Here is a 144,179-nt window from a genome sequence, read left to right as displayed (position 1 = left end):
TCTCTCTCTCTCTCTCTCTCTCTCTCTCTCTCTCTCTATATATATATATATATATATATATGTATATATATTACATATAATGTATATATATACACACATATATATAGTTATTTCAGATATATGACTTGCAAATATTTTCTCCCAGTCTGTGACTTTCTTGCTCCAAGCCCCCCCCCCAAATTTAAATTTGGAGATGGACCAATTACTGATTGACCGTGGAAAAGTGCCTGCTTCAAGTCTGGTTTTCCTCAGGTGTAAAATCAGAGTTCAAAATAGTACAGGAGGTAAGGCCTTGCCTGTAGCCATAATGTCTGTGATCCTGGTTTGAAATCCTGACAGGACATAAGGTTCTCTGAGCATCTCCAGATAGAGCATGAGCCAAGAGAGACCCCTAAGTACCTCTGGGTGTAACCCTAAAACAAATAAACAAGCAAAAAAAAACAGTTTAAAATGGTATTTAAATATAAATTTGTAATGGGAAGTAACTCATAATGGGATAAGAAGTACCTGTCACTGCTTGGGAGAATATAGGCTATAATTACAGGAGAATGAGAGGCAAACCACCACGTATTCACCTTGACAGGCAGCCTGCAGCCCCAGTACATGGTCAATGAGGAGCTGGAGAAGCTTCTGGAAAGTGTTAGAAAACTATAGACCAGTAGTCCTCTTTTCTTTTTCTTTTTCTTTTGGTTTTTGGGCCACACCTGGTGACGCTTAGGGGCTACTCCTAGGTATGCGCTCAGAAATCGCTCCTGGCTTGGGGGACCATATGGGACATCGGGGTGTCGAACCGTGGTCCATCCTAGGCTAGCACAGGCAAGGCAGGCACCTTACCTCTAGCGCCACCATGCCGGTCCCAGTCCTCATTTCTTATGTGCACCAACACTTGAGCAATTTTACTTTTTGTATATTTTTAAAACAAACATTTAAATTTATATCAAAAGTTTAATTAGTTCCAAATAATGCCATTTCAGTAAAATTATGCTGAATTATAATTAAAAGGTTGCCTATTGGTATGTCACATAAGGCCTATGTAGCTATTATCACAATTCAATATTCATCAGTTTGCTTGAGAATATATAGTACATCATGAAGTCTTTTATTTTTATTTTTTTGGTTTTTGGGCCACACCCAGTGACGCTCAGGGGTTACTCTGGCTATGCATTCAGAAATCACTCCTGGACTGGGGGACCATATGGGATGCCGGGGGATTGAACTGCAGTCTGTCCTAGGTCAGCCACGTGCAAGGTAAACGCCCTAACGCTGTCCTATTGCTCTGGCCCCTATTTCTTTTTTTTTTGTTTGTTTGGTTTCTTTGTTTGTTTGTTTTGGGGTCACATCCGGCAATGCTCAGGAGTTATTCCTGACTCTGTGCTCAGAAATTGCTCCTGGCAGGCTCAGGGGACCACATGGGATGCCGGAATTCAAACCACCGTCCTTCTGCATGCAAGGCAAACGCCTAATCTCCATGCTATCTCTCCAGCTTGTGGCCCCTATTTCTTTTTAAGAATCAGAATGTATACTTAATTTTTTCCCTTTTGAAATTATATTTCTATTTTCTTAACCCTCTAACATTTTTGCTTTTCTTTTTTAAATTTTCTTCAAATTCTTTTGTTTTGGGGCCATACCCAGTGATGTTCAGGTGATGCTTGGGAGTTACTCCTTACTGCACTCAGGAATTACTCCTGGCTGGCTTAGGGATCTACATGCATGCTAGGGATCAAACCTTGGTTAGTTGGTGTATGAGGCAAGCTCAGTACCTGCTGAACTATTTCTCCGACTACTTTTTATGTTTTTGTTTTGTTTTGTTTTGTTTTGTTGACATTTGGGGGCACACCCAGAGGTGCTCTGGGGTCACTCTTTGCACTCAAGGGATGCCAGGATGGAACACCAGTTGGTTATGTGTAAGGCAAGCCCCCTACCTGCTATACTTTCTTTGGCCACAAAATCTTGTGTTTTGTACCTACAAAAAGTAGAGTAGGCCAAGAGCTTAGCAGTGAGAGATCCTGGGTTAAATTCCTGACACTGCTGCCTCCCCTCCCCCCAATGGGTGATTTAGGGATCTAAATGCTGGTTCTGTAGGTTAAAAAGCACCGAAGCAACTGTGTCTGAGCTGAATGAATCTCTGGTGCTGCACTTGTGCCACTGGAGGGGGGGGGGGCATTGGTGGTGAGAATGTTGCACTGATGAAGGGGGGTGTTCATTTTGTGACTGAAACCCAACAACAATCATGTTTGTAATCATAGTGTTAAATAAAGATTTTGGTTTTTTGTCTTTGTTTTTATTTTGGGGCCACACCCAGTGATGCTCAGGGGTGCTCAGAAATTGCTCCAGGCTTGGGGACCATATGGGTTGCCGGGGAATCAAACTGTGATAAGTCCTAGGTTAGCTGTGTGCAAGGCAAATGCCCTACTGCTTGCACCACTGCTCTGGCTCCTTAATAAAGATATTATTTTTTAAAAAGTTACATTTAGGTACTGTGGAAAAACAAACAAACAAACAAAAGAAATCCTGACAACTTCAGTCTGAAGAAAATAAGTTTAAAAATTGAATTTCATTCATTTGATTTTACTTGATATTTTAAAAGCTACTTAAATTCAACTATGAAGGACTTTGTAGATCACAATGGTTTCAATAAAATAAAAATGAAAAAAATGAAAAAAAATGAAAAAAAGCTACCTAATGTGGCTAACTTTGCCATTTCTATTTTTTGTTTGTTTGTTTAATTTTGGGATCATACCTGATGCCTAGGACTTACTTCTGGCTCTGCACTCAGGTGAGCTAAGGGGACATGTGGGGTAGTTGTAATGATCAGGTAATTACGTTCTCTGTGTCATATGGTTCAGTTATGGTACCTATTTACTTGGTCAAATATCAGTCCAGAACATGCTGTGAAAGTATGTGTGAAAGCGAAGTTATAGGGTAGACTTCATCTAATCTAAAGATTGAAAGCCCAGGAAAGACAAAATTCTGCCTCCAAATTTTTTCAGACTCTAGCTGTAGCACCGACTCAGACTGGAATTTCTGGTCTTTCAGCCTATCTACAGATTCTGGGCATGTCAGCTCCCACAAGGTTAGCAATTATTTACAATGAATCTCTCTCTATATAGATTGTCTATGGAAGATCCTGCCTAAAACACGTTCATATCAATATTACAAATAAGGACAAAAACAAAAAACATGTGAGATTTTACTGGCAAAGGAATTTTTGTTCTTTCAATCCCTGATAACTTGTGGTCTTTTTAAGACAAGTTTCAGTCTCCCTAACCAACATGCTTATCAGTTGCATGCCAGACATTTCCTAGGAGTCTGGGGTAATGTGAGAGCCACATTGAAGGTTTGGTGTGAGGTTTGATTAAAAAAAAAAAAAACCTGTTGGAGAGCAGGCAGAGTTGTTGTGTGGTTAAGAGCAGGCTGAGCATGGCTGAGGGTCCATCTCCAAAGTGACAAACTCAGGATAAGAGGGCAATCTGGCTGTTACATCTGTCACTCCATTGATTAACGGTTGATTCAGTTGATCTGACTGATGAGGTGGGTGTTCCCTTTCTCTTTAACTGCTCCATGTATGTCTCGTGAAGCTGTCCAGTTGGTAGAAAATACTGGTCTGCCCCTAAGACAATGACTTTTCTTTTGTCGAGGGTATTGAGCCCCTAAACTCCTCACTAGGACCTTCAACAAACTCTCAAAATCATATGCCCATGAGATCACAAGGAGACTCACATTCTGTCTCATTCCTCTTAAGCTTTCATTGTCTTTAGAAATGAATCATTGGAATACTTGGAGTCCTTCCTTTCTCTTCCTGGATGACATCTTGTACCCTTCTGAACTCAGCTTGTTGACCACTGGGTCATAGGTCAGACTGCTCTGCATGATGGGAAAATTTGGCTGCCTATGCTGGGAAAATGCAGTTGCCTCTGGGCACGATTTTTATGCCAATAATTTCTTCAAAACATTGATCTCCAGGGAGCATTCTCTCATAAAGTTGTTGGACAGCAACAGAAACCATCAACTACATCTGTAGTAAGTGCAGGTTTGGAAGCATCCCCAACCCTCTCCATAATATCCTATGTCCATCCAGCTGTTCTTGACCCCTTGCTTCTGTGCTCTTATAATCTCCAGGTCCAAACTAGATCAGGCTGAGGAGAGCCAGCTTCTGGGGCCATTATCTCCTGGACAATGTAGAGATCAGGGTCAGACTGGAGTGTGGTCACCATATGCAAGAGATAAATCCTTGCTGCACTCTAGCTCTGTCACTGCCACTCTGGTCAGGATCTTGTCTCTTTCTGACTCCAGCAGTCTAGTTCTCAAGCATTTCCCTGAAGCTATTGTTCACTAGTAGCTGAAGAAGCCCTGCAGAAGCCTGACTCATGTGCTGTGGCTCCTTTTCTGGAAACCTTGTCCTGATCTAGCAAAACACTTGCATTCTTCTCAGCATCATGTGCTCAGCTTTCTTTTCCTTTGCCTGAGCTCTGGCCCCATCTTTAGCCCTTCATCTCTGTCTAGCCCTTCCTCATGCTGTATGGCAAAGTATAGTGAAAAAATATTTGGGGGGTATAACTGGCAGTGCTTAGTGCTCACTCCTATTTCTGCTCTAAGATCACTTTTGGTGGGATTCAGGGGCCCAATTGAGGTGCCCAGGTTTGAATCTGGGTTAGCCACATGCAAGGCAAGTGCCCTACCCATTGGATTATTTGGGACTCTAGGTCCCAAAGCAAGTTGAAATTTTTACTCTTGTCTCATAGTCACTCCTTTTGTGTGAATGCCTCTTTCTTGTCTCCACCATGTAAAAGTGACCTACACTGTCCCAGGGATCTTTGCCTGTGCTGTTCATGTCTGAGAACAAGAAGACATTTCTCCCTGGATTTAGTTGTCTTTTTACTTGGTAAAAAAGTAACCTGAAGCATTTCTTTCTTGACATTGAATTGGTTTGTTTTTGGTTTTGGCCATACCCAAATGATGCTCAGGATTAGTCCTGGCTTTGCATTCAGGAATTACTTTTTTTCTGTTTGTTTTGGTGTTTTTTTTTTGGGGGGGGGGGATTACACCCAGCAGTGCTCAGGGGTTATTCCTGGCTATCTGCTCAGAAATGGCTTCTGGCAGGCACGGGGGACCATATGGTATGCTGGAATTCGAACCAACCACCTTAGGTCCTGGATCAACTGCTTGCACGGCATACTCCACTGTGCTATCTCTTCAGCCCCCAGAATTACTTTTGGCAGTGTTTTAGGGACCATATGAGGTAACAGACAGTACCGGACAGCATCCAGGTTGGCTGCATGCAAGGCAATCACAGTACCTAATGTAGTATCTTTCTGGTCCCTGAAGTACCTCGAAATTTTCCTGCATAGCAGAAGCAAGGTTTCAAGCCCTGAAGCCAGTTTCCAGGACAGTATTCAGGCAGAGGAAAGAAAGAGTAAATGTCAAAGCCATGGGGTCCATTTGTACTGGTGGTGTCTGCAGGCAGTAGGAGAGCATGTGACTGAAACAGAATGTAAGGCCAGAATATTCAGAAGAAAAGTCAGAGAGGTCAGAGAGAACAGCTCGGGTGGGATTTTGTAGAGCATCAGAAAGACTATGGCTTCTCTCTGAGCTGGAAGCTATGAAGTCTGGAGCAGAGAACTATGGTCTGACCTTCTGAACAGTATGTTGATGCTACTAGAGTAAAACAGGAAGCAATGAGGAGGCTTTGAGAGCATATTCAGCTGAGGTGCTGGCTTGGGGCTAGGAAGAGGCATGTATTAGAGGTAGCATCTGTGACTTGTGTAATGTGACAGAGAGAGCAAAAAGTAGGGATTCGTGGAGAGAACACTTTTCCTCTGGTCTGAGTGAGGGGGGTGTTGAGGAGGGACCTCACTTTTGTGGAGTTTGGGCAGGGATGGGGTGAAATGCTGCTAGAGGCTTCTGTCCAGCAGCACAGGCAGAATTTTATTGAATTCTGCTTTAGGGAGAGTGGGTAGCACAAACCAGCAGTGAAATATAAAATATGAAAAAGTGAGACCACACGACGAATATATGGGGAAACACATTCTGGCAAACGTGTTACAACTTTATTTTCCGAGCTAGGAGTATATAAAGGGTAAAAGGTCAGTCACACACATGAGAAGAATGCTCACATTTTGTTTCTTTGCAAAGTACAGAAACTTATCAGTGTACATTGTTCCATGTTTAAAACAATACCCATAGCTCTAGGTGGTTTGTAACCTTAGAATAGAATATAGTTCAGTTAGGAGCCCCGAGGATAAAAGGAAGGTAAACTTTTACATTTAAAAGCAGTTCCTGGCACTGTAGTGCAGGAGGGAGGCAGGGAGGGAGGGATCGAGGGAGACTGCACTGGTCACTCGGTCTGGGTCTGCGGTCTGCGGGTGGGTCCTCCCTGGGGTCTGCCTGCCCAGCCTGTCCTGCCCTGCCCACCCCGGGGGGCAGCTCAGCTTAAAAGAAATAAATAAAAGTAGTTCCTCTCTGGCCTGGCCCTAGGTGTCATACTGATGTAAATTAAGAGATTAGCAAGAAGCCTGGTTTTATGTAACAAATTTCCTTTACCTAAGGGAACAGGTTTATAGCTTAGGGGTTAAGGCTATCTTCCTAAGGTCTGGTAATGAAAGATTTATATAAAAGGGGCATAGAATTTATTATTTATTTATTTATTTTTTGGTTTTTGGGTCACACCCGGCTATGCTCAGGGATTACTCCTGACTCTGTGCTCAGAAATTGCTCCTGGCAGGCTCAGGAGACCATATGGGATGCTGGGATTTGAACCACTGTCCTTCTGCATGCAAGGCAAAAGCACTACCTCCATGCTATTCTCTCCAACCCTGGGGTACAGAATTTATACCTAGTAAAATTCAATAGCCCAATGCTATCCTGGCCAAACCTTTTTGTTTATTTGTTTGTTTTGTTTTTGTTTTTTGGCCACACCTGGTGACACTCAGGGGTTACTCCTGGCTATGCTCTCAGAAATTGCTCCTGGTTTGGGGGATCATATCAAATACCGGGGATCAAACCAAGGTCTGTCCTAGGCTAGCAGGAATGAGGCAGATGCCTATGGCTAGCACCACTACTCTGGCCCCAGGGCCAAACCTTTTTGGAGTGTAGATTAGTTAGCAGGTATTCAAAGTGACTAGAGGAAGTCCCTGAAGCAAAATAGTCCTGTTATGGTGACAAAGACAAGGAGAGAAGAAATTGTTTGTTTTTTTTTCTTTTTTTTGATGCTGAGTATTCCAGGTAAAGATAAATTTAATCAGGGCTATATTGCCTGTAAAAATCCTTCTATTAGGTGAGAAAAGTTTTACTATATATATACAGCAAAAGGGAGTATATATATATACATATATATAAATACATATATAGATATATATAAATGTTTGTAGTAAAGGAAGCAAAATGTCAGTTTCATTAACATAACACCAACATTTCATTCAATTATCCACACTGAGAGAGAAGACTCAGTGGGCCTATTGGTGAGAGATCTCTCAGGAATCTCAGGGAAAAAGCTTCTCAGTGGGCCTGTTGGTAACATTTCCTCAGGAATTTTTGATCAGCTACCCACGCTAAGGGTATGAACATTCTAGGGTCTTCTGACTGACTTCCTCTAGAAATATTAAGATTCCTATTATGTTAATGCTGTGGTAGTGAAAGCTCCCTTGAAGCTTCATGTGAGATCACACATGAAGATGTTGCCAATGGGGTGTGGGAATTTAGGGGACAGATGGCAGTGAATGAGAAGGCAAGAGGGAAGATGAAGTCCTCAGCAGAGGGTGGTTTGGGGGCCAGGGACTATAGTTATTGCTGAGCAAAGGGTGGAGAGAGAAGAGGTTGGATGACACCTCCAGCTCTTGGTTTTAGGGTCACATGCAGCTGTGCCACTGTTTCAGTGGTGGGGGTAAGTGTTGTCTCACTGACTCTGCACTAGCCTGTCAACTGACTTTCTCAAAGGTGTTACTAGTTGTTAGTTTGGTCTGGATCCTGGGGTTTGCCTTCTCTTGAAGAAAATGCCCCAGAGGTTGCCACCCCACAGCCTTGTCAGGGAAGAAACACCAAGGATAGAACTGCCCCAATCACCCCATGAGCTCACAGCCTCAAGATGGAGCTGCAGATGTCTGACAATCAGAGCTAGAAGAGAAAGTTTGCTGTCAAGTCTGGCTATAGGCTGCCTAATGGGCCACTAGTCTCTTGTCACCCTCCAGGGTCTTCTCATGTGCAACCTCTAAGCTTGTCCTTGTAGCACAAAAGCTCTTGAAGCCCGGACTCCTACCTACATGCCTCATTCCTTGACTAAATTGGAGGGGGATGTCCAGGCGAGCACATTTTATTCTGTTGAGACCACAGTAGCCCTGGCAGCCTTTGGCCAGGCAGGTGTCACCCTCCATGGGACAGATGGGTTCAGGTGGGAGGGCCAACATGGAAGCTGGGACTTCCTGGAGCCCAGCAGGAACAGAAAACCAAACATGAGGTTCTAGAAGAGGGGGAGGCCACCCCATCCAGTCATAATAACTCCCCAAGGAAGCCCCATCTGTGATCTGAAGAAGCTGAAAAGGAAGTTTGAGCAGCCCTCATGGGCCTGTTCCCTAGGCTGACCCAGGGGGTTTGAAAATGGTATTGGCAAGGCTACCTCAGCCTGCCTGGTCTCACCTTACTAGAAGGACATTTGTGGGCTGCAAGCTCTAGAAGCTCTGGAGGGGGAGAGCCCCACTCTGTGTGGGGTGTGGCCCTGTGTGGGGGCCACTGTTTCTCTGGGTTCTGTAGGGGGCACTCAACTTGAACCCACCAGTGTGGGGGGGTCAGTGCTGAGACCCCACCTGAGATGAGCTCCTCATTGCCCCTTACACCCCTCTGCCACTTACCCTTGCCTCTCATTTTCTTTTGCCCCTTGTCTCCTGAGGTCCCTTGAACCCCACACTCCTCAACAGTGGAACAGAGGCCAGGGGCAGTGTCTTTTATACCTTCACTTCTCTCTGCAGCTTCTCCTGTCACTCAGCTCTGCAAAGCGGTGAAGCTCTTGGAGGGGAAGTTTGGTGGGCAGGTGAGCTCCTCCAGGGGGTTCTAGGAGGGAGGCCAATTGTAATATCTGGGGATGGGGAAGGTGGTTCTTTGGAAGCCAGCTCCAGGTGGTAGTCCAGAAAGGACACAGTTAGTTCTGTTGTGTTCCAAGGATTGTTTTCTTTTGGATTTGGATACTCAAAGAGTTGGAAACTTCCAGTAACTTAAAGGAAGATGTAAAATAATAAACAAAGGGGGGAGAAGAAAAGGCTGCTGGGCAACTGGCTGGCAGTACTGGGAATAGAACGGAGAGGGCCTACCTTAATGAAGGTGCTTTACCTTAATTGGGGTGGGGGGCAAGTGAGCCCTCGGACAAGTCCAGTGTCTGCTTTAGAAATGCTCCAGAAGACTGGGCTTGGGGGAGTTCCAGAGTTGTCCTGTCCCTGACTTCTCATGGATTAAGTCCTGGGTCCTGCTAGTGGAAGAACTCCTGCTCCCAAGCTGCGGGTGGGGTGGGGTAGGGGCACCGGCAGATGACAGTTCATGGTTCAAGGCACCTCAGAAAGGAGCGGGAAGAAACCCTCCTTGTTTGACTCTAAGGGGTTGGGTGTTGTCCAGGACACCCGGCGCGGCTGCTGTCAAAAGCGCTCAGGCGACAGATGGCTGGCAGAGGCGGGGAGGGGAGGGAGGTGCGGCAGGTGTGCAGGGCGGCGCCGTCTGTCTGCCCCTGAATAGATCGCAGCCTCCTGCCCTCTGCTGCAGATGGCGTCTGTCCAACAAAGAGCAAACTTTTCTCAGGGCTACCCACCACCTTTCCTCGACCACCCCCCAGCACCACTTTCTGCCAGAAGTTTTTTTTGGTGCCCTGGGCTGAGTGCTGGGTGCCATACACACACCCTCTCACAGCACATGTATGCACACACATCTATCCACATGCACACATCCATGCATGCACACAGATACGCACCCACATTCATTGGCAGGCCCATACAGCTATACAGGAATGGACATACACATCTAGGTACATATACATATTCATATATTCTTGTGCACACTCACCCACATTCATGCTTTTGCAACAGCTACACATGAAGTCATAGACACCAAGATTTATCCTCCCCTCTAAAGACCCCCCAAGTACTGTCAGAAGTGATCTCTTGAGCCCAGAGCAAGCCCTAAGCTCAGCTGGATGTACTGAGAGAGGGGGGGGAGAGAGAGAAGAAAGAGAGAGAGAGAGAGAGAGAGAAGAGAGAGAGAGAGAGAGAGAGAGAGAGAGAGAGGAGAGAGAGAGAGGAGGGAGAGGGAGAGGGAGAGGGAGGGAGAGAGACAAGTGATCTATGTAACAGAAAAAGACAGGCACCTCTTGAAGATATTGCAGGCTCTAGAACACTGCAAGAGATAAACATTGCAGTAGTTACACAAAAATTTTCATTTTCCAGTGCATACAAAGTCATGTTTACATTGTACTGTGTAGTCTATTAAATGTACAATAGCTTCATTAAAAACAATAAACATGCCTTCTTAAAAATTGTGTCACTACTGAAGAATAAAGAATGAAGTATATTAGTGAATAAAGAAAACTTTATTGTTGGAAAATTGACACCAATTTTCTTTTCTTTTTTTGTTTTGTTTTTTGGAGCTACACCCATTTGATGCTCAGGGGTTACTCCTGGCTAAGCACTCAGAAATTGCCCCTGGCTTAGGGGGGACCATATGGGACGTCGGGGGATCAAACTGTGGTCCTTCCTTGGCTAGCAATTGCAAGGCAGACACCTTACCTCTACCGCCACCTCACCGGCCCTGACACCAATTTTTTTACTCAAAGAGTGAGAATTTTGGGCCCGGAGAGATAGCACAGCGGCATTTGCCTTGCAAGCAGCCGATCCAGGACCAAAGGTGGTGGATTCGAATCCCGGTGTCCATATGGCCCCCCATGCCTGCCAGGAGCTATTTCTGAGCAGATAGCCAGGAGTAACCCCTGAGCACCGCCGGGTGTGGCCCAAAATCCAAAAAAAAAAAAAAAAAAAAAAAAGAATTTCAACAACCCTCCCATTTGTCAAAATTGTATTATCTGTGCGGTACAATAAAGTGAAAAGCAAAATACGAGATATGTCTGCATGGCCCCAAACTGCAGGAAGACAAGAACCCGCATGATGGAAAGAACTTTTCTGAGTTTACAAATGAACTCACATAAAAGCATAGGCATATTTCTGAGCCCTGAATATTTTGCAAGAACAAAAAAATGTATAAAGTTGAAGAAATTACCTTTATTTCTCTGGAAGGAGAAAAACTTTATTGACAATAGATTTCTCATCTAGTTCCTCAAGGTTGAAGGGATAAAAATTTTGTGAACCACTAGGGTAGTGGGCCTGATTGAGGCACCCTTCTGAATACTTTTCTATCCTGTGGTATCCCCTGATCTACCAGATGCTTCCCTAGTTTTGTTCTATAGCTTTCATTTATGCAGTTTCACTATGCTTCCCTTAAAACATCCTGGAAACTCATGGGGGGGGGGTTAGGGGGGAGCCTGTGGGTGAGAGAAACTACTTTAGAAAGCCTGTCTGATCAAGTGATTCATTTGTTAAAGAAAAAGAATGTATTTGAAGCTAACCACATCTGATGAAAATATTTAGGAAAATATGCTTTCCAAACATAAATAAACCAGGAGAGACTAAAATGGAAGTGTAGAACAGAGTTTCAAATTAACAAAGGGAAAAACAGAAAAGAGAAAAAATAAGAACAGGCAAAAGGGGAAAGAAAATAATTAGTCTTTATTTATTCTAAGACTCCATATTTGCAAATCCATTCATTAGCTAAACATTCTTTGTAACCCCCAAGTCAGCACTGCAAAATGCAATGTGCACAGAGAATACAAAGTACACAGATACTTTGGAAGAAATTTGGCAGTTTCTTTCAAAACTAAACATGCTCTTACCATATGATCCAGTTATTTGCATTCCTTGGTATTTGCCCAAATGAGCTGAAAACTTATGTCCACATAAAAACCTGCACATGACTGTTTATAGCAGCTTTGTAATAATTGCCAAAACTTAGAAGCAATCAAGATGTTCTTCACAGAGGATAAAATAAACTGTGGTGCATCCAAACAATGGAACATTATTCAGTGCTAAAATGAAATGAGCCATTAAACCATGAAAAGACAGTAAAGAAAAAAAATCGTTAACACATATGACTAAGCGAGGAAGCCAATCTGTAAAGACTTTAGACTGGTTGAGTCCAGTTCTATGACATTCTGGAGAGGAAAATTTCTGAGACTGTAAAGATCAGTGGTTTGCGGTAGGTTGGAGGAGGGAGAGTGGGGAGGGAAAGAGAGCTGATTAGGCAGAGCACAGATGATATTCAGGCAGGAAAACTATTCTCTCTGACTAGATCATTGTAGATTCATGTTAATCCACATTTCTCAATACCCAAAGAATGTGCACCATCAACTGTGACCCTTTGCATTACATTAGTAAAGGATGGGGCTAATGGTGTATCATTGTAGGTCCAGGAACATAGAACTCTGCAAACTGGAGAAAGTGGGGAAGGTCTGTATGTAGAGGGGTGGCTGGATATATGGAAACTACTTTTTTTTTTTTTTTTTTTTGGTTTTTGGGCCACACCCGGTGACGCTCAGGGGTTACTCCTGACTATGAGCTCAGAAGTCGCTCCTGGCTTGGGGGACCATATGGGATGCCGGGGGATCGAACTGTGGTCCGTCCAAGGCTAGCGCAGGCAAGGCAGGCACCTTACTTCTAGCGCCATTGCCCGGCCCCGGAAACTACTTTCTACTCAACATTTCTATAAAACTAAAACTACTCTTAAAAAATATTTTCTGGGGCCGAAGTGGAGGTGCAGCAGTAGGGCATTTGCCTTGTACACAGCTGACCTAGGACAGACAGTGGTTTGATTCCCCAGCGTCCCATATAGTCCCCCTAGCCAGGAACAATTTCTGAGCGCATAACCAGGAGTAATCCTGAGTGCCACCGGGTGTGGCCCAAAAACAAAAACAAAGCAAAACAAAATTTTTTTTCCTGGGGAGCTGGAGCAATAGCACAGTGGTAGAGCATTTGCCTGCACACGGCCAACCCAGGACAGACCCAGAAAAATTGGGTTCTTTGGTGGTTGTGTTTTGTTTGTGGGCAATACTCAGCAATGTTCAAGGGTTACTTCTGGTTCTACGCTCAGGAATCACTCCCAGTGGGACTTGGGGGACCTTATAGGATGCCAGGGATTGAAAATAAGTCAGCCACAAAGGAAGGTAAGTGCTATAGCTTTGATCCCTTGTTGTATTTGTTTGTTTTTTAAATTAAAATGTGAGAGTTTGGGGCAAGATGAGCCTACAGAGGTAGGGCATTTGCCTTGCACGTGGCTGACCCGGATGGATTCGGGTTAGATCCCTGGCATTTCACAGGATCTCCTGAGCCTGCCAGGAGTGATTCCTGAGGGCAGAGCCAGGAGTAACCCCTGAACACAGCAAGGTGTGGCCCAAAAACAAAAAACAATTTTTTTCCCTGGGGCTAAAATGATAGTTACAAATGGAAAGTGCATTTGTCTTGCAGTGGCCAACCCAGGTTCAATTCCTTAACATCCCATATGGTCTCCTGAGCACTGCCAGGATGATTCCTGAGTGCAGAGTCAGGAGTAGTAACCCCAGAGTATTGCTGCGTGTGGCCCCAAAACAAGCAAATAAACCCCTTCCTATTTACATTAATAGCTATCATATATATATATATATATATATATGTACATACATATATATTTATATCACACACACATATATCTTGGATTTAAAAGACCAAAAGTCACATAACAAACTTGGGGATCTTTTGTGTGTGTGTGTGTGTGTGTGTGTGTGTGTGTGTGTGTGTGTGTGTGTCTGTTTTATGGGAGCCACACTTGGCGATGTTTAGGGGTTACTCTGGCTCTGTGCTCAAGAATTACTCCTGTTGGTGCTTGGAGAACCAGATGGGATGCCAGAGGTGATGAACCCAGGTCATCTGTGTATAAGACCAGCTCTCTACCCACTGTACTATTACTCCAACCCTACAAACTTAAATCTAATGGAATTGGGCAGGTGATAGTTCAGTGATAGAATGTATAAAGATTCCTGAAATTTTTTTGTTTTGTTTTTGTTTTTGTTTTTTGGTCACACCCAGCAACGCTCAGGGGTTAATCCTGGCTCTATACTCAGAAATCACTCCTGGCGGGCTCGGGGGGTCATATGAAATGCCGGGATTCGAACCACCATCCTTCTGCATGCAAGGCAAACCCCTACCTCCATGCTATCTCTCTGGCCCCAGATTTCTAAATTTATTTAGAGCTTACAATAAGCTCTAAAATAAATGAGCTTCAATAAGACAAGCTTATGAGAGTTTTATGTGGGATATAAAGAAACGTAATGGTAGAAGAACAAATTCCCAAAGAACAGGAGAACTGGCATTCAGTAGGAAACATGCCACCTGAGGGGGCTGGGAGATAGAATAGATAGGGAAAGGTTTCCAACTATAGTGGAGGAAAGAATTTAACCAAGAGGAAGAGGTGATGCTAAAAGGTGGCCAAGTGTTATGTATGAAACACTATCAGCAAAGTACTGTAAACCACAGTAGAAAATCTTAAATATATATATGAAAAAGTGCACCTCTGGGCTGGAGAGATAGCATGGAGGTAGGATGTTTGCCTTGCATGCAAAAAGATGGTGGTTCAAATACTGGCATCCCATATGGCCCCCTGAGCCTGCCAGGAGCGTGAAGCCAAGTTGGGATGGACTTGGGTTCAATCCCCGGCATCCCAGCTGGTCCCCATACCTGCCAAGAGCGATTTCTGAGCTTAGAGCCAGGAGTCACCCCTGAGCTCTGCCTGGTGTGACCCCAAAACAAACAAAAAATGTGCACCTCTTAAAGGTAGATTGGTAGATGGGAGATAAATGGTGGTGGTGGTGTGGATTGACAAAAGGAAGTGAACACTGGTAAAAGACACTGGTGTTGAGACATTGTATGTCTGAAACCCAATCACGAATAACTGTAATTTCATGGTAACTAAATACACAATTTGAAAAACTAATAAAAAGTACAACCTTTCATGAAATTTTATCATTGAAATGAGATTTTATGCTTACAATATAGTAAGCTTAGTAAGTGATCCATAAATATTTATTACTACCAAAAAAAGTAATGACAGATCCCAACAAAATACCAAAAGCAAAACACATTTGACGAAGTCAAATTCTTTCCATTCAATATGATTTAACACATCAGCATGTTGAAAGAAAAAAAATCATGAGATTACATATTATTATATTATAGTATAGTATATTATATATTACTAGCAAAATTTAACAGCTTGTTTTTGTTTTGGTGCTGCACCCAGTGGCCCTCAGGGGTTACTCCTGGCTCTATGCTCAGAAATCTCTCCTGGCAGGTACGGGGACCATATGGGATGCAGGGGATTGAACCCAAGTCCATCCAAGGTTGGCTGTATGCAAGGCAAATGCCCTACTGCTGTACTATCACTCTGGGTCCCCTCAACAGCTATTTCTAAACACCAATTCATAGTAAAATCAAGAGAGAAAAATAATCTGCTTAAATATTTAAGCAGACTGCTAAAATTTAATAGGAAACATTAATAGTGACATACTGAAATAATTTCAGTGAAAATCAGGAACTTAAAACTAAAGGAGTTAAGACCTTGCACACTCAGACTCTATCTGATCACCAGCATTTCTGGTATATTTCTATAGACCTCAATCATTCCTACAGACCCCAGGACACACCCCAAACCAGGGTGTATCTCTGGTGGCCTCCAAATACCATTGGGGTGGCCTTGGGGGGTTCTCTGGCACTGTCGCTGCAGAGTCTGAGTACTACCACCCCAAGTCTTTTATTTATAGCTCTAAATCCTTAAGTCTAGTGGTTGAGCATTACTGGGATGGCCCCTAGGCCTCCTCACCAACATTCTCAAATTAGGAATTTGACAGAACTATGGTGTTATTTACCATTATTATACTTTTTATTCTATTACTTCTTTTTGGTTTTTGGTTTTTGGGTCACACCTGATAATGCTCAGGGCATACTCCTGGCTATGCGCTCAGAAAATATTCCTGGCTTGGGGAATCATATGGGACACCGGGGGATTGAACTGTGATCCATCCTAGGTCAGCACGTGCAAGGCAAACGCCCTACTGCTTGCGCTACCTTTCCAGCCTCCTATCCTATTACTTCTATTATATTTTTTCAGGTGTCAAAACAATTTTTGTGTATTTATTTAATTTACTATTTTATATGAACACTTTATTTTTTTAAATATATTTTTTATTTAAGTAATATGACCATAGTTGGGTTACAGTCATAACCAGAACACCCTCCTTCACCAGTGTAACATTACCCCCTCCCCCCTTCCCAACCCCTACTTGTATTCGAGATAGGCATTCTACTACAGTTATTTGTTTTTAAGTTCAGTTAGTTGCATTTTTTTTTCCTTAAAGGATAAGAGTAAAAAAAATATAGTAAAGGTGTGGTAGTGGCAATCGCCGTTGTTTGCATAGGTCCAGAAAAATGGGAAAATGGAAAAAAATCCTTGACCTGATTACAAAAAGGTCTCACTCCAGAAGTTTATTGGTATAAGACCGACTCTGGGTTCCAGGCATACCAGTCCATCCAACTGGAGTCATTCTCAAGGTCTCGGTGAAACTTTTTCACACTTTAGCTATTGTTGGTATCAGATTCTTATATTTAAAGATTCTGAATTCTGTGCATTTCTTTCATCGATGTCAGGCTGATGTGGAGCATCCTCTAGTTTCAGCATACCATTAAATGCAGAGCAATCTGCCCTGCATGCAGACTGTTGCTGAGTCGTCTGGGTGTTGGGATATTTTTTTTATCTCTTGTAACTTATCAAGAATCAGTGCTCAAAACTTTTTCAAGTGTGTGAGGCTGTGTGAGATTCAGCAACCAGGGAACTGCAGAAAACCAAAGCAGACTTGAATTCTAAAGGTTTCTTTCCTCTAGTTAACCTTATAAGGACACAGCTTGAAACTAGACCCACCTGGTCACCACCTGGAAGCTTGCCCCCCACTTCACTGCCACCACCCTTGGCCCCAGACTGGAGGTTATTAAAGCTCTTGGTTTCAGCTTTTCCATCACAAAACAAGAAGCCGCTAGCTGTGGCAATTTTTCTAACAGTACCAACTACTATCCTTGATAGCTAATATTACTGAGGAGATTCTTTTTTTTTTTTTTTTTTGGTCACACCCGGTGACGCTCAGGGGTTACTCCTGGCTATGCACTCAGAAGTCACTCCTGGCTTGGGGGACCATATGGGACGCCGGGGGATGGAACCTCGGTCCTTCCTTGGCTAGCGCTTGCAAGGCAGGCACCTTACCTCTAGCGCCACCGCCCGCCCCTACTGAGGAGATTCTAACAATTGCAATAATAATAAAAGAAACTTAAATAATTTTTATTAAGATTAGAAAAGAAGATATAAAACTATTTCACTCTCTCTCTCTCTCTTTTTTATTTTTTTTTGGCATGACTCCACAGTGCTCGGGGTTTCTCCTGGCTCTGAACTCAAGAAACACTCTTGTGGACTTGGGAGACCATATAGTATACTGAGGATCAAATCCTAGTTAGCCTCATGCAAGACAAATGTCCTACCTCCTGTACTATCACTCTGGCCCCAGAAATAAACATTTTATTCATTTGGCAACAAAAATTTATAATGCCTAAATTTTTTAATTAAAACATGGTGATTCCGTTTTTACTGTGCTCCTTTTACTCTAATCCTTAAGAAAAACAAGCCACTTAAACTTTTGAGGTTAACTTAAACTAATATGCATGTGCATGGAAATGTAAAAAAGTACTTTGCCTTCAATGTTTAAGGAGTTACATAAGTTTTATGGCTTTAGATTGCTTTGTGTTGTGCTAAGAAATTTAAGTATTACAATCTGGGGACTTGAGGGACAAAGGAATTGTACATGGGTTCTGTTTTTTTTTTTTTGTTTTGTTTTGTTTTTTGGGTCACACCTGGCAGTGCTCAGGGGTTATTCCTGGCTCCAGGATCAGAAATTGCTCCTGGCAGGCACAGGGGACCATATGGGGCGCCGGGATTCGAACCGATGACCTCCTGCATGAAAGGCAAACGCCTTACCTCCATGCTATCTCTCCAGCCCCCTGTTTTATTTTTCTTAATGTTCTTTGGCTGAAAGTTCAAAGTTAAGATATCAGCAAGGGGACTTCTGAGAATTCTGTTTAGGGGTGATTGTCCTTCCACTGTAACTTGACCTAATTTTTTATTTTTAATTATGAGAACAAAGATGCAAAGAAAGAGGACAAGGTCAAGTTACAGTGGAAGGACAATCACCCCTAAACAGAATTCTCAGAAGTCCTCTTGCTGATATCTTAACTTTGAACTTTCAGCCAAAGAACATTAAGAAAAATAAAACAGAACCCATGTACAATTACTTTGTCCCTCAAGTCCCCAGATTGTAATACTTAATATTTCTTAGCACAACACAAAGCAATCTAAAGCCATAAAACTTATGTAACTCCTTAAACATTGAAGGCAAAGTACTTTTTTACATTTCCATGCACATGCATATTAGTTTAAGTTAACCTCAAAAGTTTAAGTGGCTTGTTTTTCTTAAGGATTAGAGTAAAAGGAGCACAGTAAAAACGGAATCACCATGTTTTAATTAAAAAATTTAGGCATTATAAATTTTTGTTGCCAAATGAATAAAATGTTTATTTCTGGGGCCAGAGTGATAGTACAGGAGGTAGGACATTTGTCTTGCATGAGGCTAACTAGGATTTGATCCTCAGTATACTATATGGTCTCCCAAGTCCACAAGAGTGTTTCTTGAGTTCAGAGCCAGGAGAAACCCCGAGCACTGTGGAGTCGTGCCAGAAAAAATAAAAAAGAGAGAGAGAGAGAGTGAAATAGTTTTATATCTTCTTTTCTAATCTTTTTTTTTTTTTTTTTTTTTTTTTTTGTTTTTTGGTTTTTGGGTCACACCTGGCAGTGCTCAGGGGTTATTCCTGGCTCCAGGCTCAGAAATTGCTCCTGGCAGGCACAGGGGACCATATGGGGCGCCGGGATTCGAACCGATGACCTCCTGCATGAAAGGCAAACACCTTACCTCCATGCTATCTCTCCGGCCCCCTTCTTTTCTAATCTTAATAAAATTATTTAAGTTTCTTTTATTATTATTGCAATTGTTAGAATCTCCTCAGTAGGGGCCGGGCGGTGGCGATAGAGGTAAGGTGCCTGCCTTGCAAGCGCTAGCCAAGGAAGGACCGCGGTTCGATCCCCCAGTGTCCCATATGGTCCCCCAAAGCCAGGGGCTATTTCTGAGCGCTTAGCCAGGAGTAACCCCTGAGCATCAAACAGGTGTGGCCCGAAAAACCAAACCAAAACAAAACAAAACAAACAAAAAACATGGTGATTAATCTTCAAGTAGTGTGTGTGTGTGTGTGTGTGTGTGTGTGTGTGTGTGTGTGTGTGTGTGTGTGTGTGTTTGGACGACACCTGGCAGTACTCAGGGGTTACTCCTTGCTCTTAGCTCAGGAATCACTCCTGGCAGGGTTTGGGGAACTATTTGGGATACCAGGGAAAGGCACCCAGTTCATCTGTGTGCACAGCAAGAGCCCTACCTGCTATACTACCTCACCAGACCCAGATGATGCTCTGTTCTTGGGTCAGCTAAAATCCTTGGCATCCTAGCTTCAGCACTTAGGCAAATGTCAATTTAGTCTCCTCCTTATTTCTTCTTTAAGAAAAGTCTGACCTTGGCAAGGTCAAACATCTGGATGATGGCATGTCCTGACACCAGGCTGGCTATTACTTACATTCTCTCTAGAAAAAGATGCAAAATGAAGGGAAAACATTCAGTTTTATTCTCTGCTGGTCATGGCCAATAATTCCTTACTCCTTCAGTCCTTTCAAAAAATCTCATTTATAGAAAACTTAAAATAGAGGTTTAAGAAGTAGTCAAGAGTATATAAAACTCCTTGGAGGAGAAAAGGGCTCATTAAAAGGGTATTTAAAGTGCTTTGTCTTCTTTCTCAAGACAGGAAAAAAATTTTAAATTAGAATTCACTGAAGCAAAGGTTCCAGATGGAAGAGAGGTCAGGTGGGTAATTATAATGTGATGGATAATTATGGTTTTCCAGGAAATGCCTAAATTACAGGGCCATGGTCATTTCCGTGTTGCTTCCTCCTGAGAAAAGTAATTCAAGCTAGAAAAATCAGTGTCTGGCTTGGAGGTTTTTGAAACTTATGCACACCTTATCCAAGGCAAAGACAACTGAATTTCAGTATTTCAAGACTCACCTGTCTTTCTATTAGCCCTCCTGTCCTCAGGAAAGGGAGCTGGGCATTTTTTCTGTCTCACCTGCCCATTCTCTGTAGTGAAAGGCAGCCCTTCTCAAACTCCACCCTTCCTTTCCTCTAGCTCCAAGAGAGCAGAAATGCTGAAAAAGTCAACATTGGTGAGGTCATGGAGAACAGGCAGCCTGAACTAGCAGAAGCTCTTTCCTTTCCTCTGCACAAAGACAGCCTTTCATAGCCTTGGAAAAATCCATCATGAGTCCATGAAGAAAACGGTCTTCCCCAGGTCTCCTGTTTAGTTAGCTCTCGCCTGGGAGGCCAAGATGGGCTGACACAAATGCCACCCTTTTTTAAGCCATGCTGACCTCAAATTGGCACAGTGGAGAAATGAGTTTGTGTTTGGGTACTCCCACAGGGGAGGCCCATGGAATTTTCCTGCTGCCATTTTTGAAAGCAACTGTGGCAACTGCCTCACACACAGTAGTTTTGATGCTGGGACGTTTTGGCTCATCCTAAAACCCAATCTTTAAATTTTAGGCTTCAAAAAACAAAACAAACCAAAACCAAATCAAACAAACAGAACATCCAAAAGAAGACCAAGTACACAGTTATTCCTTCCCTATTCCTGAATCTCAGCCCCTTGTTTGGTGGAAAAGCCAAGAAGGCAGTAAGAGTTTGTTTTCTTTTTTTAATCTTGATGCTGAATTTAAGAATGTGTTTTTTTGTTGTTGTTGTTGTTGTTTTGGGCCACACCCGTTTGATGCTCAGGGGTTACTCCTGGCTAAGCGCTCAGAAATAGCCCCTGGCTTTGGGGGACCATATGGGACACTGGGGGATCGAACCGCGGTCCTTCCTTGGCTAGCGCTTGCAAGGCAGACCCTTACCTCTAGCGCCACCTCTCCGGCCCCATTAAGAATGTGTTTTATACTTTGATCAAACTCTCGAAAATGAAGAAGATGCTAGAGAGCATGCAGTTGGAATAGCCCATTTCTCATCTCGTCTATCTCTTTTGTTCTCACATGCCCCCTCTCTCATGTTGCCTCTTGTGTAGATGCTTATCAGCACCTCCTACTAGCCCCCATAAACTTTAGAGAGTGCACACAACATTAGACTCTCTAACAGTGATACTTTCCAATGCATATTAGTTTTACCAGTAAAATAAAATATGCCACATTCAGTTGACACTTGCCCACATCTCTGAAGAAAAGATAATAAATGAAGTAAGAACTCTAGATTGGTGATTTCCTTGAACTCTTTGGCCACAGCCTATATATTTTTTAAAGGGCATTTTATTTTGCAACTGGTATTTTAAAACTATATGCACACTCACACACATACACACAAACCTGACATAAAAATTTATAGGTACATGAAGCAATGCATTTTGCTATTTTCTATTGTATGCCATTTGTTGTCCTTTCATAAATGATAATTATTTGGAAATGTGGAAGTCTAGGGCCACACTTGATGGTATTCAGGAGCTATTCTTGGTTCTGTGACCATTTGTGGTGTCAGGGATTAAACGAGTGTTGGCTGTATGAAAAGCAAGTACCTTAATACCTTATCTACCTCTCTGATCCATATATTCATCTTCAAAATTCTTGAACATTCTGCATTCAGTTAGTGTCATCATGGACCCTACTGGATGATGACATCCAAGAGAAAACACCTTGTTTTGATCATGTAGATCCTATTCCTGGGGTTCTCACAAACTCACTTGTCAATGATGATATGCTCCCCTCTCTGAAGGCACATGAGAAACTGCATGTACTTTTGTGCCTCAGCTCCCACTCATGCTAGGTACTCTGGCAACACATGCCATGTTCAATTCGCTTTATGGGGTGGGTAGTAGAAGGAGCCAGTTGTGTAAACATAGAGCTTAGGCCTGGGATATCAATCAGGACACAGATAGGATAAAGGCAACAAACCACACTGGGTATTTTCACAGAGAAGAATGAATGCAGGGACTCACTAGCATGATTGCTAGCAAGCTGATCAAATTATAAAGCCACTGAAGAGAATTCAGAGGAAATGAGAAGCAAGACCTAGCTAGACCTACCTGCCACACAATCTGTCAGATTGCCTAAGAGGACAGGGTGACTAAGTGCATTCACATTGATCATTGCAGTTTCCCTTGTCCATCAAGTTCCTTGGGGACACTGAAGAAGGGACCCTGCAATGGATGCTGAGGAAACCCCCAATCTTATAGGGAATTTAATCAAGTGTTCTGTGTTAGTTTATTAGAATTGTAATATATTCTCAGATCATGCAGCATTCTCAGTAGAAATGAATTTTCTCTTAGTTCTACAAACTAAAATTCCAAGATCTAGGTATCTATAGGGTTCTCCTATAGTCTCGCTTTTTGGTTGGTATATAGATGGCTATCTTCTCCCTGTGTCTTCTCTCTGTTCTTTTTTTTTGGGGGGGGGGTCACACCCAGTTGCGCTCAGGAATTACTCCTGGATCTGAGCTCAGAAATCACTCCTGGGGCCCGGAGAGATAGCACAGCGGCATTTGCCTTGCAAGCAGCCGATCCAGGACCAAAGGTGGTTGGTTCGAATCCCAGTGTCCCATATGCCCCCCCCCCCCACCGTGCCTGCCAGGAGCTATTTCTGAGCAGACAGCCAGGAGTAACCCCTGAGCATCGCTGGGTGTGACCCAAAAACAAAAACAAAAACAAAATAAAAAACAACAACAACAACAAAAAGAAATCACTCCTGGCAATACTTGGACCATATGGGATGCAGGGATTTGAACCATCATTTGTCCTGGGTCCACTGCATGCAAAGCAAAGGCCCTACTGCTGTGATATCTCTCCAGCCCCATGTGTCCCAATTCTTCTTCAGGGTTATCAGCCATTAAATTTAGGTCCACCTAGCCATCTCCTTAACTCCTTAGAGACCTTATCTCCAAACACAGTCATATTTATACTCACCTTCAGAAATCCTGGGATTGAAGCATCCCAGGGAAAACCTCTGTCACTTCATCAAGGTCAGAAAGACACAATTGATACAGATGATTGAGGAGGTTTCCCCAAATAGTGACAGTCTCCTGGGGAGTTCCTAAATGATGTCAATAAGAGAAGTGGGAAGTGAGGGAGGCAGTCACCTTAATTGAGAGTACTATTCGCTTCTTGCATAACCTACATCAATCTCCCTAGGTCATGTCTGGGGTGTTAGGACTGGTCAAGTTGGCCACAAGCAACTTCACAATGTGGATGCTGACATCTGTCAGACCTACCAGACAACTGTCACACTGCATTTAAGGTTCACCTGATCTTCATGGCAGGGTAACTGATCCCACACCCCGTATTATTGGAGGGGGGCATGACCACAAAGTAGAAAGGAAAAAGGAAAATCAGTCTTGACCTCTGCCCAGATAGATGTTCACTCTCACAGAAAAGAATTTCAGGTGGAGATATTGCAAGTAAAACTGATTTGTTTAAGGATTACGGAAAGACTGGGGGTGCGGGTGGGGGGAGGGAGACAGAAAGACAGGCAGGCAGGCAGACAGACAGACAGACAGAGACAGAGACAGAAAGAGAGACAAAGACAAAAGAGAGGGACCTGAGGGTAACCTATATTGTAAAAGAGAGGAAAGATACATCTCAAATTGAGGTGTGGATGAATCCCCATGTAAAGAAAGTATGCCACTTGCCTTTGCAAAATTTGCTTTATAGGTTTTTCCCAAATGGTCCCAGTTTGGGACTTTTCCAAGTCGATTAGTCTTTATGGGCTCTCAAGGGGAAGTGCTTTGACCTTTTGATGCTCTTGTAGTGCTCTTCTTTTGATGCTCTCTTTTCAAATTCTTATCATAGTTCCTGCTGAAGTTTCACCTCTCAAAGGAGTCCAGAGAAGCACTAACACCTGTTAGAGTCTTCTCAGTCTTGGTTCCATTATACACTAAGGGGGTTCAGCCTGAATGCTTGGCTGGTGAGAGAGTAACTTCTTTAAAACACATCTAGTTTTATCACTTCCTGAGAATTGCAATGCCAAGGCTTCCCCTTCTTCCTGCAGCCTGCCTGCAGCACTATCTATCTCTTCCAAAGCTGTCTGCTAAGCAAAGGTCTGAAGAGATAGCCCCGAGCAGAAAGGTGTGGAGAATTGGCTGCAGATAGTAAGTATAGGACAGATGCTACTTGCTGTGAAAACAAAGAAATTTAGTGTTATCAGTACCTAGATGTGCACATGGTGTCTGCCTGAACTGCTGGGACCTAGAACTCTTCAGAGAGGGTCTGCTAGACATTTCTTTTCTTTTTTCTTTTCTTTTCTTTCCTTTCCTTTCCTTTCCTCTCCTCTCCTTTCCTCTTTCTTTCTTTCTTTCTTTCTTTCTTTCTTTCTTTCTTTCTTTCTTTCTTTCTTTCTTTCTTTCTTTCTTTCTTTCTTTCTTTCTTTCTTTCTTTCTTTCTTTCTTTCTTTCTTTCTTTCTTTCTTTCTTTCTTTCTTTCTTTCTTTCTTCCTTCCTTCCTTCCTTCCTTCCTTCCTTCCTTCTTTCTTTCTTTCTTTCTTTCTTTCTTTCTTTCTTTCTTTCTTTCTTTCTTTCTTTCTTTCTTTCTTCTTTCTTTCTTTCTTTCTTTCTTTCTTCTTTCTTTCTTTCTTTCTTTCTCTTTCTTCTTCTTCTTCTTTCTTCTCTCTCTCTCTCTCCTTCTTCCTTCCTTCCTTCCTTCCTTCCTTCCTTCCTTCCTTCTTTCCTCCTTCCTTCCTTCCTTCCTTCCTTCCTTCCTTCCTTCCTTCCTTCCTTCCTTCCTTCCTTCCTTCCTTCCTTCCTTCCTTCCTTCCTTCCTTCCTTCCTTCCTTCCTTCCTTTTTTTGTCACACCCAGCATCGCTCAGGGGTTACTCCTGGCTCTAAGGTCAGAAATTGCTCCTGGCAGGCTCAGGGGACCATATGGGATGCCAGGATTAGAACCAAGGTCCTGCTGCATGTACGGCAAATGCCCTACCTCCATGCTATCTACCCAACCTCTGCTGGACATTTCTTGAATCTTAGAGGAATTATATACTGAGGGACTCTGGGAGTTTATGAAGAAAATGGGGTCTAGGACCAAGGCTTCTCCTTGGGATGGAGGAGGGGGCATTAGTGGGATCTGGTAGAATCCCTAGTTAGCTAAGGGAAGGAGAGTATGCAGAGAACCCTATGATCAAAATAGAATGTAGATTAATAGGTTTAGAGTTGTGAGAAAAATCACTAAATAACCAACACAAGCTCCCTTCTAGTAATACTGATCCTTCTAGAACTATGCTAACTCCCATCCACACAACAGTTACAGTTCAGTTCTTCTCTATTCCAAGATGGAATTCCACTCCATCAAAACAAAGGTGCTCTGATGTTCTTCAAGATGAAGAGAAAAAAAAAAGATGAAGAGAAATTTCTGCCAATATTAGATTCATCTTTGGGCTGTTGCCACGGTATGTATCTCTTGATGCTATTGCTTCTCTGAGTCTGTCACAGTTCAATTTGTTTATTTTTATTGTTTGGAGTTTTGGAGCTACACCTAGCAGTGCTCAGGGATAATTTCTAACAGTTCTTAGGAATCGAATCTGAGCAGGTCACATGCAAGGCTCTCCACAGCACCCCCCACCCCCACTGCCCACACATACATCTGTTTATTTTTTTACCTACTGGATACCAACACTGATCCTTACATGAAGTGAATAATTGCTACAGTTCTCATTCCCTTAGGATCAATCTTTTTTCTCAGATGGCAGTGGATTTAGACCTGGTGAGCTGATCCACACCTCTCTCACCTATATGGTCTGAGTGCTCAGTGGCTCTGGCATTTCTCCTATTGCAGAAATTCCCTTTTGAAGGCGATCAGATGGATGTATTGACAGTGAATTTTGGGAAGCCAGACCAGGAAATATTTAGAGAGATTAGATCTTATCTGAAAAGCAGCCCTCTTTCTCTACTACCTGGAGAGGCCAACTCAAAACAAAGGCTAGACCCCTTCAGGAGTAAATTCAGCATGAACAAAGGAAAAATTCTGATAAGGCTCAAGAATGAAGAGTTCAAAGGTCTTTTCCTTTACAAGATCCTGGCAGGGCTCTGAGAGCCTAATATAAGGCAGTTAGAAAAGGTGCTGTTGAATTGACTTTTCAGATCAACTTTGCCTAATTCTTTCTGGAGTTGCCTGCATGTATGCACATGTGTGTACACGTGTGTGCGTATGTGTGTGTGTGTGTGTGTGCGCGCGTGTGCATGCGCTTGTGTTTATAAAATCTCTTCTACCACAGTGCTCTCTCCTCTCTCTGGAAAATTCCATGCTCTTTTTTGAAAGTAAATTATCCTTCTTTACTTAGGACTTTTCTGCTTTACTGTTTGTTTTCTCCTGAAAATCTTTCCTGCAGTGAAAGACAAGGACCTGGACTCCAGTGGAGTTTGGGGCTGATTTTCTCCATTTCCTATGAAGGCATGACTTTGCTTAAGCCTGAGAAACTTTATGACAAAAATCCATCCCCTGGATATGCCTACCAGGTTGATGCAGTTGAATGGCTGCCTTAGAGAGGTGGCAGCATTTAGAAACTTATGAAGAATGTACTTCTGGAGAATGACACTTCTGCACACTCTAATGACAGCACAATTAGCTCTATCTCGGGGGTCTTAACATGCCAAGAAGCACCAGAGCTCTTCTGGGGTCCAGATATCACCTCTTTATTGCTATCATGTCTTTTTGGGAGGAGGGGGCACCCCATCAATGTTCAGGGGTTACTCCAGGCTCTACATTCAGAAATCATTCCTGGAAATGCTCAGGGGGACCCTATGAGATGTTGAACCTGGATCAGCCATACGAGGCAAGTACCTGTTGTACTATCCTTGCCCTTCACCATTGTTTCTTGATGACCCAGTTTTCCCTTGATGATAGAAACCATTATTTCTTTTTTTTTTTTTTTTTGGTTTTTTGGGCCACACCCAGCGGTGCTCAGGTGTTACTCCTGGCTATCTGCTTAGAAATAGCTCCTGGCAGGCACGGGGGACCATATGGGACACCGGGATTCGAACCAACCACCTTTGGTCCTGGATCGGCTGCTTGCAAGGCAAACACCGCTATGCTATCTCTCCGGGCCCCAGAAGCCATTATTTCTACCTGTAAACTTTTCTACCAAATGGCTCAGAGACTCAAGGATTTCCAAATGATCAGTTCAATGGATTCAGTATTTATGTTTTCTGAGAACAAGACTTCAAACTAGCAGAACTGGAAGTTATAGGTATGGGAAGCAACATTTCTGAGACAGGAAGCTTAAGTAATAGTGAGAGGAGTCAGTCCCCTTTCTGCCCTGGATTCCCAAACTCATGTCTCCTAGCTATGGAAAAGGAATCATCATGCCTATATTGGGTGTTGAGTCAAAGGCCGGGAGGGCAGAACCCTTTCATTTAAAATGTTGTCTGCCAGCTAAACTGTGACTCTATCTTTATTCAGACTGTGGGCTGCTCTGGGCGATGGCACATGTGGTGAGAGGAAATCCATAGGCACTGACCATTGCCATGTTTTTTTGTTTTGTTTTGTTTTGTTTTTGCCATGATGTGAATTCTTGAAATGTCTGGGTTCCAAAGAGGAAAGAGTAGGAAGGCTGGAGAGAGTTACTTATTGGGTGAGTCTCCATTTCCTACAAGGAAAAGTCTACATCCCTTTAACCAGCACTCAAGATTCTTGAGCCTCCATTTCAGGGCCTACACTTCCCCTACACCACTGCCTTCTTAGCTTCCCACCCCCAGGCCAGCTCTCTCCTATGTGTCTCATACTTGCTCACTCCACATGATGCCTTTTCCCACTCTGCCCAGGCCAAAGAGGTTTCTTCTTTCCAGTCGAAAACTTCTCTGTCAAGCCTCCACAGCCTTCATCTGTCCTGGACTTCAGAGTTCAATTTCTGAAATGCCATAAAGGGTCCCCATCTCCTTCTGGGTTACCCCAGCATTTGGTCACCTCAGTGGAAATGAGGACAAAGTTAGCAAGGGATTATATATGGGTATGGGACTTTGTTTGAAAACTAGGCCACCAGGGGCTGGAGAGAGAAATAATATGGGAGTTAAGGCTCTTGCCTTGCCTGTGTGGCTGTGTGAGCTCCACCCTGTTTCCAATTTCCAGCACCACACGTGCCTTGACCATCGCCAGGGGTCATTCCTGAGCACAGATTTAGGAATAGCCCCTGCTTTCTGCTTTATAGCCCCCAAAAGAAAATGGGACCATTGGTCTGGTGGAGGTTTGTGCTTTGGAAAGAAGGATGCACAGAAACAGTGCTCAGCACCATATTGGTATTGGGTATCAGGTTGCAATCTAGAAAACAGGGTTTTGATCAAGGACTCCTGTCCATAGTCTCCATCACAAATGTCTGGGTCTCCAGTGAAAACCAAAGTTTGTAAAGGGCTTGGGCTAGTGGAAGCAGAGGGGCAGTGCTGGGTGCTGAACAAGGCTGGGGTGAGGTAAGGGGAATGTGATTGTTGATGAGGTTTGGCACGTTTAGAGTGATAGATATTTGGATATAAAATAAAAATACAGATGACCAAAGGAACATGAAAAATGCTCCACATCACTAATTATCAGGGAGATGTATATCAAAACAACAATGAGCTATCATCTCATATCACAGAAACTGGCACACATCACAAAGAACAACCACTACTGGTTTGGATGTGAGGAGAAAGGAACTCTCATTCACTGCTGGTGGGAATGCTGTCTAGACCAGCCTTTCCGGAAAACAATATGAATATTTATTAAAAGACTGGAAATTGAGCTCCCATATGACCCAGCAATACCACTCCAAGGGATATACCCTAGGAATACACAACACAAAATGCCCTCTCTACTCCTTTGTTCATAGCAGCACTTTTTACACTGTTTCCAAATCTAGAAACAACACAGATGCCTGACAACAGATGGGTGACTAAAAACACTGTGGTACATCTACACAATGGAATATTATACAGCTGCTAGAAAGAATGAAGTCATGGGATTTGCCTATACATGGATAGACATAAAGACTATTATGCTGAGTGAAATAAGTCAGTGGGAGAGAAATAGACACAGAAAAATCTCAGTCATCTGTGGAATTTAAGAAAACTAAAAGACAGTATGGTATGTCAGCACAGATTGTTCCCAGCATTTTAGGTATATGGCATTCTCACTTGTGTGAGATAATATCTTACAGTTATCTTGATTTGGATTTCTCTAATAATAAGTGACAACGAACACTCTTTCTATATGCTTGTTGGTCTTTTACTTGCTTTTTTAAACTCAACTTACTGAGGTATGATAGAGTGTCAAAGATTGTACACTAAATGCATACAACTCCATGAGTTGTATGCCCAGGAAACCATTATTACCACCTTCAGGGTCATAAGATATATCCACCCCCTCCTACAGTTTCTGCTAGCCCCCATTATTTTTTAACATAATTTTTATTTTAATTGTAGTGGTTTACATATCGTTCACAGTAATATTCCAGGTACATATTTACATTGAATCAGGGGAATTCCCACCACCGAATTGTCCTCCCACAACCGCTCCCATCCTGCCTTCCATATCCTCCACTCTTCCCCCCAGGGGCTGCTAGAATGCGTGGTCCCCTCTGTGGCTAATTACTTAGTGGGCTTATAACTGTTTGGTCTTGGTGCCTCCATTATTGACCCCTTTAGTTGGGAGGTGGAACTACAAAGATCAAGTTATGTGGATTTGTTTGAGGAAGAGAAAGGTAATATAATGGGGTAAAAATTGACTACGCCGACTATGGGCGGAGTCATTCTAGAGGCTCTCATCCTTGGTTTGAGGGACGATGGGGAAAAGAAGGTGAAACACCACAGCAGTTCAAAAAGAGGAATCAAATAAGATATTCAGTAAGCACTGCAGCCATAAAAATATGCACCACATAGTTGCCATGGTCTTGAGATAGGAAATATGACAAGGCGCAAGGAGGAAGAAGAGAAAAGAAGAAAGAAAAAGTAAATATATAATTAAAAAATGGACAACTACTTCAATATTTACCCCAAAACAAAGAATTCAATCAAAACTAGATAAAAATAATAAAAAATTAAAAAATAAAAAAAAAAGGATTATTTAGTGTTTTTTGTCTCTCTCCCCCTCCCCCCGCATAGGCACATTATATGCTGGGGTCATCTGAAACGGGAATCCCCTTGGCCTAAGAGATACAGGTTTCCCTACCCTTGGAATATATTGTCATGGGATTATCTATAAACTCCTTTCACGTTCATTTACTCTCCCCTTGGTGTTTTTGTGCTTTATGGAAGACTTCTGCTCCGATCTGGATGATAAAGACAGACCTCTAAATCTAGGGGTCTTAGTCTGTGCACAGGTCAAGGAGTGGAACTTATGATGATGACTTTCTTTTCTTTTCTTTTCTTTTCTTTTCTTTTCTTTTCTTTTCTTTTCTTTTCTTTTCTTTTCTTTTCTTTTCTTTTCTTTTCTTTTCTTTTCTTTTCTTTTCTTTTGGTTTTTGGGCCACACCCGGCGGTGTCAGGGGTTACTCCTGGCTGTCTGCTCAGAAATAGCTCCTGGCAGGCACAGGGGACCATATGTGAACACCGGGATTCGAATCAACCACCTTTGGTCCTGGATCGGCAGCTTGCAAGGCAAACGCCGCTGTGCTATCTCTCCGGGCCCATGATGATGACTTTCTTTGTGATTTTAGAAGTTCTGTTTCCTCGATGTCATTTTAATCTGTCTTCTGTGGTTAGTGGTCTTGGCCCTTGCGCTGAAGCTCGGATGGAGTCTGGGATATCGTTTTTTGTTATGATTCCAGAAGACCCGTTCAGTTGCAATTGCCTCAGTCAGGACTCTGGCATTGGAGGTCATGTTTGTCATGCAGGACGTAGACCAGACCCTAGACTAGGGCTTTCTTGTTGGTCCCAGAATACACACTGCCCGGTCATGATTCTATCAGCCAGTCATCTGTAGATCACGTTCTTGGCTTTTGCACAGCCCATAGTGTGGTAAGTCTTCCAATTTTGTTTTATCGTTAGTTGGTAAGGTAGGATAACCTATTCTTATGTCCATTTGTTCCCAATTTTCTCGTTGTCAGGATCTCATATTAGAACTGGCACATGTTGGAGATCGAGTAGTATTTAGGATGTCCCAGGTGTAGCCCCCATTATTTTTCAGATTTTTTCTATGTTGCTATTATTATTATGATTACTACAAGAACATCGAACATCTTCCCTTTTACAAAATTCTAAGTGTACAATGCAACATTGTTTACAAAAGCTGTGTTAGTTAATAGCTTCCTCCAGACTTCACTTGTCTTGCATATCCAAAACTCTGTCCTTTGACCATTACCTCCCCCAAGTTTAACAGCTTACATTCTACTCTATGCTTCTGCTTCTTCATGCTTCATTTAATTTAATTTTGCTTTATTTTATTTTATTTAATAGTGTTAAGGGTCCTGGAAATTCTCAGTCAACCAGGCCAGCTGCAGTCCAGTGTGGGGTCTTGAGGACATGGTGCTATCAGATTCTCCATGCTTTATTTTTGGTTAAAAGTCAAACAGTATGGGACTGGAGAGATAGTACAGTGGGTAATGAATTTGCCTTGCATAGAGCCAGCCTGGGCTCAATCTCAGCACCCCATAAGGTACCACCCCAAGTCCTACCAAGAATGAGTGATCCCTGAGCACAGAGCCAAGAGTATACCTGAGCACTGCCAAGTGTGGCTCCAAAAATCAAAACAAAAAAGTAAAACATTATTTGTAAGGGAGAGCCTATCATATTTGTCTTTCTGTGCCTGGCCTATTTCCCTCAGCATAATGCCCTTTTGACTCATTCTTTACTAGTCAATGTTCTCCAGGGAAATAGAAGTGAGAGAGGGTACCAATAGAGAAAGAGAGAGACAGAAACAGAAAGGGACAGAGAGATAGAGAGGGACAGAGAGACAGAGAAGAGAAATGGGCTCATGAACTCATGAAATGGTTGTGGAAAGCCCCACATTCTACCATTTGCAAGACAGAGAACTAGGAAAACCCTTGTATTCTGTCCCAGTATGCGGGGCAGTATGGAAACATTCTGGAACCCATAGAAGCCAAGTCAGGAGATCTGATGTAAGAAAACAGAGAAGACTGCACAGCTTAGTTCTAGGAGAGAGTAAAGCTGTACTGGCTTGGCCCATATCTTGAAGCCAGGCCCTTGGGGAACGGAAGCCACTGCCCACATCAGGGAGGGTAAAGGCGGAGCTCTTTACTCAGTTACTGAATCAGACACTAATTCCTGCTGTAAACACCCTTGAGACACACCCAAAATTCTGTTTCACCAGCTATCTGACATGCAAAATTAACCATCACATCTACCCTGGTGCTGCCAAATGGCAGGATTTCCTATTGCTTAAAAAGCAAATGATATATTCCATGGAATGAATGAACTGCATTTTATTCATCCATTTACTTGCCAATGGTCATTAGGTTATTTCCATATCTTGATTAATGTGCATCACACTCCTAATACATAGGCAAAGATAGAAGATAGAATTTGGGATCCATGTCCAAAGAGATTGTTTTAATCCCTCAACTAGAAAGATCTGCCATCACCTTGGCAAAGTCTTTGTTACAAAGACTAGGAGCCTGACAGCAGCCGGGCAGTCCCCACATGCATCTGAGTGGACCACGCTTGTTAGACTTGTGAACTTTATCTGTTCTATTTTTTTCTCATAACATATCCTTGAGTCTGGGGTAAAGATGGCCAGCTCCTAGTTTGGTATCTAAACTCTGACAGTTATCTTGGGTTTTTTTGTTGCTTCTTTGAATTCCTTTGCTTCTGTGAGTTGAGTCTCTTGACTTCAGACTGTAATGCCCTCTATGCAATGGTGTAGTGTAGATGAGCTGAAATGGCATTTGTGTATCATGTAGATAAGGGACAGTGGGAAGGACTCAGAACACCTCTGTTAAGTTTCTAGCTCTGTGACTCGCCAATTCTTTGACTTTGAGCAAGGTTGGAGCCTCTTTGACCCAACTATTCTGGTTTGTAAGTGGAACAAATCCCTCTCAAAGTCATGAGGATAATGATAGTTTTTATTCATCCATTCATTGGAGAATTGTGCATTAAACTACAAACTATTATGTGCCGGATCAAATATAGATAGTAGAAAAATTGTGGGAAATAAGACTGAAATCTACTAATTAAAACTGAATAATTGGGTTTCAGCCATAAATACAAACATGCTTTTAACCATGGTGATTAAATAAATAAATAATAATTAAAGAAAAACAAACAACCAAACACAAAATCCAACTAATTAGATACTGATTTGGTCTAAAATTTAGACATGAAAAAGGAGAGAGACAGAGAGAAGGTAGGAGCAAGAGAGATTATGGTAAAATTCTGAGTAAAATTTAGACCTCGTTTAATCACCTGGCACCTACTAGGTGTTCAGCAATGATCATTTCTTGCACTCTCTAGAAACATGTCTACTTCCTTCCTACCTAGTAAATCCATGCCTGGTGTTATGTTAAGGATGCCTGTGATCACCTTGGAATTCTCACAGTTACCTCCCTTCATGCTTTTGTAGGCCTTGAGCACTGTGCCATTGTTAGCAGGGCCTGCTGATAGTGGGGAACCTGGTGGATGGGTACAGGTAAGACAAGTGGCCTGTGCATCAGCTGAGAAGTGTTCCTGCTGTACTCAGTAGTTGCTCACTAGCTGGTCCTTGCTGCCCCTGGACTTTTTATGTCAAACCAAGATTTTCCAGGAAAACACTGCAAAGATCTAGGTTCACACTTCCTCCCAAAATTATTTGTCGTAATGAATGGATTTTTTTATTTTTATGTTCTTAGTTTTGTTTTATTTGGGGGCCACACCCTGTGATGCTCAAGGTATACTCATGGTCCTACACGCAGAGATCACTCTTGATAATGCTCAGAGGACCAGTGTAGGTGGCAGAGATCAAAGACAGGTTGGCTGCATGCAAGGAAAAGTCTACCTGTTATATATATATATTCACTAAAGAGCGAAAAAAGGCAGTTCTAAAATATAAAAAGTTAGGGTCTGGAGAGATTGTATAGGGGGTAGGGCACTTGTCTTGCATGCATCTGACCAGGGTTTAATCCCTGGTACCCTATATGTTCCATTGAGCTCACCAAGAGTGATTCCTGAGTGCAGAACCAGGAGTAACCTCTGAGCACTGCCTGGAATGATTCAAAAATTTTATTCATATGTATATATATATGTATATACATACATACACATATGTATAGAAAAACAAAGGAAATAAAAATACTTTTTAAATAGAAAAAACTTGAGTGGCCCCAGGGTGTGGCTTATGTGGTAGAGAGATGCCTTGAGTGGGAGGTCCTGAGTTCATTCCCCGGAAGCACCCCATAGGCACAGTACATTCCCTGGCACCACCACTGTGACCGCTGCACCACAAACAGTGGGATCTGGATACCACATGTGAATATACAAGCATGTCAGCCAAGTGTGCAAGGACCACAGCCAAGAGTTAGGCCTGAAAGACAAACTCCTCACATTCTTTACCAGTGACTCTGTGCTGACCCATTGGGCTCTCACTGACTGTCACTGGCTCCGTTGTAAGCTGCTGGCCCAGACTATCAAGGCTTCAAGGTCTGGACAGTTCTTGCCCAGCTCTGTTCAGGTCCAGAGAGCTGCTGATTGTTACATATGGCAGGAGAGGAGTCTCAAACAACCTGCCATTGTGACAAAGCCTCCCTTGCACGCTCATCTTCCTCCCAGAATCCCATCTAGCCCCCTGATTATTTTCAAATACCTATAATCCATCCCCAGCAGAGCCATGAGCCATCCCCAAGATGAGGAGGGCACCACTGGAGTGCACAGGGAGCCCTTTGTGTGCTCTGATTTTGGCATCTAAGATACCATGGTCAGGTCCTCGAAGCATTGTGAGCAGGCTTCAGTTTTCTCACTTGTAAAACAAGGCTCTCCCTTCATCAGCCTAACCAGAGTTTTTCAGGAAGCAGCCTAGGAGATGCACATGAAGTGCTGTGGGTCAGCAGGCCCTGCAGAGGGCTGCATTGCATGGGGTGAGGGTGGAGAGTGGAAGCTGCACTGCACCCAGCCCAGGCCACTTGCTTTAGCTCTGGTCAAGTCTTTCCTGCTCGGCCCTTAGGCAGCTTTCTGGGATCACCCTCCTACACTCTGGTCACCCCTCTAACCCCAGTTCTGCATTCATGTCCTGCCTTTATAGGCTGGTGGTTCAGGCCATCAAGGGAGCCCGGCTGGCCACCCAAGTCACCGCCAGAGCTGGAGCTGTTCACACCATCTCTGGCTTTTCACATCCTCTGACCTCTTACTAGGATGCTTGGAGGCTGGACTTCAGGGTGTAGGAGCACTGTGAGAGAACCCTACTCCACATCTCTGCTGCTTTCAGACTGAGCAGGGAACTTATTGGTTACTGGTTCTTTTCTCCTTCTGCCTCCTTCCACTTCAGTAGCCAGAGCTACTGGGTCAAAATGGGGCTGGTGAAGGTCAGCTACAGTGGCCTCAGCCTCCATCTGCAGTGTCAGCTGATAGCCCACTGCAGGAAGTCTGATTGTGGTATGAACTGAATCACCAGGGGGAGTGGGGAGGTAGGGGAAAAAGGAGACAGGGGTGGCCACCCCCTAAGTGATGAGCATCTTGAGAGAGGATAGTCACTGTTGAGTCTGGAGGGTGAGTCAGGGCACCACAGAAGAAAGAGGCGGCCCAGCCTTCACCACTACCCTGGTTTTCTCCCCAGCACCTTCAAGGAATGTCTGCTCTGCAGCTGATGCCTCCCCCAGGGATGCAGAGATGTTGACTCTCTCTTTGGCCTGAAAGATTCCCCTATTCATCTTTCAAACATGGATTGAATAACCAATGTCATTCCAAGACAGCATGGCCTGAGGACCCAGGGAGGACAGAGTCACAAACAGCTGGACAGAGAATCCTTCATAATTACCTGCAAGCCCCACTATGAATTTGTAGCCCAGGGGGCTTGGAAGACCTAGTGGGATCCTGGCATGGCCTGGAGGGCCAAGGGCTCTTCTTGAGAAGTGACTTCTGGGGATGGAAAGAATGAAGGTCAGAGGAAGCTGCGTTACTGGGTGGCCAGTGTAGATTCAGGCATGCAGGAGGGGCAAATAAAGGCCAAGATGGCTTAAGGCTCTATCTGTCAAAGGGAGGTGGTGGGATTCTGTTCTGGAAGTGTTAAGATCTCCAACTCTGCCAGAGTTCTCACCATCAGAGCAAGCTGTGGAACTGGGTACGTGTTGATTAAAATATAACGTATAAAGTTCCACATGTTGGGTAAAGGGCCCAGCACCCTGTCCTGGTTTCACCCAGGATCTCCCATCTCTCACCTCCCCACCCCCACGAGCAATTTTGTGGGAATTTCCCTTTCTCTTCCTGTACAATGAGACTCAGGTGACTGGATCAGTGATGAGTGGGGGCCTTTCTAAGGGTGGAAAGCAAGGCTGGCGGGGAACCTCAACTCCTCACCTTCACATCCCAGGCCCAGTGGGACGTGACTGTGGCCTCCTCCCAGTCAGCAAGTCTGCGGTCATGGAAACCAAAATAACTCTTCACTGGGATACAGCACTGTGCTCATCAACCTGGAAAGTTCCAGTAGTTTGCAGTGATTTTGATATGGGCATGAGTCCCGGTTTTGGGGGCAGAAACGCTCATACTTGCTTCCTGAATGGAGTCTGGAACTGAAGTTTTGAGCCTCGGGTCTCACTTGTAACTAGACAATGGCCCTAAGCTCTCCTTGGCTGTTTGTTCCGAGGATCAAGTTGGTGTTTGCAGAAGAGGAGTCTGTTGGGGCAAAGACAGGAAAGGTTCTACCTCTCAGAGAGGGAGCAGCTTATGTCACTGCTGTCACTCTTCCTTTGGGTCTTGCTGCTTTACTCTAGGTGCCCACCTCCAAATCTGCCCAGAGTAGAGCTGGTGGTCTTTCTGGACACAAAGATCCACATGCCAGGCTGCCTTGTGGTCTTCACTCTCCTGAAGCACTCACAGAAGACATTGAGCCCGGGCTGTGCACAGCACTTGGTCTCCTGGATTCAGTTTTGCCCAAGGCAGGCACCACAGACAGGCCTTCCACCACTATATTGGGCAGCACTGAACCCTGCAATTTTAGGCAATGAGATTCTGGGAGCAGAGAGGAGACAGGACCAATGGCATGTGAGGGACTCGGATGAAGATACAGCAGTTTATGGGGTTGTGAAAACATTACACACACTCGACAATTCCCTCCCCCAAGTACACCCTACAAATACAACACACATACCACATATTACATACCACACACGCCAAATACATAAACTTAAACTACATGCACCACACATATACCATATATCATACACACCATTTTTCTATCCCACACATACACAAACTACACACACCAATTACACACCACATGCCACACCATATACCACATATATACCAAACACTTTATACACACCAATCACACACACATACCGTGTAATCACCGCATCACACCATATCATACATACCACATCTGGCAATGCTCAGGGGCTATTCTTGCCTCTGTGTTCAGGAGAAAACCCTGATAGTGCTCAGAGGATCTGTGAACTGAACTAGAGTTAGCTCCAAGTATGGCTTACACCAGCCTTCTGTTCTATTTCTCCTGCCTCTTAAGTTTTTTAATCAGATCTAGAGGTGTAATACAGCAGGCAGATCTCTTGCCTTGAATGTGAACTATCCAGATTTGATCCCTAGCATCACAAATTGTCCAGTAAGTACCACCTACAGTAATTCCAGAGTGCAGAGACAGGAGTTACCCCTGAGCACTGCTGGTTATGACTCAAAAACTAAAGATAAGATGTTTTTAATCAAGTTTGGAAACATTTCAAACATTATTTTCTCCAAATGATTTATCTACTTTTAATACTTTATGCCTATATTTAATTTTTTCAGTTATTTTTAAAAGCTCTCAGACTTGAAATTTTTAGTTATTGTGTTTCTCTCATATGTCAGTTTGGAGATTTCTCTATTTTTGTTTATTTGCTTTGGGCCACATTCAGAAGTGCGCTACTCCTTGCTCTGTGTTTAGGTGCCCACTCCTGGTGGGCAAAGAGGATCATACGGGATGCCAAGAATTAAATGTGGGTTGGCCATATGCAAGGCAAGTGCTCTATCTGCTGTATTATTGCTTTGATTTCTGGAGATTTTCTATTGTCATGTTTTCAGATTTCACAGAAAATTAAACACTAATTTTCTTCTGTAGTGTTTAATTTGCCAGAAATTTATAAAGTGCTTTAAATTTTCATAATTTCTCTATTTTTCCCTGAAGTCTGATTTTTCTTTTTTACCACATTTTTCACCTCGTTATGTTTATTTATGTAGGAGTATTTATCATAGCTTTCTTTTTAGGAGGCCACACCCCTAGTGATGCTCAGGGACTATTCCTGTTCTCTGTTCAGGAGTGATTCCTCGTGGTGCTCAAGGGACCATATATGGTGCCAGGGATTCAATCTAAGGTCAGCCAGCTATTGAGACCATATGTAAGGCAAATGCTATTTACCTCTGGCCCCTATAATAGCTGTTTGAATAGTTGTTTGCTTAATCTCAGTTCCTTGGCTGGGTCAAAGAGATAGTACAATAGATAAAGCATTTACCTTCCATATGACTTACCCTGGTTTGATCTTTGGCACTATATATGATCCCCAGGCACTGCCAGAAGTGATCCCCGAGCTTTGAGCCAGGAGTAAGCCTTAGGTAGCAGTAGGAGCACCCCCCACCCCACCCCCCCACACCATGGCAAAACAAAATCTTCACAAAGTCCTGTCATTTCTGAAAACGTTTATAGTCTCATTTTCTTGTGTCTTTGTCTATCTTTTTAAAACAAGGAGCTAACTATTATCACGATTGCCTTTTGATTGGATGTTTTTTATTTTTCTCTTGAAAGAATATTGCTTTATTTTGGCATTTAAGTGAGGACATTAAGATCAACTCAGGGCCCGGAGAGATAGCACAGTGGTGTTTGCCTTGCAAGCAGCCGATCCAGGACCAAAGGTGGTTGGTTCAAATCCCGGTGTCCCATATGGTCCCCTGTGCCTGCCACGAGCTATTTCTGAGCAGACATCCAGGAGTAACCCCTGAGCAACGCCGGGTGTGGCCCAAAAACCAAAAAAAAAAAAAAAAAAAAAAAAAAAAAAAAGATCAACTCAATGGGGGCCAGCGAGGTGGCGCTAGAGGTAAGGTGTCTGCCTTGCAAGCGCTAGCCAAGAAAGGACTGTGGTTCGATCCCCCGGCGTCCCATATGGTCCCCCCAAGCCAGGGGCAATTTCTGAGCGCTTAGCCAGAAGTAACCCCTGAGCATCAAACGAGTGTGACCCGAAAAACCAAAAAAAAAAAAAAAACAAAAACCAAAAAAAAAAAACAAAAAAGATCAACTCAGTGGTTTTGTTAAAACAGGTTTTCCTTAACCTTTCTGTCAAGACGGGCACATTATGATGGTGTGTTAGTTGAATCTCTTCACAACTATGCTCAGCTATGGTGTTCAGCCCCACTGAATGTCAGGTGACCTCAGAGAACACTTTTTTTTTTTTTTTTTTTTTGGTTTTTGGGTCACATCCGGCGGTGCTCAGGGGTTATTCCTGGCTGTCTGCTCAGAAATGGCTCCTGGCAGGCACGGGGACCATATGGGACACCGGGATTCGAACCAACCACCTTTGGTCCTGGATCGGCTGCTTGCAAGGCAAATGCCGCTGTGCTATCTCTCTGGGCCCTCAGAGAACACTTCTAACTGCCTCTAACCTCACAGTTCCAGTGAGCTGGAGGAGTGTTGAGCATTCAAATTCCCAGCACCCCTTTTGCATCAACTCTTGGACTTTCAACCTAAACATTCATAGCTTAGCTTTCAGCAATAGTTTCAAGGAGACCCATGTAGATTCCTGGAATTTTTCTCTGCATAGTTCTTTTCTCTCTAGTTCTTTTTCTTTGCATTCCAGCTGTTTCAGCCTCTGAACTCTGATTTTTCATGAAGGGCTTGGCCAAACTGCAATGTTATTTGTATTCTTTCTTGGTCATAATTATCAAGAAAAGTGGCTCCTGGGCACCTTAGCTCTCTTTTGTCCATTCTGACTCTCTTTAAACAGAGCCGGTGCTGCGTGTGGACCAGTATTTGAAGTCACTGTTTATATATTTATCCTTTCAAATGGTGTACTTTTTAAGTGCAAGATAATTTTGATAACAGCTACTTTATCATTATAAGAAGAAAAGAATTATTTATTTTTGATTATTGGCTCACACCCAATGATGCTCAGGCTTACTCCTGGCAGTGCTTGGGACAGTCATTGAACCCTGCAAATTAAGCTCTCTATCCACTGTACTATCTCTCTAGATCCCATTTTTTGTTTTTGTTTTTTAGGCCATACCCAGTGGCACTCACAGGTTATTCCTGGCTCTGTGCTTAGAAACTATTCTTGGCAGGCTTAGGGACCATATAGGATACTGAGGATTGAGCCCCTTTGGTCAGCTTCATTCAAGGCAAACACCATACCCACTGTGTTTTAGCTCTGGACCCATTCCCATTTTGTTTTTGAAAGATCACATTCAGGGCTGGGGAGAAACTTCAAAGGGTTGAGTGCATGCTTTGTACATGAGAGTCCTGGTTTGACCCTGGACTTCATGGTCCTCTAGGTACCATCAAGAATGACTTCGATCATGTACTAGTAGTGCTTGGGAACTGCCAGGTGTGTCACCCCCTAAACAAATATCTGCCATAAAGACATACCTCTCACTTTGACAGCAAGATGATTACATTTTATTATAGAACCCCAGGCCAATGCTTTGAGAACTTGTCAGGATAGGGGGAGTGGGAACTGTGGGGTTTGGCTGTGGTGTGCCAGGGTACCAGGAAAGGAACCTCAGCAGAAAGCTGACACTCAGGGGAATAGCTATAATTTCTATAGTGTGGGTTGAAGTGTGGACTGAGAGTAGGATGGAAAAAGGAGCTGCTGTTTATCGAGGCAACAAGAAGTAGATTGGCAGGCTCTCATTTTATTTTTATTATTATTTAAAATCTGAACACAGATTTCTGTTTGGATGTTGGATTTCTCAAGGGAGCTTCATAGGTCTTGATGCACTGGCCACCCACCCCTAAGATTGGATCCATCTGTGAGTGGGTCCAGGACTATGAAAGATCATTTATTTCCATGAGGCAGTCTGGCTTGCAGGGGCTTCCAGCCAATGTGGGGCTGAGCCCTCCCTCCCTGGGACTGTGCCAGGCATGCTTGAGAGCATTGCACCTACATCCCACCTGTTACTTTCCTGAACCTCCCCTCCCCTGCCCAGAAGGAGATTTAGCTGGGTGTGCCCATGCGTTGGCAGGATGTGTTGGAGAGCAGAGCTGTGGGGTGGGGAGTCCCCTTTGCCCTTTTCCCTCCTGCTCTCACACTTCTCTCTTTGCTTGGGCCCAAACACCTTTAGAGCTAGCCAACCTGACTGGCCAGTGGCCAACTTCTGCCTACACATCTTGCCACCGTCCCTCTTTGGGGTGATGAGAAGGTCCTGGAAATCCCTTCTTGTTTACCAAGGAAGTGTGGGCTTGTCTCCTAGAAACTGAGTCCACAGAACTTGTATGATGGACACCCCGTGGGCCGAGCTTCCGGGTGAGCTTCCGCCTGAGTATCACCCCCATGTAATCGGGTCAAAGGCTTCTTCCTGTGCCCCCTTTTATTTCCTCCCTGTATGAAATCCAGGATCCTGCTGCAGGGTCTGCCTGCACCCCTGACTCTGAGAGTTAGGGATGTGCTGGCAAATTGATAGCCTTTTGAACAGCCGAACAGTTAGCCTTTTGAACAGCCTTTTTCTCCTGAGAGATGTGAGGTGTGCTGTGGGGTTTGTCTCCAAACTCTTCCTCAGGTATCTCAGTTGGGGAGAGAGATGGAACTAGCATGGTGGGGGGCATGTCCAAGGCTGTATTGTTAGAGTATGTGCTGGTCTGGTCCTGAGCTTGGTTTCTTCATCTTTCCCCCTTCAAAATGGAGTAAAAGGATTTTTTGGAGGGGTCATCATAAGGGCAGGCTAAATGTTTATATATATATATATATATATATATATATATATATATATATATATATATATATATTTTTTTTTTTTTTTTTTTTGGTTTTTGGGCCACACCCGGTAACGCTCAGGGGTTACTCCTGGCTATGTGCTCAGAAGTTGCTCCTGGCTTGGGGGACCATATGGGACACCGGGGGATCGAACCGCGGTCTGTCCAAGGCTAGCGCAGGCAAGGCAGGCACCTTACCTTTAGCGCTACCGCCCGGCCCCAAATGTTTATATTTTTAAAGGAATAACTCAGCCCTCAGGCTGATGAGGAAGACAGGCTGGCTGAGGGTGAAGGCTCTGTAGTGGGGTGGGGAGACCTGATAGCCAAGGAGAGATGTCACAAGATGCCCTGAGATGATGTTGGGAGCAGGACAAGGGCTCTCCATGCACCGGGCAATGTGGGGGTTCTGAGGAGCAACCCCACCCTCAAGGTATTTCTGTGCAGGGAAGTAGAATTCAAAGGATAAGCCACTTCTCTGCCAGCACCCAGAAACCTTCAGGATGATGAGCAAAGGAATAATCACTGAGCCAGATGTTATGTAGCAGCATCTCAGGCCTAAATCCAAGGCCTACAAGAGACAGCACCCAGGAACATTTGAAACTTTCCGGGAGCAGACTCCAGAGAGCCCAGAGTCTCTGCCTGGGAGTAGGAAGCTGGCTGAGAGCAAAGAGTTTTCTTAACTATCAGTTAAAAATCTGAGGATGAGAAACAGTGACACCATTGTATGTAGGTAAGCATCTGTAGAGGCAGGTGTCTAGATTTCCACAAGGAGCTGCAGAAGGAACTAAGGATGAAGAGCAAAGCTTGTTATACTAGAGCTATAAAACCTGCCCTGGGCTGCCCCACATCACTGGTTTGTCCCAGTGGATGTCGCTGGCAGCCAACTACTTCCTATCTGCCTGGCCAACACTCCCAAGGGAGTGCTGTGTGTCCTGTCCTTGCTGTCACTGCACTGCTTGAACCTTGACAATCTTTTGGTGTTTCCTTAACATCTGGGGCTCTTCTCACCTTACCTTGATTGTCTTCTTTGGAGGTCATAGCTCTACTAATGGAGATTGTACTTTGCCTACCAAGGCCAGCAACAGAAAATGGGGATTTGGGTGAGGGTGCCTACTGAGCTGGTCTTCTAGGTGGCAAGAATTGCCCATTGTGAACAAGAGGAGCTTCTGGGTTTGACCAGTTATATTTGTTTGTTTTGTGGCTCTACTGAGCTGTGATCAGTAACTACACCTGTGCTCTGTTCTCAGGACTGACTCCTTGTGGTGCTTGGGGAAAGCTGGGATTCAAAATTGGTCTGACCACAAGCAAGTTATGCTATACTGACCATTTCTGTATGATTCAATATGGGTCTATATCTGAACCAGGCTGATATTACTGTGCCAAAGTCTATTAAAAAGTCATGGCTTTCTAGCAGTTGATAGAGTGAAAAAAAATGTTGAAGGATGAGTTGCCCTGCTATGATCTGCCCAGTGATGTCTTGGCGCATCAGAGCATGACTGGAGCTGGAAGAGAAGCAGAGAAAGGTGTGAGTGCCTTGACTGCTGTGCTTGTCCAGCCTGCCTTTCTCCTATAGAGAGTGTAGGAATTCTGGGATCTAGGCCTGATGTGTACCTCCTTGCTTTGGCCATACTTACTCCCTACTTTTCCTGCTGCTATTTCCTTGCTCTCATGGCCATCCTCACTACTAACATATAAGACTTACAAGGAACCTACCTATTCTGTTCACAATTGATTCTCTATAATCAAAATGGTGTCTGGCCATAACTACTACCCAGTAATACTAGCTGATGGACAAATAAATGAAGAAAACTCACTTCCTAATCTTTTGTCTTTGGAAGTTATTAAAGAGATCAAAGACCCCAAACATTTGCTTCTCATGACTACCTTTCAAACAGGAATGATGCTGAACCAGAGTGATAGTTCAGTAGGTAAGACGCTTGTCTTGCACAGAATCAATAGGGTTATTAAGCATCAGCAAGAGTGATACCTGAGTGAAAAGCCAGGAGTAAACCCAAGCATCACCAAGTGTGGCCCAAATAAGCATGATACTATGTCAGTTTACTCCCTTGGTGTTCCAATATCTTTCTCTTCTTAGAGATGACATTTCTGTCTGCAAGATTTGTAGCATTCCTTAAAGGAATTCTGTTTCCCCACCTGTTGCACCCAAATTTCCCAGAGAAGCTAGAGGCAACTCTGTCTGTCCTTGGCCTATGTTTAGGCTGTGCTGAGATTACACCCAACTCCAGAAAGCTTGTGTGATGACATTCCACAGAATACTCCTCCCATCTTCTATCCTTTAATAATTACAGGTCTCTTCCTGCCAATGTTCCAAAAGTTCCCCGTGGGGTAAAGTCCTTTGGACCATGTTCCAAGCTTAGCTCGGGTGGTGTGCATTTATACTTTAAAAGCAATCCTCTATTAATTAGCTTAGGCACTTGGGAAAGCTAGTAAGTAATTATTTGTTTACACCAAATGGGAAAACAATAGTAAGTTCAGTTTAACTTAGAACTCATTGGGTTTCCACATGGCAAAGACAATGAAGGGGCTGAGCAGACAGTGCACCTCCTTTGCATTGGTTGTTGAGGAGCCAAGACTCCTTGAAAATGAGGTCAGTTTGCTTTTGAATTTGTTAGATGCACTCCCAGAGAGATCTGGGCTCTGCATAAAGTCCTCTGTTAAAGTGCTCTTCTTCCTGAATTCCATCAAGTCACAGAACCAATTAAAGGACTAATTCCCATACAAAGAATGGGAATTTAACATATTATGCCTTTCTGAGTCTCACTTACTCCTTCGCTGTACCTTCCAGAAAACATTATAGTGTCTAGAAAAATATTTGTCCAAAATTAAAGTAGGATAGAGTATGTTCATTCTACTATTTATTTGTTCAACAAATATTGATGAGATATGTGCCAAGAATGGTACTGAGAGCTGAGGATGTGGTAGTGGACAAAGCTCATATGCTCTTTGCATGAGTGCAATAGAAAGACTTTAATGAATGATCAACATAATTCCCAATGGTGATGAGTTTCAGGAAGATAGTACAAGACTAATGTTGGAGAAGATGGGTTTTCATTGGCAGGGACATATTTAGGGAACAGAATTGTTGATTTGGGAAATCCAGGAAAGAACTCACTATGAAGGTGTGCTTTGAGTGAATGACTGAACAATCCCAGGAAGTCTTTCTATTTTGCAGACAGATTTGGCCTGCTTATATGCTGGATTCATTCTAATATCATGCGGATTGATCCTCAGATGTCCACACTCATCACTATGTCATCTAGTGACCAGAGGTGAAAATCTGTTACCAGCTGGGACCATCTGATATTCAGGTACCGTGGCAAGGCCAGTCACTGCATTTATTAGCCAGGCTGGCACTGCATTTATGCCCTTCCATGTCCATGGTCACTAGCTCAATCCACATGATTACATTATCCTAATGCACCAAGCATCTTCTCAAACTATTATGAAATGTGTGAGGTTTCAGAAAAGAAATCTGGATGCTCAAGACCAGCTCCAGTGGTTCTGAAACTACAGCCCATGGGCCACATATTGTATTTGTTCCTGTTTTGTTTCTTCACTTCAAAATAAGATATATGTAGCGTACAGAGGAATTTGTTCATAGTTTTTGTTTTTACTATTGTCCGGCTCTCCAATGGTCTGAGGGACAGTGAACTGGCCCCCTGTTTAAAATGTTTGAGGACCACTGAGATATTTCATTGAGTAGATTCCTCTTACAGTGCTCAATACCATATTGCTTAATTTTCTAAACTTGAAAATTATGGTTGTATTTTTTGTTTTGTTTTGTTTTTGTTTTTGTTTTTGAGTCACACCAAGCAGTGCTCAGGGGTTACTCCTGGCTTCACGCTCAGAAATCACTCCTGGCAGACTCGGGGGACCATATGGGATGCCAGGATTCGAACTAATGACCTTCTGCATGAAAGGCAAACGCCTTACCTCCATGCTATCTCTCCAGTCCCAAAAATTATGATTGTTTTTTTTTAAGAATTTTCTACATATAATCTATCCCAGGAAGCCTTTCTTCACTAAAGTTTGCCCTCATCAATGATGATTTGCCTAGAATATGAAAAATCTTTACATCTAACTTGCTGGCTTTTTATTTTTTAAGTGTTCTGCCCCATTCCACCTGGGTCAGCTGTTCAACTGCAATCCAGTGTTTATGTGTATGTGTGAGTGTATGTATTGGCCACTTCAATGTCTGTCTAATGTCCACCTGTAATATACATAATGTCTATCTATGTGGTATATTGTCCTTCCCCCTGTTATATATTACCCTCCCTCCCATTTTCAAATTCTTTTCTTGCCCTTCACTCTCACCCCCAATCTGTTATTTCTCCTTATTTAACCCTTTTCACCCTCAGTTATTAAATTCTCAGGAACAGGAGCATTAACCCCACTTCAACCAGGTACCAACCAACTTCTGAAGTGAAAAGACAGATTCCCAGCCCACCTTGCTTCATCAGCCCAAGAAGTTGCCACTGCTGTTGCTGTTGCTGTTGATTTGTTTTCAGTGGCTCCTTTACTTCTACCTTCCTTCACTGTGGACTATTGCATGCTACCAAATTCAGTTTTTGAGAAATCCCAAGCTTGAGGACATTTCTTGATATGCGAGCCATTTTTCAGATTCCACAAGACTATGTCGCAGGCTGAAGCTGTGCTCTGGTTTTTATCCAACCCTTTAGACTAATTCAAAAGACTTAAAGAATATGTGTATCTCCTTGTATATTTTCTTAGATGGATTTCCTTAATAGGCATAATTCTGATAGTCTATTTCCTTATGTAGAAGTAGTTTTCCCCATTCCTTTTTTTTTTTTTTTGATCTGTTTTGTAGGAAATTCTAGTAGATAAGTTTCTTTTGAGTTCTGAGTTCATGTTAGAACCAGGTTATCAGGATTGTTTACCTTGTTATTTTTACCTCCACATGCACCAGTAGTATTATGTGGCATTATTCCTTCTTGCATAGGCACATTAAAATGGGGAAATATATATATAGCCACACTCAGTGACACTCAGGGGTTACTCCTGGCTCTGCACTCAGAAATCACTTCTGGAAGGCTTAGGAACTATATGGGATGCCAGGAATTGAACCCAGGTCTGTCCTGAAAGGCAAATGCCCTGCTGCTGTGCTATCTTTCCAGCCCTAAAATGAGAAAATATTACATGTGGAAGCATGTTCTTGTCTCGTAGGGATAGGAACACATACATTTTATATTGCAGTGGGACCTTACACTCTGAACATTTGTTATAGTGACTTGGCTTAAGCTACAGATAATCAGACATTGGCCATTTACCCCAGAACCTTGGATCCTAATATGGAACCAGCATGGTTTTCTATACCAGCACCAAGAATTAAATTTCTACCCAGGAAGGCCCTAATGCTACTTTGACAGGGACTTGCTCCTGAGTGTGTTCATATAACATCCTGATGACTTGGAAACAGCAACAACTTGCTTTCAGGGCAGGTATCCCACATTGCCACCTAACTGTGAGATCAAATTAGAAGACACACCATGACACCCTGACTTGGACATAGGATCTGTACAAAAGCCAGGATTTCTAACTACAGAAGCCTGCCTGTGACAACCATGATTGAGAAGAACTTTTACTGGAACCACAAAGAAAGACTTTGGGGTTAGACAATTTAGTATGCCCAGATCCTCTCTCTAGTGGGTCTTATGGCAGGATGCTTCATGGGTAGAATCTCTCTGTTTTAAGGCCAAAGGTTTTTTTCTTTCTATTTTTCTCATCTTTTTCTGTGTCTATGTAAAACAAAAAACTGCCACAATCCCTCTTTTTTTCTTTCCTTTTATTTTTCTTATCTTTTAAATAGGGGATACCGCCTTTTTCATAGAACCTTGGAACATGGGTTACTTTGTTTTACCACATATTTCTGCATTTTTTTTATAAAACTAAGAAGAAAGGAACTAAGAAAGTCTGGGGGGCAGGGGCCAAGTGGGCTCCACTCATTGTTGGGGAAAAAATAATCCAAAAAATATCCAAGCCAAAAACAACCACAGTAAAATCAAGAGACCTCAATTTTAATAATCTAAACTTAAATGGGCCTGTTATATTGGCAGGCCAGGGGGCAAAGGGTGGTCACATAGGATTCATTCTAGGTTCTTCCGTGGAAGGAATTTGACATTTGTAGTGAGAATGGCCCTGACTCACTGAATATCTGTTATCTTTAAAATGCAACTAGAAAGATCACAATTGTTTCAATAAAATTAAAAAAAAAAGACTGTGTGAGGAGTTTTGAGAATGGAATATTACTATACCTGTACTTTGTTTAATGACTTATTCATCAATATTCCAAGTTTATCATATGGTAAAGATTCTGACAAGTATAAGTGCTTCACATTTCTCTACCCCTCATACAATATATGATGGCAATTATAAACCAAAACTTACTGACTTACAGATGATATTACCCCAGTCATTTTTCACTGAGAGAAAATACTTAAATCTTCTAAACATTGATTACATTTAAAATCATTTTCAAAAATAACCAATTTGGGGCTGGTGAGGTGGTGCTAGAGGTAAGGTGTCTGCCTTGCAAGCGCTAGCCAAGGAAAGACCACGGTTCGATCCCCCGGCATCCCATATGGTCCCCCCAAGCCAGGGGCAATTTCTGAGCACTTAGCCAGGAGTAACCCCTGAGCATCAAATGGGTGTGGCCCCAAAAACAAACAAAAACAAACAAAAAACAAAAATTACCAATTTATTTTCTTGGGCTTTACCTCTCTCCTTTTTTGTTTTGTTTTGTTTTCACCATTCCTTTGAGGTAATTAAGGGCTACTCCCAGCTCATTGCTCAGGAGTCAGTTCTGGTGGTGCTCAGGAGTGAGCACCTCTCTTCCCTTCTCCCACGCAGTCTGTCGTCCAGATCTGTGAGATACCTCAAAATTTCTTATCAGACATTTTTAATTGCTTCCAGTACTTTAGAAATTAAAAAAAAATATCTTGGGGCCCTGAATTTAGCACAGCGTAGAGCGTTTGCCTGGCAGAAGGAGAGTCAAGAGTTTGATCCTTGGCATCTTTTCATGTGCCAAGTCTGATACCAGAGCACCACAGTCAAGTGTGTGTGGACCCAATGATAGCAAAAGAGGGGTGAGAAACTGGCAATGTGGGTGAAGGGAGGTAGCGAAAGCTCTCCAAATGTCAATATAAAACAAATTATAAATTTATAAATTATAAATTATAAAACAAATTGTTAGATTTCTAGTACAATTACAAAAGTACCAGTACCTGAATTTATGTTTTTCTCCTTATCTTATTATTCAAAATATATTTATGCATTAATTTCTGTCCTCTTGCACCTTTGTTGTTAATTATGATGGTGTGATGACCAAGGGTCTTGCACATGCCTGGCTGTGGGACTCAGAGTTTACACATTGTTATCTGGGGTTCACAGCATCTCTAGTAGTGGTGCTTTTTGGAGATAGTGCTCCTTTCCTTTGCTTACAATGTTTTCTTGGGCTGACACTCATAGTGGAGGAATAAGGTTCTTGGGGTGCTTGATGAGGGCTATTGGGGTGCTCACACATGTACCCATCAAGGCTCCTGATTCTTGGCAGTTATGCTCACACAGCTTTGGTTATGGAGCTCTCCAGGGGGCTCACACCAGTTTTTGTAGATGCAAACAAATCTGACTGTGGTGCAGCTGTATACAGCTCGTGGTGCTAAGAATGGCAGAGGTAGAACTGCTCTGCTCCAATGGATTGCACTTGACTCAGGTGGTATTATGGGGATTTGGACTCATGACCATCTACTTGCACTCTAATCCTTTATTCTCATTTTAAAAATCTTTACTACTTCACCTGAGGTTTAGTTTTGTCTGGGAAAATTCACACACAGTAGTGCTCAGGGCTTACTCCTGGTTCTGTGCTTAGGGATCACTCCCGGCAGTGTTCAGGAGTCCATATGGAATGTCCAGGATAGAACTGGACTCAGCTGTGTGCATGGCAAGTGACTACCTCCTCTCTGGCCATCACTAATTCTTTGGAACCAACAAGGTTGTAAGGGGCGAATTCTGAATTATTCGCTAATATCAAGAAATCCATAAAGAAGGTGGGGCCGATTCCTGCCGTGTTATTGGGCACCCAGAGACTTAAACAGGATGGCTTCCCTGCTTTCTGCTTTCTTCCTGTGAAGCCAGCACAGAGACACCAAGGAGCATAATTCTTCCAGGACTCACACCCGGTAAGATGTCTCCACCCAACGAAGGTGGGGCCGATTCCTGCCGTGTGATTGGGCACCCAGAGACTTAAAAAGGATGGCTACCCCACTCTCTGCCTTCTTCCTGCAGAGCCAGCACAGAGACACCAAGGATCAGAATCCCTCCAGGACCCACTCCCAAAAAGTGCTTATCTTTTAACCCCTGAACTCCATTTCTCCACATTGTAAGAAGCAATTTACAGCCTTAACAATGGAGAAATTTTGCAGTACAATCCCATGTTTAAAGATTCAAGATGGCTGCTCTGATAATCCAAAAAGTAGAAGACAGCTACGTATCCTCTCAAATAAGAGGTTTAAAGTAGAATTATGGAAGATGTTCAGGGAGCTCAAAAAACAAAACAAAACAAAACAAAACAAAAAAACATTGATAGACTTGACTGGAGCACAAATAAGCATCAAGAGGATGTGATGACTGAAATTAGAAATTTTCACACTAAAATAACAGGTCTGAAAAACTCAGCTTATACAGCTCTTGCCAGGTACGTGGTTTGGGGAGACCCTATGCTGGAGGTTCTCTTCCTAGCCTGAGGAGTGCTGGGAGGCTTGGCAGGCTCCCAGCCTCCCCCTCTTTCTCCCCTGGACTCCAGGCCCTCCCTGGGTGCTGGCGCAGATGGTCAGAAGTGGGTTCAGTTGGACTCTTAATGGTCCTCAGGCTTCCCCCCTCCCTCTGTATCCAAGGGGGAGGTGCATGGGGAGGAGGACGGGCAGATATCTGGCTTCTGGTTTCCACTTTTATTCTGGAGGCCAGCTCTTGCCAGGTGTGGGGTTTGGGGAGGCTCCATATCGGTGGCCTTCTCCCTAGCCTGGGGAGTGCTGGGAGTCTTGGCATGCCCCCAGTCGTCCCCCTCTTTCTCCCCTGGACTCCAGGCCCTCCCTGGGTGCTGGCCCAGATGGCCAGAAGTGGGTTCAGGTGGACTCTTAGCGGTCCTCAGGCTTCCCCCTCCCTCCGTACTCCAGGGGGGAGGTGCATGGGGAGGAGGGCCGGCAGATATCTTGCTTCCGGTTTCCCCTCTGATTCTGGAGGCCAGCTCTTGCCAGGTATGGGGTTTGGGGAGGCCCCATGCCAGAAACCTTCTCCCTCGCTTGGGAAGTGCTGGGATACTTGGCAGGCCCCCAGCCATCCCCCTCTTTCTCCCCTGGACTCCAGGCTTTCCCTGGGTGCTGGCCCAGATGGCCAGACGTGGGTTCAGGTGGACTCTTAGCAGTCCTCTGGCTTCCCCCCTCCCTCCGTACTCCAGGGGGGAGGTGCATGGGGAGGAGGGCGGGCAGATATCTTGCTTCCAGTTTCCCCTCTGATTCTGGAGGCCAGCTCTTGCCAGGTATGGGGTTTGGGGAGGCCCCATGCCAGAGACCTTCTGCCTTGCCTGGGGAGTGCTGGGAGACTTGGAAGGCCCCCAGCCATCTCCCTCTTTCTCCCCTGGATTCCATGCCTTTCCTGGGCGCCGGTCCAGGTGGACTCTATAGGGGTCATCAGGCTTTCCCAATACCTCTTCCTACACTAATGGGAATGTGCTTTGGGAGGAGGGCAGGCTGTTGCAGCACTGGTTTATGTTGGTACAGTCACTGGAAATTTTTTTCCTTGGTCTCCATTTCCAAAACCATACGGGGGCTAGTGCCCCCATTCATACAATATATATTGATAGTATTATATGCATATAGTTTATATATGCATAATATCCATCTTGTATTGTGACCTTAATACTGCCCTACAAAGCTCATTTCTAATCATTTACTGCCTCAGTCCCAACCATTATTTCCCCCCATTTACCCATGTAAGTGCAGCTCATGACATGAAGCTCACCACATAGAGTAATGAGTGCAGTTAGAGCAACAACTACACTGAAAACTATCATAACAATGTGAATGAATGAGGGAAATAGAAAGCCTGTCTCAAGTACAGGTGTGGATGGGGTGGGGAGGAGGGATATCTGGGAAATTGGGGGTGGTAATCTTGCACTGGTGAAGGGGGGTGTTCTTTATATGACTGTAATTATACAATTACAATCATATTTGTAATCACGGTGTTTAAATAAAGATAAAATATGTGAAAAAAAAGAGAAATCCATAAAGATCTGGTTGAACCCTTTGATAACTAGTTAATTATGGATTCTCTGAGATAGATACAGACTTCAGTTTTCTGAAAGGAAACATTTTTTTCTTGAAAACATAAAAAGCCTTGATATTTGTGCACTGGCTTGCTTGCTCTTCACAGCCTTCACATTAATGCACATGGTGGGGTATGTAGATTATGTATTTGTGGTTGTCCTTTGAGCCATACCTAGCAGTGATCAGGGATTAATTCCTTTTGGCTTTGTGCTTGGGACATGTCCTGGTGGACCTCGGGGGCCATGTGAGATGCCTGCAATTAGAGCTTGGTCAACCAAATGCAAGGCAAGTGCCACTACCAGCCTCAATGGATTATGTCTTTATAGCTTTTCCCTGGGATCCCATAGAGGAGTTGACTTCAGGAAGCTTGGAAGGATCATATCTGAGACTTGTACTCCTAGTTCTCTGACATAATTATCTGAGGACCACTGAGATTGGCCATTGCCTCTTCCTTTAGCCATAATGGCATATGCTTTTGCTCAGCTAGTCCTGTACTTGATTGCCATCCACTTTCTCCAGCTTACCTGTCTTACTCACAAGCTCTGTGTTTTAACATTTTATGCTTAATACATATATATATACATCTATAATCTATGCATCTCCTTATCTCCTTAAACATCTATTTAACAAAATAAACAAAATTATATGTATATATGCAATGTATGCATGAATATTTTATCTGCCTATAAAAGCAAAAAAAGCATTCCATATTCATTTTTTTTGAGTTTCAACTCTGATGGTTGAAAATGATATTTTATATGAACTTTACTCTTAGGAATGTAGGATTCGGGCTTTGTGTCCTTTCTCACATGGTTCCATAGTTTTACTTCTGGTGGCCTCTGATGCTCAGAGTCAGCACATGCTGGGAGCCTTCAAGGCGGCTCCTGATCTGTCCCCAGCGACTTCAAAAGTTTTCTGTCTCTGGTAAAATTGAGAGAATGTTTTAACAATCCTAAATTCCCTTACCCTTTTTAGGGTTCCTATTAATAGAGACAAATTCGGTGTCCACACAACAGTGCAGTGGTAATATTGGTGTAGAAGAAGTGAGATTTTTCAGAAAAGAAATGCCTTGGCACTGGTTTCCCAAACCTTCCTTTTTCTACTTTGATAAGTTTTCACCTGTGGATAGAGCTGTGGTTGACTGCATGCAAATCAAGTGCCCTACCCATTGTACTATGGCTCTGGCCCAAGTGGGAATATTTTTAAATCAATGCTTTACTGCTTTTGGGTTTAGGGTAATAATACAATAGGTAGGACATTTTGCCTTATAATCAGCTGATCAAGATTTGATTCCTGGCATCCTTCATGATTTTCCTGAGCACTGCCAGAAGATGCCACAGAGTGGTTCAAAACCAAAACAAAACAAAAATAAAAATTTACTGCTTTTGTATGAATCACTCTAATTTTAAGTTCTCCAAATAGTAAAACCCAAGCCTGTGCTTTCTTCTGACTCCCCCCCCCCACCCATGTGTCTATTTTTTTTTGGAAAAATTAGAATTGGAATCTACAGTTGGCTTTTTTTTGCTTTTTGTTTTAACTTAACTTTGTGTCACAAATACTTTTTGGACTTGTCAAATCTTTAGAAGTGCAGGGTCTGCTGTAGCACAGTGCTCCTTCCTGCAGACACGCCTCACTCACCAAATTATCTTCCTATTGTTGGCCAAGGCTGTCCTGGTTGCATTCCAATGTTTTCCAGCTGAGAACGGCCACTCATGAAGCCAGTAATTTGGGCAGCAGGGCTAGATTGTCATGGTACTGCTGGAACCGACTCACTCCTGTCATAAGCTGCCTCCTGGGCCTCCTCAAGGCACTCCGAGGAACTTCACTACGGCACTGCCTGCATTCCTTCCAAATGACACTTTGTAATTCGGGGCCCATTATTCCTGCCTGTCAAAGCTATATTTTATCTTCAACTATATAACCATTAGCTAATGAGGGGCATGTAACCAGCCCCAGGAATTGTGGCTTTTCCTTTTGAGGATGTGCTTCCTTAAATCATCCTGGTGCCAAAGCAAGGGGTATATTGTTGGCACTCTGATCAGATAATTCTAGTAGTCACTAGCCATTACAGGAATGAGTGCTAATTCATATGGTCAAGCTTCTCAGGGATGCCCAGGACACTGGCTTTCTGTGACGAGTGGCCTGGCCTGGCCTAGCCTCCCACAGGACCAAGGCTTACAAGATGGAAGAGAATAATTATTGGGTGAGGAAAAGAGGAAAGGAGGGAACTAACATTTGTAGCTGACTCTTCCTGGAATACTGGGCTATGGATGACAGAGGCTATACAGAAGCTAAGCATACCAACCTGGTCAACCTGGTGTGTTTGAGGGAATCAGGAGGACCAGGTGCTATTCCCTGGACTTTGAGTGTCTTGAGGTTATGTATTCAACTCTAAGGAAGGGGTCCTCATGAAAGAAGATCACTCTTGGAAGGTTGGAGCTTATTCTGCCTTTCCTATATATTTCATAAAAACATTAAAAAAAACCATTTACAAACAAGTCTGGCATCCATGTTTGCTGTCACTAGAACCATTTGGGAGCCTCTCCTTTCTTCACAAATACCACTATCCAGCCCACCTAAGCTATTTTAGATACAGGTCCTGTAAAGTTGGTCTGTGGAAATGTTGTGGCTTGAATTCATGCTTGTATTTCAGAAAATGCTTTATTCATACAAACATGTTTTTCAGGTCCCGCAGAATGTAATGGCTTCTATTTATGGAGACTGCTAATGCATGGACCATATGGCAGTTTACATTTCTACCACAAATTCCTTGGGCATGATGTTACAGCTCATTCTTGGACTGCTAGAAACATGTCATTTATCAATGTGGAAAGCAGACTTTGAAATCTAATGGTCCAGAGCTAATCTGAAGAGCAGCAAGGAATTCAGTATGCTTGCAGAGTTGTTTCCATGGAAGCAAACCCTATGAGCCAAGGCCCAGATCCCAGGTGCCACCTAGGGCTGCAGTGAGGGCTGTGTACCCAGGTAGTATAATGAGGTTCTTACAGAAATCATACAGATATCATGGACAAATACATTCACTTTAGGACTTAATAGTTCCTGTGTCTGGAAGAAATCAGATTAGTTTAATGCTGATTTCAGAGTACTTTAAAGTACTTTTGAGCAATAATGTATTTAAAAAATTTTATTTCAAGGGTCCTGAGAATATCTCCATGATAATTGTGTCTGCCTTACAAGCTTGAGGAAGATGGGAGTTAATTATCCCTGCAACTCATATGCACCAAGCATGATCCCAGTGACTCCATGGATTGGGAACCCCTTGTACCACAATACTATCTGGTCTCTGACCCCCACAGATAGGTGTGTGATTGCAATTATAGGTGTAAAAGTATATTCTACATTTCCCCTGAGTAGAATAGAAAAATTTCTGATAGGGAGATATCTATATTATCTATATCTATATTTATATCTACATATATCTATATTTACATCTATATTTATATCTACATCTATACTTATCTATCCTGTGTATGATTCCCTGAACACTCTTGGAATATAAAGAGAGTGTAAAGGGGAAAATAAAACAAAACACAACAACAACAACAATAAAATCTTATGTTGGAACACCTTAGATTCAAAGAGAAGTTGCAAAAAAAGTGTAGAAAGAGCCTTTAAACTTGTATTCAGTTTCTCCTAAAGTTAACGCTTTGCAAATCCTAACACACTCGTCAACAACTAAGAAATGAACAACGGCATGATTCCATGAAAGGGCTTTATTTACAATTATTATTTATTTAGTTACCATTCTGGCCAGTTATTGCAGACTGTCCCAACCAATATTACTTGAAGAAAGCAAAATGAGGTTGGAATTCCAGTGCTGGGTTGCAGAAATAAAACAAAGATGGTGCATGAGTGAGATTTCAGTGTTCCAAGTGAAAGAACCTACCCTGAACTGCATGTTATAGAGAACTTATTGGCACATGAAGTAAGAAAGCCAAAGGAAAAAAAAAATAGAAAGCCAAAGGATATGTGTGGCTCAGAATGACATTCATATCCAGTGCCACTATATCACCTTATCACTTGGCTTGCTTCTTCTCCCTTCTGGTCAGTACTTCTGCAGAATTACAATCAAAATAGCTCCAATATGGCTTCTGAAAACCCAAAAGGCTATATCCATTGTGTGTGCTTGTGTGTGTGTGTATGTGTGTATATGTCCCCTGACAATATGCATAGCTGCTTACTTATATCCTATTTTCTCAACTAAATTTTCACTGTCTTGCGTTCTGCCTCTTCCTATTTTAGAACCAGAGGGGACAAGCTAATCTACTTTTTCTTATATGAGAACCTATTGCTCAGAGTTATGACCTAGTAACACTTCAAGTGAAGACTCAATTATATTTGTTTTTTTTTTTTTTTTTTTTTGGTTTTTGGGCCACACCCAGCGTTGCTCAGGGGTTACTCCTGGCTGTCTGCTCAGAAATAGCTCCTGGCAGGCACGGGGGACCATATGGGACACCGGGATTCGAACCAACCACCTTTGGTCCTGGATCGGCTGCTTGCAAGGCAAATGCCGCTGTGCTATCTCTCCGGGCCCTATATTTGTTTTTATATTTTTATTTTTGGGGCCGAAGATAGCACAGCGGCAGGGCATTTGCTTTGCACGTGACCTACCCAGGACTGACCCGGGTTTGATTTCTGATATCCCATATGGTTCCCCAAGTCTGCCAGGAGCAATTTTTGAGTGCAGAGCCAAGAGTAACCAGAGTGCTGCTGGGTGTGGCTCCCCCAAAAAAACAAAAAAAATTATTTTAATTTTACTTTAAGTAACATGATTTACAATACTGTAAATAGTAGGGCTTCATGTATAAAACATTCCATTCCATACCTTCCACCAGATTGTCCACTCCCTTTAACCATTGTCTGAATGTCTTTTCTTCTCCCTCTTACTTGCTATAGTGTGGTTCCTACTGAAGATCAGTTTACAATTTCTGTTGCATCTGGGCATTTGTTATTTCCTCTCTATGTTTCTTTATATCCTACATTTGAGAGAGAGCATTCTGTGTCTGTCCTTGTCCTTCTAACTTTATTCAACACGATGCTCTCCAGATATATTTATGTTGCAGAAAATGACATGATTTCATCTTTTCTTAGAGCTGAGTAGTATCCCACGGTGCACATGTACCTTAGTTTCTTTATCCAGCCACCTGTTCTTGGACACTTAAGTTCTTTCCAGATTTTGGTTGTGACCAAGGAACCTTAAAAGGAGCAAGAGCCTGAATTATAGAATTAAACAACCCTGGACCTGGTTTGTTTCAATGAAATAATGAATTCCTTTTATTATTTAAGTTTTGCTTAGTTAGATTTTATTTTACTTGCATCTAAATAATTTTAATTATTGCACAATAACATTATGAACATATTGCCTTGATTGAGACAGATTGTGTTTTTTGGGGGTGGAGGCTTCACATCTGACCGTTTAACACTAATTTTAACCTATTCTGGCTCACTACTGTTATCAGTTATTGTTTACAAAAATGGCCTCACAGAGGCAAAAACAGAAACAGTCCTAACTTTTTAATTTTTCTCAGTATAAGACATCTGAGCTCCAATGTTTCTAGTTGCTTCTTTCCTTGAAAGTGAGAAGCAAGTTGTGCACCAGGCCAGGAACAGGATAGAAAATGTCTATAGGGTCTCCTCATACAGAGTCAATTCAGCTCTTAGCTTCTTTCACCCAGTGAGAATCAAATTGCCTGGAGAACATTGCCATCTGGATCCCTTGGGCTGAGAAGCGCTTTCAACTCAGACTGGTTCTGTACAACATGCCGATATGGCCATGACCAGATCCATGGGGATTTCTCTCAATATAATTCTCACTGAGACCATAAAATCCTGGTTTTAAAAAAAGTTATATAAAAGGATAAGATTTGTTTGCTTGCTTTTTACAAAAAAAAAAAAAAAAAAAGCTCAAAAGCTTAGTGCATGAGTTTTGGATACAGGAGACTGGATTTAATGCCAGTATTTTCATGGTTCCTTGGGCAGTACAACCTGGAGTCGTTTCTGAACACCATAGGGTGTGGCAAACTTCCCTCTCCCCCCCCCACCAAATAATTAAGATTTAAATATCACAAAGATTGAAAAATAACCATCATATAATTATCACCAAGAAAATAAAAAGCAGTCTATGGTTTCCCATTACAGAGGAGTCTTTTCTGAGCTGGAGTGAATAGTACAGTGGATAAGGTGCCTTGCCTGGTATGCAGCCAACCCAGGTTTGATCCCCAGCATTCATATGGTCCCTTGAGCACCCCCAGGAATAATTCTTGAGTGTGGAGCCAGAAGTAACTCCTAAACACTGCCAGATGTGGCCCCCAAGCAAACAAACAAATAAACAAAAATGAGGACTCTTTTCAAGAGCCAAAGGAATAAAGCATTTAGAAGTGAATTGGCTTTCCTCAATTTACAATCACTTCACTAAAGTTGTTTATGTATCCAATAGGTTCTGCTTGCCCCTCTAGCTTTTTAAAATGAAACAGAAACAGTGTCTACTCTTTCTCTTCCTCCCACACACACTTTCTCACGAGCAGATACATACTTACATGAGTATCACATGAGTCCTCTTGGAAGTCTTGTGGATCTGCATATTTTGACCATGTACATAAAGCCATTTACAGGGGTTTACTCCATGAATCATAGATACAAGATTCTCATTAGGAATGGGCAGTGGCCTCTTGAAGCTTGCATAGTATTTGAAGGTAGAAAACATTCAACACTTTATGGGATACTCACAAATTCAGTTAGACTTTGCATTTCACCATAAAAAACTCAGATCTGGTACTAAGTAGGATAGAACAGTCACACTAATAGAACTTGCTGCCCAAAATGCATGAACAGCAATACTGGACTCCTTCCCTCACATTCCCCAAACTCAAGAAGAGGGAAACCTAATTTTAAAAACAGCAGGGCTGTGGAAAAATCATTGACTTGAGGCAGAGCAGCAAGTATTTTTGGATTTAGTACCAGAACCATTAGTAAATTCCCCAGTAGTAACTAAACTTCCCCAGGGCCAGGGCCAGGATCCCACAGAGCTGTTGTTTTTGGGTGAGTGAAGCTACATATTTAGTGGGAAGCTGACTGTTTCTGCACTCCTTCTTGGGGTTTCAGCAAGGCCACACAGCCCCAGGGGCCGAACACTCACTCCCCTGCAGAGGCCCAGGCTTTGCCTCTTGCTCTGAAATTAGTTTCACCGAAACCCTATCTTTATGTGGGTCAGGGCTTCCTTTTTCCTTAAAAACTTTCTTTCCCACTTTAAAAACAAACAAAATTACACTCTCCAGTTTTCAGAAATTTTTGGCACTTCATTTTTCCCGTTGGCTTATATTGGGGCTTTTTTTGTTTGCTAATGAAGTTTGAAGATGATTTCTTCAAACTGTTAGAAAGTTACATAGTGGGGCCGGTGAGGTGGCGCTAGAGGTAAGGTGTCTGTCTTGCAAGCGCTAGCCAAGAAAGGACCACAGTTCGATCCCCCGGCGTCCCGTATGGTCCCTCCAAGCCAGGGGCAATTTCTGAGTGCTTAGCCAGGAGTAACCCCTGAGCATCAAATGGGTGTGGCCCGAAAACCAAAAAAAAAAAAAAAAAAAAAAAGAAAAAGAAAGTTACATAGCATTGCTGATTTAAAATTACCTTCGCTAAGTTCTTAACTATAGAGGCTCTTTCTCTTCTAATTTCTGTATTTTTCAATTGGTTTTCCATGCCTTACAATTTTATAAAATTTAGGGCACAACCTCAAAATTACGTACCCACGTGGGCTTTACTGCACCCACCACCGAAGTTCCAGGCTACCCCAACATAAAAGTCCCCTACTCATTTCTCCCATCCACCCTGTTTTCACTCAGGGAATCACCATAGTTTCACTGAGCCTAGAAATTCATTTTGTTGTTTTATTTTCATTAGATATTTTAACTGGTCTTTGAGGATTTAGTTACTTATATTCCACATATGTATATACTTTCATATGTATATATAATGTACATGAATATATAATGTACATGCATATAGGAACTTAATTTTTCCCGTGTTTTTTCCACTTTCTTGCACAGTACACTGAACATAATCACCTCAATTTCCACCCATTTTGTTCAAAAAGGGCACAATTTTATCTGGTTCTGTTTTGGGGCCACACCCAATGGTCTCTAGCTCTGTGCTCAAGGATCACTCTTGGTAAGATTCAGGGACCATATGAGGAGCTTGGCATTAAAACTGAGTCAGCAGCATGCAAGGCAAGCACTCTATCTGTTGTACAATTGCTCCAGCCCATATTCCTTTTAAATTCTTTTTAGATGACAGAATAGTTTTATGTCATAATAGACGTCATAGTATGATACAGAGCAGAACAGCTATACCACAGCTTCTTGAGCCAATCCTCTGTGGTTTGATATTTATATTGATACCACATTTTGGCTGCTTTGAAAAAATGCTCCTATGAATATAGGACTGAAAAATTTCCTTTTGAATTAGTGTTTCATATCCTTCATACTCTACATGTCTTGGAGTCATATGGCGGGATGATAGAGAACTTGATTTTATTTTTTTTAATGGAATCTCTGTACCATTTTTCATAAAAGCTGTACCCCCATTTACATTCACATCAACAGAGTTGTTGTAGAATACAGCAGAGTTCCTTTTTCTCCAAATCATCATCAACCCTTCTTGGATCCAATCTTCTTGACATTGAAAACCATTCTTGGGGCCGGGCGGTGGCGCTAGAGGTAAGGTGCCTGCCTTGCCTGCGCTAGCCTTGGATGGACCATGGTTCGATCCCCCGTGTCCCATATGGTCCCCCAAGCCAGGAGCGACTTCTGAGCGCATAGCCAGGAGTAACCCCTGAGCATCACCTGGTGTGGCCCAAAAACCAAAAAAAAAAAAAAAAAGAAAGAAAACCATTCTTATGATAAATGAATATCTCCTTGTGCCTTTGATTTGCATTTTCCTGATCAAAAAAAGTAACGCTGAACATTTTGCATGTGTCTATGGATCACTTGTATATATACTTTGGACAGGTATTTATTTTGGTCTTTTCCCCATGTTTTGATTACATTTCTTGTTTTATTATTGTGAAGTTGTGAGGTTTTTTTTGTTTGTTTGCTTGTTTTTGTTTTGACACACCTGACATTGCTCAGGGGTTACTCCTGGCTCTGCACTCAGAAATCGCTCCTAGCAGGCTCCAGGACCAGATGGAATGCTGGAATCAAACCCGGGTCCTTCCCAGGTCTGCTGTGTGCAAAGCAAATGCCCTATCACTGTGCTATCACTCCAGCCACAAGTGTGAGTTCTTATATATTTTAAATGCTAACACCTACTCACATCATGATGTGTAAGCATCTCTCAATTGCTAGGTTACCTTTTTGATTTTGTAGTAATTTATATTTACTGTGCAGAAGTTTTTAAATTTCATATCATCTTGGGGCTGGAGTGATAGCACAGTGGCAGGGTGTTTGCCTTGCATGCAGCAGACCAGGAAAGGACCCAAGTTTGGTTCCCAGATTCTCATATGGTCTTAGGAGTAATTTCTGAGTGCAGAACCAGGAGTAACTTCTGAATGCCACTGAATATGGCCCCCCCAAAAAACCCAAAACCAACCAAACAAAAAAAAAAACAAAAAAGTAAATTTTATATAAACTTATTTGCTTAATTTTTTTTCTTTTGTTTTCCTTGCCAATGAAGTTGTGTCTCCAAATAATCTTTGATGTTGAGGGACATATTTTCTTCTACGTATTTTATAGTTTCAGGTCTAATATCTAAGTCTTGAATTCATTTTGAGTTAATTTTTTGTCCGTGGTGTTAAATTGTAGGTTAGTTTTTTTCTTTCTTTGTTTTCTGTTTGTTTTTTTCTAATGTGTAGTTGTCTAATTTTCCCAACATCAATTGTTAAAGAGACTTTCCTTTTTCCCAATTTGTTGGTTTTTGTCTCCTTTGTCATTGATTAGATCTCCAGACACATGTAAGTTTACTTCTGGTCTCTGTTTTTTACATTGGTCGTATAACCATTTCTATTCCAATAACCCAAGTGTTTGGATTTCTGTTGTTTTGAAAAATATGTTGAAGTCAGGAAGCATGATGACTTAATTTTTATTTTGCCTTTTGTTTGATGTCAGAGGAGCACTCCTGGTAGAACTCAAGGGCTTCTCTTGGTTCAGTGATTGATGGTTGCTCCTTGCAGTATTTGGGGAACCACATGGTTCTGGGGATCAAACCAAGGTCTCCTGCAAGCAAAGCATATACTCAGGCCTCTTTTTTCATTTTTTCTCTCATAATCATTTTGAACCACCATTTGTGGATTATATTGCTCCATACAAGAACAACAAAAATATAAAATTATTTGTTCTACTTTCTTTAAAAGTGCTATGTATACTTTTGATAAAGATTGAATTGAATTGTAGATTGCTCTAGGTAGAATGTTTATTTTTAATAATGTCTATTTTTTCTGATCCATGAGCATGGGATGACTTTCCATTTTTTTGTGTTTAATTTATTTTTCCTTGAGCAATATCTTATAGTTCTATTTTTTAAATTTGTTTATTTTGGGGCCGGAGAGATAGCATCCCATATGGTCCCCTGAGCCTGCCAAGAGCAACTTCTGAGCGCAGAGCCAGGTGTAATCCTTGAGCGTCGCAGGGTATGACCACTTCTCTCAAATTGTTTATTTTTTAAGATGGAAGATCCTTCTCAGATACTTACAATTGTAACCATAAAACTAGAGTAGATTTTATTGACCTTAGTTTAGAAGAATGCCAATCTATGATGCACTTTCTCCTTTCTCTAATCCCAGAATTAGGGGTCCTTCACAACAGTTGCTATTTCCTGTTTCAATCTTGTTGCTTCGTCAATTTCACCAAAATTCATTTGTATACCTTAAAAATCAACTATGGGCTTGTCTTTGTGTTCCTGTCATCCTTCCTCCATTTTCCCTTTGCCAAGCAAGAAATCATTTTGTTTTGTTTTGTTTTGTTCTGGGACCACATCCTGTGTGCTCAGGGCTTACTCCAGTTTTAGAGTTCAGGAATCACTTCTAGAGGGACTTGGGGGACCATATGAAGTGCTGGGAGATGATGAACCTGAGTATATCATGTGCTACTGGTCCCCAACTAAAATATTTTTATATTAGGTTCCTTCAACCTCACTTTGTGATCCTGTTTCCAAAAACTCCAGAGAAGAAAATTGTGCAGTTCCTGTACTGTTTTTCTCCTTGGTAACTGGAAGTTTCTTTTATCACATAAATCTTTCATTCTATCAAGGCTGGCTTCAAGCCTTAACCTCCTAGTTAGGTGACATTTGTGCCCTGATCAGTGTAGAATGCTTTACTTCCCAGAAATGCTGACGACTGCAATCACTTGTTTTTCCCAAGCACAAGTAGACAGGCATGATGGCATGACGAAAAGAGGAAGGCCTGGGCTGGGGCAGAGTGCCCTCAGGTTTTGGGTGATCTTGGCTCTCTCACTTCCCTTTCCCCATCTGTCATGGGGCACCCTTGCCACTCCAGCTGCAGGACTGTTGTGAGTTGGAGTTGAAGGATGTACTCAGGTCCCCAGGGAGGATAGGATGATTGTATTCATGGGACAGATGTCATTATGCTGTGGCCTACTGGCATAGGACAGGGATCTAGCTGTGTCCTGGCAGCCCTCAGAAGTGACTTTGGAACCCGGTGGAATCCTTGGTGGAATGCACCAGGCTATAAATAATGAAAACAAAGTAAAAATAATCTCAGCGAGAATCTGGTTGCCAGGTCTTGGTGCAGGTGTTGGGGAGGGAATCTTCACTGGGAACATGAAGCTCCCTGCTCCAGCTACTCCCCACCTCCAAGCACCCCCTCCACCTACCACCCTCCCAAAAGAAAAAAACTTTCCCCAACTTTCCCATTCCTCAGTGGCCTGGCTGCGAAAGCTGAAATTCCATCCCATGTTTGTTGTCACCCGCGGGCCTGTTTCCATGGTTACCCAGATTCCAGGCCCTTGGCCCTGGGCCCACCATAACCTTCATTCCTCTGAGCCTTCTTGGCCTGAAAGATGCATTCCTGCCCCAGCCTATTGCTACCCCCAACCTCTTTGCCTTCAGCACCTCTGAACCTCTAGTCTCTGCCCTGTGCATGCTCTTAATTCTGTTCACCATCCTTTGGGGCGAATATGTAGACTAAAACAATTTTCTCCCTTTCTTCTCTTTGCCTCATTGGAACTAAGGAATTACTTCATTGTACCAAACATGACACCCTTGACAAACAGTCCAGATGGCTTTCATTTAAATTCCAGTCCCTCCCCCCCCAAAAGTAAATTCCTTAAAAAAAAAAAGAAAAGAAAAAGAAAGCAGCTTTTCATAGTCTCCACCCCCACTCGCTTCAATTTGCTATCAAAAATAAACTGTAGATTGAGGACTAAATGAGGGGCTCTGAGAGTATCAGGATGAGGGGCTCTGAGAGTATCAGGTCAAGTAATAGAATCTTTGCAGAGGCCCCTCGTGTGGCCATGTGGAAGCATGACCCTCTACAGACCGTGGTCACCTTATTCTTCATAAAGCTACCATCATCATTTACTGGGCTGGCCTGAGGTACTCTCAAAGGACCCTTGGTCACTGGTACTGTTAAGGCCCATACTCCCCAACAGTCCCTGGATCCTTTCCGGAAGATTAGGGAGAAGGTGACACCCACCTACTCTATCACATACCTATATACCAGCTGGCTGTACAATCTCTACACAAGAGAGTGTTTTTACCCAGAAGCCAGCACAGAGAACTGCCAGCACCTTTGGCCATGCTTAAAGCTGTGCAAAGCCTAAACTTTACATCTGAAAAAGTCTGCTTAAGAAAGAAAAATTTTGGGCCGGGTAGGTGGCGCTGGAGGTAAGGTGTCTGCCTTGCAAGCGCTAGCCAAGGAAGGACTGCGGTTCGATCCCCCGGCGTCCCATATGGTCCCCCCAAGCCAGGGGCGATTTCTGAGCACATAGCCAGAAGTAACCCCTGAGCGTCAAACGGGTGTGGCCCAAAAACAAACAAAAAAAAAACAAGAAAGAAAAATTTTTATTTATTAAAAAAAAACACACATTACAAACTTTAATGTTTTTTATTTGTTGTTGTTGTTTTTGCTTAAGCATTTGAAAGTTTGAAGCTTGCCTCTATTTCATTTAAAAACCTTTGGAATAGTGTGTGTGTGTGTGTGTGTGTGTGTGTGTGTGTGTGTGTGTGTGTGTGTGTGTGTGCTTCGCTCTCTCTCTCTCTCTCTCTTTTTTTTTTGTGGGGGGAAGCACACCTGGCTGTGCTAAGGGTTTACTCCTGGCTCTGTGCTCAGGGATCACTCATGGCAGTGCCAGAAATTGAACTCGGGACTATTGTTTACAAGGCAAAACACCTTACCCACTATACTATCTCTTTGGCACTAGAAGTTACATGTCTTGAATTGTGTACTACATGGAGCTTTTCCTTTTCTCACCACCCTATGTGAGAGATTGGTTTGTGCTTTCCTGAGCTTCATTTGTGTTTATACAGACATATACAAACTTAAACAAAAATATACATATTAGAGAGTGGGTTTTTTTGTTTGTTTGTTTGTTTTTGGGCCACACCTGGTGACGCTCAGGGGTTACTCCTCGCTATGTGCTTAGAAATTGTTCCTGACTTGGGGAGTTGGGGGGATCGAACCTCGGTCTGTCCTAAGTTAGAATGTGCAAGGAAAATGCTCTACCACTTGTGCCACCACTCTGGCCCCTAGAAAGTGTTTTTAAACGTAAATGAGCTCATATTACACATACTGTTTCGCAGAGATCTTTCCATATTCATCCTTGGATGTCTGCCTCATTTTTTGATTATTAGAATGTACTTATTCCAAAGAAGGGTTGAATAATATTCTTTATCTCGGGGGGAGGGGCCACACTCGGTGAAGCTCAGGGGTTACTCCTAGCAATGAGCTCAGAAATCTCTCCTGGCTAGGGGTACCATATAGGGTGCTGGGGATTGAACCGAGGTCCATGTTGGATCAGTTGCGTGAAAGGCAAACACCCTACCGCTGCACTATTGCTTCAGCCCTAGTATTTTTAACTATTTCCTATTGAAGGACATTTAGGTTGTTATTATTTTTTTAAGGGCTAATTCTGAGTTTTAGACAAGAAATAGGAAAGACATTTGTAAATTCTTTTTTTTTTTTTTTAGTAATTTTTATTGTGGCCAAAGTGAATTACAAATCTTTCACAGTAATATTTAAGGTACATAGTGACAATGAATCAGGCCATTCCCACCACCAGTGTGTCCTCCCTCCACCCCTGTTCCCAGTTTGTTATTATTTTTATATGACTTGCAATGATGCAATTTATAGTCATGGAAAATGTTTCCCTGACATGTCGCAGGATTTCTCTTTGACAGAGGTCTGGAGATGGAGAGCTGAGTTGAATGCCTTGTCTGTGTTATAGCTGGCTAGACACAGCTGAACAGCTGCTCCAATATCCATAGCCTCCAAGAGCTATACTATTTCCCCTATTCCATGTAGAGTATTTTTTTTATTAATTAGTCTTTTAAAATTTTCTTGCTTGAATGAATGAGAAATTATTTTATTGTTGGTTTTTATTTCTTTGGTCCCTGGATTTTGGTCCCCGGATGGCCTCTTAATAAGACTACTTTCCAAATGTACATTTCTTTGATTATTAGTAAGTTTGATCATTGTCAGATTCAGATAGATATCAGAAGCTACATTAATTGTGCAAAGGTAGAAACAGTAAAAAGGGGACCTGCTTGATTAAAATAGGGAACTGGGTAGAAAAGCAGGTTCAAGGTTGAGTTTCTAGCACTGATTCCCTGAACTCCAGCTCAGATCCATCTACCACAGGTATTACACCTTCCGCTGAGACCCCGGAACAGGGGACTCTGGAAGCAGCTTTAATTGCTGACCTGGCATGGGGGAAAGCAGGAAGTCTCAGCACAGCTGGTCTCTAGGGCCACATAGCCCAAGCTTCATAATAATGCCTGTCCAGCATCCTGTCCACAACATGCACCACTGAAGACTGCAGCTACACACACTAACCCTGCTGCTTGATGTTGAAAAAGAGCTAAGTCAGACAAAAGAATGAATAAAATCTCTTTAACTCCCAGGGCCATTCATCAGTAGTTCTCTCAAAGGGATCTGCTAGATCACTTGCAGAAACTGAGCTCTAAGAAAGCCTGAGGAAAGGGCTCTAGCAGCTAGTATGAAAATCTTCAAGGTGGTAAGTATGGAGTAAATCAATCTGAAATATCTGCCAATATTCCATTTTCATGTCTTATAACTTTTTTCCTGTCTGTTGCACATTTTTCTGTGTAGATTATCATTTTTTATTTACATTTAAAAACTTAATATTCACTTTGTTATATATCAAGTTATCTCATTTTATAATTTTTCTTGTTGTTCATGATTGAGTTTCAGTCATACATATGGATTTTTTTGTTTGTTTTTTCTTTTGTTTGTTTTGTTTTTGGGCCACACCCGGCTGTGCTCAGGGGTTACTCCTGGCTGTCTGCTTAGAAATAGCTCCTGGCAGGCACGGGGGACCATATGGGACACCGGGATTCGAACCAACCACCTTTGGTCCTAGATCGGCTGCTTGCAAGGCAAATGCTGCTGTGCTATCGCTCCGGGCCCACATATGGATTTTTAAAAAATTAATTTATACCAAAGCCTGTAGTTGTTCTAATGACAGGTTGCTTTAAGGGTGGAGACATCCTATATCTCTTAGGCCAAGGGAATTTCCTTTTTAATTTCCCCAAAACTTTTTTTGGGGGTGGTACACCCAGCTGTGCTCAGGGGTTACACCTGGCTCTGTGCTCAGAAATAGCTCCTGGCAGGCTTGGTTCCTGGCAGGCTTGGGGTAATTATATGGGATGCCAGGATTTAATTCTGGGTCCATCGATGGTCAGCTACATGCAAAGCAGACACCTTACTGCTGTGCTATCACTCCAGCCCCTAACTTCCCCAATACTTACTATGCTTATACAAAACAAACAAATAACCTCCCCCCCAAAAAAACCTTACCACACCTTGCCCTTTTTTATTTTCTAAACTTATATTTATAGCTTCTAGACAGGGGCTACCACCCACTTTTATTTTTAACAGAACTATAGAACATGAATCATCTTATTCTGTCTCATATTTCTGTCTTCCTACAATTGAGAGAAAAAAATGGATGATACCAGGAGCAAAGTGGTCTCATGAGCATTGAATAGAAATATAAAGTGCTTTGACCTAAACACTCAACCCATAATAGTCAATGACAATAGAATCAAGACACCTAAACTACAATAAGCTATACACAAAAGGGACTTGTTATACTAGCAGTCCAGAGAGCTAAGGTTAGGTATGGGTTGCATGCTGGGAACAGTGGCCAAGGGAGGTCAACACTGGTGGCGGAAATTGCCCTAATTCACTGTCACTAGGTATTTTAAATATAACTGTGAAAGACTTGTAATTCACATTGGTCTCAATAAAAATTATTAAAAAAAATTCATGAAAGGTTGCCAAAGAAGCTAAATAAGTTTAATTGGCCAAAAATAAACTCTATAGCTGTGTGAGAAAAAAAAAAGATATATTAGACTATCTGGAAACAACTGTTGTTAGTTATATAAATATTATTTTCTTTTAAAAAAAAGTTGTATCTTTTGGGGCTGGAGAGATAGCATGAAGGTAAGGCATTTGCCTTTCATGCAGAAGGTCATCGGTTTGAATCCCAGCATCCCATGTGGTCCCCCGTGCCTGCCAGGAGCAATTTCTGAGCATGGAGCCAGAAGTAACCCCTGAGCACTGCTGGGTGTGACCCAAAAACTACACACACACAAAAAAGTTGTATCTTTTGCCATGTAGAAATATTAACATATATCTGCTTTTACATTTTCTGGCTCCTGTGTAGTTTAGGAAAGCAAGTGACCTCAAATTTTCTAACATACCCAATAATCACTTTAAATTAACATTTTTCTTTCTTTTTTTTGCTTTTGGGCCACACCCAAAGGTGTTCAGGGTTCATTCCTAGCTCTGTACCTAGAGATCAGTCCTGACAGTGCTCAGGGAATTATGCAGAAGATCAAACCTAGATAAGCTGTATGTAAGGCAAACATCCTATCCACTGTACTATCTCTCTGGCCACTTAAAATTTAAATCTTTAATCCATTCCCAATGTGTGGTGTGAGGTATCAATGTGTAGCCTAATCTAGTTATTGTGTTCCTAAATGGGAAATCAATTACCCCACTAGAGTTTGTTGAATAAGCTTATTTTTAATTATGTTTTAACTTTTCAGAATTAAAAATATACACAAAAAACAACCCTTTCTCTTGCTGATGTAAAAGATTAAAAATTTAACTTATAATTTCACATAGTGATATTTTCCAATAATTGTCACATTATTGATAACTCTTCTTTAAGATGGAGGTTTGCCATTTTTTAAAGAAAAGATATGGCAAGATCATTCCCCTAATCAGAAGGAGGCCTACAGTGAACCCTCTTCCTGATTAATCTCTGTTGAGTTGCCTTGTGAGGCTTCAGAACCACCATGATTTTGGAATTTCATCTCCTTGTTTTTTTCCCAAAAGGGAGAGCACTTCATTTGATTTGGTTAACAAAACAAAACACATGTAGGAATCTGTCAACACTTCCTTATGGTATTGTAATAATCTATTTATGATACTTATCTTGACAACTAGTATTTCTCAATTTAGATGGAATAATTTGGGGGGAGGGGACTACCACCACTAATGCTTGGGTATTACTCTTGACTCTGCACTCAGGAATCACTCCTCAGATGTACAATTTCTCTGGACTCAAAATATCATATAATAATTCTTTACTGCACTGTGTTTCATAGCCCCAGTTGACACATCATGAAATGCAGTAACTTTTGACAACCTCTGGACCATTTAATTTTTGTAACAACCATGGTACATTTCCAAGCATGCCTGTTTTACTCCTTAGTGGGAAGGCAGAGTGATGGGAAGAAGAAATATTGAGATGAAACCAAAAATGAGAGGATATTACCTTTCTTTCTTGGGGGGGTGGGGTGGGTGGGTCACACTCTTCCGGGGATCAGGGGTTACTCTTGACTCTGTTCTCAGATATCACTCCTGGCTAGGGGGATCATAAGGGATGCTGGGATTAGAACCACCATCAGTCCTGGATCTGCTGCATGCAAGGCAAACACCCTACTGCCATGCTATCTCCCCAGCCCTGGATATTACCTTTCAAACACTAATCTCTAGACATGCAAACATGCAAATTTTTTTTTTTTGTGGGTTTTTTTTTTTTGGTCACACCCGGCAGTGCTCAGGGGTTACTCCTGGCTCCATGCTCAGAAATTGCTCCTGGCAGGCAAGGGGGACCATATGGGATGCCGGGATTCGAACCGATGACCTTCTGCATGAAAGGCAAATGCCTTACCTCCATGCTATCTCTCCGGCCCCAAACATGCAAATTTAATCTCTTTCTTTCTTTCTTTCTTTCTTTCTTTCTTTCTTTCTTTCTTTCTTTCTTTCTTTCTTTCTTTCTTTCTTTCTTTCTTTCTTTCTTTCTTTCTTTCTTTCTTTCTTTCTTTCTTTCTTTCTTTCTTTCTTTCTTTCTTTCTTTCTTTCTTTCTTCTTTCTTCTTTCTTCTTTCTTCTTCTTCTTCTTCTTCCTTCTTCTTCCTTCCTTCCTTCCTTCCTTCCTTCCTTCCTTCCTTCCTTCCTTCCTTCCTTCCTTCCTTCCTTCCTTCCTTCCTTCCTTCCTTCCTTCCTTCCTTCCTTCCTTCCTTCCTTCCTTCCTTCCTTCCTTCCTTCCTTCCTTCCTTTTTTGGTTTTTGGGTCATACCCAGCGGTATTCAGGGGTTACTCCTGGTTCTCTGCTCAGAAATCACTCCTCGTGGCTCAAGGGACATATGGGATGCTGGGATTCAAACCATCATCTGTCCTGGGTTGGCTACATGCAAGACAAAGGCCATCTGCCCATCTATTCAAGAAGTGATGAGTATTTTTTTTTTTTGGGCCACACCCGGCGTTGCTCAGGGGTTACTCCTGGCTGTCTGCTCAGAAATAGTTCCTGGCAGGCACAGGGGAACCATATGGGACACCTGGATTCAAACCAACCACCTTTGGTCCTGGATCGGCTGCTTGCAAGGCAAACACCGCTGTGCTATCTCTCCAGGCCCTGATGAGTATTTCTTGTGCCTCATCACACAGACCTCTTCTGAGAAGATTGTTCTGTGGATTGTATCTCAAGTAGATTCTTACATCTCATCTGCCTTTTATCTCCAAGTGTTTTGCCCAGAGCTTGTATTTCTGCTGAATGTTAATGGAATGAAAGCTCTGAATCCTGACAGTTTTTTACATACCTTCCAGATCCTTATTCAAAGACAGTGGGAAAAATTTTTTTCCTCAAGCAATGCTATTTTGGGGCCAGGGATGTGGCTTGGTAACAGGGTACATGCCTTGAATGGAAGAGGACTTAAGTTAAGTTTGATCCATGTATCAAAAGCAAACAGCAAAATAAAAACTATGTTCTTTTGATTGTTTCTAATATTGATGTTATTTTTTTATTTATTGGTATTTTGTGTCACACACAATAGTGGAGCTCTCTGCTCAGAAATCACTCCTAGTAGGCCTGGGGACTATATGGGATGCTGGGAATTGAACCTGGGTCAGTCCTGGGTTGGCCATATGCAAGGCAAATACCCTACCACTGTGCTATCACTCTGGCTTCATATTGATGTTATTTTATTAAAAATACTTTTTTTTTGTTTTTTGTTTCTGGGCCACACCCAGCGGTGCTCAGGGGTTACTCCTGGCTGTCTGCTCAGAAATAGCTCCTGGCAGGCACGGGGGATCATATGGAACACCGGGATTCGAACCAACCACCTTTGGTCCTGGATCGGCTGTTTGCAAGGCAAACGCTGCTGTGCTATCTCTCCGGGCCCTATTTTATTAAAAATACTTTTAATATCTTTATTTAGCACCATGATTATAAACATGTAGTTGAGCCTCAGTCATATAAAGAACACCCCCTTCACCAGTGCAACATTCCCACCATCAGTACCCCTCTTTCCCCACCCCCTGATTATATTTGAGACAGGTATTTTACTTCTCTCACTCATTAAGATTGTCATGATAGTTGTTGGTGTAGTTATTTCTCTAACTGCATTCACCATTCTTTGTAGTGAGCTTCATATTGTGAGTCTATCCTTCTGGCTCTCATCTCTATTGTCTCTGGGCATTATTACAGTAATGTTTATTGTTTTTCTTAAAACCCATAAATGAGACTATTTTCTCTCTCTCTTTTGTTTTTTGTTTTTGGGCCACACCCAGTGATGTTCCAGGGTTATTTCTGGCTCTGCACTCAGAAATTGCTCCTGGCTTGGGGACCATATAGGATGCTGGAATCAGACTGTGGACCATCCTAGGTTAGCCTCGTGCAAGGCAAACACCCTACCACTGAGACACTGCTCGAGAAGTGAGACTATTCTGTGTCTGTCACTCTCCCTCTGGCATATTTCACTCAGCATAATAGTTTCCATGTTCATTTCTGTATAGTAAAATTTCATGATTTCATCTCCCCTGATAGCTGCATAATATTCCATTGTGTATATGTACCACAATTTCTTTCTATTATAATTTTTATTGTGATCAAAGTGAATTACAAATCTTTCACAGTAATATTTAAGGGTAGGTACATCATGACAATGAATCAGGGCTATTCCTACCACCAGTGTTGTCTTCCCTCCACCCCTATTTGCAGCATGCCTCCCATATCTCCCCTTTTTGTGCCCTGGACTGCTAGTGTAACTGGTCCCCTCTGTGTATAGCTTGTTGTAGGTTGAGTATTGATTCTGTTGTTTTTTGACTTTGGGTTTGGTGTTTAAGTCTGATTATTTTTTATTTTCACTCAATGTTCATAAGACTGCTAATTGGTACCATTCATTTTCCCCTCTCAGTTTATGAAGCAGAACAAGATGATTCAAGTTCTGTGGTTCTGCTGGAAAAAGAAAAAAAAAGAAAGTGGGAGGAATCTGTCTAGAGGATATAAATATCAATTTAAAAGAAGACGGGAAAAATAAAAGAAGAAAAATATAACCAAAAATCACACAAAAACCAAAAGAAATAACCACAAAAAGGCACAACAGCAGCAACAACAACACAACAACAAGAAAAAGAATTGAAAATAAAGAAGAAAGAAAAAAAGGAAGGAGGGCTGGTGTGGCAAGGTTTTGTGCTTTTTTTTTTCTTTTGCATAGGCACAGTAAATATTGGGGAAATTAGAAAGGGAATTCCCTTGGCCTAAGAGATATAGGGTTTCTCTGCCCTTGAAGCATACTGTCATGGAAACAACTACAGACTCCATACATGCTCATTATCAATCCCCAAGGCCTATTTATGGTGCCAGGGATTGTTCTGCTCAGTTGTGGATGATAAAATCAGTCCTCTGTGGCTAGAGATCTTGGTATTTGCACAGGTCATAGGACAAAGTCTAGGATAGAGTATTTCTTTATGATTCTAGAAGTTCTGTTCCATCACGGTTGTTGTAATCAGTCTTCTGTAATTAATGGTCTTGTTTTTTGCATAGATCCTAGGATGAAGCCTAGTCTTTCATTATGGTTCCAGAAGTTCTGCTCTGTCACAGTTGTCAAAGTCAGACCTCTGGAATTAGAGATCTTGGTCTTTGATGTACCACAGTTTCTTTAGCCATTCAATATTGATGTTATTTTAAAATAATCATGTAGACTTAAGAGATAGAACAGTAGAGCCAGAGAGATAGCATGGAGATAGGGTGCTTGCCTTGCATGCAGAAGGACGGTGGTTTGAAACCCGGCATTCCATATGGTCCCCTGAGCCTGCCAGGAGTGACTTCTGAGCATAGAGCCAGGAGTAACCATTGAGCGCAGCCGGGTGTGACCCCAAAAAAACAAAAACAAAAGAGATAGAACAGTGGATAAGGTACTTGCCTTGCATACTGCTGATGCAGGTTCAATCTCCTGCAACCTAAGTTGTCCCACAAACCTCACCAACAGTGATCCCTGAGGACAGAACTGAAGTAAGCCCTGAGCAGGGGCAAGTGTGGCTCCAAATCTAAATCTCCTCTTAAAGTCTTGCATAACCCCGTCACTTTTTCAGAATAAGTTAGTAATAATTTAATCATGTAAAATGTTCCTTCTTCACCATTTGAAACCTGTTCTTAGAGGACATGAGCATCCAGTTTGTTGTCTTTCCTTCTAATCTTAAAAACAAGTTTGTGTAAGTTAGTTATATAGCTACACCTATATGAGGATTTATAATGATCAAATTCGTATACGTGTTAAAAGTTGCAACCTGAACTGGAGAATCAATTCCAAATATCCAAAGTGCTGCATTTGGAAGGAAGGAGCATCTCAACTTGTGTAGGGTCTGAGACCAAGAGGCAGGGAGTGTGGTGCACAAACAAGACAGGCCAGAGAAGGGGCCAACAGGGCAGAGCCTAGTTCTTTTTTCGTTAGGGCTGAGCTGGTGGGGACAGTGCTAGATGTTGGGACACTAGCCCCTCCTCAAGGAAAGCAGTTGGGGAGCTGCCATCTATTTCGTGGTGCTGCACAGAGATTATATGCCAGTCAGAAAGCTGCCTTTGAGCAAGAGAGGAGGCAGGGCCAAAGGAGCTTCTTGACACCAAGATGACAGGTGGGCAGGAAACAAGAACAGGGGTGCCAAGAATTAAGACAAGATCCTGGCCTCGGTGGAGGAAAATCCCTTTTGCCCCTGGGTGGCATACCACAATTCAGGGGATCTGAGTCACCGATGAAGGCATGGAATAACCGGGGTGCTTATACATCACCCTACCTCACTTCCTTTCCAGTCACTGGGATGTTTTCAAATCCTCCACCCTTCCCCTGCTCTTTGCCTCCCACTTCAAATTTGGGATGTGAGGTGTGTGTGTGTGTGTGTGTGTGTGTGTGTGTGTGTGTGTGTGACTACAGAGTTGGCTCAAGTGAAAACGCTAACTAAAAAATGGGAAATTGTGATTGTTTAACCTTTAAGAAGCATATTTTTCACATAATTCAATACAGAAAGATAAACAAAAACAAAAATGGAGGTAGAAATGCTTGTTAATGTTCTGACTGATGTTCCTGCCTGTTACTCCAGTTAGATTTTATTCATATTCAGACAAATTCTTAGTTGGTTAGGAGCCAGGTGAAAGGTAGGTGAGGGCATGTGACAGATTTGGGTGAGAACTCTGCTCTGAATTGTAAACCACACACATGCCTACTAGCCCTTCTACATCAGCCCCCAGACTATAGCTGGACTTTTAAGATTCAAGATGCAGAGGACTTGGCTGAGATCAGAAAATGTCCTTGGCGACTGCACTGGAGGACTCTGGGAGGAAACAGAACACCTCCAGGATGCCAGGCAGGTTTGGAGTCTGCATCAGCTCTCTCTTACCCCATCTGCTGGGATTCTCTCACTACCAAGGTAAGTCAGCCATGGATCAGGTTAATTACTGCCCTACCTGGAGGTTGCCACAGATTCAAGGACTAACCACATAATTTGAGCCCAGGACAGAAACAGAAAGTGTCGAAAGCTGAGTGTTGTGACTCCACAGAGTCTGTGACTGTATGAACTGAATACCCAGAATCTTGGCTTGCTGGCTTAGAGCCAAGAGCAACTGAAGCTAGAAAGGCCATTTAGCCACAAAGCCCTCTACTCACTTGGACCCCCACACCCCCACCTTATGAAAACATAGTGTCATTTACTATGTTTTCACCACTAGCCCTTATTCCAGATACTTCCTCTAGAAACTGCTAATGGGGTACAGCATGGCAAAGAACAAAACAATGACTTCAACTTCAAGTAAAACTGGGTCAAGTCTACAAAGGAAGGTTTAGGACATGCTCCTTCTAGAGTTCAACCCCATTTCCAAAATGATCCCGAGAAAATCCAACTGACTTCATACAATAATTGCCAAATTGCTTCATGGTATGGTGTTAGGATCACCAGCAGGCAAAATGCTTCATTCTGACTGCCTTTTCCTGAAAGTAACCTAAGTTCTGAGCTGCATCCACTTCCGAGTTCCCACATGGAGGATCCCCCTCACCCCCATCCCACTACACAAAGGTAAAGAATTCACTAGGTGTGCCATCCAGTCCTTGTGTTGGTGGCCATATTTGAAGGGAGTCACACCGAGCAGTTTAGAGAGCAGAATCACTTTCAGGCGAAACACCACATTTACTTATCCAGGATCTTACATTTCAGCCTTTACTCAAAATTAGCAGAGCTCAAACTTTCTCAAAGGTACTTGGTGCCCCCTGCTGGGAAGTAAGGAGTTCTGACATTAAACTGTCCCCTCCCAGTCTGAAAATTTCCACATTGAAAATATACCATAGGGTAATCCAATGACCAAACCATGACTCATGGCAGTAAAGTTATGACTTATATATTGACTTGGTAATGGAATGAATTTTTAAAAGTGTTTCATGACTCCTGGGTTCCTGCTCAAAATTATACTCTTAGTTCTTGATTCAATTATAGAGTCGAAATAAACATTCTTTTTTTTTTTTTTTTTTTTTTTTAATTTTTTTTTTATTTAAACACCTTGATTACATACATGATTGTGTTTGGGTTTCAGTCATAAAAGGAACACCACCCATCACCAGTGCAACATTCCCATCACCCAAGTACCAAATCACCCTCCTCCCCACCCAACCCCGCCTGTACCCTAAACAGGCTCTACATTTCCCTCATACATTCTCAATATTAGGACAGTTCAAAATGTAGTTATTTCTCTAACTAAACTCATCACTCTTTGTGGTGAGCTTCCTGAGGTGAGCTGAAACTTCCAGCTCTTTTCTCTTTTGTGTCTGAAAATTATTATTACAAGGGTGTCTTTCATTTTTCTTAAAACCCATAGATGAGTGAGACCATTCTGCGTTTTTCTCTCTCTCTCTGACTTATTTCACTCAGCATAATAGATTCCATGTACATCCATGTATAGGAAAATTTCATGACTTCATCTCTCCTGACAGCTGCATAATATTCCATTGTGTATATGTACCACAGTTTCTTTAGCCATTCATCTGTTGAAGGGCATCTTGGTTGTTTCCAGAGTCTTGCTATGGTAAATAGAGCTGCAATGAATATAGGTGTAAGGAAGGGGTTTTTGTATTGTATTTTTGTGTTCCTAGGGTATATTCCTAGGAGTGGTATAGCTGGATCGTATGGGAGCTCGATTTCCAGTTTTTGGAGGAATCTCCATATCGCTTTCCATAAAGGTTGAACTAGACAGCATTCCCACCAGCAGTGGATAAGAGTTCCTTTCTCTCCACATCCCCGCCAACACTGTTTATTCTCATTCTTTGTGATGTGTGCCATTCTCTGGGGTGTGAGGTGGTATCTCATCGTTGTTTTGATTTGCATCTCCCTGATGATTAGTGATGTGGAACATTTTTTCATGTGTCTTTTGGCCATGCGTATTTCTTCTTTGTCAAAGTGTCTGTTCATTTCTTCTCCCCATTTTTTGATGGGGTTAGATGTTTTTTTCTTGTTAAGTTCTGTCAGTGCCTTGTATATTTTGGAGATTAGCCCCTTATCTGATGGGTATTGGGTGAATAGTTTCTCCCACTCAGTGGGTGGCTCTTGTATCCTGGGCACTATTTCCTTTGAGGTGCAGAAGCTTCTCAGCTTAATATATTCCCATCTGTTAATCTCTGCTTTCACTTGCTTGGAGAGTGCAGTTTCCTCCTTGAAGATGCCTGTAATGTCCTGTAGTGTTTTGCCTATGTGCTGTTCCACATAACTTATGGTTTTGGGGCTGATATCGAGGTCTTTAATCCATTTGGATTTTACCTTTGTACATGATGTTAGCTGGGGGTCTAAGTTTAATTTTTTGCAAGTGGCTATCCAATTGTGCCAACACCACTTGTTGAAGAGGCTTTCCCTGCTCCATTTAGGATTTCCTGCTCCTTTATCAAAAATTAGATGGTTGTATCTCTGGGGAACATTTTCTGAGTATTCAAGCCTATTCCACTGATCTGAGGACCTATCCTTATTCCAATACCATGCTGTTTTGATAACTGTTGCTTTGTAGTACAGTTTAAAGTTGGGAAAAGTAATTCCTCCCATATTCTTTTTCCCAATGATTGCTTTAGCTATTCGAGGGTGTTTATTGTTCCAAATGAATTTCAAAAGTGTCTGATCCACTTCTTTGAAGAATGTCATGGGTATCTTTAGAGGGATGGCATTAAATCTGTATAATGCCTTGGGGAGTATTGACATTTTGATGATGTTAATCCTGCCAATCCATGAGCAGGGTATGTGTTTCCATTTCCGTGTGTCCTCTCTTATTTCTTGGAGCAGAGTTTTATAGTTTTCTTTGTATAGGTCCTTCACATATTTAGTCAAGTTGATTCCAAGATATTTGAGTTTGTGTGGTACTATTGTGAATGGGGTTGTTTTCTTAATGTCCATTTCTTCTTTATTACTGTTGGTGTATAGAAAGGCCATTGATTTTTGTGTGTTAATTTTGTAGCCTGCCACCTTGCTATATGAGTCTATTGTTTCTAGAAGCTTTTTGATAGAGTCTTTAGGGTTTTCTAAGTAGAGTATCATGTCATCTGCAAACAGTGAGAGCTTGACTTCTTCCTTTCCTATCTGGATTCCCTTGATATCCTTTTCTTGCCTAATCGCTATAGCAAGTACTTCCAGTGCTATGTTGAATAGGAGTGGTGAGAGAGGACAGCCTTGTCTTGTGCCAGAATTTAGAGGGAAGGCTTTCAGTTTTTCTCCATTGAGGATAATATTTGCCACTGGCTTGTGGTAGATGGCCTTCACTATATTGAGAAAGGTTCCCTCCATTCCCATCTTGCTGAGAGTTTTGATCAAGAATGGGTGTTGGACCTTATCAAATGCTTTCTCTGCATCTATTGATATGATCATGTGGTTTTTATTTTTCTTGTTATTGATGTTGTGTATTATGTTGATAGATTTACGGATGTTAAACCAGCCTTGCATTCCTGGGATGAAACCTACTTGATCGTAGTGGATGATCTTCTTAATGAGGCATTGAATCCTATTTGCCAGGATTTTGTTGAGGATCTTTGCATCTGCATTCATCAGTGATATTGGTCTGTAATTTTCTTTTTTGGTAGCGTCTCTGTCTGGTTTAGGTATCAAGGTGATGTTGGCTTCATAAAAGCTATTTGGAAGTGTTTCTGTTTGTTCAATTTCATGAAAGAGTCTTGCCAAGATTGGCAGTAGTTCCTCTTGGAAAGTTTGATAGAATTCATTAGTGAATCCATCTGGACCTGGGCTTTTGTTTTTCGGCAGACATTTGATTACTGTTTTAATTTCATCAATGGTGATGGGGGTGTTTAGATATGCTACATCCTCTTCCTTCAACCGTGGAAGATTATAAGAGTCCAAGAATTTATCCATTTCTTCCAGGTTCTCATTTTTAGTGGCATAGAGTTTTTCAAAGTAGTTTCTGATTACCCTTTGAATCTCTGTCATATCAGTAGTGATCTCTCCTTTTTCATTCCTGATACGAGTTATCAAGTTTCTCTCTCTCTCTTTCTTTGTTAGGTTTGCCAGTGGTCTATCAATCTTGTTTATTTTTTCAAAGAACCAACTTCTGCTTTCGTTGATCTTTCGGATTGTTTTTTGAGTTTCCACTTCGTTGATTTCTGCTCTCAGCTTTGTTATTTCCTTCTGTCTTCCTGTTCTTGGGTCCTTTTGTTGAGCATTTTCTAGTTCTATTAGCTGTGTCATTAAGCTACTCAGGTAAGCTCCTTCTTCCTTCCTGATGTGTGCTTGCAAAGCTATAAATTTTCCTCTCAGTACTGCTTTTGCTGTGTCCCATAAGTTCTGAGAGTTTGTGTCTTTATTGTCATTTGTTTCCAGGAACCTTTTTATTTCCTCCTTGATTTCATCTCGGACCCACTGGTTATTGAGCATGAGGCTGTTTAACTTCCAGGTGTTAAAGTGTTTCTTCTGAGTCCCTTTGGAGTTCACAAATAATTTCAGAGCCTTGTGGTCAGCGAAGGTAGTCTGCAAAATTTCTATCCTCTTGATCTTATGGAGGTATGTTTTATGTGCCAGCATGTAGTCTATTCTGGAGAATGTACCATGTACATTGGAGAAGAATGTGTATCCAGGTTTCTGGGGATGGAGTGTCCTATATATATCCACTAGGCCTCTTTCTTCCATTTCTCTCCTCAGGTCTAGTATATTCTTGTTGGGTTTCAGTCTGGTTGACCTGTCCAGTGTTGACAAAGCCGTGTTTAGGTCCCCCACAATTATTGTGTTGTTGTTGATATTATTTTTCAGATTTGTCAGCAGTTGTATTAAATATTTTGCTGGCCCCTCATTCGGTGCATATATGTTTAGGAGAGTGAATTCTTCCTGCTCTACGTACCCCTTGATTAATATAAAATGTCCGTCTTTGTCCCTTACAACCTTCCTGAGTATAAAGTTTGCATTATCTGATATTAGTATGGCCACTCCAGCTTTTTTATGGGTGTTGTTTGCTTGGATAACTTTTCTCCAGCCTTTTATTTTGAGTCTATGTTTGTTCTGACTATTCAGGTGCGTTTCTTGTAGGCAGCAGAAGGTTGGATTGAGTTTTTTGATCCATTTAGCCACTCTGTGTCTCTTAACTGGTGCATTTAGTCCATTGACGTTGAGAGAAAGAATTGTCCTGGGATTTAACGCCATCTTTATTTCAAAATTTGGTGTGTCTTTTGGGTAGTCTTGTCTTAGATTAGGTCTTTCAGTTTTTCTCTTAAGACTGGTTTTGTGTCTGTGAAGTTTCTGAGCTGTTTTTTGTCTGTGAAACCATGTATTCTTCCATCAAACCGGAAAGTGAGTTTTGCTGGGTATAGTATTCTGGGTGAAGCATTCATTTCATTCAGTCTTGTCACAATATCCCACCACTGCTTTCTGGCATTGAGCGTTTCTGGTGACAGGTCTGCTGTAAATCTCAGGGAAGCTTGCTTGAACATGATTTCCCCTTTTGATCTTGCTGTTTTCAGAATTCTGTCTCTATCTGTGGGATTTGTCATTGTGACTAGGATGTGTCTTGGGGTGGTTTTTCTGGGGTCTCTTTTGGTTGGTACTCTTCGGGCATGCAGGATTTGATCACATATATTCTTTAGCTCTGGAAGTTTCTCTTTAATGATGTTCTTGACCATTGATTCTTCCTGGAAATTTTCTTCCTGGGTCTCTGGGACTCCAATGATTCTTAAGTTGTTTCTGTTGATCTTATCATAGACTTCTATTTTCGTCTGTTCCCATTCTTTGACTAATTTTTCCATTGTCTGCTCATTTGCTTTAAGTTTTTTGTCCAATCTCTCCTGCTGTATGGAATTGTTATGTATCTCATCTTCCACAGCACCAAGTCTATTCTCAGCTTCTGATACCCTGTCCCAGAGCTTATCCATTTTGTCATTCACTTCGTTTACTGAGTTTTTCAGGCCTGTTAGTTGACATGTTATTTCAGTTTGGAGTTTTGTCATTTCTGCCTTCATATTTTCTTGGTTCTTATTAGTGTTCTGTTCAACTCGATCCATGGTTTCTTGGAGTCTGTTGAGCACCTTCCATATTGCTAGTCTAAAGTCCTTATCTGAGAGGTTGATTAGTTGTTCAGTCATTATCTGGTCCTCAGAATTGTCATCTTCATTCTCTATGTCTGATGCTGGCCTGCGCTGTTTCCCCATTGTCACATTTGTATTGTGGGTTTTTCTACGTGTTGTAGTGGTATTCATTGTCTATATGATGTAGGCAGCACACTCCTCTGGCTCCTCCCTTTCTGGATGGGCTGACTTGCCTCTAAGGGAGGGGAGTCCTCCGTGGATGAAGCCTCACACTGGGTCAAATCTTAGGCCCGAGCATGTAACAGAGAAGACAGTCCAGAGAGAAATGTTTGCTTCTGTGATATAGCGCCGTTCTTAGTGTGATTTTTCCTTCTTGTTGCAATGGAGTTCTTTCCTTAGAAAGAGTGCACGGCCGCGTAGCGAAGCGGAGCGGCCGTGCTCCTCTGAGCCTCTTTTTGCCCCACTCGCAAGAGTTTCACGCAAGAGGACAGTAGACAGACATAGACAGGTCACACTCACAGTCTTTCACAGCTGAGCCCCACTGGGCCGGTGTACTTTCGCGGATTTTCCCCGCCTGGTGTCACACACAGGGAGCCAGCTTTTGCAAAGGATAGCCGGTTTTTATGCTCTGAAGTCCCTCCCTGAAAATGGCGTCTGGGCGAGCGAGGTTTCTGGAGGCTCTTTTTGCCCCACTCGCAAGAGTTTCACGCAAGAGGACAGTAGACAGACATAGACAGGTCACACTCACAGTCTTTCACAGCTGAGCCCCACTGGGCCGGTGTACTTTCGCGGATTTTCCCCGCCTGGTGTCACACACAGGGAGCCCGAAATAAACATTCTTAAGTGCTTAATGTTGATAGGATTTTCTTCTCATTTTAGAACAGAGTGGTCAAGAAGGTTTTTTGAGGAAGGGTGATGATACAGCAAGAGGCAACACAGGTTTGGGGATCAGACAGCTGCAGCTGGAAGCCACTTAGAGATAACTGGAGTACATCTTTAATCTCAGAACATGTAATTTTATTCTAGTCCCCACTTATTGACCTTGCTCAGAACAACATTCACCCTAAAAAGTGAGCTCAAGGGGCTGGAGCGGTGGCGCAAGTGGTAGGGTGTTTGCCTTGCAAGTGGCTGATCTAGGATGAACCATGGTTTGATCCCCCGGTGTCCCATATGGTTCCCCAAGCCAAGAGCGATTTCTGAGTGCATAGCTAGGAGTAACCCGAGCGTCACTGGGTGTGGCAAAAAAAAAAAAGTGAACTCGAGGGTTAGATATCACACGTCTAAGCACACATAAGTGCTGTTAGCTTTGAGTGCCATTTACTATGTTATTCAGAGTTGGTCTTCAAAGGCTGGACAGCTCCTGGGCCAATTCTCTTTGAAGGGCAGAGGTGGCACATACAGTCTTGAGTCTGGTATACAGAATTCGTCCTGGTTTTACTGCATATACGAGGATGAGTCTTGTTAGAATCACACAAACATCATCAAGGTTCTGGCTTCACCAAAAGTCCTCTCACCAGGTATCTCCTCAAAAACTCTGAGTCCTTCTATAACCATCTCCATCTTGGTCATTCAAGCCATTCCTTGGCACTTAGGCAATGAGAGAAGCTCTTTTCTGGTACTGATTCTTCAGTCAATAAAATCTTTTCAGTCCTTTCATGCTCTATTGCAGCAAAAATTAAGTTTGAGTGTCTTTTCCTCTCTTAGGAACTCATAAGCATTTAGAACAAACATGGTGACCTTGCAAGTGGGTAAGGAACTCACTTTTAAATCCTTCTGGGTCACAGTATTATCTTCATAGAAAGCCTGGGTTCTTTGGCTAATTCGAAGGCTTCAGGTCTCCCTTAAGCACCACCACTCCGACCATGAACATCTTTAGTTCACCATCTCACTGGTTATGGTTGTACCTGGCTTGTCCCTGGGTATGGTTGTGACTGAGGAGCAGGTATTCTGGGGAGAACAGGAAGCAAAAAGAGTCAGGAGGTTTCCTTGGAAAATAGAATTGGGAGAATCAGAAACAAGGTATTTCAAAAGTGTGTGTTTTGGAAGCACTGAGACTGAGAGCTGCCCTGGATCTCTGATCTGAATCAGATCTCCCAGCTCTTTCCTCCCAGCAGTAGTTATGGTGGTTACCTTTCATGTAACCAGTCCTTGTATGTTGTCATGAACTCATAGCTACACTGGTCTCAGGAGGGCCACATGCCCTGGTGATGGCCTCCCTCAGGGAATGTGGGGGGCAGAGCCAAAGACTGTCCCACATGCACTGAGCACAAGGGCTCAAGCTTGTTGTGTTCCTTGCCTCAAGCTGAAAATCTTGGTGCCATCATGGTCCTCAGTTCCTATGGGATCAACCTGATGCTAATCTCAGTGGAAGCCACATCCTTACCAGCTTCTGCTCCTTCTACCCGGCTTCCAGTCATTAGTAATCTCCTTACAACACCTCCTCAACAATTTCCTTGTACAAGAAACTACCTCAGGCTTTTCTCGGAAGAATCTAATTTAAATGAGATCCTAGCAAACATCACAATCTGAAATCAGACTTGCGAGGCTATTTGTTTAATGCTGGTTTTACTCTCAACAGAAGCTACACTCACTGTGTTCACTGCTGTATTCTAGAACCAACTGAGGGGCCTCATATTTTGGATGGAAAAGCAGGATGCATGGCCTCCACACACCAACCCCTCCTTGCCTTGGAGGCCTGCCATCCTTGAGGGGGCAAGTTCTAAAACCACAGCTATTTGGACTAGGATTGGTCATCTAATTCCTGATAGGACAAGGACAATCTATGCCATCTCATGGTTCACAGGACTTGGCCAAAGAGGTTATTCCTGGGTATGAGGTCAGTTCTCACAGGAAGGTCCCACAGACAAACCAACAGCTTTTCCACCACACCATTACTTTTTAAGGTAGCTTTCTTCCAGTCTACAAGGTTCTTAGGAAAGGTTGGGCCCTCAGTCCTAATGCAAGTAGTTCTTGATCCACTAATTTCATGGATATTCGTTACAGACATTACATATCATCTATTTTTTAGTAGAACCCTCATATAATCAGAATGTGGTTTTGAGGTATTTTTTGGACTATTTCTGTGGTTATTGAGGGGCTCACCTATAAGGGCTGTCCTCGAGTCAAACCTGTTTGTTGGCCAGAAACTGAAGCAAGGGCAGAACAGCCTGGGTGTGTCAGGGCTTCTTTAACCATATCCACCTATAGCCTTTTTTCACCTGAGGAATTCTTTTGGTTTCAGGTACACATATATACTGAGAATATTTTAAAAATCACTCTCACATTTATTTATATAACCCAGTTTATGAAGCTAGGATCAAGGGGATGAGGCAGTAGCTCACAGGACTGGAGCACATGCTTTGCCTGGCACAGGTTTGATCCTCACACCTTAAGCTCTGCTTAGAGTGACCCCAGATTACCATAATGGAGCACCCCCAAATCAACAAAAAAAGAAACTAAGGTCTAGATTACAGGACACACTCCCACTCTGATTCTAACAACTCTGATTCTGTCTGAAAGTTAGATCTTTATTATTTATTTTTTCTCTACTTTCCTCTCCTAAAGGCCAAATAATGTCATGATACAAAAGAAGGATGGAAGAGAAATTTCAGTCAACTGGTATTTTCAGTTTTTCAACAAGGGAATCAAAAGCATAAACCAATGTCTACTTTCTATAAAGTTGCAATCTGGGCAGAGAATGAGACCATCTCAGAGGTAAATACTCCTAGGAGATAAATGTTTATATGTTTTCACATGATAAAACTCCTATTTTTTTGGTTTTGTTTTTGTACCATATCTGGCGGCACTCGGGTTATTCATGGCTTTGTGCCCAGAAATTGCTCCTGACAGGCTTGGGGGACCATATGCAATGCCAAGGATTAAACCCAGGTAAGTTCCAGGTTGGTTGCGTGAAAGGCAAGTGCTCTACCACTGTGCTATCGCTCTGGCCCCAAGATGATACAAATTCTTAAAGTATATAGCTGAAGGAGGGGGAAAGGAAAAAAGAAAAAAAGCACTGTTATAGAAGTATAGAGCTGAGGACTCCATGGTATTTCAGTCATGTGTTAAAGACTTTAAGTATAAATTTGGGATTGGAGCAGTGGCGCAAGTAGTAGGACACTTGCCTTGCATACGCTAACCTAGGACAAACTGTGGTCTAATCCCCTGGCATCCCATATGATTCCCCCAACCCAGGAGCGATTTCTGAGTGCACAGCCAGGAATAACACCGGAGTGTCACCAGTGTGGCCCCAAAACCAAAATCAAAACAAAAAAAAGTGTAAGTTTTATTTTATTACTGATTAAAACTAACGGCCCTAGCCATTTTTTCCAAGGGTATCAAAGGAGGCTGTAAGAAGAATGAGGCACTGTCAGATTTTTCATATGTAAATGTATCAAAATCCAAACATGGCACAGGGACTGTGTGGAATTCCAGTGGTCAGTGAAAAGGTTAGTGGAATGTAAAATCTGTCCCTAGGCTTCACACACCTCCACTCAGTGTGGCGCACAAGGGAAGTAATTCTGCTCATGTCAACTTCCTTTTTCTTTGCCATTTCCTCTCATAGGACACATATAAGTAGTCTGAAGTGTTAAACTCTGACAATAAGAAAAAAAATCAGAGTTAAAGGCAAATATTTAATCAATTGCTGTTCAAACACAGGTTAGTGAATGAAGAACTTGAGGTTCAAAGAGCAAACTATTCTACATTCCTAAGAATTCTCAACCAGTTTCTCTTAAGAGGGTGTGTATACCTTTCCGAGTGTTGCTCTAGCACTAGAAGATTTTAATGAGGAGACAAAAAGACACAGTTTTGTATCCATGTATTTTTTAAAAGACAATCAGCAGAGGAAAAGTAGCCAAGGTGTTAGTTCCCTATGGAGGGAACATTCTCATGGAGGTACTGTAAGGCTAGGTCTGTCCACTTCATTTCTTGTTCTTTAACTGATTCTGTGGTGCCACCGTTGTCCTGTTCAGGTTCAGGAAGCTCATTCTGAAAAAGGTACAACAGACATTCACAGGATACTCTGCAATAACAACTCTCAACAATTCACACGTTATGAGTTTCTAGAAACAAGCCACCTAAAAGAAAGGAGTGTGGCCTGCAGAAAGCAGCTGGAAGATCGGAGGAAATAGTGGGTGCTTTTGAGCAGAGCCCAGAAACAAATAAAAGCATTAGGACTTGGAGCTGCAAGAGGCTGTATAAACAGCCAGGGAGAAGCTCCTGTCATTCATGCTGTTTCAAGATGAGAACTAAACCATTGCTGGATTTTTTGGGCACACTACTCAAATCTTTTCTGCTTCTCTGGCAAAATGGAAGAACTAAGCAGCCTACATCTCCCAGGTCTGCTACAAAATCAGTCATCTAGTTAAGTGCCAGTACAGCATAGTTATCATAACTAGGAACATTACTACATATTTGGAAGTCTACTTTAACAGAATACCATATTTTCTGACCTATTTCTTTAGCACAAAAAATTTTAAAAACTACCTGTTGGGGCTGGAGCGATAGCATAGTGGTAAGGTGTTTGCCTTGCATAAGGCCAACACAAGGCGGACCTGGTTCGAATCCCAGCACCCATATGGTCCCCCAAACCTGCCAGGAGTGACTTCTGAACGCAGAGCCAGGACTAACCTCTGAGCACTCTGGGTGTGATCAAAAACAAACAAACAAACAAAACAAAAAACAAAAAAAAAACCAGAAAAAAAAAACACACCAAAACTATATTAGACTCGAGGGAGGTTCAGTGAAGAGAAATGAAATGTGACTAAATAGATGAACCACAGTTTCTTTATCAACTCTACACAGTGAAATACTATACAGCTTTTTGAAAAATCAAGTCATGAAATTCACTTATACATGGGCTGATATGGAATATTATGCTGAGTGAAATGAGTCAGAGGAAGAGACATGGAATAATCTCAGTTATTTGTGGGATATAAGGAAAAAAAAAGACAGTGTGGTTATATTATCTGGAGTCAACAGAGATGCGGGTTGAAGCTTGCCACAAATATTGGAACAATGCAGTTAGTGTAGAGACACTGTGACAATGATAGTTGGAACTGCTCACTCTAGACAAGAACTGGGTATTAAACGAAGATAAAGTGATATGCACGCTACCCCTTCACTAACAATAGTATAGATTACTGTGTCTAAAAGTAAAAAAAAAAAAAAAAAAAGAAAGAGAGTGAGAGATAAAAAAGGGAGAGAAAGAGAAATAAAATGCCTGCCCCAGAGGCAGGCAGAGGGTAGGGTGGGAGGGAAATGGAAACCTTAGGAAATAAATGTTCATGGGTGACATACACTTTAATATTGAAATTCAATTATGAACAACTTTGTAATTAGTGTTTTAATAAAAGGAAAAAAAGTACCATATTTTTTGGTACCATAACATGCACTTTTCCCCAACAAAAGATGTGGGTAAATGTCTGTGTGTCTTATGGAGCAAATGCCACCTAGATCTGAAACCTGAGTGCAGGGGAGAAGAGCAGAGACAAACCATTTGACATCTGCAGTGTTACACTCCTTTTACTGTGCAGACATACCACATAGTATGAGCAATCAGATTAACGCACTTTTTTTTTTTTTTTTTAAAAGCAAACCAGATTGCTAGTTTTCTTAATATTGAGTTTGAGAGTTACTTAATATATTATTTGTTTGCTTTGTTTTGTTTTTTTGTTTTTTGTTTTTCGGGCCACACCCATTTGATGCTCAGGGGTTACTCCTGGCTAAGTGCTCAGAAATTGCCCCTGGCTTGGGGGGACCATATGGGATGCCAGGGGATCGAACCACGGTCCTTCCTTGGCTAGCGCTTGCAAGGCAGACACCTTACCTCTAGCGCCACCTCACCGGCCCCAGATTAACGCACTTTTACTGTCACACCTAGAGCTTTCGTTTAAGACTATTTGATCACTGATGCAATTTTTTTTATAATAACGAATAAACATTAAAAAATTTATTTTTTTATTTTCTGATGTTAAAAAAAATTAGGTGTTTAACCAGCTGAGGACTCACATATTGTAAATATACTTCGGCCTCACAGGCTGGTTGTTCCTAGCCACCATCTCCTGATGGTGTCTCACATAGCACCATTAGCTTTAGAATATTTTTTTTCTTGTTTTCCTCATCTAAAAACTATGTGCTTCTTATGGTCAAGTGCTTCTATAGAGCGAAAAATACAATAACTAGTAGAGTCTGCCCCCTTGTGGCCACATACAAGACAAAGAATGGGAAGCAAAAGGCCATACTAAGGGAGTTTGGAGATTTTCCTCCAGTTTACTGAGACTAAATTCATATCATAAAACAGCAAGTGTTATGTTTAAGTGTACAACATGATGATTTGCTACATGGAGGCAGTGTAAGATGATGATCATAGTAAAGTTAGTTAACAAGTCCTCACAGTGTTACCATCTACCTGTGATGACAACTTTTTTTTTTTTTTTTGGTATTTTGGGCCACACCCGGCATTGCTCAGGGGTTACTCCTGGCTGTCTGCTCAGAAATAGCTCCTGGCAGGCACAGGGGACCATATGGGACACCGGGATTCGAACCAACCACCTTTGGTCCTGGATTGGCTGCTTGCAAGGCAAACGCCGCTGTGCTATCTCTCCGGGCCCGCGATGACAACTTTTTTTTTGGGGGGGGCCACACCCGGCTGTGCTCAGGGGTTACTCCTGGCTGTCTGCTCAGAAATAGCTCCTAGCAGGCACGGGGGACCATATGGGACACCGGGATTCGAACCAACCACCTTTGGTCCTGGATCGCCGCTGTGCTATCTCTCCGGCCCCCCCGTGATGACAACTTTTAAGAGAGCTTTCTTTCCCTTTCTTTTTGGTTTTTGGGTCATACCAGCAGTGCTCAGGAATTACTCCTGGCTCTACGTTCAGAAATCGCTCCTGGCAGGCTCGGAGGACCATATGGGATGCCGGGATTCAAACCACAGTCCTACATGCAAGGCAAACACCTTACCTCTATGCTATCTCTCCGACCCTTTTTTTGGTTTTTAAAAAGGCCACACCTGCAGAGCTCAGGGGTTACTCCTACCTCTGCACTCAGAAGTTGCTGCTGGCAGGCTCTGGGATGCAGGAGATCAAGCCCAGGTCCGCCACGTGCAAGGCAAATGCCCCACCCTCTGTGCTATCACTCTGGCCTCAAGAGAGCATTCTTACATACTTTGCTTGTTTTGCTGTTGTTGGGCCATACTCGGCAGTATTCAAAGCTCTGAACTCCTGTTGGTCTTGGGGAACCATATGAAGTGCCCTAAGGCAAGTGCCTAAAGAAAAACAATCCCTGTTGCTTTTGTACTTTGCTATGCTTTTATAACTTAAATTGGTTTTTTAGTAAGTATTAATAAAAGCAAATCTTTACATCACTCATTACAGAAAACCTAACAAACTTCTTGCAGGGTACTGTTTCAGAGGAACTAGCCTCGAATACTCAGGAGTATTCCATGAACCTATTGGTCTAAAAAGAAGAAAAATCAAACAGGTTTTTCCAAAATTCCAAACAGGAAAACCTAGTTCTAAGAAAACAAGTTTCTAAAAATACCAGCAGCTCAACAAGACACAGATAAATAAATAAAGACTGCTTCAATCCCTTACCAACTGATGCATAAATTCTTATCTGATTTTCTGGCTTTATATAACTACATAACGTGGCTCAAAGTCTTGGATTCCATTTCTGGCATGCCCCCTGAGCTCATTATTCCAACTCTCTGATTCTCATTTGTCTTCAAACATAAAGTTGATCTAGATGTTCTCTAGAGATTTCAAGTGTCACGAGTCACAAAAGTATGATTCTATGTCTATTAGCCAATGTGCCATTGATGCAGGTTTGAATCATTACCTACCAGTGGTATTGCAACATCTTCATAAGGTAGTTTGTCTTCTCGCCAAGCATCATCAATCAAATCCAAGATCCTTCCATCTCTCTGAACCTCACTGTCCATTCTCCTGTAGCTTTGGTTGTATCAAATCTGTAAATAAAATAGGTTATATTTTAAACCTGAAGACTGAGGAAATGGTACTATGTAATACCAAGACTTCCAGGTGTTCCATGAGCTGGATAAGTCAACTCACCTTCTCGTCAAATCTTATGACAACTAACTTCTAAGATCAGTAACTCCTTCTACCCCCAAGCTGACAAAGTTGCCAGACTAGGCGGCATAGCAGTGTCACAGTGAAGGAGACTGAAGACTCTGAAGCTTCATGAATGTCACTACAGCACACTCAGAATACATTTTGTGCCTAACTTGCAGGTTCCTTTCCTCATTTGAATACTTTGTCTTTGGGCCACACTCGACAGTACTAAGTGTTACTCCTTGCTCTGTACTCTGCACCCCTATCGGTCTTGGGGGAACATAGAGGATGCTGAGAATTGAACCCAGGTCAGTCGTGAGCTAAGCAAGGCAAACTGGCCTACCAATTTGTACTATAGTTCCAGCCTCTCATGCAAATACTTTTAATGAGTCTTTGATTCATGTAACTCTCTTCTCAGGTCACTCACGTTTCCTGCACTATTTGCAGAAAATTACTGCTTTCCCTGAAGCTAATATTGGCATAAGACACTGAAAAAGAGTAATCTGGGCTGGCCAAGTAACTATCTATGAATATAACACAAACACACAAGATACCAAAGATGACTGCAGTTGAGCTTGGAAAGGAAACTGCCCTTTTTTAAAAGAACATATGGATTAAGTTCTGAAAGGAACTCTTGCTGGTGAACTACTCAGGTACGATCCATCCTGCTCCTACTTCCCAATTCTTTTATTTTATTTTTTTCTTTTGCTTGTTTGTTTTTCTTTTGGTCACACCCGTTTGATGCTCAGGGGTTACTCCTGGCTATGTGCTCAGAAATCACCCCTGGCTTGGCGGGACCATAGGGGACGCAGGGGGATTGAACCACGGTGTGTCCTAAGCTAGCGCTTGCAAGGCAGATACCTTTACCTCTAGCGCCTCCTCTCTAGCCTTCCTTCCCAATTTTTTTTTCTTGATTTTTGGGTCACAACTGGCAGCGCTCAGGACTTACTCCTGGCAGGCTCAGGGGACCATATGGGATGCTGGGATTCGAACCATCGACCTTCTGCATGCAAGGCAAACACCCCACCTCCATGCTATCTCTCCAGCTCCCCTTACCAATTCTTTTTTTTTTTCTTTGGGCCACACCCGTTTGATGCTCAGGGGTTACTCCTGGCTAAGCGCTCAGAAATTGCCCCTGGCTTGGGGGGACCATATGGGACGCTGGGGATCGAACCGCAGTACTTCCTTGGCTAGCACTTGCAAGGCACACCTTACCTCTAGCACCACCTCTCCGCCCCCCCCCCCCCCAATTCTTAATGCTATCTCTGCTCCAATGTCTGGTCCCAGGTCAGGTGCCACTTGTTCCTTGATCATGGCTGATTCCTATTTTTCATTTGTCTGCAGATGGCTTTGAGGGAGCCTCAGGGTCTTTTGTTTCTAACCTTATCACAGAAATCACTCTACTCTCAGCAAAACAGCCATTCCCAAAGGTGCCAAAGGCACTCTTGGTGCCCTTATCTTAAACTGAAGAGAAAAATAGGAGAAAAATCTTTGGGGGTAGAATCTAATTTCATCATAGAAGCCTGTGCTTGTTCCCAGTAACAAGGTTGAAAGACAGTCCTCATATCTGGGTCATGAATATGCTGATGGAGAAAGAGAAGGATTTGGATTTCCATTAGGACCTACACAAAACTGAAAAGTCCACCTAGTCTGTATGTGAGCCAGATAAAGGCTTAATGCTTCATCAATAATTCCGTATTTATCAAGAATAACATTCAAAACAAGTGTAAGGATGTTGTCTTTTAAGATTACACACAAGGAATCCTGACACTTAAGTTCTACAGCTATTTTTTGAAGTCCCTATGCTCCAAGATCCCTTTTCCTAGCTGTCCCCTCTTTTTGTTCTTGCTGCTCTGTACTCTGAAATGCCCTTTGTCCTCTCTTGACTTGATCAAGACTTGCTGATTCCTCCGGTCCTCAGATTCCAAACATTTCCTAGTTTTCTTGAATCACTCCATCTTCAGTGGGCATTCGTTCTTCCCTTGAAGGCTTCTTCCTTTTGTTTTTTAAGATCCACTAAACCTGTTAGGTTAACTCTGCAATCAGCTGTTCAGGAGTTAATGACCCCAGTGGCATAGGGTCATGTCACCTGGCTCATTTTTGCTTCATGATTTATTCAGCATCCCAAGCAAATCGGGCTTGTTTCTTCTCACACTTCTCACTCTGTACTTAAAAGTCTCTTTCCCTACTATTAATTTCTGTTTTCTTCCAAATCCAAGTGGACATCGGATGGGGATGGGGGTGCGGGGGTGCTAGTCAGCACCCTAACTCCAAGGCCAGGTGCCTTCATACCTACCCTCTTTTGGAGGCAGTGTAAAGTACTAAGGACAAATTATGCCTCAAGGACTTGCCGCAGTTGGCAGTAGGAACCACTTAATCCAAACAAATTATTTTTTTCTTAGCCAATGTGGCAGCTCCAGAGCCTGGAAAGTTCCTTATTCTTTTTATCCCTTATTTTTCTCCAAAGGCTCAAGGGCGCCATCAGAGCTTTCCCAGCATAGGCACACCCTTCGCCCTTCGTGGTTTCTCTAGCCAAGTGCGCAAGGGGGCTTTTCTCCACTTATGTGCCTGGAGCTCTATAGACCAAATTACAGTCTGAAAATGAGAAGGCCTGGTCCCTCTGACTCAAATTGACCCTCTCGGGCCACCGTCATCCGCACAGGTGTAGGGCCGCCCCTTTGCCGCAGCAACTTCCGGCGCGAAGAAGAGAGCGTGCCAAGATCAGGGACGTGCAGCACGAGGAGCCGCAGAGCACGGCAGGCTGAGAGCAAAGACCCTGAGAGCAAAGACCCAGAAGGAAGGCTTAGTGAGGACGCGCGCCACTGCTTGGGAGTGTGCGAAGTCGAAAGCTCAACGTGGAGTTCCTGCCTGCCCGCCCCCTCCCTCCCTCCCTCCCTCCCTCAGGACCTAGGGAGGAGCAGGAAACGCTTACCGGGACCCGGCTGGAGCGCGGGCTCCGCTTCCAGGCCACGCCCCCCGCGCTTTGCCAATCACGTGACCGCACCCTCCAACCACGCGGCGGCGCCCTCCCTCACGACCTCGCCCTCTCGATAAGGCCACGCCCACGCGCACACCACGTGACCCGGATCGGGGCGGGCCCAAGGGCTGGCGCGAGGGGAGGTCAGCGCGGACGTCAGAGGAAGAGCGAGGCAAGGGGCGGGGCCAACGTGCCGACGCCGGAAGCTGCGCGTTCGGTCGGCGGCGCCGTGCGCGCGCGTCCTCGCGGGAGGTAACGGCGGGAAGGCGCGGGAGCGCGCTCGCGGCCGCCCCGTTGCCTCATGTGCGCCCGGAGGACGGCCTCGGGGCGGCGGTCGAGTCCCGGGCGGGAGCAGGGCAGCCCGGCGCCGGTGTCGAGGCCGGCCTCGAAGCCCGATGGGCCGGGCCTGGCTCCCCGGAGCGGGTCTTCAGGCCTCCCCGTCCCGCGGCCGCCGAGCCCGGCTTCCCGCCGCTCCCCGGGCCGGGCCGTGCCCTGGCCGCCCGACTCGGCCCCTCCGGGCGCGGCGCAGCAACGGGGCGGTCGAGGCGGCGGCCCCAGCGCAGCCCGGCGCAGCCCGCGGGCCGGCCGCAGACTCAGCCCGGCGCGGGAGGCAGGGCGGCGGCGGGGCGGCCGCGAGGCCTGCGGTACTGCTGCTGGCGGGGAGATGCAGCCGCGCCGCCGGCCCTCTCCCCGGAGCTTCCTCCCAGGGTTAGCCGCCTCCCCGGGGAGAGGCGAGGGCGAGGGGCCGGGCGGGAAGATCGCCTCCGTTTTGCGGAAGAATGAAGGGAAGCCCGCGAGGGGTCTTTCGCACCCTCAAAATGACAGGCTTGCAATATCGTTTGCCAGCCTCTTCCTTGCACTTGCGTTACTTAAAAAGTTACTCACGTGAACAAAGCAGGTGTAGAGTACGTTCCCTGTATTTGCAGTTCCCTACGTGCCCCCTTTATTTTATGAACGAGAAAACAGTGAGGATCGTTTCACATTAGGTTGAAATAGTTGTCAGTATTTATCAGAGTAGCGGCTTAATAAGGTGACTGCATTTTTCATACTTGGAATGTGATGCTGTCATCCTATTCTGATATAAGTCATTATAAATTACATGACATTTTACCCATTATGCAATCAGGGTTAAAAACAGTAAAAAAAAAAGAGAGAGAGAGAAAGAAATAAACACGGATAAGAGATTAGTAAATATTTAAGCAATAAGGTACATTAAGATTCAGAGGTGCATCCAGCCAGCCCACCACCTTAGATTCCCTGGAAGTGGAATTTAAGCAATAAGGTGCATTAAGATTCAGAGGTGCATCCAGCCAGCACACCACCTTAGATTTCCTGGCAGGGTATATGGTTCTCTCTCGCCAAGTATATTCCTGAGCACTTCCAGGCATGCCCCACCACTGTAGATGTGAGACTTAAACTTAAAAGTTATTTGTAATAGTTGTAGATCTTGTACTGCTGCCATTTCCCTTCCCATTAAAAGGTAGAAAGTTGCTTTAGAGCTTGGTTCTTGTATTTATGTAGTTGCAACAGTGTATGTAGTTCACTTTGTCAGAGCTTCCCACAAACATTAACGAAAGAAAGTGACAGTTGTTGGGAACTGGAACAGTACCATTGATGACTTTTTACTATTAGCTTACTTGAATCAAAATATCAGAGATCCACATATTGCATTTGGATGCATAAATAAAACCTCTAATGCTCTGCTCTGCTATGCTCCAGGGACTATATGTGGAGCTAGTGCATGGGCAGGGTTCGCACATACAAGGCAAGTGCCTTAACCTCTGTTCTATCTCTCTAGACCCCATGAACCTTTAAATCTTTTTAAAAATAGTAATTCCCTGGCCTCTCATTTTTGACATTTTAGATTTAGCTAAGTGCATCTTAATGGAATATGTGTCCTACCCCTTTTTTTAGACTTAAGTAGAAAACTACTGCCCTATTAGTTTCCAAGAGGAGCTATAAAGATTCGTTTTTTTAAAAATATTGTCATGACTTTACAGGCTAGATTTAAGCTGTTTTAACCAGTTATAGTCATTTTGTTTAGATATTCAAATTGTCTTCCTTTGTGCAGTGGTAGCCCCTTAGGTTGGCTCCTGTCTTTTTTGTAAACAAACCCCTTTGATAATTTAGTTTTCTGGTAAAAGATGTGCATGACTAGTCATTTCTGACCTGGTTTCCTTGAGTAATCAAGTTGCTAGTTGTTCTTTTTACTGCATTGGCCATTGTTTCTAGGATTTACAGTGGCCTAAGTTGTTGGGATATTATGTTTAAAACATTTTTTTTTTTTTGGCTCATGCTCGGTGGAGCTTGGGCTTTTACCAGTTTGGGACTCCTGGATGAGTCTGTCAGGGGATCTATTTCTGGCAAATGCAAAGCTAGCAAAGCATGTGCATTAGCCCTTGGAGGCAGCTAACTGGCCCTAAAATCTGGTGTGGTTTTTTTTTGTTTTTGTTTTTTGTTTTTATTGGTTTACAAGAATGTAAAAGTTTATATTGTTTTGTTTTGTTGTTTGGTTTTTGGGTCACACCCAGCTGTGCTCAGGAGTTACTCTGGCTCTATGCTCAGAAATCACTCCTGGCAGGCTCCGGGGACCATATGGGATGCCGAGATTTGAACCACCATCCTTCTGCATACAAGGCAAACACATTACCTCCATGCTCTCTCTCCAGCCCCAAAAGTTTATATTGTTTGAGGGTAAATGTTACCATACCAATTCACCACTCTTTCCTAATAGGGATACCTCCATAATTTTTTTTTTTTTTTTTAGTTTTTGGGTCACACCCGGCGGTGCTCAGGGGTTACTCCTGGCTGTCTGCTCAGAAATAGCTCCTGGCAGGCACGGGGGACCATATGGGACACCGGGATTCGAACCAACCACCTTTGGTCCTGGATCAGCTGCTTGCAAGGCAAAGCCGCTGTGTTATCTCTCCAGGTCGATACCTCCATTCTTTCAGCATATTCTGAGCCCCTCTCCACTACTAACTGCTAATCTGTTCTGTGGTCCAAGTCTAAAGGTTTATTTTTACTGGAAATTGGACATTCTGCTACCTGCTTGTGCCCTATAACAAATTTTCCTTGATTTATAAACTTGGTGAAAAAGAATAACAAAAAAATTAACACCAAACCTATTTTTCAATGTTACATATTTCACTGACTTAAAACAGCTTTTATTCCAAAGGAGGGTTTTAAATAATAATCTGTTTGTTGGTGTCTACTGACTAAGATATAACTAAGATTATATCAACTGTAGAGCTACATAGTTTCTGTTTAGCCATATTAGCATTTTATATTTATGTTTTTAAATATATGTTTTTTTGTGGGGGGGGGGTCACACCCGGCAGCACTCAGGGATTACTCCTGGTTCTGTGCTCAGAAATCGCCCCTGGCAGGCACGGGGGACCATATGGGATGCCGGGATTTGAACCACCCTGTCCTTCTGGATGTAAGGCAAACGCCATACCTCCAGGCTATCTCTCCGGCCCCTATATATATAAATATATATATATATATATATATATGTTTTTATATACATGTTTTAAATATTTATGAGCAAAGGATATCTAACTATATATTTATGGTACTAGCAAATAAAAAAATGACTGCCTTTTGTTGAATATGGGTTAGATTGGTTAGAGAATAAATCATTGATGGAGCCAAGAAACTCAGAGGAAAATAGTAAAACCTGAGTCTTTGCTATATATCTGATCCTAAGGATTTGGAATTGATCAGGTGGCATTTGACTGTGCCTCAAGCAGATTAAGGTATTTGCATCTTACATGTTAGTAAGATTTTTTTGCATAGACTGTTTCTTGCCCTTTCTCCCACTTTTTTATAGCAGAGATTTTTTTTTTTTTTTTTTTTTTGGTTTTTGGGCCACACCCGGTAACGCTCAGGGGGTTACTCCTGGCTATGCGCTCAGAAGTTGCTCCTGGCTTGGGGGACCATATGGGACACCGGGGGATCGAACCGCGGTCCATCCAAGGCTAGCGCAAGCAAGGCAGGCACACCTTACCTTTAACGCCACCGCCCGGCCCCCTAGCAGAGATTTTCTAATATCACACCATTATTTTGTATTCTGAAATGTCTGTATGCCCCTCCCCCAAACTACCTATTGACTATTGTCTTGCTTCCATCTAGTGGTCATGATGGCAATAACATACTTCAGTTTGTCTTTTTTTCTTTCTTTAAACTTGAATTTCACTATTAGGATAGAATGATGTATTTTAATACCTGGAATGCTATATAGTATATAAACAATGCATATTGGCAAGACCTTAATTCCACTGTATGGGTTCATAATTTGTAGTTGGCCAGAGTCAAGTTATTGAGCTCTAGAGACTTTTTCAGAATAGAAATTTCTGGAACTAGCTCAAAGTGCTAGAGCACAATACTTTGTGGAAGGCCCTAGTTGAGTTCCTGACACTGTGTTGTGGGTGTCCCTCCTCTCAAAAAATTGTAATACAATTTTGTGAGTATTGTAAAACTGAGTTAGATAAGATGAGGCAGGTAAGGCAATAATAATATATGTTAGGACATTTAGTGTCATTTTAATTCTATTATAAATATTGCTAATTTATTAAATAATACCCAGAAATATATTAATGTATTATATACCAGTAACTATTTCTAATAAAATTTGCTATGACAGTGTTTAAGAAATATGACCTAAGGAAGTCTAATTTAGGAACAGAAGAGGAGGCTCAAAGGACTAAAGTGCATCTGTAGCCTCAAATTTAATCAGCACATGTTCCTCTGAGCACTTTTGTGTGGGGGCCCAATCCCTAAATTAGTAAAATAATTTTACAAAGCCAATTTGGAATAACTTCTTAATACTTAACCAATATCCATGCATAATTGTGTTTTAATACTAGGATAATAATCTGCAGTGGATATGAGAATCCATGAAAAACTGGGCCAAGTGATAATAATAGTTTAGTGAGTAGGGTATTTTCCTTGTATGTTGTTGACATAGGTTCAGTCCCATATGGTCATCTGGGCCTGCCAGGAACGATACCTGGGCACAGAGCCAGGCATAAGCTCAGAACACTGCTGGGTACAGCCTAAAACTAAAAACAAAGGAGAACCCATGAAAAATGAGGAAGAAACATTGGAGATTATAATTCATAATCTTATTTTACAGATACAAAGACTGAAATCCAAGGACATGGAACTAGCTGCAGAGAGGTCTATTTCTTACATCTGCATCTTCATAGTAACTTGTGGATTATGTACTTCCCCTTAGTTCTTGGAGACACTAAAATGTGGAATATGGATTGTGTTGTGATTTGGTAGAAACTAGATTTGAATATGAATATGAAAAAATTTCTTTAGGTATTCATTTGTCTATGGTATATTATGAAGGATAAGCTAAGTGGAAAAATCCTTTTTGTCATATCTGTATAAATAATTACTTGAAACTTGTTAACTATAATTATATAGCAGATTCATCAGTACTTCTGAATTTAAGGGTGGCTTTTGCCTCAGTTTTTTTTTTTTTTCATTATACTATTTTTTTTCCTCTGTAGGACAGTCTTTTCTGTCTCCCCTTCTTTTCATTGCTAAACTCTTCTCTGTAGTTCTCTTGTATAACCAGTGTGCATAGGAAATAGTAGGGATAGAAATTAAAGTAAATTCAGCCATAATTATTGTCTAACCAAGTTTAAGTCCACTAAGCTCTGGAACTACAGAAATGACAAAATTTAATTTTTCTTTGGAGGGTTTATACAGATAAATTATGTGCAGTGAACTAATTTCTAGTGTGTTGTATACTCCTTTGAAGAATCCTGTCAGGGATTAAGAGCAAAAAGTTGCTGAGGAGAGAAGGGCCCAAATAGCCTGTGTTCAGGGGAGGTGGTTATTCTAGGAACTTAAATCTTGCCTGTCATCTGAAGGATGAACTATAGAGTTCAAGTTCAGGACATTAAACACTTTTTTATTATCTCCTAAAGCCATACTTTTCCTCTGTAATGTATGACTCCTTATTTCTTCTGGTCATTTCATAAGGGGGTTGTGTCACAGCCTTCTGCTTTTAGTCTTGTACTTTCTACACTCATCTACCCTTATTTTTGGAAGTAGGGTACAACAGTGAGATAATTTGATTCCAGTCACATGGGAGAACGTTAACATTTATTAGTTTTAAGTTGCCTTTATATATATATATATATATATATATATACATACACAGAAGTGTACTTACATATTTATAAGTATATATACACACACAGAAGTGTACTTGTTTCTTAGTTCTTGAAGTGTTAGTCCTTGTGTACTGTTATAGTATCCTCAGAAGTACTTTCCTCTTTGTGATTTGTTAGCTTGTATTCTCTTTTTTTGGGAGAGGGATACACAAACCTGTTGTGCTCTAGGACTACTCCCACTGGAAGACTTTGTGATGCTGAGAATTGAGCATTGGGCTCCAAATTCCAACCATATCCTCCATTTCTTAGTCATCTCCCTGGCCTCAACATTCACATTATTAAGTTTACAAGTTTGTTTGTTAGAACTTAAAACGTGACTTGTTTCTTTTTTTTTGGGGGGGGCACACTCGTTTGATGCTCAGGGGTTACTCCTGGCTAAGCGCTTAGAAATTGCCCCTGGCTTGGGGGGACTATATGGGACTCCGAGGGATCGAACTGCGGTCCTTCCTTGGCTAGTGCTTGAAAGGCAGACACCTTACCTCTAGTGCCACCTCCACCTCTCCGGCCCCATGACTTGTTTCTTAATTTTTTTTTTCTTTACTAGTTACCAAAACAGAGGAGATTTGGAGATGGAGGCTTTGTTGGAAGGAATGCAAAATCGGGGACATGATGGGTAAGTTTCTAAATTAAAACTGTGAGTAATTAGCCTACTTACTTTTTAGACCTTTATTTTGTCCACCAGATAATGTGACAAAAATTTGTTGAATTCTTTCTAAAAGCTTCTGTCAAATATTACAAAAATGGATGTTGGTTGTAAAAGTCTAGTCTATGTGTTCATCATATGACTTAGGTTATCTCTTGGAGGAAAACAAAATATTCTGTGGAATAAATAGTGTTTTTATTAAACATTAAATAGAAAAGTTTACTAATTTTGTTACTTTGTGCCCGATTATTTACTTGCATTGTCCAGAATTCTTTCTATCTATCTATCTATCTATCTATCTATCTATCTATCTATCTATCTATCTATCTATCTATCTATCTATCTTAGAATTATTTTTCATTTGAAAAATGAAAGGCCATTTGGATATATGTTCTCAATATATGTTTTTATTTTTAGGGGCTTTTTGACATCCTGTGAAGCAGAATTACAGGAGCTCATGAAACAAATTGACATAATGGTGGCTCATAAAAAGTCTGAATGGGAGGGACAGACACATGCCCTTGAAACTTGCTTGAACATCCGTGAACAGGAAGTTAAGACTCTGAGGGGCCAGTTAGAGATGAAACAGAAAGAGGTAAATTTATGGATTTGATTTTATTTTAATTTGCTTTTTATGTTAGATATGTTAAGTATTTTTTAAAAGAAAGTATTTCTAAGGTTCTGTTTTGTTTTAATTTTGTAACATGACAACATTAATATTTCAAGGATCATCACATTTTAGAAAATTTATCTTTGGGGATCATGATACCTTGTTCACATATGGCACGTATTCCTTCTTATGAAGGGTGGAGGAAGCAGGGCCAAGTTTGTGCAAGATTATATCCTCTGAATAAAATTGGATTCAAACTGTAGAAAAATGCAGAAATAATTTGTAGCCCCACAGAAATGCTTGGGAAAAGAGAGTCTTCAGGAACTTTTAAGGAGCCTTATTGGTGTGACAGGATAGATGAAGAAGGTGGGTTGGTATGGAGGAGGAATGCATGATAAATGCAGGCACAGGTTGTAGTCAGGGAAGAGGTGGGCTGAAAATCTTGTCTTAGGAATCTCTACTTATATAAAACATGAGCAGTGCACGACTAGTCTGGAAAAGTCTCAGGCCAGCAGTTGAAGAGGGTACACAGTTACAGCTCTAGGCAGAGAGGCAATTCACCAACATTGCCTACTCCAGGAGAAGTCTCCCCACTTTGCATCTGAGCTCAAAGTCAGAGAAGAGTCATGCTCTGGAGAATAAGGGAAGACTAGTTTTATGCTTGACTGTCCAAACTTAAGGGCTCTGGCAATGGGCTCAGGGTGAGGTACTGGGATATGAGAACAGGGTATCATAGGGATGAGTAGGAGGGGGGCGTTCCAGCATGGATCTGAACTGAAAGTTTTTGGCAGTATTCAAAAATAACATAAACAGAGGCCCCAAGCTCTGTGTGGAATTGAGAGATCTGAGCATTAGATTTTCAACCAAGCCTGCATGTAACCATCACCAGACAATGAAAAATTGGAAGAGCCCACTCAAAACAGTGAATGAAAATAAAAGCCTAGAAAGGCTTCTAAACACCCAAGAGCTAGCTATGAAGACTTCAAAGTGACAGTGGTAAGGATGTTCCATGAATTGAGGAAAGTAATAGAAGAGATATCCATGGGGCTGGAGCAGTGATGCAAGCCATAAGGTGCCTGCCTTGTGTGCACTAGCCTAGGATGGATCCCGGTTCTATCCCCCGGTGTCCATATGGTCCCCCAAGCCAGGAGTGATTTCAGAGCACATAGCCAGGAGGAACCCCTGAGTGTCACCGGGTGTGGCCCAAAAACAAACAAACAAACAAAAAAACAACAACAAAAAAGGGTGAGATGTCCAACAAAGAAAGGAGAAGTGAAGTAGAGTCTGATAAAAGTCACCAAACTGAACTGCATTGCTGGAGGACTCAAGAGCAAAGTGACAGAAGCCAAGGAATGAATTGGTAGGCAAGAGGATAAGATAATTGAAACTGGGGAGACAAAAGAGGGTTTAGGGTGCATGTATGCATTCATATGCTTGATTTAGTTTTGATCCCTGGCACCATAAAGTCTCCCAGACATTGCTGGGTATAGTCCTGAAGGTTCCAAGCATCATTCAGTGTGGTTCTGTAACTTTCAAACAGTGCTGGTATGGCACTCTTGGCCCTTCCTAAGGCCCTGCCACTGAACTTTTGGAAAGGTTAGCCATGTACCATTGGAAGTTAGCTCTGAGCCTCATCAGCATGGCTTGGGAGCCTCCCCCTAAAAAGAATCAAATATTGAAGAACAGTGTTTTTTTTTTTTGTTGTTGTTGTTTTTTTGGGGGGGGGGGGCACACCTGGCAGCATTCGGCATACTCCTGGCTCTTGCATTCAGAAATCATTCCTGGCAGGTTATGGGGACCAAATGGGATGCTGGGGATTTAAACCTAGGTCGGCTACATGTAAGGCAAATGCCCTGTGTGCTGTACTATTGCTCTGGCCCCAAAAGAGAATTTTTAAATTAATTAAAATAAGGGCCTGGAGATATAGTACAGTGGGCAAAGTGCTTTCCTTGCTAACAGCTGACCTGTGTGAGAGATCATCTCTTGTACCAGATACGGTCCCCTGAACACTTCTAGGAGAGATCTGTGAGTATAGAGCCAGGATATAGTAAACCCTGATCATGACTGGGTATGGCCCCAAAACAAAGAAGACAATAGGCCCAGGGGATAATTTTAAGAAAAACAAAAATCCTCATTTTAGGAGTCTAAGGATGAGTAAAGAGGGTGGGTAGGATTCATTGTCTGATTATATCTGAAAACTTTTCTAGTCTGTTAGATTTAAGAAGCTCAGAAATTCAAACAAAATAGTAACCCAACAAAAGAACGTTGTGTAAATAACAAGAATCAAAAAGAAACAGAAAAACAAACATGTATTTAAAATATCAAAGCCAGAGTCAGAACTTAGTCAATACGCAACCTTATTGATTGTTTGCTGAAAATTAAGTTTAAAGTAATTTTCTAAAATCTCATAATGAAAATGTCGTTTATACAGGTTGTGAAATTGTCTTTATAATATGTTTTTAATCTACTTTGAACAGTATATGATTAGGCAAGCTAGAAAATAGAACTTTAAGATTTGTCATTTGTATTTGTTTGAAAGTTATAGGCCTAGAAATAGTCTAGGTATAAATCATTATAAATAATTTTGATGAGCCAGAGAGATACAGAAAGTTAAAGTGCTCCCTATACATGTTCTGACCCTGATTTGATCCCTTGCACCTCATACAGTCCCTTGAGTATGGTGTGACCTCTCCCCCAGTATATATGTAATTCTTTACATTGCATCTCCTTCACTTCATAGAAAACTTTGCTATATAAAAAATGTTATTTGTATTGAACAGTGTGTTTTATGACTTGACTAATTTATATTCTGCCTCATGCTCCTTTTTTCTATTGGATTGCAGTTTGACCAACTTTAGTCTGCCTGCAGAGTTTACTTGGAATAGTATCGTATAAACAACTCATTTTGGAAGTGAATGTTTTATGAGTTTTCTGATTACACTGCTGGGATTGGGTTGGTTGTAAAGGACAGTTCTACTGCTCTTACCTTCAAGGGTCCAGCAAAGTTGGAAGACCTAGTAAGAGGAGTGAATAATAACAATATATATCTACCACTTCTCTGATTCTAGGTTGGAGCATTGAGTCAGCAGATAGAAGAAAATGAAAAAAACAAGCAAGAAATGACTATAGAATATAAGCAGGAATTAAAGAAACTACAGGAAGAAGTGAGATTTTAGTTTTATTACATGTTGTATAAATCTCTTTAATCTTTGAGAATTTTTTTAATGAACCAGTTCTACGTCATAAAGAGGACAATACTTATCATAAAGGAGGAAAGAGGTGGAGATCTCTCTCTTTTCTTAAATTTAGGCAAAGAATCTGCTTAAGTATATAGTACATATTTATATATTATTATAGATAGGAATTCTAAAAAGTGTTTCTCAATAGAGTGACCAAAAGAAAAAGTTCTGTTTTTGTGTAATGCTGTGAAAGTATTGATATCAGAATTAGATTAAACATTTTAATTTTGAAGATGTAACATAATAGATGCAAATATTTCAAAAGCATTTTGGGATAAATACAAAAATAAGCTTATATTAGCTCATTTTATTCTGTACTTAGTTTGGGTAAACCTGTTTTAATTTTTATTTAATTTCAAAGTATTCCTTTCCTGTTTAATGAATATCAGTCTTTCTCAGGAGAATGTTTTAAGAAACACAGGCCAAGGAAAAGAGGCATTATTATTTTTTTTTACCTTAATATAGGTGAGTTATGGAGTCCTTACATACAAGACTATTGTAATAAAATTAATATTTTAATAAAAATTTTGCTTTATACTTAATTTTTTCTTTTTTTCTTTCAGTATATCTTTTATACATAGATTTGAGTTTTTCTAATATGCATTTTTAACTTAATTTGGTATCAATAGTACTATTTAGCAATACTTTTTGCTTTCAGTTTGTTCCTCCATCATTGTTTATAAATTCTTAAATTTTAAGTCTAGAAATAACTGTGTCTACAGTTAGGCAGACTGAAGAGAAGTTATGAAAAACTACAGAAAAAGCATGTAAGAGACTTCAGAGGAAACACCAAAAATCACAGGGAAGATCGGTCTGAAATTGAAAGGTTAACTGGAAAAATAGAGGTATGTTCACAGTAATAATTTGTTCCTAGTGATTGTCAGCCTTCATGAAGAAAATATGGTTTGTAATAGTGCTGTTTCCTGAAACCAATTTTCTACCATCTCAAGGACTGCCACTGAGCTATTTCAAATGTAGGACAGTGACCTTCTGTATATCATCTTATCTGCTGGTTCCTTGTGGTTGAATGAGTTACTGGCTATCAAGAGTTCTCAACAGGGCAGTCCAACCCTTAGAGTTCTTTTGAAAATGTATGGAGACATGTTTTGGTTTTGAAATGAATGGAATTAAAAGGAGAGATTGGGATTCAAACTGATGTTAAGGGACCGGGGATGAGGAATTCTGAACATGTGCAGCCTGGTTTTCTTCCACACATGAAGGGTTAGTGTACCCCCAGTGATAATTTTGAGAAGGAATTACATCTGTCCAAGTAGCAGTCTCATGGGCAGTGTTCTTACCTTAAGAATTACTTAATGTAGACAATAGAGATGAGGGACTGAATGTTCAGCTCACAGTATGAAGCTCAGCACAAAGAGTGGTGAGTTCAGTTAGGGAAATAACTACATTAACAAATCATGACAGTCTTAATGAGTGAGAGAAGTAGGATGTCTGTCTCGAATACAGGTCAGGGTTGGGAATGGGGGGGCATTGGTGGTGGGAATGTTGCACTGGTGAAGGGGGAGTTCTGTTTATGATTGAAACCCAACTACAATCACACTTGTAATCATGGTACTTAAAGAAAAAAAAAGAATTACTTAATGTGCTGAAAGGATATATATGATACCTCCTCAGTGAATAACCTACAATGGACTCCCTTTACTGTGGAGAGGGAGGGAAGGACAGAGGAAAGGGGGAGAGAGAGGGAAACTAGGGAGAGGGAGATGAAGAGAAGGATGGGAGGGAAAGGAAGGGAGAGGGGGAGAGGGAAAGAAGGACAGAGGAAAGGGGGAGAGAGAGGGAAGTGAGAGAGAGGGAGGGAGGGAGGGTGGATGGATGTTTGCTACAGGCAGGGGAGAAGGCAGTGGGTAGGACAGAAGAGAAACAGGACATTGGTGGCAGGAAATGTGAACTGGTGAAAGGTACGTTATATGACTATATTTTATGAACTTAATCATGAGCAATTTTGTATTTCATAGTGATTCAATTAAAGAATTTATTTAAAATTTTTTTTTTGGTTTTTGGGCCACACCCGGTAACGCTCAGGGGTTACTCCTGGCTATGTGCTCAGAAGTCGCTCCTGGCTTGGGGGACCATATGGGACACCGGGGGATCGAACCGCGGTCCGTCCAAGGCTAGCGCAGGCAAGGCAGGCACCTTACCTTTAGCGCCACCGCCCGGCCCCTATTTAAAAATTTTTAATAAAGAATAATGAAGTAAGGAAATGTTGAAAGTTCAGGACATTTTTGTGCAGAATGTTCTATGTATTAGCTTATTCATTTTATTTCTGCTTATACGTAGTAAGCTGTTTACCTTCTTTGCTGATTTTTTTAAACATGAATGTTGTCTACATTGATTCTGGAGGGTTTCAGGGAAAAGAGTGAGTGACTCAACACTGTTAAGAATATATAAAGTGGGCCTGGAGAGATGGCACAGCGGCGTTTGCCTTGCAAGCAGCCAATCCAGGACCAAAGGTGGTTGATTCGAATCCTGGTGTCCCATATGGTCCCCCGTGCCTGCCAGGAGCTATTTCTGAGCAGACAGTCAGGAGTAACCCCTGAGCACTGCCGGGTGTGGCCCAAAAACTTAAAAAAAAAAAAAAAAAAAAAGAATATATAAAGAGGGCCCAGAGAGATAGAACAGTGGCGTTTGCCTTGCAAGCAGCTGATCCAGGACCAAAGGTGGTTGGTTCGAATCCCGGTGTCCCATATGGTCCCCCGTCCCTGCCAGGAGCTATTTCTCAGCAGACAGCCAGGAGTAACCTCTGAGCATCGCTGGGTGTGGCCCAAAAACCAATATATATATTGGTAACACAAGGCTCAGTCTTTGCCCCTTGAGTGTGCCTCTCACCTCTGTTTTCAGTGTCATGGGTTTTCTGGAGTAGTTGAGAATCACTTAGATTTGGATTTAGTGTGACATGGGTTCTGAGTACCTGAATTTTTTTATCCACCTTCCTAGCTGACTCTAATTTGAGAAACATTATTGTATTTGTAGCATCTTTGATGGTTGTCATTTTTCCTCAGAATGATTTGTCTTCCATTAATGCCATTATATTATTACTGCCTAACATTTTGGCATTTGTTTATGTTTTACATCTCAATACTTTTATACATTTAAAGAGCTTAGAATTGTAGCATTACATGTATCTGCCACATTTCTCTTCAGTGACACTGGCTTCCCCCCTAAAAAAACACTCAGATTCTTATTCTTCAATATGCTTCATGTTCCTTCATGTTCTCTCTCTCTTTTTCTTTCTCTCTCTCTTTCTCTTTCTTTCTCTCTGTTTCTCTCTCTTTCTTCAGTGACACTGCTATTTTCCCAAAAAAACACTTACGTTCTTGCTCTTCAATATGCTTCATGTTTCTTTATGTGCTCTCTCTCTCTCTCTCTCTCTCTCTCTCTCTCTCTCTCTCTCTCTCTCTCTCTCTCCCCCCCCCCCCACCTCTCCACCTCTTTACTCAGGAAATCACTTTGGCAGCTCAGGGGACCATATTGGATGCCAGGAATTGAATGTGGGTTGACCATGTGCAAGTCAGGTGCCTTACTGCTGTGCTATCACTTTTTATCTTTTCCCTAATGTTCAGTAATAAAATTTGTACTGATTTACAACTATAAATTTCTTTGGTTTACAGTTATATATAACCACATTTATTCCTATGCATTATATACATTTATTGATATAATTTGTTTTACAATTTTATATATCATATTTTTTGAACATTAAATTTAGAACATATTTTCTTCCACACACATTCACAAAAAAATTGTATTAGGGACTGAAGAGGTAGTTGCATGCAACTGACCCGGTTTGATCCCCAGCATCTCACCCTGAGCCTGCCAGGAGTGATTCCTGAGTACAAAGCCAGTAGTAACTCCTGTGCACTGTAGGGTGCTTAAAAACAAAACAAACAACAACAAAAATGAATTATATTGTCCTAAAAGATTTTTTTTTTTTGATGTTACACCTAGAAGTAGTCAGGATTTACTCCTGGGCCTGTGTTCAGGAATCACTCTTGATGGTACTTGGGGCACCATATGTAGTAATAAAAAGCAAGCACTTTACCTACTTTACTGTTTCTGGCTCTGTCTGTATATTGCTATATACATGCTTCACATGCCTTGTTCTTCCTTAAACATATCAGAGTGCTTCCATTTAAGGGTCTTTGTTCTTGCTATTTCCTCTGTCCAGAAAACTACTTATCTACCTTTTAAAATCTTGTCTCAAATCTCTGTACTCTCCATGTTTTATTTTCTGTAAAGCCTGTATTGCCATGTATTGTACTATACAATAAATATATTGGTTATTGCTTTTCACATAAATGATGCTAGGATTTTCTTTTTTTTAAATGTTACAGCTCTAACATGTAGATAGTACCTGCATATCTAGTATAATTGAATAAATGATTATTAAGAAAATTAGTGTAATTATAATTACCCCAAGCTATTGGGAAGTTTTAGGAGATGAAGGCTCAGAAAAAGATAGAAAGATTGAATTTCCTTTTTCTTTGATATGCACCATTTTCAGAAATAGCAGAAATGCTTTCTTGATCATAACTTATTTGGATTTTATCTGTTAATTTTTAGTACAGATCTTTATTGTTTTAAATATATAAATATTTAAGCACCTTGATTACAAGCAAGTTTGTAGTTGGGTTTCAGTCATAAACAGAATACCCTCCTTTACCAGTGCAACATTCCCACCACCAATGTCCCCCACAGCCCTCACCCCTGCCTGTATTCACAACAGGCATTCTACTTCTCTCATTCTTTAACACAGATCTTTCTTATTCCCCAAGTTTGCAGTTCTGTTATGATTATACAATTTTGAATACCAAAGGATGTTATTATGTTACTTGAATCTATTTTGTTTCTGATTTTTAGATACTAAGAAGTAATAATTGGGCTACTGAGGGATTTGAATTTAATTAAGTATGTTCAATTCCTGAACAGGGTTTTGAATATCAATAGTTTGGTGAGGAATATATATTTCTATGGAATTTTAGTATCTTAGCATTGATTTTCTGCAAAAACAAACAAACAAATCCCTGAAATAGTTTAATGACCCTTAGGTGGCAGCAAATCTGTGAAAATCACCATGGACTCAGTGCTTCATGCAATCACTGTTAGGGTGTTAAATTTAGAAAGACATATCGGGGCACAGTATGCAAGAAATTCAGTATATGTTATAGTTCTGTCAGCTAAGTGAGTAATGGCACTCCTGCTGTGGAGAAAGGGGTGTATATCCAGGGATGTGGAGATAAATGAGAGTAAAGTGAACCTGGGAAGCAGTGCCAGTAAGGACAAGCACTTAGGAGTTAAGTACTTTAATTGCCTCTTCAGGAATTTCGTCAGAAATCACTGGACTGGGAGAAACAACGCCTGATTTATCAGCAACAGGTATCTTCTTTGGAGGCACAAAGGAAGGCTCTGGCTGAACAATCAGAGATAATTCAGGTAGGTTAAATACATTTTTAATAATAAGAGACTGAGAGGTTGGGATTAAACTTGAGCTACCTAATTCAACCCACATGATCAAAGTCCCTCACTTGCGCTTCCATCTCTTACTTCATTGTCTTGAATTCTCATCCTAAGAGAATCTCATTCTCATTTATGAATATAAATCATCTATTCTTGGGATCTTCCGTTCTTCCTCTTTTTTTCTTTCCTTCTCTGTCAATAGTTCTCTGGTACTTCCTTTGTGTCTTGCTCCTTCTCTGATATTTTAGGGGATCTTGGCAGGCATAATGCTTCAGCCAGGCACTTCCTGCTTGTTTGAACACATTGTTAGATGTGTTTGTGCTGTGTCAGTTTGCACACTAACTGAAAACAGTAGGCTTCTGGCAGCAATAGTCCTTTTTAGAGAGGAATCAATAATAAGCAAAAACAAAAAGCCACTTACATATATTTCTTCCTAGAGTATATTTATTTTATTTGCTTATTAAAAGCCAAGAATATAACAGGGAAAAAGACCACAGAAATGAATATTCAGGGTCATCTATAATCTGCTAGACTCTGTCTTCTTGGCCTCAAGTTTCTCTCAGATGCAGTTATCTGGAATACAGTTAATTTATTACCTGTTTAGTAATCATGAGAAATACAAAAGCTGTGGTTTCCTCGGTTTTATAGAACAAGGAAACAGACTGGTAAATTAAGATAGCTAGGTGGATTTTATTTAATTTGAATATGTGCTGCTTATATGTCTTAATAATTTATTGGCTTCGGTCATCTACCTGAAGTAACTGAATACCAAGAATGGCTTGTCCTTGAATGACTCCATTCTGGCAGTAAGGGCCCATAACAGTCTCAAGGAGAAAATATGATTCTTCAGGCTACAAGAAGCAAGGCAATCAGGGCAGTCAACAAAATCCAGGATATCTAGGCCTAGATTTTATATTTTATATTTTAATCTAGCTTACGCTCTATACAAGCATGAAGAGCTAGAGGATATCATTATGCTCTAATTTTATTTTTTAAGAAGTTAATGGGAATGCGATAATGTTTGTTATTTATGATTTCAGATATTCATTGTGTTATAGTTTAATCCTATCTCTAGTAAATGTTTTGTAATTGCTGATTAATTTCAGAGATTCTCTTTGTTTCCTTTTTTTGGTTGCTGCATCGTTATGTTATTTGTTAAAAGTTTGGACAGTTTTTGTCTTTCTTCCAAATATGTATTTCCTTCTCATGCATTGCTGTATCTAAATGCTGCATGAAAAGTAATAGTGAGAGGAGATTTTGATGTAAAACTCAGTTCTTAGTTTTCTTTACTCACTGAGTATACTTTATCATTCCACTTTAACCTATTGGTAATCTCTGTTTCTAGGCTCAGCTTGCCAATCGAAAACAGAAATTAGAGTCTATGGAGATATCCAGCCAGTCAGAAATTCAGCACCTGAGCAGTAAGCTGCAGCGAGCTAATGATACGATCTGTGCCAATGAGCTGGAAATAGAGCGCCTCACCATAAGGATCAATGACTTGGTTGGAACCAATGTGAATATTGTACAAGAGCAACGGCATAAAGAAGAAAAACTGAGGGAATCAGAAAAACTGTTGGAGGTTTGCTCTAAAATTACTGTTATTGTATCATAATGTTTTAGCATGTGATACCAGTATATAGCGTCAGTGGTTCACACTTTGATGTCATCAGCTAGACTGTACCATCAAGTTGGTACAGTATTTCATTAAATTTGTTTGGCAGATTAAAAAAATGCCATATAGTTAGAAATTACTGAGTGATACATAATTTCAGAATTTAACTTACGTTTGTTGAAACACTATATAAAATCTCCAGGTGGCAAGAAACTCAAATTGTAATGCCATTATCACTAGAAAAAAATGTAGAACTAAGTTCCAAAATCTCTGATTTCTTCCCTGCTCTGTGCTGGTGGATTGGATATTAATAACCTTACTTACATTGTATCTGTTATATAACTTACAATCTGATTTTTTTTAAACTTTATTTATTGATTGGTTAATTGGTTGATTGGTTCTTGGGCCACACCCAGTGGCGCTCAGGAGCCACTCCTTGCTCTGCACTCAGAAATTGCCCCTGGCAGACTGGGGGTCCATATGGGCCCTAGGAATCGAATCAAGTCCCTCCTGGGTCAGCTGCATACAAGGCAAACACCCTACTGCTGTGCTATCTCTCTGGCCCCACAATCTGATTCTTGACTTTATTATCTCACAAAGAAAAAATTTAATAACATCTGACTTTTCTCCCTGAATATTTTTTAGGTGCTTCGAGAAGAAAAGAGAGAACTGATGGCAGCTATTCAGTCACAAGAAAGTTTCGATCATACAGCAACAATGCAGAAGGAGAAATTACAAGTAAAATTAAAGGCCACTGATACTCAACACACAGTGGAAACTATAAGGTATATTTAATATTTAATCTTTTGAGAATTAAAAAATTTGTTTCAGCAAACAGGTGACTTTTTAAGGTATTAAATATAAATATAAGGTATTAATTAAATATACAAATACTAATGAAACAAATATGGCAATCTAATGAATTTTGAATGTTTTCATAAAAAGATTTATATTCACACAGGGTTGGAGAAATAGTATAGCTGGGGAGTTACTGCATTGTATTTAGCCACCCCAGATTTGATTCCTGTTGAGGAGTGATCCTTGAGCACAGAACTAGGAATAAGCCCTTAGCACCCTTAGAGGATGTGACCCCAAAAGAAACAAGAATTATTTATATTCACAAATTGCTCATATAGTTTTCACATCTTTAAAGTTCCTATTCCCTTGATAACAAAGATTGTTTTTTTCTTTCGAATTGCTTTATAATCAGAAAAGACTAATGTGTATGATTAAAGTAAAATAATATTTTATATCTTTAGGCGAATTATTTATACTTATGACCTAAAAGTGCAGTGTCACTGATTTATGTGTGTGTGCGCATGTGCATTAAAAGGGCAGAATTGGATTTCATACACTTACCAGCTTTGTCTATATCTACCCCACTCCTACCCTTTCCCTTCTGGTAACCACTAATAATAGTTCAGAAGTTTATTTTTGTTTTATTTAGTTCATCTGTTTGTTTCAGTAAAATATTTTGATCTTTGGTATCTACTAGTCACTTGAGCCATTTGTTGGTTTGACATTAAGCATCTGTTTTATTATTTTATAGTCATTATTTTGTTTTAAGGAGCTCTGCATGGTTTAAATCTGATACACATTTTTGTTCTAGTCAGAGCTCTCCTGTAACTTAAAGTTTTTAACCCAAGGTTTGAAGTATGAACAAAGTGATTTTTGTCACTTTATCTTACTTTCTTTGAAAAATCAGACCAAATCCCAGAGAGTTCATGAGGGAGAAGTGAGCTGCTGCTATCTTTTGAGAAAAATCATCCCTTCTCTCCTTATTCTCCCTGTGTTCTTTTCAGACACAGGAGAGACACAAAGCTTCCAAGAAGGTCTTTACTAGAAACAATTGGGAAATATAAACCGATTGTGTATTGGCTTGGGCTTGCAAATATAAAAGGTTAATAGTTCTCCTGTGTTTCTGTATAGGTCATTAGAGGATCCTCAGACAGCAGAAAGGAAGTACTCCTCTCAAGGGCACGAGGACTTAGAGAATGTGCTCTCTCATCTGGATTTTACCCACTCTAGTGAAGAACTTCTGCAGGCAGAGGTGACTCGTTTAGAAACCAGGTAGATAATTCTATACACACTTAAATAATGTTCAGATTTATTAAAATGATTTTATTATATTAATAAAGTAATGGTATTCATAAAATATCTATTTTTAAAATCTAGCATCTGTATATGGCCTAACATCTGGGGCCAGTGAGATAGTATAATGAAGAAGGTGCTTGTGTGCATACACGATCCAGCTCTTCAGAGATTGATGCGAGCATAGTAACAAAACGTAACCCAATATACTGGTTATTGAAAACCAATCATTGGAAATACCACTAAATACTATTGGAAGAGCTCAGGGGACCGATTTTCAAATATGATGCTGAACTGCGTGTGTTGCATGCAAGGAAAGTCTTGACTTACCTTGCTGTACTCTCTCTCTGACCCTGGGTTGTTGTCTTTTTTTTTTTTTTTTTTTCATTTGTTTTTCAAATTGAAGACATTTTTTTTTTCTTTTTCTTTTTTTGGTTTTTCGTTTTTGGGTCACACCCAGCAGCGCTCAGGGGCTACTCCTGGCTCTATGCTCAGAAATTGCCCCTGGCAGGCTCAGGGAACCATATTGAATGCCAGGATTTGAACCAACGTCCTTCTGCATGCAAGGCAAACGCCTTGCCTCCATGCTATCTCTCTGGCCCTGACATTTTCTTTTTTAAAATTGCTTCAGGGCTGGAGAGAAAGCATGGAGGTAAGGCATTTGCTTTGCATGCAGAAGGACAGTGGTTTGAATTTCGGCATCCCATATGGTCCCCGAGCCTGCCAGGAGCAATTTCTGAGCGTAGAGCTAGAAGAAAGCCCTGAGCATTGCCCAGTGTGACTCAAAAGCCAAAAAAAAAAAAAATTGCTTCGGCGTGTATTTAGGCTTAAGTCATTTACAGTGCTATTAATAGTCATGTTTCTAACATCTACTGTACCAACACTACACCTACCATAGAGGGCTAGTATACTTCCACTTATGTCTCCAGGTTTCCTTCCCTGGGAAACTTAAAAACTCAGTTCTCATAAAAAAAAAAAAAAAAAAAAAAAAGTCCTACACAAAGAAAACTACAAAAATCTACTTCAAAAAAATTAAAGAGGACACGAGGAAATGGAAACATATTCCCTTCTCATGAATTGGAAGGATTAGCATCATTAAAATGGCAATAACACCCAAAACATTGTACAAATTTAGGGCAGTTCTTATAAGGATACCCATAATGTTTTCCAAATAAATAGTTCAAACACTTCTGAAATTCATAAGGAACAATAAATTTCCACAAATAGCTGAAGCATCCTTGGGGAAAAGAAGATGGGAGGCTTTGCTTTTCCTAACTTCAAACTTTACTATGTTTTTTTTTGTTTGTTTGTTTGTTTTTGGGTCACACCCACCGGTGCTCAGGGGTTACTCAGATCTGCACTCAGAAGTTGCCCCTGGCAGGTTCAGGGGACCATAGGGGATACCGGGAATTGAACCAGGGTCCATCCGGTGTTGGCTGTGTGCTAACAAAAGCCCTACCACTGTGCTATCACTCTGGCCCCTCAAACTTTACTGTGAAGCTGCAGTAATTAAAATGGCAAGGTATTGGAATAAAGACAGATTCTCAGATCACGAAATAAAATTGAAAATCCAGTATTAGGACACCAGGCGGGGAAAATCCACGAAAGTACACCGGCCCAGTGGGGCCCAACTGTGAAAAACTGTGAGTGTGACCTGTATATGTCTGTCTACTGTCCTCTTGCGTGAAACTCTTGCGAGTGGGGCAAAAAGAGGCTCCAGAAAACTCGCTCGCCCAGAGGCCATTTTCAGGGAGGGACTACAGAGCATGAAAACTGGCAAGACTTTGCAAAAGCCGGCTCCCTGTGTGTGACACCAGGCGGGGAAAATCCACGAAAGTACACCGGCCCAGTGGGGCCCAACTGTGAAAAACTGAGTGTGACCTGTATATGTCTGTCTACTGTCCTCTTGCGTGAAACTCTTGCGAGTGGGGCAAAAAGAGGCTCCAGCGGAGCACGGCCACTCCGCTTCGCTACGCGGCCGTGCACTCTTTCTAAGGAAAGAACACCATTGCAACAAGAAGGAAAAATTACACTAAGAATGGTGCTATATCACAGAAGCAAACATTTCTCTCCGGACTGTCTTCTCTGTTGCATGCTTGGGCCTAAGATTTGACCCAGTGTGAGGCTTCATCCACGGAGGACTCCCCTCCCTTAGAGGCAAGTCAGCCCATCCAGAAAGGGAGGAGCCAGAGGAGTGTGCCGCCTGCATCATATAGACAATGAATACCACCACAACACGTAGAAAAACCCACAATACAAGTGTGACAATGGGGAAACAGCGCAGGCCAGCATCAGACATAGAGAATGAAGATGACAATTCTGAGGACCAGATAATGACCAACCAACTAATCAACCTCTCAGATAAGGACTTTAGACTAGCAATATGGAAGATGCTCAAAGACCTCCAAGAAACCATGGATCGAGTTGAACAGAACACTAATAAGAACCAAGAAAATATGAAGACAGAAATCACAAAACTCCAAACTGAAATAACATGTCAACTAACAGGACTGAAAAAGTCAGTAAACGAAGTGAATGACAAAATGGATAAGCTCTGGGACAGGGTATCAGAAGCTGAGAATAGACTTGGTGCTGTGGAAGATGAGATACATAACAATTCCATACAGCAGGAGAGATTGGACAAAAAACATAAAGCAAATGAGCAGACAATGGAAAAATTAGTCAAAGAATGGGAACAGATGAAAATAGAAGTCTATGATAAGATCAACAGAAACAACTTAAGAATCATTGGAGTCCCAGAGACCCAGGAAGAAAATTTCCAGGAAGAATCAACGGTCAAGAACATCATTAAAGAGAAACTTCCAGAGCTAAAGAATATATGTGATCAAATCCTGCATGCCCGAAGAGTACCAACCAAAAGAGACCCCAGAAAAACCACCCCAAGACACATCCTAGTCACAATGATAAATCCCACAGATAGAGACAGAATTCTGAAAACAGCAAGATCAAAAGGGGAAATCACGTTCAAGCAAGCTTCCCTGAGATTTACAGCAGACCTGTCACCAGAAACACTCAATGCCAGAAAGCAGTGGTGGGATATTGTGACAAGACTGAATGAAATGAATGCTTCACCCAGAATACTATACCCAGCAAAACTCACTTTCCGGTTTGACGGAAGAATACATGGTTTCACAGACAAAAAACAGCTCAGAAACTTCACAGACACAAAACCAGTCTTAAGAGAAAAACTGAAAGACCTAATCTAAGACAAGACTACCCAAAAGACACACCAAATTTCGAAATAAAGATGGCGTTAAATCCCAGGACAATTCTTTCTCTCAACGTCAATGGACTAAATGCACCAGTTAAGAGACACAGAGTGGCTAAATGGATCAAAAAACTCAATCCAACCTTCTGCTGCCTACAAGAAACGCACCTGAATAGTCAGAACAAACATAGACTCAAAATAAAAGGCTGGAGAAAAATTATCCAAGCAAACAACACCCATAAAAAAGCTGGAGTGGCCATACTAATATCAGATAATGCAAACTTTATACCCAGGAAGGTTGTAAGGGACAAAGATGGACATTTTATATTAATCAAGGGGTACGTATAGCAGGAAGAATTCACTCTCCTAAACATATATGCACCGAATGAGGGTCCAGCAAAATATTTAATACAACTGTTGACAAATCTGAAAAATAATATCAACAACAACACAATAATTGTGGGGGACCTTAACACGGCTTTGTCAACACTGGATAGGTCAACCAGACTGAAACCCAACAAGAATATACTAGACCTGAGGAGAGAAATGGAAGAAAGAGGCCTAGTGGATATATATAGGACACTCCATCCCCAGAAACCTGGATACACATTCTTCTCCAATGTACATGGGACATTCTCCAGGATAGACTACATGCTGGCACATAAAACATACCTCCATAAGATCAAGAGGATAGAAATTTTGCAGACTACCTTCGCTGACCACAAGGCTCTGAAATTATTTGTGAACTCCAAAGGGACTCAGAAGAAACACTTTAACACCTGGAAGTTAAACAGCCTCATGCTCAATAACCAGTGGGTCCAAGATGAAATCAAGGAGGAAATCAAAAGGTTCCTGGAAACAAATGACAATAAAGACACAAACTATCAGAACTTATGGGACACAGCAAAAGCAGTACTGAGAGGAAAATTTATAGCTTTGCAAGCACACATCAGGAAGGAAGAAAGAGCTTACCTGAGTAGCTTAATGACACAGCTAATAGAACTAGAAAATGCTCAACAAAAGGACCCAAGAATAGGAAGACAGAAGGAAATAACAAAGCTGAGAGCAGAAATCAACGAAGTGGAAACCCAAAAAACAATCCGAAAGATCAACGAAAGCAGAAGTTGGTTCTTTGAAAAAATAAACAAGATTGATAGACCACTGGCAAACCTAACAAAGAAAAAGAGAGAGAGAAACTTGATAACTCGTATCAGGAATGAAAAAGGAGAGATCACTACTGATATGACAGAGATTCAAAGGGTAATCAGAAACTACTTTGAAAAACTCTACGCCACTAAAAATGAGAACCTGGAAGAAATGGATAAATTCTTGGACTCTTATAATCTTCCACGGTTGAAGGAAGAGGATGTAGCATATCTAAACACCCCCATCACCATTGATGAAATTAAAACAGTAATCAAATGTCTGCTGAAAAACAAAAGCCCAGGTCCAGATGTATTCACTAATGAATTCTATCAAACTTTCCAAGAGGAACTACTGCCAATCTTGGCAAGACTCTTTCATGAAATTGAACAAACAGAAACACTTCCTAATAGCTTTTATGAAGCCAACATCACCTTGATACCTAAACCAGACAGAGATGCTACAAAAAAAGAAAATTACAGACCAATATCGCTGATGAATGCAGATGCAAAGATCTTCAACAAAATCCTGGCAAATAGGATTCAATGCCTCGTTAAGAAGATCATCCACTACGATCAAGTAGGTTTCATCCCAGGAATGCAAGGCTGGTTTAACATCCGTAAATCTATCAACATAATACACAACATCAATAACAAGAAAAATAAAAACCACATGATCATATCAATAGATGCAGAGAAAGCATTTGATAAGGTCCAACACCCATTCTTGATCAAAACTCTCAGCAAGATGGGAATGGAGGGAACCTTTCTCAATATAGTGAAGGCCATCTACCACAAGCCAGTGGCAAATATTATCCTCAATGGAGAAAAACTAAAAGCTTTCCCTCTAAATTCTGGCACAAGACAAGGCTGTCCTCTCTCACCACTCCTATTCAACATAGCACTGGAAGTACTTGCTATAGCGATTAGGCAAGAAAAGGATATCAAGGGAATCCAGATAGGAAAGGAAGAAGTCAAGCTCTCACTGTTTGCAGATGACATGATACTCTACTTAGAAAACCCTAAAGACTCTATCAAAAAGCTTCTAGAAACAATAGACTCATATAGCAAGGTGGCAGGCTACAAAATTAACACACAAAAATCAATGGCCTTTCTATACACCAATAGTAATAAGGATGAAATGGACATTAAGAAAACAACCCCATTCACAATAGTGCCACACAAACTCAAATATCTTGGAATCAACTTGACTAAATATGTGAAGGACCTATACAAGGAAAACTATAAAACTCTGCTCCAAGAAATAAGAGAGGACACACGGAAATGGAAACACATACCCTGCTCATGGATTGGCAGGATTAACATCATCAAAATGGCAATACTCCCCAAGGCATTATACAGATTTAATGCCATCTCTCTAAAGATACCCATGACATTCTTCAAAGAAGTGGATCAGACACTTTTGAAATTCATTTGGAACAATAAACACCCCCGAATAGCTAAAGCAATCATTGGGAAAAAGAATATGGGAGGAATTACTTTCCCCAACTTTAAACTGTACTACAAAGCAATAGTTATCAAAACAGCATGGTATTGGAATAAGGACAGGTCCTCAGATCAGTGGAATAGGCTTGAATACTCAGAAAATGTTCCCCAGACATACAATCACCTAATTTTTGATAAAGGAGCAGGAAATCCTAAATGGAGCAGGGAAAGCCTCTTCAACAAGTGGTGTTAGCACAATTGGATAGCCACTTGCAAAAAATTGAACTTAGACCCCCAGCTAACATCATGTACAAAGGTAAAATCCAAATGGATTAAAGACCTCGATATCAGCCCCAAAACCATAAGATACATAGAACAGCACATAGGCAAAACACTCCAGGACATTACAGGCATCTTCAAGGAGGAAACTGCACTCTCCAAGCAAGTGAAAGCAGAGATTAACAGATGGGAATATATTAAGCTAAGAAGCTTCTGCACCTCAAAGGAAATAGTGCCCAGGATACAAGAGCCACCCACTGAGTGGGAGAAACTATTCACCCAATACCCATCAGATAAGGGGCTAATCTCCAAAATATACAAGGCACTGACAGAACTTTACAAGAAAAAAACATCTAACCCCATCAAAAAATGGGGAGAAGAAATGAACAGACACTTTGACAAAGAAGAAATACACATGGCCAAAAGACACATGAAAAAATGTTCCACATCACTAATCATCAGGGAGATGCAAATCAAAACAACGATGAGATACCACCTCACACCCCAGAGAATGGCACACATCACAAAGAATGAGAATAAACAGTGTTGGCGGGGATGTGGAGAGACAGGAACTCTTATCCACTGCTGGTGGGAATGCCGTCTAGTTCAACCTTTATGGAAAGCGATATGGAGATTCCTCCAAAAACTGGAAATCGAGCTCCCATACAATCCAGCTATACCACTCCTAGGACTATACCCGAGGAACACAAAAATACAATACAAAAACCCCTTCCTTACACCTATATTCATTGCAGCACTATTTACCATAGCAAGACTCTGGAAACAACCAAGATGCCCTTCAACAGACGAATGGCTAAAGAAACTGGTACATATACACAATGGAATATTATGCAGCTGTCAGGAGAGATGAAGTCATGAAATTTTCCTATACATGGATGTACACGGAATCTATTATGCTGAGTGAAATAAGTCAGAGAGAGAGAGAAAAACGCAGAATGGTCTCACTCATCTGTGGGTTTTAAGAAAAATGAAAGACACCCTTGTAATAATAATTGTCAGACACAAAAGAGAAAAGAGGTTGAAGTTCCAGCTCACCTCAGGAAGCTCACCACAAATAGTGATGAGTTTAGTTAGGGAAATAACTACATTTTGAACTGTCCTAATAACGAGAATGTATGAGGAAAATGGAGAGCCTGTCTAGAGTACAGGCGGGGGTCGGGTGGGGAGGAGGGAGACTTGGGACATTGGTGATGGGAATGTTGCACTGGTGATGGGTGGTGTTCTTTACATGACTGAAACCCAAACACATGTATGTAATTAAGGTGTTTAAATAAATTAAAAAAAAAAAAGAAAATCCAGTATTAGATCCCCAAGTATTTGATAAGTTAATTTTCTATAAAGTAGTAAAAAAATAGGAAGTGGAGCAAGGAAAGCCTCTTAGTACAGGAAATACTATTCAGCTAAGGGCAAGAAAAATCTCACACCTCTTTCTAACACTAATGAGTAAAAATCAAACCTTGATAACAGATTTGAAACAGAGGAAAACTTAGGCAGAACTCTCCATGATATTGAACTTAAGGCATCTTCAAGGATGAAACACCACTGACCAAGCAGGTAGAAACAAAGATAAACAAATGGTCTTATATTAAAGTAAGAAGTGCACCTTAAAAAATAGGGAGAAGTACACTTTAAAGGAAATGATGACGAGGATACAAAGAATACCTATGGAATGAGAGAAATTACTCACCTAATATGCATCTGATAAGAGATTAATATATTTAAGATATGTAAGGCTCTGGTAGAATTGAACAAGAAAAAACATCCAGCCCCATCAAAAACTGGGCAGAAGAGATGAACAGAAATGTTCCCAAAGAAGAAATACAAAAGACACATGAAAAAAAACGCTCCATATCATTAATCATCAGGGAGATGCAAACCAAAACAGCTAGTGATATCACATTACACCACAGAGACTCATTACACCACAGAGACTAGCACACTTCAAAAAGAATAAGAGCAACATTGGTGCAGATGTTTTGTTCAGTACTGATGGGAATGTGGACTGGTCCAGTTCTTTTTGAAAACAACCTAAACATTCCTCAAAAAACTAGAAATTAAGTTTCCACTAGACCGTGCAATACTGCTTCTAGGAATATGCCCTGGAGGCCCAAAAATGCAATGCAGAAAAGGCATCTGTACTTATATTTTCATTGTAGCACTATTCACAATGGCCAGAATCTGGAAATAACCCAGCTGCCTGAGAGTAGCTAATTGGATTAAGTATCTGTGCTTCATCAGTGGAATATAGTGGGATACTATGCAGTTATTAGGAAAAATGAAGTCATGAAATTTGCTTAGACATGGAGAGTATTGTGCTGAGTGAAATGAAGTCAGAGGAGAGAAATAGACAGAATGATCGTACTCATTTACAGGACATTAAAAAAAAAAACAGTATGAGACTTATACTCAAAGTCAGTAGAAATGATGGAGGGGGCTGGGAAATTTAGAACATAATGACAATAATGTATTACAATAAATGTATTACAAACCACAGTGCCTAAAAGGAAAGAAGGGGGAAAAGAGAGCAAGAGAAGAAGAAAAGTGTCTGCCATAGAGGTAGACTTTGGGTGATGGTATAGGGAAGTGGGAAATTGGTGGTGGGACATGGACATCAGTGAAAGGATGGGTTTTGGAACATTGTATGACTGATACTCAGTCATAAACAACTTTAACTCTCTCACGGTGGTTTAATAATAATAATTAAAAAAGAAAGATAAAAAACTATATATGAGTTGTGAACCCAACTCTAGTTTCATCCTCTTATTAGCTGACTAGTATTCCACTGTGTACTATAATACCACTAATAATACACTAATAATAACATTCACTCATTTGTTTTTGGACAGGGATTGCTTCCAAATCTGGGCTACTGTGAATAGTGATTCATTGAACATAGTAATTCATCTATTTTTTTTTTTTGGCCATACCCAACAGTGCTCAGGTTTTGACAATGCTCAACAACTCCTGCAATGTACCCAGGAATTACTCCTGGCTCACCCAGAAGACCATAGGGAATTGAACTGGGTTGGCTGCATGCAAGGCAAATGTCCTACTTGTTGCACTGTTTTTCTGGCCCCAGTCTTTTTGAATTAACATTTTTGGACTCGTGGTAATTGCCAAGAAGTGGTATCACTGAGTCTCAAGCAGATCCATACCAGGCAGTCAAGCTTTGATTTAGAAGAAAAAAATATTAGTCATATTTGAATTAATTTTAAATAGTAGACTTTTTATTTTATTTTATTTTTTTAAACTTTATTGATTAATTCATTGATTGATTTTTTTTGGTTTCTGGGCCACACCCAGCAGCAATCAGGGGTTACTCCTGGCATTGCACTCTGAAATCTCCCCGGCAGGCTGGGGGGACCATATAGAATGCTGGGAATCAAAACAGGTCCTTCCCAGTCAGCTGCATGCAAGGCAAAATGCCCTACTGCTGTGCTATCTCTCTGGCCCCATAAGACTTAGCTTTTTAAGTAAAGATGACAAATTTAAAATTCCTTATAGCAGATTATTCTGGCAACTTTGTATAGAATGGAATTGTAATTAAGTGTGATGAAGATTGAGATGATGATGGCAAGTTCTGTATAACTAGAAAGGACAACTTTTCTAAGTTGTCTTAGACTACTAAGTCTGTAGTCTGTTGTCTATAGTTTGTAACTTGCTAAATTTTATGCAGAAGAAATGGTCTCTAAAGGTTTGTGTTAGATTTAACTGTCTGATAAAGAAGTGAGAAGTCTTTTTTTTGTTTTGTTTTGTTTTGTTTTTTGGGTCACACCCGGCGGTGCTCAGGGGTTACTCCTGGCTGTCTGCTCAGAAATAGCTCCTGGCAGGCACGGGGACCATATGGGACACCGGGATTCGAACCAACTACCTTTGGTCCTGGATCGGCTGCTTGCAAGGCAAACACCACTGTGCTATCTCTCCGGGCCCCAAGAAGTGAGAAGTCTTAATGTGGATGAGGAGATGATATTTAAGATGTTTCTTGGGCATCAAGAAGGTAAACTAGTGTATGTTCGGGGGTTGTGTTTAAATATGTGATTTTATTTTTGTCCTATAGCTTGGACTCTGTTAGTTCTACATGTAAACAGCTAAGCCAAGAACTAATGGAAAAGTATGAAGAATTGAAGAAGATGGAAATATATAACAATGAGTACAGGGCCGAAATAAAGAAGGTAAATAATATGGGATCACAAAGTTACACTAGTTTATGGTCTGAGGTGTGGGTTGGAAGGTTATAGGAATGATCAAGAAAGAAAGAAAGGGGGGCCAGAGCAGTATCGCAAGCCGTAAGGCAAGTGCCTTGTGTGTGTTAGCTTAGGACAGACCGCAGTTCGATCCCCCGGCGTCCCATATGGTCCCCCAAGCCAGGAGTGATTTCTGAGCACATAGCCAGGATTAAATCCCAAAGTGTCACTGGGTGTGGCCGAAACACCAAAAAAAAGAAAAAGAAAAGAAAAGAAAGAAAGATAGATCAAAGGGCTGCTTGATAATTTGGAATTTGTTAAGGCAAATTTGGGCTCAGGAGTATTCCTGGCTCACACTCAGGAATCACACCTTGCAGTGCTCAGGGGATTTTATGGGTGTTAGGATCGAAATCAGGGTTGGCTCTATGTAAGATCAGTGTTCTACCTCCTACCTATTATTATTACTGTATTTTCCGTCATAGAAGATGACCCTTAAACCCATGAAAAACTTCCTAAAAATAGTAATTTCTTAAAAGTAAGATGGGGCAGATTACTCGTCCCTGATGCCGGAGTAAGTTTCAGCATGCCATATACCAGCATATAAGACGACTCCTGACTTTTTTTTTTTTTTTTTTGGTTTTTGGTTTTTGGGTCACACCGGCAGCGCTCATGGATTACTCCTGGCTCAATGCTCAGAAATCACTCCTGGCAGGCTCAGAGGACCATATGGGATGCCGAACCACCGTCCTTCTGTGTCTAAGGCAAACGCTGTGCTATCTCTCCGGCCATAACCCCTGACTTTGAAGAAGTTTTTCATGGGCCAGAAAGTCGTCTTATATGCCAGAAAATACATACCTATTATTATTACCGCCTACCTGTTATTCTGTTCCAAGCTATATATATTTTCCTTCTGATTTTTATTATAGCACCCTCATTTACCAAGTTATTCATAATACAGTCATTTTAGGCATTAAGTGTTGTTCAAACACCAGTCCTACCTCCAGTGTGACCTTCCCTTTCCCAATGTTCCCAATTTCCTACCCATCACCATAGCCTGCATCCATGCAGGCACAGAAGAATTTACTTCATATTGTTTGTTACAACTTAAAGGCAAATAGAATTACCAAAACTTTGATCGATACAATTCAGTTTGAAATTATTGTTGTATCTCTCCACAGATTACTAAAATCAGTAAATATTTACTGGACTGTGGTTAGTGCTAGTTGAGCCTTCTGTATTATAGTTTAGGCACACTGAGGTGGGTAGATTACTATGTAACTTTCTCATCAGATTTTCTGTGATTGTATTGGGCTGACACTACTGTGAAATATTGAGATGTTGTGTGGCTACATGCTATCTGAAGTCCAGGATTTATAGATCTGAAACAAATTTGGTGGCTTAAAATTTGATAAAGTTAAGTCAAGGAGCTGGGCTGTTTCTTTTGGTGGGTGTAGTGTGTGGCTCTGGGCTGCTGTCATTCATGAAAAAAAGAGAATCTGCCTCCCTCCTTTCTGAGAATGCCACAAAGATATCAGCCTGGATTGATTTGCAGCCATTATTTTTTGGGGGGCTTGGTGGAGGAGTTGAGCCATTTGTCTGCTGGGAAGATGATAGCTGTGGGAAGGGGCTTCTGAGTTTTTTAGTGGCTGGATGGGAGGGTTGGCCCAATCTCATTTCAAAGAAAAATGTTCTAGAGTTTTCAGTCATGTAGTCTGATCTCACCTGAGAGGATTGCCAAGCTATACTTTCTCTATTACAAAAATATACTATTTCAGCTGGCATTATGTATCTTATTACCTAGTAGTGGTAGTTGTGGTTCTTGTGTTTTTGGTACAGTTGGCACCCTCACTAATTTTGAAGGTTTCTGCAGGGTCCATGCTATCATAAGTGATTTGACTCATATTTTCTATTACTGCTTTGGGATTTTCTCTTTCCTTTTCTCTGGTGGACAAGGTAATCTAATAAACACATGCTTTAGATTTATAATTATAAAAAAAAAAGAATGTAAGTATCCTCTAACTAATGTATTCTGGACTTGGATACTGATTTTTAGCCTCTGAATAAGTATACTGTGCTTGTTTTGAGGTCTAATACATCACCTTAGAACACCTTACAACTTGGTAAATAGCTAATTTAAAGCAGTTTATATAGGGGGAAAATTCATAGTTTGAGGTAAGACCTCATTAATAAAAATGATGTTATTCAATTTAATGTCCTTTTTTTTGGGGGGGTGTCACACCCAGCATCGCTCAGGAGCTAATCCTGACTCTACTCTCAGACATTACCCTTGGCAAGCTCAGGGACCATATGGGAGGCCGGGATTCGAACCACCATCCTTCTGCATGCAAGGCAAACACCTTATCTCCATGCTATCTCTCCAGCCCCTACTTATTTTAACTTTTCATACTTTCTGTTTCTTTGCAGTTGAAAGAACAAATTTTACAGACTGACCAAAGTTACAGCTCTGTACTGGAAGGAATGAAGATGGAAATATCCCAGCTAACTCGGGAATTACACCAACGGGATATTACTATTGCTTCTGCCAAAAGTTCTTCCTCTGATATGGAAAAGAGACTCAAAGAAGAGTTGCAGAAGGCAGAAGTAAAAGCAGTAGAGCATAAGGTGAAGCTTGAAAAAAGATACCAAACATCTTTTTATTTGAAGTTCATTTCTAAAGATTTAATTAAAGATAAAACTTTTTTTCTTTTGGGTCACACCAAGTGGTACTCAAGGGTTACTCCTGAGTCTGCCCTCAGGAACCACTGAGTGCACCACTTTTTTTTTTTTTTTTTGTGGTTTTTGGGTCACACCTGGCAGTGCTCAGGGGTTTTTCCTGGCTCCGTGCTCAGATATTGCTCCTGGCCGGCACGGGGGACCATATGGGATGCCGGGATTCGAACCGATGACCTTCTGCATGAAAGGTAAACACCTTACCTCCATGCTATCTCTCCGGCCCCGAGTGCACCACTCTTAATGGTACTCTAGGACCATATGGGATGCCAGAGATAAAACCTGGGTCAGCAACCTATAAGGCAAGTGCCTTATCCACTGTGCTATTACCCTGTCCAAAGATAAAACATCTTTGTAAAAAAATATATTCATTAAGGTCTTGTGCTGTACAGTTATTATTGCCAAGGTTGGCATTTGCTATCTAGTAGCAGCTTTCTGGGCTTGCTGGTCTCTTTTCTCTTTCAGTCTCTGCTTCTTCTCTTCCTCCCACCCAGAGGAATTACTCTTTAGCTCTGAACTTGCCCGCCCATCTTTCTGCAGAGTTGAATCTCCCTGGGTAATGGCTGTTTTCAACAGTGATTTTTTTTTAAAGAAACTCTTTGTGGGTACAGTGCCTCTTTTAGCTGTTAATGCATTCTTTGTGTTGAAATCACAGGAATTCTTAGAGAACACTTTTCTCCATACTGGCCACATTTCTTCAAGGAGATTACTACCCACTATTCCAGTGGGAATTGGGAATAGGTGAGAATAGGTACAGAAAGTAGAGGCTCCTTATATGGTATGAGTGACATACTTGCTTTTGAAAACTGAGCAAGTATGAAAAGTGGCAAGGCCTAAAACAGGACAGGATACACCCTGGATTCAAGTAGGGCAACCGCATAGTACATGATGCTTTGCAATATAATAGAGAAAAGATAGGGAGCAAGTTTAGAACTTAATATGTTTCAAAAGTATACAATTTAGGGCAACTGGTAAGAGGTTTGAGATTTTTGAAATCACCTGAGTTCAATCCTCAGCATTTCATACAGTCCCCTAAACACTGCCAGGAGTCATTCCTGAGTGCAGAGCCAGGAGAGGCACAAAATAAAACAAAAAATAAGCTTGAAATATGGTACATTCATTTAAATGTCTCTTTTTCAAATTTTTTAAAAGGTATATATGTAGACATCTATATGAAGAATATGACTATCTAATGAAAGTTACATGTGGAAAAATTGTATAAGATATGTTTATGTTATTTTTATCTGTTTTTACTTTTCCCTTCTCAGGAGGTTGTGGATCAGCTGGAGTCACTCAAATTAGAAAACCGTCAACTTTCTGAAATGGTGATGAAATTGGAATTGGATTTGCATGAGGTACATAAAAGAAAGTTACATTTTCTACTATTCAATACTTTAAAGAAAGTATTTTAAAAATACTTATACTTAAACATGCAATTAAGATGAAACTATGGGAATATCCTTTTACAGAAACTTTCTCAAATAAAAAGAAGTGAAGACAGTAGTAGAACTGAGCAAAATTTTCCTCTTTACTCCAACAATGTCAAGGTATTTTTTTAAAAATCAAATATTCTATAATATTTTATGCTCAAAGAATTTTAGTAAACATTGTAATAGACCCTGGATAAATAAGATAAGATTCCTGCCTTTAAGAGATTGAAATTAATCTGGGAGGAAATATAAGAAATGTATATCAGCTCCTGCCAAACCTAAGAGAACTTAATTAGCTAACAGTTATAAATATGCTCTTTAAAGCTAATTTGTTATAACATTCTTATAATTTTGCAAAATGACCCTCTGTTCTGACTCAGCTTTTCTCGATGTAGTTCAAATGTCTTGAGATTGTAAAAATGCCTTTTTTCTATATTTTCAGTGTTGATATCCAAAGATGTGTAGTTAGACTCTGGTGCTGAGTGCCCAAACAGTTCTCATTCATAGCTGCTGATTAAGAGATTGCTGTGGGGGAAAACAGTAGTGTGCTAGGGAATACTATGTTTCAGTTAAAGGAAGATAGAGGACTATTTTTATAATCTTTTGGAAGGTGAAGAGTCTCTAAGCATCATAAAACTATAAAGAATTTTATAGCACATGGACTTTTACAGCATAAAAATATAAAATTTCTGGAAGGCAAAAGACCCCATAAAAATGACTTAATAAACTGGAGGAAAACAAACAGAGGGCTCTTATAAAATATTAATATATAAGGATTTTCAAGGAAGACAATAAAAAGATAATTCAATAGAAAAATAGTAAAAGACAAAAAATAGGTAATTGATAGAAATAATACTATAATCTGGTAAATAAAGAGAACTGTTCAACATAACTAAAAATAAAAATGGATAAAAATTCTATTTGGATTAAGGATGATGTTTTAAAATTAGCATAGCTGGTGTTGGTAAGGATTAGGGAAATATGTACTCTCATGCATTATTTACTTTTTTTTTTTTTTTTTTTGGTTTTTCGGGCCACACCTGTTTGATGCTCAGGGGTTACTCCTGGCTAAGCGCTCAGAAATTGCCCCTGGCTTGGGGGGACCATATGGGACACCGGGGGAGCGAACCGTGGTCCTTCCTTGGCTAGTGCTTGCACCTTACCTCTAGCGCCACCTCGCCGGCCCCCTTTCATGCATTATTAATAATTATAATTCACTTTGACCACAATAAAAATTAGAAGAAAGCTAATAGTTAAAACTTTTTAAAGGACTATTTAGCCATATCTATCATACTTGTAAATATATATATGTGTGTGTATATATATATATATACTTGTAAATATATATCCATATAAACTCCCCACTTTACAGATATTTTTAATTTTGACAATCAGTGTTGAATAGTTTTCCAGAAAGGACATGTCAGCTTGCATTCCAAAAGAACCCATTCTATAAGAACAAGAATTGTCTTTTTAGTCTTTTTAGTGTTATTTGCAATATCCAAAGTTTTGAAATAAAATGTTAATCTGTAGAAGGATTTCTTTGTGGCTTTCTATTCTATTGAACACTGTACTGTTATTTGAAGTGGCAGATTAAAACATGCATTAAATCTTTCTCCTCAGATTCTTCTAAATTTGTAATGAAAGTTTTTTTTTTAATCCAAACCTTAAAAGGATAGGGAAATAAAAAGGAGACAGTAATAATAGCATTTTCTATGGAAGATCGAAGGAAGAAGAGGGTGTGGGGAAGAATAAAAGTGAGGGAGAGAGACAGGGTGAGAAGGACAAAAAAAAGAAAGATAGGGTTCAGGGAGATGGTTGAGTTCAGTCTTGGCACCCCATATGGTCCCCTGAGCACTTTGAGGCACCCCTCAGAGGAGAGTCAGAAAGTCCTGAACATTCATTACTAGATGTGATGCCAAAACTGTTTTCAATGAGAAGGAAAAAACATTACATAATCACATTAAGCCAGTTTTGCACTGGTAACTGTGAAAGCCAAGAACCAACCTTAATAAACCACAGAATCCTTAAAGGTTCTGGATATTGAAGTACTGGTTTAAAAGAACCTTGTGTAGTAAGGACTATGCCCAGATACAGTGTTAGCTGACTTTTCCTGCATGTGTCCCGTGTGGGCCTGACCTTTCTTCACTAAGTTAGGATGCATACACACAGTTTTATGTTCCCTCCATACTCAATTAATTGTAACTGTGACAATTGAATCAATATGTTTAAGAAAAATTTCAAAGATGCCCAGAAGTAGCCATCATTGCTTTCTAAAATATTTCATTCGATGACATCAGAGATCCAACCATTGAAAATTCTGTCACCAGTTTTAAACTCCTTTGGTTTTAAAGTTAAACCGAGGGGGGTGGTAGGGAGGAAAAAAAGTTTAAACAGAGGGGTTTGCTCGTTATAAAGAATAATTATTAGGAAGGATCCGATTATGTTTTACTACCATAAATTTTTTCTACAAATAAATTATACCTGTATTTATTTATTTGGTTTTGGGGTCATCCCTAGCAGTGCTTAGAGCTTATTCTTGCTCTGCACTCATGGATAACTCCTGGTAGGATTTGGGGTATTATGTGTGCTGGGGTTCAAACCTTCATCAGCCATGTATAAAGCAAACACTTTACCCACTATCCCATCAGTTTGTCCCTTGATTACACCTTTATAAAATAAAATGTTTATTTTATTGACCACACAGTTGACTAGTCTTGCATTTTCTTACTGTAACTTGCAAACAATTTCATTGTTTATTTTTGACATTTTATTCAGCATTATCAACTAGTTGAAAGATTGTTTTATTAAGTAAATATTATCAGATACTCTTTAGAAATTCAAAATATCAGATTTTTAGAAAAATCTTTATAGAAAAGATGAAGCTAAGCATCATGTTAACCTTCAAAGATTATTATCTTTTCAGAATGCTAGTTCAAATTATTTTTTGTTGAAAAAATATATCTGGGCAGTCATTTGTCCGATTTTTGTTGCTTTGTTGTGGTTGTTGTTTCTAAGATGCTGGAAATACCTACAGTTGAAGAGCAATAGAATCTATAATCACAGCATGTAGGCCAAATCAGAATAGTAATTCTACACTGAATGAAGGTTTATTTGTTTAAAAATTCTGCAAGCCAGAGTTTCTTCTCAGAACCTTCCTTTCACATTTCTGTCCTTGAAGTGGACAGCCCTGTTTCCTAAGTAGGAAACCAGAGCTATTATATTTTCTTGTTCTTGATTCCCACTTAGCAGTTTCCTTCATTTTGCTCCTATTCTTTATACATCTTTTGGAGTTTTCCTTGGAACATTAGGGCAGTCCATTCAAACTTTTCCACCCTCATTTAATACAAGAAATAGAACATTGTTTTTCTCTCTGAATTGTGTATGTGTGTGTGTGTATTTTGGGGGCACAGCTGGCAGATCAGTGTGGTGGTGCTTAGGAACCATATTTGGTGCCAGGGATCAAACTAGGGTTGGCCACATGCAAAGCAAGTGCCTTAACCCTTTTACTATCTCTTAGGTCCTCTCTCTGATTTATAAGAAAACCAAAAACAAGTAATTGAAAAAAATTGGTAAACTAATTACAACTGAAAATGGTACTTTTCTATCACTAGTATGATTAATCAAATTAATAATAATCATGTGAATCATAATAATTATTACGTAAATTAAATGACTATCATATTCTTTTTTATTAGGCTAAAGAGAATTCAGTAACAGACCTTCAGGAGAATTATATTGAGGCATTAAATAAATTAGTGTTTGAGAACCAACAACTACAGAAAGATTTGATGGATACCAAATCTAAGCTGGAGATTTCTACTCAGATGTGCCAAAAAAACCCTGACATTATCTTTAAAATGACACACAGCAAAGCACCTGAGATCGAGAATACAGAGTCCAAGTAAAATTTCTTCACAGTGCATCACTGTAATATCATTCTCATTTCTTTGAAAATGATTTCCGGTTTCTAAAAATTAATTTTATTAGAGGATCTCATATTTAATTCTGAAGTACAGTATGCACAAATAAAGCTACTATTAGGTTAAAAATAGAGGAGGGGTATATGGATCCAGCTTTAGTGTTTGGCACTTTAGAAGTAGGCAGAAATGACGTTCTTGTTCACTGAGCTTGCTCTCTCTCTTCTGCTTTCCTCCCTCTGTTTCCCTCCTTCCTCCTTCCTTCCCTTCCTTCTGTCCCCCCTTTAAAGTAAAACAAATTTCAGAAATAAAAGGAAAGGAGAGGTTGATTAAAATATACTTACCCAGGAGAGAACAGGGACTCCTCCAGATTGGGAAAATGTTCCCTTGAGTTTTTCTTATTTTTATTTTATTTATTTTTTGGTTTTTGGGTCAAACCCGGCTGCACTCGGGTTACTCCTGGCTCTACACTCAGAAATTGCTTCTGGCAGGCTCGGGGGACCATATGGGATGCCCGGATTCAAACCACTGTCCTTTTGCATGCAAGGCAAACGCCCTTCCTCCATGCTATCTCTCTGGCCCTATTCCCCTATGCTTTTCATACTGCTTACCATCTCCCTAATCCTACCTATGAATAAGAAGTTGGCTTTTTATTAAAAGCTTCCTAACCATTAAATCACTTGGCTTCAGCTTTTACTCTTATGGATTACATATTTTACTATCAAAATCCTCTAACAACCCACTCCTGCTTCACCCCCCAGACATGATAGGTCTCTTCATTCTTGGGGATGGGAGATAGATGGGGTTGAGCCATACCCAGTGGTGTTCAGGGGCTGTTTTGGCTCCGTGCTCAGGAGTGACCTTTAGCAGTGCATGGGGGACCATATGTGGTGCTGGAGAGTCAAACTGGACCAGCCACAAGCAAGGCAAGTTAAGTGCCTTACCTGTACTCTCTGTCCAAACTGAAGGTTCCCTCCTTAAGTGCACAGTACTTCCCTGTCTGAACTTGAACCACATTAGATTACTCTGGTAGTGCTTGATTCCTTCAATGAAGTCTGACGATGGAGATTTGGGGCCTGAATGAATTAAGAAATGCCTGTTTATGTGGGTTGCTCATTTTATAAACCAGAGTTTGACTAGTTAGACTGTTTATTTGGAAATGAACTGCCTGAACTATCTCTACTAGGAAAGAAAAATTGCTACAATTTTTTAAAATCTGTTTTGTTCTTTTAATCTGCTATCCAGGCCAACCCCTGGCCAACACAACAGACAGGATGGAATAAAGACTGAGCACTACACAGCAGGTCTTCATTCTCTCAGAGGACAAGCAGCGGATAGTATAGACCCCCTGTCCAGGGTTCTCAGCACTCTGAGTTCTCACACCAGCCATGACAGCTCTACGATCTCTTTGCCTTCCACTTTTCAGTATAAAACTCAGTCTTTGCCTTCGATGCTAGATATAAATGAAGCTGATTTTTCTGACACTGTATCTGAAAGCTTAAATGATCCAGATGAGTTATCTTTGGTATGACAATGTTCTGATCTTATTAGTCTGTTTTATTTTTTAAGAATGGGGGTGGGGGAACACGGAGAGATAGCATGGATAAGGCGTTTGCCTTTCATACAGAAGATCATTGGTTTGAATCCCGGCATCCCATATAGTCCCCAGAGCCTGCCAGGAGCCATTTCTGAGCGTAGAGCCAGGAGTAACCCCTGAGTGCTGCCGGGTGTGACCAAAAAAACCAAAAAAAAAAAAAAAAAAAAAAAGAATGAGGAGGGGGGACAGTTTCTGTTTTTCTTACTGGATTTTTAAGTACCATCTTATTCTCATATATTTCTGTCTTATTATTTGGGAAGGAAGAGACTGTTAATACTAAGAATATACCTTAGCTCTAAAATAGAAATATGGACATTCCTTTGTCTTTAACCTGTTCTGAAAATTTACTTCCTGCCTTTTTCAAGAGGCTAGTTATGTATGGGAATGCTGCCTTCATGAAATAGATTTGGAGGCTGAGATGGTCCTGCAGCCTCAGTAGTGAAAAAAGACAAACTTCTGGGAAGGGCACTAATAGAGGAAGCTGTTGAGCTGGAGGAAGGGCATGCATCTGACATGTCCAGAACACTGGGGACTGTCTGACGGTGGCCCTGACGGCAGAGGCATTCCTTTTGCACTGCTGGCCCCTACTCCCACAGCTTCTGGCACTTCTATTTTCTTTTTTGTTTTTGTTTTTTTTTTTCGGCCACACCTGTTTGATGCTCAGGGGTTACTCCTGGCTAAACACTCAGAAGTTGCCCCTGGCTTGGGGGGACCATATGGGATGCTGGGGGATGGAACCGCGGTCCTGATCCTTGGCTAGTGCTTGCAAGGCAGACACCTTACCTCTAGCGCCACCTTGCCGGCCCCAACGCTTTCATTTTTGCTCTATGCTAAAGCACTTGATTTGCAGTATTTATTTCTCATTGATAGGTATATGGTCCTACACAAATAAAAATTCTGGGCCTGGAGAGATAGCACAGTGGCATTTGCCTTGCAAGCAGCTGATCCAGGACCAAAGGTGGTTGGTTCGAATCCCGGTGTCCCATATGGTCCCCCGTGCCTGCCAGGAACTATTTCTGAACAGACAGCCAGGAGTAACCCCTGAGTACTGCCGGGTGTGGCCCAAAAACAAAACAAAACAAAAATTCAGTATTTTTTACTACTTAATGTACCAGGAAGTTCATAGAAAGGTTTCTTTTAGTTTTCAGAATCATTTGAGCTAGAGAGATAGATAGCTCAATTCCTGAGCACAGCCTTTGCTTGCCAGGGTCTGGGTTCAGTCCCCAACACTACATAATGCCCGAGAGCAGCTTCTGAGCACTGCCAGATTTGACCCTTTCCTAAAATGAATCGAAGTAAATTCTGAAATCCCAAATTAGCCTTCAAAACCAACTTTCTTCTTTTTTTTTTTTTTTTTTTTTTGGTTTTTGGGCCACACCCTGTGACGCTCAGGGGTTACTCCTGGCTATGCGCTCAGAAGTTGCTCCTGGCTTCTTGGGGGACCATATGGGGCACCGGGGGATCGAACCGCGGTCCGTCCTAGGTTAGCGCAGGCAAGGCAGGCACCTTACCTCCAGCGCCACCGCCCGGCCCCCAACTTTCTTCTTAAGATGGTCACCGAACTTCCTTGGTACTGAAGCCTGAAGTGAAGTGATAATACAGAGAAACTTTATTATATTCTATTTCCACTACCAATGCATTTGATTCTGGAATGTTACTTTAGATTCCATTAGAATGATACATCTTATCCTCATTAGCTGTGGGATATGTATTTGTAAATTTTTTTTTTTTTTTTTTTTTTTTTTTGGTTTTTAGGGCCACACACGTTTGATGCTTAGGGGTTCCTCCTGGCTAAGTGCTCAGAAATTGCCCCTGGCTTCGGGGGACCATATGGGACACCGGGGGATTGAACCGCTGTCCTTCCTTGGCTAGTGCTTGCAAGGAAGACACCTTACCTCTATCGCCACCTCACCAGTCCCTGTATTTGTGAATTTGAATATGCTTCATTAGTAATTATTCAGGAATATGTACAGAACTGCTAAGTATGTCCCTGAACTTGTACACCCAGACTGCACCCTCATTTTATTCAATTTAATGTCCTTTTTTTTGGGGGGGTGTCACACCCAGCATCGCTCAGGAGCTAATCCTGACTACCAGAGAGGGATGGCCAAAGGCCAAGTCAGCAGGAGGAAGGGTGCTGGGGTTCAAGAAACTCACAAGATTTGAATCTTAACTCTGGATCCACTTATGGGGTCTTAGTCACTAAACACATCCAAAACTTGTTCTTTCTCTGTTTTTGAAAAATTAAGGCTGTCCCCAGCAGAAATGGTTAAGGGCCTCTTTTTACCACTTTTTACCCAGAGAATCAATAGCCTGTGGTTCAGTGCTTACAGATTTGGGGGCCACCAAGTGATACTCAGAAGGTCATGGTGTCAGGCATCAAACAGCCTCACATGTTAGGCATGTTCTCTGTCACTTGAGCTCTTTCCTAAGGTGATAACTAGATGTGTGTGTGTTTGTGTGTGTGCGTTTTCCTTATAGTATGGGTATGGTGTGTGCATGACTTTGTCTTCTAGATCATGGGTGGAGAATGTTCAATGTGTGGACTATCTAAGACCCAAAAAAAGTGGTCTGATCCAGGTTGATGACAGGACAGATACTTCACTTTTACAATTTGGGTTATAAAGAATTAGGTGTGTTAAATATTGTAGAACCTATTGATTTAACTTTTCTATTTGTCATTAGGGGGAAGTGCTCTTAAAAAATCAACATTTCATATTACTAGAAAATACTCAATTTTCATATGTCAACTTTCATTTCTCTTCTAGTGTCCTGTACCTGTATCTCCTCTGGGTTCAATAGCAACAAAATTTTTGGAAGAAGAGGAACTGAGGTCTCATCATATTCTAGAGCGCCTGGATGCCCATATTGAAGAACTAAAGAGAGAAAGTGAAAAGACAGTGAAACAGTTCACAGCCCCCATCTAGTCACTTAAAAACTCACCTGTGTAGAAATAAACCCTGAGAATTACTGTCTTCTGAAGTAACAGCTCTTTAAACATGAATACAGAAGCATTGTCAAGATGAGGCATCCTTAATGAGTTGGGGAAGAAATGTACAAAATGTACTACTTCATGGGCATCTTTCCCATATTGGTTTGCTAGAACTTTTTCAGCAATAATTTGTGAGAATAAACCACTTAGCTGATTTTTTATTTTATAGTAATACTTTCACAGTGATAACTTTTTTCTTAATGATTTAGCTGTGAGTACTGTAAAAATTTTATTATATTTGTTAAAAATAAAGCAACTCTAGGAAGTTTGTGTAAGGAAATATGTAGTAGAGGCCTGGATTTTAAAATCAAGCTAATTTTCATTGATGCACAGATTTTCCTACTTACTAGCTAATTGGCTGATAGTGTGCAGTCAGGAAAGTCTGAAGGGCCTTGCTTCCTGTAGAACCTTGAGCCCTCTCTTGCATAGAAGTCCAGTCTAAGAGGTGGACGTGGGCGGAAGGGAGCAGGTACTGGCTTGACTTAGATTTGTAGTGCTTATGGTCAATGCAATGGAAAGTTAGCATTGAGAGGTCTGAGAAAACAAAAACAGAAGTCATGGGGAGTATGTCTTTCGCTGCTCAGGAAGGTGTGCCTGGCAGAAGAAGAGCAGAAGGTAGGGCATGACCCGGAAAGGTGCCCGAACCTGAGGATCCTATGTACTAGAGTTGGATAGGGTAAGCCTTTATGTACTTTCTGTTCTTAAAAATGAAATCAGACCTCAATTCCCGTCACCTGTCTCTGCTCTCCAGGTTATTTACTTTAGGCAAGAACTATATAGCTGCAGTAGGATTCTAGTTCTTCTCTTTAGGCCCAGCCCTGCTGCTATCCGTTCTATGGATCTGCCCTTTTCTTTCCATATCACCATTGATTCATTCGTTTGAGCAGTGTTTGCAGGGTTGAGCCACTGACTGACATTGCCTATTTTCTGACTACTATTTCATCACAGTCAGCTTTTCTGGCTTTCCCTCTTCTAAAGTCCTTCATCGGGCTTCAACATGAATTTTTTCACTCATCACATGTTTTGTTCCATTCTTGAACTTTTAAGTCCATCGAGAGTACAGCCACACCTTTAGATTTAAAACTCTTGGGCCAGAGAGATAGCACAGTGGTAGGGCATTTGCCTTGCACGTGGCCAACCTGGTTGGACGGTGGTTCGAATCCTGGCATCCCATATGGTCCCTGTGCCTGCCAGGAGCGATTTTTGAGCACAGAGGCAGGAGTAAACCCCTGAGCATCACTGGGTGTGACCCAAAACCCCAGAAAAGAAAAAAAAAAAGATTTAAAACTCTTGTTCTCCCCTATCCTCTCAGGTGCCTAATTGCATATAAGGTATTTTCATGCAAATGAATAACATTTTATGGTCAATGGATTCTCTTAGGCCCTATTTACCAGTTGTTTTTAGATTCGGTGATAAGCCAGGAATCAAATCCAGGTTCATGCAAAATATGACTCTCCCACAGAATCCTTTATTCCTATTTTGTTCTTTTATCACAAGCTTTATTACAGATCCCAGAAGTTGGGGGAGGGCACGGTAAGCTGGGGCAAGAGGGGATCTTGTCCCCAGGTCCCAGGTGACTAATATAAAGCATGCAATAGGGACTGGAGTGATAGCAGAGCAGGTAGGACATTTGCCTTACACGTGGCCAACTCAGGTTCCATCCTGAGTTTCCCGAGCCTACCAGGAGTAATCCCTGAGCACTACTGTGTGTGGCTCTAACAACCCCCCCCCACCAAAAAAAAAAAAGCATGGAATTAAGCTGATTGAGGTCCACCTTGATGACCTCAACTCTAAAAGGTCATTTTAGAAGGTCCTTCAGGAACAGTAGTGTGGGAATGGAAAGGCAGGCCTTTACTGAAATGTCCAGGTTCTGGTTGTAAACAGGAGTATACTTTGGTAGCATTTTTGGTAGCTATTTTCTCATCACCAGCATTGCATAGTCTTTCCCTTGTCAGTCCACAGATGAGACCTCAGCAATGGGAAGTGCTTCTGTTTTTGATGACAGTTCACATCCTGCATTTTACTTTGCTTGTGTCTCCAATGCATTTGTTGCTGTTTTGAAACCATGCTTCTTTTGACTATATCCTGACCGAGCAGTGTAATCATTTTCATCTTCTATACCTCTTCTTTCTTTTTTGTGCTTTCTTCATGCCATATGTTTCCTTTGTGTTACCTTCTACTGGTTCCTTAGTGTTTTTAGCTGAGCTATTTGGTCATCACCCAGAGGTGCTCAGAACTTGTTCCTGCCTTTGCTCAGGGATAATTCCTTGTGTTCAGGACCATGTGTGTGACATGTTGGCCAAGATACATGTGCAAGATACCCTGTATAAGATAACCTCTGTACTGACTTTCCATCCCCCATCTATTATACTTCTAAACTGATCAGTTTTGGAGCAGGTAAAGCCTAATTCCAAGAAAGAGAGTCAGGTCCAGCGTAGTGGGAAGTGTTAGAATCTCCTAAAAATTATCCTTAACACCTTTCCCATACCTCCATGGCCCCAGACTGGCAGTGGACAGCCTGTCAGTCCTGACTCCAGAATCCTGAGATCCAGCCATTTCTCTCTATGACCACATTCCTGACTCAAGCAAAATCAGTCTCTGATCGACATTCTGGCAAATGATATTTCTCCTGATCTTAATTCAAGTAACTTATTTCCTACAGCACTTTCATAGTATCCTTAAACCCCTTCAATAGCTACTGCTTGCAGTTGGAATATATCTAAATTGCTTGTTAGTTTATAGGACTTTGACCTAAGCCTGTCGAGGTCACCACTGCTTTATGTTCCTTTCACTGTGCTCTTGCCATGCTGGACTTTTTTCTGGTTCTTGAATACTGAATATTTGAATATTCTGTATTTGAATATTTGTAGTCACTTTTCCTTCTCCTCCCTCAGATATGCTGTAGAACATTAAACTGTAAGAAAGCTGTCCTGACTAGATCCCTGTCCTTCCAGTTTCTTAAACTCACTGCCCTCCTGTATGTGCTATGCTCTGAAATCATATTTTCTTTACATTGCTATTGTCTGTTTCTACCTCTAGAATCAGATTCCTTGAGGGCAACCATATTACCTGTCTGGTTCAGGGTGTGATCCTTAACCCCTGATAACTGGGCTCAGATAGTTTGAACTAATAGACTAATGAATTAATGGATGTCTCCAGACTTACATTTTCCCTGTTGTTCTTTTGGGCATGTTGTTCCTTGTTCTTCTGCCAACCTCTTCCACACACTTCCACCTGCGTACCCTCACCTCACTTGGCAAAAAACTTCCCTTCCGCATCTCACCTTCTATGAGACGTAGAGATACCATTTCTCATAGCACTGAGCACACTGCTGTCTTCTTAAAATGTTCTTTCACATTAAAGTTACCTATAAGCATGATCTAGTCCTACCTTCACCCTTGGCCAGTAGGCTAACACACAAACTGAACAAATACTGGGTGGATAAAAACTATTATTCTAGGTCTCTCTTACATCTACCTGTAAAATTGGACTTTTTTATCTCAGGGTTTTAGATGATTCACTGCAAATATTTTTTCTGAAAGGGTTTATAGATACTGAAGAACTATATCAATGTAGATTGATATGGGGGGATTTCTTAATATAACATTCCAAATTTTGGTTTACAGGGGTCCTCAAACTTTTTTAAATGGGGGGCCAGTTCACTGTCCTTCAGACTGTTGTAGGGCCAGATTATAGTAAAAACAAAAATTATGAACAAATTTCTATGCACACTGCATATATCTTATTTAGAAGTGAAGAAACAAAATGGGAATAAATACAATATGTGGCCCTCGGGCCGTAGTTTGAGGACCATTGGTTTAGAATATAATCCAGTTCTGAAATTTTCATTGTATATGCTGACAAAAGCCATTTCAGATCTTCTAGTCACTGAAAAAACTTTAGAAATCATGAGATTTTTCTTTCTTAAATATCTACTATATTATTTAAATTTGAAGTAGTAAATTGTCTACATTTTTTCAGAACATTTGATTGTAATTTAACCTCGACTTCATTTTTTAAAAGATATGCAAAATATTAAAATGTGTGGAAATCAAATCTGAGTTAGTTTCTTCTTCTTCTTCTTCTTCTTCTTCTTCTTCTTCTTATTATTATTATTATTATTATTATTATTATTATTATTATTATTATTTTGGTTTTGGGGCCACACCTGATGGCGCTCAGAAATAGCTCCTGGCTGGCTCGGGGGACCATATGGGATTCTGGGATTGAACCTGGGTCCATCCTGGGTCGCCCACATGCATAGCAAACACCGTACTACTGTGCTAGGTTTCTTTATTTTTTTTATTAAAATAATTATTTTTTATTAATTTTATTTTGACCAAAGTGGATTACAAATCATTCACAGTAGTATTTTAGGTTTCTTAAGTCAGTTTCTTAATATATATTTTACAAATTCACCAATCAGATTACCCAAATGAGATGAGATGAGTGTTTTCAGAGAATTGCTTTGGGGTTGGGGTGGGGGATAGTCCTCTCATTCCTCTTGGCGTAAATTCTCAGTGAACTTTTGTTTGGATTTCTAAGCAGATTTTAGCTGACAGGACAAAGTTGAGATCTTACCATGGGTTGGATCCCATCTTTTCATGGAGCTTTATTTTTGTCATTGTTCAAATGACAAAGAGAAAATATATGACTTACACAGGATCCCAGATCCCAGGCACTTCCTTGTGAACTTAAGGTAGGAAGCGTAAGTTGAACCCTGTCCTATTTCTAGGAATTTACTAGCTATGTGACCTGGGCTCAAATAACTGATTTTCTCATCTATAAAATGAAAACAAAATGCTGCTTACCACATAGGACTTTTGTCAAGATTAGTATTTGTAAAGCACTTAAAACATTGCTGGACCAGTAAACCGTGAAAGTATCTTGAGTAGACAAAATATAATACCCTCTCTCTATTATGTCTACTTAACTGAAGACAATTCTAGCTTGCCTCCCATAAAATAATTACAGCACCTGTTAGACTATGCTGTGATGGTGTCTGAAAAATACCTTAAGTTCAGTTCCTATAAATTACAGGTGAGGAAAGTAACACTGCAATCAGCTCTACCTGTCTTTTGAGGATCTATGAAAGCAAGTAGTGAGACTTTGAAGTGCCCTTAGGCTCGCAAGGTTAGAAAATCAGGCTACAGTTGTAGAAACATAAGCATTTTTCCTACAAAAATGTTTCAAAAGGAAACCCAGGGTACAATCAGGGCAAAGACAAAGTAAAAATGCTTGTTCAGTTGCTTGAGTCAGAAAAGTGTGTGGTGTTTTATTTAGCCACTCCTAGCTGTCCTTAGGGCTTATTCCTGGCAGTGCTCAGGGACTACACATAGAGCTAAGGATCAAACTGGGATTTGCGATGCGGGAGGCAAGTACTCTATCTTTGGTCCCCACCTGCGTCCCCCCCCCCCCCAGGTGCGGTTAGTAAGGGCAAAAGCAGAGGAAGACCATGATTACCAAAAAGCTTTCTGGGGTCCACAAGATCAACACAAAATGGGTGCCGGGGAGCTTTTCTCTACGTGATGAATGCCAATGCTTCCTAACAGAATTTGTACAGCTCCTCCCTCTGGCCGTCCACCAGACAGATGGTTAAAGAGAAGCCCAAACCCCATACTGCAATTCTGAGTCTCGGATGAAAGGAGACAGTGCAGCAATGATGGGTTGCAAGTCGCTAAACAATCTTCCTTGATAGCTATTTCCCCATGGAACAGTTTTGATCATTCAAACCATAAAATTCTTTTTTTCCCCTTTGAAAACCAAGAATTTGAAGGTTTTATGTTGCCCACTAAGGCCAGGATCAAACAATTTGTCAGTGTAGTCAGAGAGGTTAATATTCCTCTTAAGAAAGAAAAGCTTACTCTTGGCTCTGTGCTCAGATATCACTCCTGGCAGTGTGGGATGGATGGTATGGGGTGCGATGAATCAATTATAACTCAGCTGTTTGTTTGGAGAATGCCTCATGTGCCCTAGAGAAGAAAGTATTCAACATTGTGTGTGTGTGTGTGTGTGTGTGTGTGTGTGTGTGTGTGTGTGTGTGTGTGTAAAACCCTGTATGTCAACTAGGCCTATCGCTTTCATCTTCCTTCAAAGATAATGTTTCCTTACTGAGTTTTTGCCTAGTTGATCTATCCAGCTGTGACAGAGGAGAGTAAAAGTCCCCTACCAATATTGTGCCAGTACCTTCCTGCAGGTCTATTAGCATCTGTTTTTAAATAATTTGATGGCCTATCATTAGGTTCTTAGATGCTTTTGACTGTAACTACTTGTTTTATTGACCCCTTGATCACTGATAAATGGCTATCATTCCTATCCCTTATGGTCTTTTAAAAAATTATAGTCTACATGCTAGACACAGAGGGGAGCACTTATACTAGCAGCCTGGGGGGGTAAAGGAGGGGGATATGAGATGGATGCTGGCAACAGGGATGGAGGGAGGACAAGATTGGTGGTAGGAATGCCCCTGATTCAATGTCGCTAATGTACCTAAAATATTACTGTGAAAGATTTGTAACCCACTTTGTTCAAAATAAAATTAAAAAATTATAGTATATGTTGTCTGACATATGTGTGTCTAACTTAGGCTTTTGAAGGATTTTGTCTGTTTCCCGGCCCTTGGCTTTAGCCTGTGTTTGCTCTGATCATTCAGATTTGTCTCTTGTTGTCAACAGAGTTAGGCTGTTTCCTGCTCCATCCTGTAATTCTGTGTTTCTTAATTGGTAAATTCAGGCCACTGATGCTGAGTGATATCGAAAAATTTATTGCCTTCATAGAAGTTATGCATATTTGTGAGTTTTGTCTTCTCTTTTAGATAGTCTCCTTCAATAATTCCTGTAAGATTGATTTCAAGGCTACAAACTATTGCTGTTGCTTGTTCATAATAATTTTCATAACATTCCTTCAAATATGAGTGGTGTTCATTTCAGTAAGTTTTTTTTAACTGTTCTCTTTTTTTTTTATATCTATTCTCTTCTGGCTGTAAAGTCTCATTTGATAGAATTGCTCTGAATCTTATGGGAATTCATTTGTGCATAGTTTCTTCTTTGATCTTGCTGCTTTCAATATTCTGTCTCTGACTTGTCATTCTGGTTATAATGAGTTTT

The 144,179-nt window shown here is 41.4% G+C and overlaps 2 protein-coding genes across 3 annotated transcripts; one reads left to right on the top strand and one right to left on the bottom strand.

Annotated features, from left to right (window-relative positions):
• Nucleotides 1-86,989: 86,989 nt before the first annotated feature.
• On the bottom strand, nucleotides 86,990-95,140 carry ANAPC13 (anaphase promoting complex subunit 13). Of its 2 annotated transcripts, none has more exons than XM_049776026.1 (3): nucleotides 95,122-95,140; nucleotides 91,031-91,156; nucleotides 86,990-87,174 (listed from the first exon to the last, which is right to left on the bottom strand). In XM_049776026.1, exons 2-3 carry the CDS (start codon nucleotides 91,127-91,129, stop codon nucleotides 87,049-87,051), a joined length of 225 nt encoding a protein of 74 aa, XP_049631983.1. In that variant the 5' UTR covers nucleotides 91,130-91,156; nucleotides 95,122-95,140; the 3' UTR covers nucleotides 86,990-87,048. The 2 variants fall into 2 exon arrangements, with proteins under 2 accessions (XP_049631983.1, XP_049631982.1); XM_049776025.1 differs by lacking the exon at nucleotides 95,122-95,140 and adding an exon at nucleotides 94,192-94,230.
• A 5,828-nt stretch (nucleotides 95,141-100,968) lies between these two features.
• On the top strand, nucleotides 100,969-137,051 carry CEP63 (centrosomal protein 63). The gene is made up of 12 exons (XM_049775977.1): nucleotides 100,969-101,046; nucleotides 101,494-101,671; nucleotides 104,755-104,850; nucleotides 105,648-105,770; nucleotides 110,263-110,376; nucleotides 111,746-111,979; nucleotides 112,658-112,797; nucleotides 113,942-114,082; nucleotides 124,278-124,392; nucleotides 126,829-127,026; nucleotides 128,403-128,489; nucleotides 136,850-137,051. Exons 1-12 carry the CDS (start codon nucleotides 101,003-101,005, stop codon nucleotides 137,006-137,008), a joined length of 1,629 nt encoding a protein of 542 aa, XP_049631934.1. The 5' UTR covers nucleotides 100,969-101,002; the 3' UTR covers nucleotides 137,009-137,051.
• Nucleotides 137,052-144,179: the final 7,128 nt, after the last annotated feature.

Source organism: Suncus etruscus, chromosome 6 (assembly GCF_024139225.1).
Source record: "Suncus etruscus isolate mSunEtr1 chromosome 6, mSunEtr1.pri.cur, whole genome shotgun sequence".
NCBI classification, from domain to species: Eukaryota; Metazoa; Chordata; class Mammalia; order Eulipotyphla; family Soricidae; genus Suncus; species Suncus etruscus.
The sequence above is the reverse complement of the archived record's forward strand: the minus strand, read 5'-3'. Positions and strand labels throughout refer to the sequence as shown.

What these genes read in the sequence shown, in the direction of transcription:
- ANAPC13 (XM_049776026.1), bottom strand. Translation starts at nt 91,129, where the DNA reads ATGGACAGTGAGGTTCAGAGAGATGGAAGGATCTTGGATTTGATTGAT. An exon ending in AAGATGTTGCAATACCACTG is followed by an intron (nt 87,175 to 91,030) that starts GTAGGTAATGAT and finishes TACCTTTTTCAG; the next exon opens with AATGAGCTTCCTGAACCTGA.
- CEP63 (XM_049775977.1), top strand. Translation starts at nt 101,003, where the DNA reads ATGGAGGCTTTGTTGGAAGGAATGCAAAATCGGGGACATGATGG. An exon ending in CAAAATCGGGGACATGATGG is followed by an intron (nt 101,047 to 101,493) that starts GTAAGTTTCTAA and finishes TTTTATTTTTAG; the next exon opens with GGGCTTTTTGACATCCTGTG. An exon ending in GTGACTCGTTTAGAAACCAG is followed by an intron (nt 114,083 to 124,277) that starts GTAGATAATTCT and finishes TTTGTCCTATAG; the next exon opens with CTTGGACTCTGTTAGTTCTA.